Source organism: Eriocheir sinensis, unplaced genomic scaffold (assembly GCF_024679095.1).
Source record: "Eriocheir sinensis breed Jianghai 21 unplaced genomic scaffold, ASM2467909v1 Scaffold232, whole genome shotgun sequence".
Classification (NCBI taxonomy): domain Eukaryota; kingdom Metazoa; phylum Arthropoda; class Malacostraca; order Decapoda; family Varunidae; genus Eriocheir; species Eriocheir sinensis.
Window position 1 is genome coordinate 169,860 of NW_026111535.1, and position 144,179 is coordinate 314,038.

Here is a 144,179-nt window from a genome sequence, read left to right on the forward strand (position 1 = left end):
AATTATAGTAAAGGCAGTATATATAATCATGACCTCTATGAGTTCTCTGAGGAGGAAATACTTGGGATGTGCCCTAGTTCTGTTCATAAGGTGTCCAAGATGAAGGGTTCAGCTAACATGATACTTCTCACCTTTTTTGGTTCTACCCTCCCTGACCGTGTCAGTATTGGCCCTCTCCATCTTCGGGTAAAGCCTTTTGTTGACCGCCCTCTACAGTGTTTTTCATGTTACGGGTATGGTCATGGTAGGTAATACTGCACTGAGCCTTCTCGGTGTGGTAATTGTTCTTCATTAGGCTCACACTCCACGGCGGAATTTGAGTCAGCTGCTTATTGCTTCTATTGCCAGGATGCTCACCAGTTGCCTTCCAGACAGTGTCCACGATATCGCATGGAACAGGATATTTTGCAACTTGCAAATAGTCAGTTTATCAGCTTTGGTAGTGCGCGCCGTGAACTCCTCTACCGCCAGAAGGCCGGTACTGGAGCAAAGACGTACACCTCATCGCTAGGCACTCGCTCTTCTGCCCAGCCCGCTGCTCAGGTGTCCTCTACGGTTTCCTCCCGGCCCTTTGAAGCTACTGTTATTACGTCCCATAATAGATTTTCCCTTTTGTCCTGTGATTCTGTCGAGTCACCTCCAGGTTCTGATGGGGCTTCTCCGGCCTCGTCCCAGGTGATGCATGTTGATGTACATGCACCTCACATTGCTTCGCCGAAGTCCGCCAGAGGTATGAAGAAACGACATCGCGGTTTTACAAATTCAGTTGAATCTGTTCCGCCAACTAAGATTACTGTAGGTATACATGATTCTGGGGTCTCTCAGGATAGGCCTATGGAGGAAGATGCGGAGGCTCATATTGAGCCTGCTGAGACCCCCTCTGTTCCAGTTCCTGTTGCTTCTAGTGGTTTCCCTGATCGGGATATGTAAACTGAGGAATCCCTTGGATATAGTGTTGGGAATCCTCCCCGCGAGCATGTAGCTTCGGGGAGTGGTGTTCGGTCCGGCTCTAGTAGTGCAGCGTCCGGGGGGGCGCAGGTTCCTTTGTTGGGAGAAAGCTCGAGGTCCCTCGACCCGGCTTCTCTCGGGTCCCAGTCTCCTCTTCTCGTCGTATTACCGTACCGAATCAGGTGGGTAAAAGGCAGTCTCTTTCAGGGGCTCGCCTGGAGCGCACTCGAAAATAGACATCTTCCTACTCCTCCAGTGGAGTTGTACAGGCCTACGAGCCTCGTGGGAGGAGCTCCGAGCATTGATATCTCGGTTTTCTCCTGCTTGCCTTTGTTTACAGGAGACAATGCTCGGAGACTACACTCACTCTAGTCCTCCTGGGTATCGTGCCGTTTACAGTACCCCCAATCCTGGACAGGGCCACCATGGTGGCACCGCCATATTCGTTCGCTGTGATATCCCTTATGTCCCATTACAGCTTCACTCAACGTTGCAGTCTGTTGCTGTTAAGGTTTATTTGGGCAAATTGTATATATTATGTAGCCTTTATCTCCCTCCTGGTGTTCCCGTTGACAGACACGATCTTGACGACCTGGTGCAGGAACTTTCCTCGCCTTTCCTTTTATTAAGGGATTTTAACGGTCGCCATCCGTTGTAGGATGATGGTGCAACCAACCCACGCGGACTTTTAGTTGCTTCTTTTATTAAGGATCATGGATTATAAATTTTAAACTCTGGGGAGGTGACACATTTTCATAGCCAAACTGGTACTTTTGCCTCTATAGTTCTTTCACTTTGCACTTCTAATTCTCTTCCTGATTTTCGTTGGCGGGTCTTACCGGACTTGTATGGCAGTGACCACTTCCCAGTTTTATTGGAACGCATTGATTCTGTACCACAGTCACGCCTTTCTCGCTGGCGTCTTGATAAAGCAGATTGGCAGCGTTTTACGGAACTTAGCTCCTCTCTTCGTCAGTTGGCTGACTTTGGAGCTTTTGACGAGGCTGCATCCTATTTCACTGATGCCTTACATTCTGCAGCCCTTCAATCCGTCCCCGGGACGTCTGGCCAGTTCCCTAAACGTCCTGTTCCCTGGTGGAACGCTGCTTGCACTACTGCTGTGCAAGAGAAGCGTGCTGCATTCTCTCGACTTCGTCGTCACCGTGGGGACCCCCAGTGTTTGGGTGATTTTCGGCGAGCGCGTGCTCGAGCACGACGCACTTTCAAGGAGGCTCAACGAATTTCTTGGAAGGCTTATGTATCTTCCATCACTACCAGAACTACACTCACAGAAGTCTTTAACAGAGTTCGTAAGATCTCTGGGAAGTTTTCCCCCCCTCCCCCTCCAGTGTTATCGCATGCAAGGGAAACGGTGGCGGACCCTAAGACTGTTGCTGACCTATTCGCCAAGCACTTTGCCAGTGTCTCTAGGAAGGATCCTACTGCACCAGGGGCTCGTCATCGCCGGGATTTGGAATCACTCGCTGTTAACTTCGCTTCCACCGGAGGGAAATCTTATAATATCCCATTTTCTCTCTCCGAGTTGAAGACGGCTTTATCCCAGTGTCATGATTCCTCGCCAGGTCCAGACGACATCCCTTATGCTTTCTTACGCCACATGTCTGACTGTGGTTTTACATTTTTATTGGATCTTTACAATTTCATTTGGCGTACCGATGATTTTCCATCTCTGTGGAGTGTGGCTGTAATTCTCCCCATTCTGAAGCCTGGGAAAGATCATCTCCAAGCAACTAACTATCGTCCTATTTCTATCATCCTGCATTTGTAAAGTGATGGAGAAGATGGTGAATGTCAGGCTTATAGGTACTTGGAGAGCCGGAATTTATTGACCCCGGTGCAATATGATTTCCGAAAGATGAGCTCCATCTCGGATGCTCTTTTATCCTTGGAGTCCTCAGTTTGTGAGGCGTTTGCCAATAATCACCACCAGGTGACCGTGTTTTTTGATCTGGAGAAGGCCTATGACACCGCTTGGTGTCATGGAATTTTACTTAACCTGTTTGAGTTTGGTCTTCGTGGCTGTCTCCCTGTTTTTATTCAGGAGTTTTTATCTCATCGTCTTTTCCGGGTTAGAGTGGGGAGTACTCTTTCCGAGGTTTGTCCACTTGAGGATGGTGTACCACAGGGAAGTATTCTCAGTGTTACGCTATTTGTTGTGGCTATTAATGGAGTCGTTGGTGTCCTGCCTGATGGAGTTCATAGCTCCTTATATGTAGACGATTTATCCATTTCGTTTTCTGCGGCAAGGATGTCGTTGATTGAACGAAAACTGCAATTGACTATTAATAGACGACTGTCCTGTGTATAGACGACTCGTTACCTCGGTCTTTTATTTGATAGCCGCCTAACCTGGGTGCCTCATTTACGTTACGTTAAGGCGGCTTGTCAGAAAGCCCTGTCCCTCCTTCGTGTTTTAGCTCATACCTCTTGGGGTGCAGACAGGGACACGCTACTCCTCCTCCACAGAACACTCATCCTTTCCAAGTTGGAATATGGCTGCGAGGTTTACTCCTCCGCCAAGGAGGCTCACCTACGCGTGTTGGACTCAGTACATCACGCCGGGGTCCGTTTTGCTACTGGTGTATTCCGGTCTTCACCGATACCTAGCCTCCTCGTGGATGCTGGCGTGCTGCCTCTGGATTTGAGACGCCAGTCCTCTCTATTCCGTTGCTGGTTCCGCGTCCAACGCCTTCCAGAATCAGTTCCTTGTGTGTCAATTTTGCGGGATTCCCGTTCGCCTGCATATGATGAGCGACCTAGTCTCCCTAAACCTTTTGGGTTTCGGGTAGCGTCTGCCATGACACCGTTATCTTTCCTTCCCATTCCTATCTGCCCTTATCGAGTACCTAGGGTTGGATACTGGCAGTTGCCCGGTGTATTCGTGTGTTATCCTGCACTATTTGCTTCCTATTGCTAAGCCACGCCTTGACCCAGTTCAAAACTTTACCCTCTACATTCAGGCAGCGTTTCCTCCAGGGTTTCTGCAAACTCTGTTACGTTTGCGAAAGATAATGAATTAAGGGAATAAGTCACATAAGAGATGCTGGAGAAGTGAATGTTATCGAGAGACCGCAGAGGAAACACTCGATGGGAAATATTGGCCGTGAAAACCAGACGGATCCGGGACGGGTACGTTGTTATGTTAGTGGAGCGGATATAGCATGCTTCCGCTATGTTATAGTGACCAGTAACCCGTTGATAAGTGGTACCCTCCGGGCAGATGTCTGATACATAGAAGGACTGAGGAAAATATATATAATGTAGACCCTGAAAGTTCTTATGGAAAACAGGTGTAGGTGGTAGCTGTTTGTAAGGGCACAGGGAAAGAGCGTCAGACACGTTCACCCGGGTGAGGCCGTCACCTTGCAATATTGCAAGAGTGAGTAGCTACCCGTTGAATACACAGCGAAATCCTTCGCGATTAGAACAAGAGACGGGGTCGTGTCCAGGACTAACACCCTGTCCTTAGCGGAAAAGGGAAACGGGACAATTTCGTGTGCCGTCTGAAACGGAACATGAATGATTATGGCATCGGGGGTGAGGCTGGATTCAATCAAGGGGTAAAAATATTGACTCATGTCTGGGTTGAACAAAGGTTTGAGACTATAATTTTGATACCCGATATGGATAGTCGTTCTCAAATCGTGTAGAGAGAACAATGCAGGTGTGACTCTACCGTGCGCTGCATCAACCATGTTGCTAATAACCTGCTGATTTGCCGTTGCGACAGAGTTAATGACGTTTTCCAATACATGCAAGGCCTGATCTAGGAGGAGAAACTGATTCACCTGGTCGATCTGCTTGACAACTATGTTGGTAACTTCTACCATCTTATTTGTTTGCTCTAGCAGTTCCTCAATGTGAGTACGCAATCGCGTAAGTTTTCTACAATTGGCGTTGATCACCCTGCGATTTCGGGCAGCAAAGGAAAGTACATGAGCGTAGTGGTCCCGCAAATCGCGCACGTCCTCATCGGTTGCCGTACCGAAGAGGAACTTTGAGGGGGACCCAACGAAGTTGAGCAACCCCCTCTTTACCCGAGAGTGAACTGAGTGAAAACTATAATCCATGTCTACCTCATCAACTTTTCCCTGTAAGAACAGAGTCCTATCCTCCAGTAGTTGAAAAAGATTCAGAGAGTTGGTACTAGAAGGTGCCTTTGATTCCCTAGTCTTGGTAGCCCGTATGGCGTCTGCCATGCCGAGAGGTTTTTCTGAGACTATCCTGATTGCGTCTGTGGTGTTGGTCAAGGAAGTATATGGATATTTTACGAGGAGCACATCTTCTATGAGGAAGACCTCTCCTATGTGTGCCGTGAGGGGGCCAGGCTTCAGGTGGATGGGTATCGTTGCAAGGAGCCGAGGTACAACAAGATGATCAGAAAACGCAACATCATGATCTGAAAGTGGTGGGAATGAAGTATTTATACCCGTGGTCTTAAATTATAGCAATGGGTGGGGATATGATCTTGTTGAGCATTTGACTCTGAGGGGGAATGATCAATATCAAGGTCCAAAGGTGAGGGAATTACTTTCAGACGATCACTGTGAACTTCTAGACTGACTCCACTATTTGACTCTAGAACCTCGAACCGATTTCCCCTGACATTCCGAACAAATCGGTAAGGACCAACAAATTTAGCTCCCAGTTTCGAACTCCTATCCGCTTGGTTAATTATGACTGTGTTACCCTCTTTTAATTTCACCGGGACGGCTTGTTTGTGTTGTTTTGACATCATTTCAACCTTTGTAGCTTTTAACGTACTCCCAACCTCTGAGTGTATCTTGGAAAAACATATGCATCTGCTGTTGTGCGTACCTATCAATGTTGTAAAAAGGTTGTTGTGGTTTTGTTAGGAAGTCGTACGGAAGACGTTTCTCCACCCCATATAAGATGTAGTAGGGAGACTTCCCCGTAGAGTCGTTTACCGACGTATTTATGGAAGCGGCTATATGCGATAGCCAATCCTCCCAATTATCGTGGAGATCGTTCACGATAGGCCTGATGACCTGAAAGATTTTCGTATTAGCCCTCTCCGCCAACCCATTAGCAGCTGGGTGGTAAGTTGTGATGAAGGATTGCGTGATGTTAAACTGAGCGCATATTTCGCTCAATACCGTGTTCTTAAACTAGGTGCCATTGTCACTCAAAAGAATTCGAGGAGACGAATGTGGACACAACACGTGCGTCACGAGGGCATGGTCCACGCGTGTGGCTGTCTTGTCCTTGAGAGGCGCTAGAGCTAGAAACCTAGAGAACTGGTCGACGCACACCAATAAGTAGCGCGAACCATGTTGGCTCTGTGGGAGCTGTAATAAGTCTGTATTAACAACATCCCATGGCTCCTCTGGTACTGGGTATTGCAACATCGGTGCTGGCCCTTTTACGGACCCCTTGTGTTTAGCACAAACGACGCAATGTGCGACATGTTTTTCTACATCAACCCGTAATGTGGGCAAGTAGTATTTTCGTCTGGTGACAGATAGTGTCTTGTCCCTTCCTGGGTGACCCGCAATGGGTGTGTCATGGACCAGCTTAAGCGTCACGGGGACGTATTTGTCTGGGATGACCAGTTGTTCTATAGGTACTGGTTTGGTTGGCCATGACCTACAAAGGAGGTTGTCCTCTGAGAGGAAGAATTGTGAAAAGGGAACTGGCACTTCAGTAAGGTTTGTTTCGTCTCCCGACTCTAGGGCGTAAATTAACCTCTTCCACACCGGGTGGTCTCGCTGAGCAGTGTGTAGCTCAGGTGAAGTGAAGTTGTGGATGACCTCTGGGGTGGTAATCGCGCCTATCGGAATATTTCGAGATAAGGCATCTGCGACCACATTTGTTTTCCCGGTGATATATTTTATCTCAGGATTGTATGCTTGAGTCGTTAAGAACAATCTTGCCAGACGACCGTGTAGGTTTTCTCCCTTGAAAAGATCAGTGATGGCCGCGTGGTCCGTATACACCACAATTTTGTACCTCATCACTATGTCTCGAAAATGCTTCAGAGCCCACACAATGACAACCGCCTCTAGGTGGGTAACACGCTATCACATGCTCTTTGCCGGACTTATCTGTTTGCATAAGAGCGGCTCCTATTCCACTAGCCAAAGCGTCGGTACAAAGCTGAAAGGGGTCCTTGAAATCCGGAAAGACAAGGACCGGAGCCTGCGTAAGCGCTCTTTAAATCATCAAAGCTCGTTTGTTGAGCTGGGAGCCACTGAAATGGTACGTCTTCCTTTAATAGATGGGTTAGGGGACTCGCGCGTGCTGCGAAGTCCTTTATGAAAGTCCTGTAATAACCTGCGACTCCCAAGAAAGACCGTACCTTGTCTGTAGATGTTGGCTGAGGGAACGCGGCAATAGCTTTTATTTTGTCGTCCACTGTGTGGATGCCGAATTCGTCCACGACATGCCCCAAGAACTTGATCCGAGTCTAAGAATTCACATTTGGTGATTTTGAGCTTTAATCCGACCTCTTGAAGTCTGTGTAGGACTGCTTTTAGGGTTTCCATGTGTGCATGCACGTCTTTACTTGCTATGATGATGTCGTCTAAATACACATAGACAGAGTTGCCCAGCAAGTCACCAAAAATACTGTTCATTGTCCTTTGGAAGGTCAAGGGAGCTCCTTTGAGCCCGAATGGCATCCTCGTCCACTCATAGTGACCATGAGGTGTGCTAAAAGCCGTTATTTCACGGGACTCGGGGGCCATGGGCAGTTGCCAGTAGCCAATGACCAGATCTAGAGTCGTAAAGACTTTATTTCCTCTACTGAGACACATCAGAAGATCTCTAAGAACGGGAAGCGGAAAATGATCATCCACGGTCGCGTTGTTCACACGCCGGAAATCAATCACAGGGCGATAAGAACCGTCTTTCTTTGGAACCAGAAACAAGGGTGAATTCCACGGGGAGTTCGATTCTTTGATGACACCTTGTTCTAACATATCAGATATAAGTTGCTGCACAACTTCCCTCTGACTGTGGGGGAGCTTGTATGCATTGTTATATACAGGATTGGTATTGGGTTTTAGCTTAATGTGGTGTACAGCACACTGCGTAACTCCAAACGGCTCGCCTGGCAGAGCAAGCGCCCCCCTATATTGTTCCAGCAGCCGGACTATAAGGTAGGCCTAATTTCGGAATAGTGTGCAACTTTTAGGAATGCCTCTAAATTAGCTGTGTCTTGTTTATGAGAATCCTGACACACCGAGGTTATGCCTGAGACTTGGGCGGCTGAAGGGTATTCAGCTGGTTCCGGGGCTACGTTTTTCCCATACACTAGACCAGTGGTTCCCAACCTTTTCTAGTTTGCGGCACCCTTGGCAAGCCTTTCAAAACTTCCCGGCACCCTTATAAGGAAATACATATTTAAAATCTCCGTTGTTTTTTTATTATATATATTTTTTTCATTTCGACATTTTGCATCGATGTAACAACACCTTATACATAGATATGAAAATTTTCTTTACACTGATCCTGCTATTACAAAAAATGGTATTATAATACAAATATGTAATTGTGACAAGTTTTACAGTAGTTGCACAATGTATTCAAGTAGTTACAGTGTTACACTATGATACAAGACATACACACAAATAGACAAGAGTGAACCATGCATGTATACTTAGTGTGAAACTTGCGATTGATGCTTGGAACACAAACTCTTGATATCAGGTCTTATTGTTGATAATGCCACCCGCATATCATCCTCAAGTGAAAGAAGCCTATTTCTTTGTTTCGATTTTATTGTTGCCATGGCAGAAAATGCCTGCTCACACAGATACGATGTGGAGAAAGGCAAAAGTAGAGAAATAGCTTTCTTAGCCAAATTAGGATATTCCCCCGATGTTCCATGCCAAAAAGCTGCCAGTGTCACGTCACTCTTCTCAAATTTGACTTTCAGTGTTGAATCAGCAGACATATCAAGAAATTCGTCACGTTCTATTGCCGTGAAGTCCTGTTCTTCAGCCATGTCAGCCAGTTCGAAGGGTGATACAATCCAATCGAGCTTCTCTGTAGAAAGCGATGGAAAATACTTATCAACTGCTTCTCTTAGTTGTTCCAAGTGATTAAGAATCAGATTTTTTACAGTTCCCAGACCTTTATATCCTGGTTGTTGAAGAGAAGGGAAGTTTGACACATCGTCTTTCTGAACAGCCGACTTCCATGATTTTAACTTTCTCTGGAAACCTTTCATCTTGTTAACTGATGTTACAATTCCCTCAAGTCTCCCCTGCATTGAGAGATTTAGTTCATTCAGCTTCATGAAAATATCTGCCAAATATGACAGCTTCAAACACCAAGTAGAAATCATATAATTAGTATTGTTCTCCTGGATTGTAATTTTCCATAAGTACAAATTATTATACAAATTCAATGAAAAGTAGCTAAGTTGAAAATTCGATCGCTAAATTGTGCAGCAGCAGCAGAAGCAGAGAGAGTGAAGTTAATGCAATTTTTTCCCCTGAATTTTGGCGGCACCCTCAAAAGATCTCACGGCACCCCTTGGTGCCGCGGCACACCGGTTGGGAATCACTGCACTAGACACTGGCATAATCTAACACCGTGTTTTAAGGATACAGGGGATCCTGACGTGTTTATTACCAATGCCTCTGCGATACCTCCCTCCTTGACTGTCGCGAGAGTTACCTTCACCGTCACCCGGTGTATGTGTGGTGCTCCGGCGATACACATATCACTGCCCGTTGGAGGGGCGTTAGGTAACCGGATTTTAACAAGTTTTGCAGCACGATCCGGAACTATTTGCGAACCTTCTACTGCCGTTACTGTTCGCCAGAAGTCTGTAATGTTTTCGTGTGGTTTGACCGTAAGAGGTGACACTTGGGCGGTGGCAGACCCTGAGTCTGTGGTGGGTTGGTCAATTTCCCCCTCTGAGGGCGGGATGACAGGTGACATAGGCGATGGATTTACCATCCCCTGTATGCGTCGTCCTTGATACACGATCGCGTTGCTTTCAGGGGTTATGGTTATGTACAGGTCTTTCATAGCGTTTAATCCTAAGATCCCATCCACAGGTAAGGCAAACCTGCTAGATACATAAAAGAAATCTCGAAAGGGACATACCTTTTCATGTAAGCTGACTGTTAGTGGTACTCGCGCTAGGATTATCAAAGTGGTGCCTGTCACGCCTACCACATTCAGGTCGTTCTCTTGGAGCGGCCAAGTTTTCTCTCTCGCCTGTCGTGTCAGTGATCTGTAAGCGGAGTCTGAGATTACATTGACTGTCGCGCCTGTGTCTACCGCTAAGGTGAGTGAAATTTTGCCCACCTTGCAAGGGAGGGCAATTATGCTTGTCCGTCCCAAGGCGGCGATGACGGAGTCAAGTTGCTCCCAATTAGTATCGTCCTTATGGGATACTTGGATGTATGTCTTGGGGCTGTCACGAAGTCATGCCTTTTTATTCTGAGACGAGGAGGAGTGTGGTGTACTGTCCGCTGAGGACTTGTTCTTCTGTTCCTTCTTGTCCTTTTGTATTGCATAACAACTGTCTGAATCATGAAAACAATTCCCGTGGACATGGCAAAAGGCAATCTTCCGCTGATGGTTTGGCCTAGGGTTCCTGTGTGATGAATGATGCCCGCCCCTGTAACCTCCTGATCTCCTATCAGAGCCCTGTCTTGAGTGTGTTGATTCCCTACGTTTCGCGAAGCAAGAATGTTCAGAATGTCCTGATTGTTTGCAAAAACTACACGTGAGAGAAGCCTTACTTTGTGCCTGCAATGCTGCGGCTGTTGCGAGGGGTTGATGGTGAGTGTGTTCTTGAACCTTGACTTCTAACTCTGAGACGAAGTCAACCAACTTTCCGCCCGGTTTGAAGGTCAAGGGAAGGGCAGAACGGCGGTGCTTCTCTGAAATATGAAACAAGTGAAAAAGCAACTCCAGAACTGTCCTCACCTGTTGTTTTTGCATACTGCCGCCTGGGAGCCACTGGGCGTCTTCGAAATTTTTGACACAGTCAACCGCCAGCTGATTTGCCTGTCATGGCGTCCCAAATCGGCTTTATTGAGGATTTTTTTTGGAGGGACTCAACCGTGTGTGCGATCTGTCTAACGATGCTTGGTTTACTCCCGCCTCCGAAGATTTTTATGAAATTTCCTTTAAAAATTTCATAGTTTACTCCAATGTCCCCCGAAGCGAACGCTGAGGACTGCATCAAATTTAGTGCCCGAGAGCCTGGTAGTTACCAGGACCGAATGAATGCAATTTTATCATGATCTTCCGTAATGGAGGAATTGGCGATGGCAGACTCACAAAGATCGAGGAAGTCTCGCTGAATAATTTGTTTCGCTGCCAGAGAACTGCCGAATACTGGCGTGAGTTGGAATGACCCGAATCGGGGGAGGGGGGTAGTGGGCAGTGCCCTCGGCAGGAGGGGGGGGAGGAGGTGGATTAGTAGGCATTGTGATCGGCTGAGTGGGGGTTAAGTATTCAGACGCACCCGGGGATTGAGGAGTACTGTGTACCTGAACGTAAATTTACAACATGAAGGTCATTGATGCCTGATGCTTTCTCCCTCACCCGAAGGAAGAGACAACTGTTTAAAGGTGTCGCCGAGTTTAGCGAGAGTGTCCTTGTTCATACTATGGTTTAAATCAGTTACAATATATGAGCATATTTTGATAGCTGTAATTACTAACGTAACGTGTCTGAGTTAAAAGCTTGTGCAGTACCCCTAAAAACAAGAAAGGATGGCTAGCAAGGTGCCTGTTAGACGTAATAGAAGTTAAGGTTATAATGTTAGGTTATAAGGTAATTTTATAATGTTATAGGTTATATGAAATAATAACCAATAATAGCAGCGGGTTGTTGGGTAGGAGAAGTAAATGAGTATGCCCTTAAAAGTGCGGGTTCCCTCCCGAGCGGAGAAGAGAAAATGTAGCAAGGGCACACTGAGGAAGATTAAATTAGATAAGGGAATTCACAGTTTTACCGCTAGCAGACAACAAGAAGGCTCACTCTCGTAAGCGAATGATCGTTACTCTCACAATTATGACTGATTATCAGTGTTAGATACGCAGAAATAAAATATTCGTGCCTCTGATGTAAAGTTGCTGAGTTTGCATTTGGAAAAGTATTTGGAACAGGTACAATACCGATAAAATCAGTTGACGTAGAGTTGGGGACGAAAGGGTGTCGACGCCCTTGGGTACGTGCAGCCTGTGGAGTCGCGTTGGAAGACCATGGCCGCGGCAGGAAGGCGGTGAGAGTTGATTGAAGGGCGGACCTCGGGAGACTCGGAATGGCTGCTGGAAACTGCTCATTCAGCGATGTGACTGGCCGTGGCCTGTGGCAGGGCTAGGCGAGCGGCCGGAACACTGCGGCCAGACGTAGAACGGCTGCGGCGGTCTTGTTTTATTGAGAGATGGGGCAGCGGTTGTAGATATGGTGCCTTGGGTGTGTAACCTCTTGAGAAGACGCCTTGCAGGAACGGTAGTGGTAACTGCTTGCAGTCACCGGGAGATGTCCGCGGTTGCCCTGGTTGACTATTTGCCGGAAGAGGTTTGGGCCGATGCTCCCGGCAGCGGCGGTGTTGCCGTCCGCTGTGTTGCTAGGTGCTTGTGGGTTGTGTGGGCGCAGCTGCGAGTGCCTCCTTCTGCGCGACGCGGAGGGCTTGGAGTGCTTGTAGCAGTGCTGGCTTGTAGCGGGTGGGGCGGCTTGTAGATTGTGGCCCTCGCTTTCGGCTGCGCCGGCCTGTGGGTGGCCCGGCTCGTAGGTGGCCTGTGACTCCTTCCTCCCGTTTACGCCTGTCCCCGGAGTTGTTGGTGAGTTCTCGAGGCTTGGAGCTCGTGTAGGAGAACTAGGTAGCGATGGCTATGGCACGTTGGGACACCGGCTGCCGCCAATTATGTAACGGTATACCGGAGGGCGTTTAAAGGCGTTGGTTAAGAATTCAGCTTCCTTAAGGCGAATATATTCTTAGCCTATATGTACAGGAGCGTCGGAGCGAGAGCGACTGCCGTCGTGTGTCAGTCGGACTCTCGTGAAGGAGATATGAGTTACAGATTGGAAAATAACGAAGTTACAATTGGTCACGTATGTCAAGGTGACCTCCACGCTTGATGAAATGCTTTGTATACAAACTGAGACGGTAAACACTGACGGACGACATTCCTATAAGGTGGCGTGATCTATCTGTCATGTTTTTTTTCCACTGACAATTGTATGCCTAATTCGTGGTGATATTAAATAATAACAATAACAATAATACATTGATATCCCACTATAACACTCTTTCAAAAGGAGGGTATCAGGTTACCTCTCCTCCCGAAATTGACCTTTCTTTCGACCACCTCTTTTGATCCTTTTTTTGGGAGCAGCGAGAAGAGTTTTTTTTTTTTTTTTGTGTGTGTGTGTGCCCTTGAGCTGTTTCCTTTGTTGTAAAAAAATATATATATATATATATATATATATATATATATATATATATATATATATATATATATATATATATATATATATATATATATATATATATATATATATATATATATATATTAAAATATAAGGCTAATAATAACTTTTATAAGATGATGTGTGTAGCCTATCATCCCAAGGAGTTATCCCTACACTGAACGATAACGTTTCATAAATCTTCGTCCATTGTTCTTCCACACTCAAACAGTATAATTTTATCATACGAGTTAAAATCATGTTCAAGTATTAACGTTGATTATTGATTTTATGTTACAGTTTGATTAAAAGAGTTGGACATTATAGTAATATAAGTAGCGGAAAGATCAGCCATTGGTAGTTGCCAGAAAGCAAAGTCACATTAATGACATGATAATTGTTTTAGCATTAAATGGATATTTTCACCCCAACAAAGTAGTTACCTTCTTTTATTTATAAACAAGTGTTTTTATTAGGTATTTTACAAATTTATTGCTCGTGAATCAAATTAAATACGAAAATTCTTTAGTGTCTGTGAACGAAAGTTACTGAAATCTGTGTCTTCACTTCTGCCCGCGACTGTACCTTCCCCGGTGTCGGGGTGGAAATGGGCTTTTCTCTATCTCTGGTGCTGGGGGAGAAGGCATTTTCCCCGGGGCATGATGTATTTGGCTTCCTAAAGGAGGCTGGCGTCCTTAACCTCCTGTAGGTTTTATTGACTTTCTATCGTTGTTTTTATCTTTTATTTTATTTTCAGCTACTATGCATTTCAGACCCGATGTGACATCGTTTTTTCGGGAATATCTTGAAGGCTATTCGTCGGACAGCAATGACATTCTAACACAATGTTATCAACAGCCCGCCGTAATTTATGGTGTTATAGGAGAGAGTCAAATTTATATACTTTATGAGTTTACTCTTACGATTTTAAGCTGTAGTCAGTGAGGACACAAAATCCTGAGCAAAGGTTCGGATAAGTCGCCTTACCCCCCTCCCTCTCCTTCATCACTTCCCTCCTTCTCCCACTAACAAGCGTCCCCCCTCCCCCTCCCACACTCATCCTTCTATCACCCCTCCCAATCCCTCCCTCCTCTTTCCCCTCCGATGTCCCCCCGCCTCTCTCTCTCTCTCTCTCTCTCTCTCTCTCTCTCTCTCTCTCTCTCTCTCTCTCTCTCTCTCTCTCTCTCTCTCTCTCTCTCTCTCTCTCTCTCTCTCTCGAGGTTGATACATCTTGGTATGATAAAATGCTTCAAGTGTTTCAAATGTTTCAAATGTTTCAATTTCCCCCCCATATCTCTCTCTCTCTCTCTCTCTCTCTCTCTCTCTCTCTCTCTCTCTCTCTCTCTCTCTCCTGACTTCCCTAACACCGTGGTTTGTCGCTGTGTACTGAAGACGCTACAGTCTTGCTGGCCATGACGAGTATACTGAGATGCCCCAACAGGTGCAAAAAAGTGATTGCACTCAGGCTTTTTACTATGTTCGACCAAGAGAGGAAAGCCGGCACACTGAAAATAAGTCTTAACCGGTAATTATTACACATAACTTTATATGTGTAGTCTTATTATTGTTTTTTTTTTGGGATAGTTATATCATGACTGTCATAATACCCAGTTGAGTAATCGTAAGTAATCGGTCTTTTCCCGTACTTTATTTTACACTTCTGTCTTCCCCATAGGCCGTATGAGCGTGTGGCTAAAGTGCTGGGTGAGACCACACATGCAGTTCGAGTGATGGTGCAACGCTACAGGCACTCCACGCAACACTCACCACCTGAGACATCTGGCACTCATGCCATTCCACCATTGGACTCCACGACATCCTCCACTACACAACCTGTTTTTGACAGCTTCACGATTGGAGCTGTTCGGCGTTTTTTGCATGCAAAGTTTGCTGCAAAAGGAAACTTCACTATTGCCACCCTCACGGAAGAATTAAGGAAGGCTGATATTATACCCAGTGAGACCTCCGAGACGACGGTATGGCGTGTGTTGTACAGCATGGGGTTCAGGTATAGAGTATCACAGAGAAAAATGTATGTACGAAAAGAGTCCCTTGACATTGTATGCCGCCGCATTGAAGCTCTTCGGTCGCTGAAGCATTACCGACAGAAAGGAAGACAGGTGGTGTACGTGGATGAAACGTGGTTCACCACAAGGATGTCACACAACAGAGAGTGGGTGGACACAACACAACCTGTAACCAGTGCGACCTATAGTCGTCAGGTGCCACCTGGTGAAGGGGAGCGGTTTGTGGTGGTAGCAGGTGGCACTGGCAAAGGTTTTGTGGACGATTCTTTCCTATGTTTCCTGCAAAGACAAAAACTGGTGACTATCACGGGAAATGAATGGCAGCCATTTTATCAAGTGGCTCACATCTCATCTTTTACCAGTACTGGATGAGCCATCAGTTATAGTGTTAGACAATGCTCCCTATCACAGCCAGCTGACGGAGGAGTCTCGCTGCCCCACCACCGCCACCAACAAAGCTGGTCTTGTACAATGGTTGGAGGAAAGAAAAATTCCCTTCTCACCTCACGCTACTCGCCCCGAACTGCTGCGAATATGCCATGAAAACAGACCAAAGCCACAGTATTCAGTAGATAATCTCATCAGAGAATGGGGTCACGAAGTGGTCCGACTTCCACCAGCCCACCCTGAACTTAATGCTATTGAACAGGTGTGGGGGTGTATGAAGAAGTATGTCCGCTCGTCAATGCAACGCTTTACTCGTGCCAGCTTAAGGACCAAGATAGAAGAAGCAAGGCTGTGCGCGAACACGAAAATTTGGGAAGGTGCTGTTCGACGAGCCATGAGGTTTGAGGAGGATTATTGGTCCTCTGATAATATCCATGACTGTGTGGAACCCGTCATTGTTACTTTTGACGGTGATGATGAGGATGATATGCTCCTTGACACTGACACTGATGACGATTAAAATGACATCCATGTATTCCTGTGTGTATAATTACCCATTCATTTTATGACTGATATAAATTATTTTACAATTTTAGTGACACTTTCGTTGTACAATGATTTTGCTCATTGTCCATTCTATCTCATCACAGCATATGACCAATCGAATAACAGATGCAGGAAAACAACCAAACACATAGTAATGTGCAATGTATTTATATATTTTAATGTGTTGTGCAATTCAGAGAGAGAGAGAGAGAGAGAGAGAGAGGGAGAGGGAGAGGGAGGGAGAGGGAGAGGGAGGAGGGGGGACATCGGAGGGGAAAGAGGAGGGAGGGATTGGGAAGGGTGATAGAAGGATGAGTGTGGGAGGGGGAGGGGGGGATGCTTGTTAGGGAGAGGAGGAGGGTGATGAAGGAGAGGGAGGGGGGGGGGCGACTTATCCGAACCTTGCTCTTGATTTTGTGTGTCCCTCTTAAAATCAAGCAATAAATCGTAAAAGAGTACATAAATTTGACTCTCTCCTATAACACCAAATTACGATGAAATGCATAGTAGTTTCAATAGCTCTATTAGTGCATATTTTTTAAGTGGTTTTATATAGTTTTATTAGTGTTTTTTTTCGATTTTATTGTTTTAGAGTATAATAGATCTGTATTAAATTCGGCGCCATATGATCCAGCAGTTGTGGCGCCAAGATGAACGCTCCAGTAATCAATCAATTAATCCGCCCTCGTATGGAGTATGCATCTCACGTGTGGGGGGGTTTCACTCACACAGCTCTTCTGGACAGAGTGGAGTCTTATGCTCTTTGTCTCATCAGCTCCCCTCCTCATACTGATATCCTTCTACCTCTTAAATTCCGCAGCCATGTTGCCTCTCTTTCTATCTTCTATCGATATTTCCACGCTGACTGCTCTTCTGAACTTGCTAACTGCATGTATCACCCCCCCTCCCCCGGCCCCGCTCCACACGACTTTCTATTGATGCTCATCCATATACTGTCGACATCCCTTGCAAGAGTTAACCAGCATATCCACTCTTTCATCCCCTTCACTGGTAAACTCAGGAACAGTCTTGATTCGTCTGTATTTTCTCCTGCCTATGACTCGACCTCTTTCAAGAATAGTGTATCAAGACTCCTCTCCATCCGAAATTGACCTCTCTTTTGGCCACTTCTATTTATCGCTATAAGAGACTAACAGCTAGGGAACTTTCTTTTTTTGCATTCTATTTGTTGCCCTAGAGTGGTTATATGTGCTGTAGAAAGAAATGATAATAATTGGCTGTGCTAGGCTAAAATACTAATAATTAATGGTAAGAGACAGGACATTGAACATTAATAAGTTGCTTTTGCTAGGAATAAATACTGCTAATTGATGATAAACAACAAGACATTGAACATTAATAAGTTGGTTCTACTAGGCTTAAATACTACTAATTCATGAGAAAAGACAAGACATTAAATGTTAATAAGTTGGTTGTGCTAGGCCTTAATAATATTAATTGGTGATAAGAGACAGGACATTTAACATTAATAAGTCGGTCGTGCTAGGCTTATATACTACTAATTGGTGATAAAAGACAGGACATTGAAGATTAATTAATTGGTTGTGCTAGACCTAAATACAGCAACCTAATGAGAAAAGACAGGAGATTGAACATTAATAAGTCGGTTTTGCTACATCTAAAAACAACATATTGATAATTAAAGACAGGACATTGAACATTATTAATAAGTCGGTTGTGCTAGGCCTAAATACTTCTAATTAATGCTACAGACAGGATATTGAACATTATTAATAAGTTGGTTGTGCTGATCCTAAATACTTTGATTCACAATAAAATACAGGAACAGTGAACATTAATAAGTCGGTTATGCTAGGCCTAAGTACTACAAATGGATGATTAAAGACAGGACATTGAACATGAATGTTTGTTATGCTAGGCTACTAACTGCTGATAAAAGACTATGTCAACATTAATAAGTTAGTTGTGCTAGGCCTAAATACCATTGATTAATGATAAAAGACAGGACATTGACTATTAATAATTTCGTTGTGCTGGGCTACAAACTAACGATAATTCAGAGGACATTGAATATTAATAAGATGTTTGCGCTATGGCTAAATACTACTATTTGATGATAAGAGACAGGACATTCAACATTAATAACTTGGTTCTTCTAGGTCTAAATACTACTATTTGATGAAAAAAGACAGGATTTTGAACAATAATAAGTTGGTTGTGCTAGGCCAGATTACTACTAATTGACGACAAGAGACAGTACATTGAAAATTGATAAGTCGGTTGTGCTAGGCTACTAAATGATTATAGAATACTGGACATTGAACATTAATAAGTTGGTTGTGCTAGGCCTGTATACTAGTAATTGGTGATAAAAGACAGGACATTTAACATTAATAAGGTGGTTGTGCTAGGCCTAAATAATACTAATTTATGATAAAATAACGGACATTAAACATTACTAAGTTGCTTGTGCAAGGCTACTCATTGGTGATGGAATACAGGACACTGAACATTAGTAAATTGGTTGTGCTAGCCCTAAATATTACTAATTGATGATAAAAACAGAACAAAGAGCTTGTGCTAGGCTACTAACTGATGATAAAATACAGGACATTGCATAATAATAAGTTGTTTGTGCTAGGCTTAAATACTACTAATTGATTTATATAAAAAAAGGACATTGAATATTATCAAGTTGATTTTCCTATATTTAAATACTACCAATTAATGATAAAAGACAGGACATTGAACATTATCAAGTTCGTTGTGCTAGAACTAAATACTATTAATTGATGATAAAAGAGAGAACTTTGAACATTAATAAGTTGTTTGTGCTGTGCTATTAACTGATGATAAAAGATAGGGCATTGAACACTAATAAGTTGGTTGTGCTGGGCCTAAAATACTAATTGATAATAAAAGATAAGACATTGTACATTAATAAGTTCGATGTGCTGGGCTACTAAGTGGTGATAAAAGGCAGGACACTGAACGTTAAGCAGTTTTTTTTTTTTTTTTTTTTTTTTTTTTGCGGCCTATTGCGCCGGTAGGCTTCTTCCCAGTGGATCCTGATGGTCGGTCCAAGGCTTCTTTCCGGTGGGTCCTGATGGTCGGCCCGGCCCGTTCTGGCGCAGGCGAGTGTTTATAGTGGCGCCATCTTGCATTGGCTCATGCTGCCCTCCCAGAGCTCATCTTTGATCCTAGAATCTAGAGTCCGGGTAAGCCACTCGGCGGCGGCTGAAAAATCCCAGCTTGGTGGCACCGGTCGGGGATTGAACTCGCGTCCTTCTGAACACGGAGCCGTTACTCTGACGACTCAGCCACCGCCTTCACTGCGTGCTAATCCTAAATACTACTAATTGATAATAAAAGACAGGACACTGAACATTAATCAGTTGGTTTTGCTAAGCCTATATGTTACACATTGATGGTAAAAGATGGACATTGAACATTTATAATTTTGTTGTGTTAGGCCTGCATATTACTAATTGATGATAAAAGACCGGACATTGAATACTAATAAGTTGGTTGTGCTGGGCCTAAAATAATAATTGATGATGAAAGATAGGACGTTGTAGAGTCGCGCTACGAGGTGTTGAGACAGTGTGCAATGACTTAAGTTCAAATAATACATAATATTATTCGAAGGGAAGGGATGTTTAGGAGTGATTTTGTTAGATACACAAAATATGCTACTGAGAAAGGAAATAAATTCAATAGAGTGGAAGTTTTTACCTTAAAACGATATATTAAGCAGCTCTGCCGAAACATTTTGATACAGTTTTCGTTCAAGAAATTAAAATAGTCAAATGAGTTCCATGTTAAGACTAAGTATATATATATATATATATATATATATATATATATATATATATATATATATATATATATATATATATATATATATATATATATATATATATATATATATATATATATATATATATATATATATATATATATATATATATATATATATATATATATATATATATATATATATATATATATATATATATATATATATATATATATATATATATATATATATATATATATATATATATATATATATATATATATATATATATATATATATATATATATATATATATATATATATATATATATATATATATATATATATATATATATATATATATATATATATATATATATTGTTCTTTCAGTGTAGTGATAAACCCTATATTATAGAATAATAGGAAAAAATAATTAGCTGCACTTCATTTGATAAAATGCGAAATAAATACTACATAATAAACTAGCATTTGATGATGACCTCATCGGGAACGACATTCATGCATGACTTATCTTGTGTGTGTCAAATCAGCGAGATTCTGAAGAGATAAAAAATCAAGTGTAAATTTTTAATTAACGGTAAAATCCAAAGAGAATTATCGACAAGTGGCCAGACATATAATTAAAAGTTGCACGAAACCATCGAAACACACGACAGACGACGCGATAATAAAAATAATAGCCTATTGTATGGGTAGAGACGATGCCTGATCGGCGCTGCACTGCTAGCCTATCACTTTCTTCCATTCACCACTGTCGAGTCAATTATATATATCTGATCAAAATAATATTATTTATAACTTGTAGGTATAAATAGTGAAGTGACCTCTACTCCGCCCCGGCGATTCTGCAAATGAATGTGGCTACATAGACTATCATTCCAATACGTTTCTCTTCGCCACATACACATAGAGTACACTGTTAATTTTCATTGCATTTAATGGAATCACTGATATTTATTAGGTGTGTGCAAAACTAGACTTCAAATCAAGTAGTTTTATAAAAGTCGGTAGCGAATGTTTCACCGAGGGTAGTTGCCAGACGTCGCCAGCCGTGTCCAAAAGATTATGAAAATTGTGTCAACACTTCGTAGCGCGACTGTACATTAATAAGTTCGATGTGCTGGGCTACTTAGTGGTGATAAAAGGCAGGACACTGAACGTTAAGCAGTTGGGTGTGCTAATACCAAATACTACTAATTGATAATAAAAGACAGGACACTGAACATTAATCAGTTGGTTATGCTAGGCTTGGTTGTCTGCTGTCATTTCGGTGAAAAAAAATCGATTTCTTGAAAATTCGTGTTTAGTGAGATGAAGTATCACTACATCGCGGGCGACCCGCTGTCAGACCCACGACGCACTCCTTCTCAGGTTAATGGCGCTTTAAATGCCCAGGAATTTAAAGCCCCGCCGGCCTGCCACGCCTCTTTCTTTCTTATGATTTGTTTTCCTTGTATTTTTCGTTTTGTTTGCTGTGTTTTTACGATTTTTTGCTCTGATATTGTTGTACGATAGTTTAGGTGTCTTCACCGGCAGCACAGTGTGTGGTGTGGTGTGCGGGGCGGGGCCTGGCGGCGTCAGATGGATCGATATCAGCGTGGGGCCTGCATATGCGTCACTCATAACCACGTTTGACCTACCATGCTCATTTATTTTGATATATTTCACTACTCCGACTGAAACATGCCTCGTGTCAGCGCTAAAAGGAAGGCTACAAGTTCAACTAATCGTCAGAAAGCTCTGAAAAGGTGGAGAAAAGACAGTGAGAATGATGTATCTGCTCCTCCGCTGCTGCTGCTGCAGGTGTCGCGGCGGCGTCTGCCTCGACTTCGTTTGTTGAACCTCCCACCCAAAGTGCAGCAAGCTTTAGACACAGCTTGTTGCCACCTGAACATCGAAAGGTTGGAGAGGTGAATGAGCATTGTGGCATGTACAATATTTCTCATCAGAGATTGTCAGAACTGCTAAATTTGGTCAGTTGTGTTGACTGTGGCAACAAAAGTTCATGGAAAATTATCCCCTCATACTTTGATTGCACAGTCAATATCAGATGTGATAGCTGCCAAACTATTTTGCTCAATTCTGAACCTGAAAAGTGCAAGAATACTCAGTACAGTAAAGGCAATGTAATGCACGTGTGCCACCACAGCAAGTCCAAGTTTGCTGGCTTGAAAAGGATAAAGTTTGTAACACAGCTCACTATTGTAGACCACAATTTTGGCTTCGTTGAAAATAAGTTCATGCAACAACTAGATTTTGCTGAGTCACCTGAAAGCCTGCTAACTTAATGTCGTTGTGGGCGTAGCCTTCCCTGGCCAGTTCCTGCAGCGTGCGTGCGACTTGCAGCACGACGCTCAGCAGGTCTGGCAGCGAGGGGTCTGTTGCAAAATATCTCTCAACAGTCAGCCCGGCGTAGCGAGTTACTAGCCAACGCCTCCTGACGCAGGCGCCGACCAGTCGCTGTACCCCGGCCACCACCTGCAGCCTCTGCAGGATGGACGCCTCCTTCACGAGGTCCCCCACGCTGCCACTGTAGTAGGTCTTGATGACCAGTTCCTCACCGCTGTGAGGGTCCCACACCTTGCAGCTGGAGCCGAAGGCCCCGGCGCCCAGAGTCTCGTGCGCTTTGCTGCTCAGCAGGGCTTCCTGTCGCTCGTCGAGGAGAGGGACGCCTGCCTCCTGAAGGAGACTCACGGCGTGCCTCTCTTCAGCGGAGAACTGTTGCTGCTTTTCTCCAGCGGGCCTCCGCCTGTCAGGTAGCTTCCAGTAGTCTTTTAATTCTTCCTTTCCTTCGTTCCCTGAAGGCCCCTGCCGCTGTTTCTTAGCGGGCCACGACGAGCACTCGGCGTCTGGTGCCGGTCTCTTGGTGACTTCCCTTCTCTTGTCGTCCCCTTGCTGTCCGGGGACGCTCACTTGGTGCTCGGCGTCTGGTGCCGGTCTCTTGGTGACTTCCCTTGTCTTGTCGTCCCCTTGCTGTCCGGGGACGCTCACTTGGTGCTCGGCGTCTGGTGCCGGTCTCTTGGTGACTTCCCTTGTCTTGTCGTCCCCTTGCTGTCCGGGGACGCTCACTTGGTGCTCGGCGTCTGGTGCCGGTCTCTTGGTGACTTCCCTTGTCTTGTCGTCCCCTTGCTGTCCGGGGACGCTCACTTGGTGCTCGGCGTCTGGTGCCGGTCTCTTGGTGACTTCCCTTGTCTTGTCGTCCCCTTGCTGTCCGGGGACGCTCACTTGGTGCTCGGCGTCTGGTGCCGGTCTCTTGGTGACTTCCCTTCTCTTGTCGTCCCCTTGCTGTCCGGGGACGCTCACTTGGTGCTCGGCGTCTGGTGCCGGTCTCTTGGTGACTTCCCTTCTCTTGTCGTCCCCTTGCTGTCCGGGGACGCTCACCTGGTGCTCGGCGGCGCTGCGGCCAACGGAGCACAAGCTTTTCTTCACTACGTCAGGAGACTTTTTCTCCTCCTCCTCCAGCCAGAGGGACTTCCCCTTGGCAGGTTTGTTCTTCTCGGGGCCAGAGTAAGTGTGGGCAACGCAGCCGTCACTCACACACTTCCTTTTCTTCACTACGGCAGGAGACGTTGTCTCCTCCCCCAGGCAGAGGGACTTCCTCTTGGCGGGCTTGTTCTTCTCGGTACTTGAGGTGCTGCCGGAGGCCGAGGTGGGTGATAACTCTTCTTCACGGTCTGGTCGATCCATCACGTAAGCTGTGTACAGTAACAGGGGCTCTCACAGACCCTACACCTCGGTTTGGCGGAGATGTTTTGGGGAAATTTGTGGGAGATTGGAGTTGGCAGAGTTCGGAAAGTAGTCTAGAGCTAGTGGATCTCACACACCGCCTTCTCTCTTTATATCGCATCCAATAATGAACAGATAAATAAACGTGTTAACAATGTGCAAAAAAACTTTACACACACACACACACACACACACACACACACACACACACACACACATTTCATTAGGACTTATTGTTGTTGTTATTATGATTATTATTATGATTATTATTATTATGAATATTATTATGATTATGATTACTATTATTATTATCATTATTATTATCGTGATTATTATTATTATCTTTACTATGATTATTGCTATTATTGTTATTTCTATTTTCCTTTTTATTTTCAATCATACTACTTTGTTCATTTGTCTCATTCATTTCATTTCATCTTCCATTGATGTATATTTTCAGCTCAAGGGCTGCCGGGTACTTCATGAAATAAACCGTTTATTATTATTATTATTATTATTATTATTATTATTATTATTATTATTATTACACACACACACACACACACACACACACACACACACACACACACATACACACACGCAAACACTCATATTCTCCTTCTCCTCCTCTTCCTCCTCCTCTTCCTCCTCCTCCTCCTCCTCCTGCTTCCCCTCCTCTTCCTCTTCCTTCTCGTCGTACTCTGCCATTCCCTCCATTCCTTGCCACCAAACCCTCCCTCTACCCTCTCTCCCTGCCACCCAACCCTCTCTCCCCTCCCACCCTGCTAACTCCACTCCTCTCCTCTACAACCCCATATCCTTCCCTGCTGCACCTCCCCAGCCGCCCCTGCCACCCCCCTACCAAGCCGACCTTCCTTGCACCACACTTAAAAAGGTGATGAAGGACTCCCCGAGCTAGGCAGATAAGACCATATAGTTCCACCACCATTATCCTCCCTACACTTAACACCCTCCTCCCTGCCACCGCACCCAGTCTTCCTTACCCCCATCACCCTTTTCATCTACCCCTGCCTCCCTCCCATCCCATCTCCCCCTACAACCCCCCTCCCCCCTCCTCCCCCTCCCGCTTCTCACTTCGGGTCCACACTCCATTAGTTGTCCACTGGGAAATATGAATATAATAGGCGTGGCATTACGCCTAACTGTGCACGGAGGACGAGGCGACGTGTCCGGAATACGAAACAACGGCGCGGAAGAGGAGGCGCCTACACATAATGGAGAGAAGAGTAGTTGAGGAGTAGGAGCAGGGGAAGAATAACTAGGAGGAGGAGTACAAAGATGATAAAGATGAGGGAGGGATAAATCGGTGTAGGAGGAAGAGGAGTCTAAAGATGATAAAGATGAGGAGTGAGAGAATAGGAGCAGATGAGGAAAAGGACTTGAAGTGCTCACAGACGTTGTGAAGATTGGGAACCATATCCGAGGGAGCGCAACAACTTCAAGGATTTTTAAAGTGCTTTGTGAAAAAATGGGCTCTGTCTTCTTAATTCTCCTGTTTCACACGGAGGTACGTTGGCTCTCACGTGGCAAAGTTCTGAATCGCGTGCTGCAACTTCGAGAGGAAATAACGATGTTGCTGCAAGAAGGTCGAACCTCGAAAGAAAATCTTCTTCACGAAATGATGCAAGATGACTGTTTCGTAACAAAGGTTGCCTACTTGGCTGATTTCTTCTTTGAAGTGAATTCCCTGAATATTTCACTCCAAGGAAACCTTGCAGTGCTGGACACAGTTCGTGACAAAGTGGCAGTATTCAAGTGTAAGATTCAACTTTACGTGAAAAGAGTTCAGGACAGTGACACAACTTTCTTCCCTCAGATGACAACTATCCTAGATTCTATGGCAGAAGCTGAATGCAGTTTCCGTGAGGAGATCTCAGCTCATCTTCTGGCAGTGAATGACGCCATCGACAGTTACTTTCCAGGACTGGATGACCGCTGTACTGATGCGTGGATCTCCAGACCCTTCTCAGTGAAGGACAGTGCCATCTGTGATACTGATGTTGCTGCGAAGGTAGAATTTCTTCAAATTCGTGAGGATACTCAGCTGAGAGTCGATTTCCCTGAGCAAGAGCCTCCGACATTTTGGGCGACACTGAATGACGACTATCCTCTTCTTTCGGTGCGTGCACTGGCCATACTGGACCTCGACCTATCGCTGCGAGGCTGGATTCTCATCAATGATGGCACTGAAAACGAAGGCACGCAGTGACTTGTGACTGACGGCGACATGAGGTGTTGCCTGTTGAGCACTGCTCTTCGCTCTGATGTACTTGTGGCTACAAAACAATGACGTCAGTCCTCCCACTGACTGAATAAGTAGGTTTTATTTTATGTGCATTAGTTCCACGGATTTTGAAATAGCACTTGTAGGGGATCTGCTGCATTTTTCAAGGTCTTTTATTTGTAATATTTTCTATAAATCAGGATCGTCATATAGGTTTGTTTTACCTTACCTTTACACAAAGGTCACCATTACATAGTTTATTATAGGGGTCACGGCAATACCCTGGGGAGTCTCAGGGGGTCATGCGATGAAAAAGGTTAAGAACCACTGGTGTAAATCCTTTTCAGTATTGAGAGACAGACTGGTAAGGATCGTGACCCCCTAACTGAAATCCTGGCTACGCCCCTGTGTTGTTATGTTACGTGTTAACAGCAATATTTGTGTAATATTATTGAATTAGACGGCTGCACTTATGAAAAAAATCCGCCTAACCCTAAAAAAATTGCTACAAAAGTTTTTTTGGTGGCTTTCTGTAGTATCATATGTGTCTAATAACATACTAAAAGTCTACCACAGTCTGACCACCGGAAAGGGGCAAATTTCAAGATGGCGTCCAAGATGGCCGCCGAATCATTCAAATGCTCCTAACTCCCTTATTATTCATCCTAGACAAGTGATTTTGGTGTACAACCCCATGTTTTTGATGTCAGGGAATCTAAATAACTCGTTTAAATCGCAGAGAAACAATTACATAATCACAAAATCCAAGGTGGCAGACCAATATGGCCGTCAAATGATGAAAATTTCGCAAACTCCTTCATTCTTGACAGTTATGGTGCAATTGCGCAGTCATACGCGGACTTTACCACACGCCTCTACGGTAAAGCAACGGTAGTGTTTGATGGCTATAGTGAAGGTCCGTCCATCAAAGACAATACACATCAGAGACGTGGGCAAAACACGCATCCAGCTGTCAGCTTCAATGCAAATACCAAGTTCGTGGGAAAAAAGGATGATTTCCTGTCCAGACCTTGTAACAAACAAGGTCTTATCCACCTGATTACTGATGAACTACACAAGAAGGGTTGTACGGTTATTAATGCGCCTGGGGATGCAGATGTGGACATTGCCAAGGCTGCAATCGAGGCTTCACAACATCACTCCACGACCTTGATTGGTGAGGACACAGACTTACTGATTCTTCTTCTCTACTAAACCGAGACGAACAATAATAAGGGTCTCTTTTTCCGTTCAGACAAGTCCTCAGCTCCTAAAGTGTACGACATCTGTGAGATGAAACAAGTTCTGGGAAGTGACTTGTGCTCACATTTGTTGTTCGTTCATGCTTTCACAGGATGCGATACAACTTCACGCATTTTTAGCGTCAGCAAGAAGTCAGTATTCCAGAAACTTGTGAATGGCGAATCAACCATGAAGACATGTTCGGATGCGTTTCTGCTCCCAGATCAAACAAACAGTGTCATAGAGGACCTTGGGAGCAAGGCAATGGCAGTTATGTTTGGTGGCAAAAGTATTGACTCGCTAGCCTCCTTGCGCTACAACCTTTTCAGCAAGAAAATTGTTTCTGCCAAGTCTTTAGTAGCCCCAGAACGTCTTCCTCCTACCGAGTCCTCGACTAAATACCATTGCTTTAGAGTCTATTACCAGATCATGGTGTGGACTGGAAACGAGAGTGGCATGGATGCGGTGAATTGGGGATGGAAACTAGAGGACAATCAGTTCGTACCAGTCATGACCAACAAACCAGCTGCCCCAGAAACCCTCCTACGGATGGTCCACTGCAATTGCACAACTGCCTGTCGAACACCAAGGTGCAGTTGCAGGGGTTACGGACTACCATGCACGTCAGCTTGTGGATCATGTCAAGTTGACAATTGCGACAATCCACACAATCAGTCATTACCAGAGGAAGAGTTTGACAATGACAATTTGTAAAACTTGTACTACTAATAAGTGTTTTGATAATTTGACAGTTTTGAAAGTATAATGGATCTTACAAATATGGTTAACACTTCATTAGAATTTCGACCATCGGAATAGATTCATAGAACCACAAAAGATGTGGATACTTGGACACAAAAGTGAATAAATAACGAAGATGTTTGAGGCGTTTTCTTCCTTTGACGGCCACATTGGTCTGCCACCTTGGATTTTGTGATTATGTAATTATTTCTCTGCAGTTTAAACGAGCTATTTAGATTCCTTGACATCGAAAACATGGGGTTAGACACCCAAATCACTTGTCTAGGATGAATAATAAGGGAGTTAGGAGCATTTGAATGATTCGGCGGCCATCTTGGACGCCATCTTGAAATTTGCCCCTTTCCGGTGGTCAGATTTCGGTAGACTTTTAGTATGTTATTAGACACGTATGATACTAGAGAAAACCACCAAAAAACCTTTTGTAGCAATTTTTTTAGGGTGAAACCATATTTTCAGCCGTCTAAATATCTCTGAAGGATGTCGAGTATTTTGCTATTTTCGGATATGTAGCTTAAATATATTTTTTGTAGTTGTTTTTAAGTTGATTAACAGTATTCCAGATTTTTCTAGTATCATTGTTGAAATTTGTAAATATATTCATGTAATAAGACTTTTTTGAGTTACTAATAACCCTGTTTAACATATTGCGGTATACTTTATAATGATTTTCTGTGATAGCACCTACTTTATAATCCTTATATAGGTTGTTTTTAGTTTTAATGGACTTAATAACAGCTGTTGTTATCCAGGGGTTCTGCAGTCTCTTTTCAGAAATATATTTAGCTCTCAACGGGAAACAGTCATTGCATAATTCATTGATTTTGGTAAGAAATTTACTAAAACTGGTGTTAACATCTCACGAGGATAAGAGAGCATTCCAGACTATATTACTGAGTTTATGAGAGAAAAGGTGCTTAAACTCAGGAGTCACGTGTCTAAATGCAGTTTTGGTGGGATTTTTGCTTGGTATTGGAGTGGAAATATTCAAGAATATTGGTAAATGGTCAGAGATGGGGAAATGTATTATACCTGAGGTGTATTTTTTGAGAAATTAGTAAATATATGATCGAGGAGAGACAGTTCGGACAAAATTGAGCTATCTGGAAACCTAGTTGGCCTGGCAATGTGGGGAATGAAATTTAAAGCTTGGATGTTGACAAGAAAGTTGCCTGTTGGTGAATGTGTTGTGTGTTCTAATAGATTGATGTTGAAGTCTCTGATACACACACACACACACACACACACACACACACACACACACACACACACACACACACACACACACACACACACACACACACACACACACACACACACACATGACCGCTTTACACACACACACACACACACACACACACACACACACACACACACACACACACACACACACACACACACACACACACACACACACACACACACACACACACACACACACACACACACACACACACACACACACACACACACACACACACACACACACACATGACCGCACACACACACACACACACACACACACACACACACACACACACACACACACACACACACACACACACACACACACACACACACACACACACACACACACACACACACACACACACACACACACACACACACACACACACACACACACACACACACACATGACCACACACACACACACACACACACACACACACACACACACACACACACACACACACACACACACACACACACACACACACACACACACACACACACACACACACACACACACACACACACACACACACACATACACACATAATAATTATGACCGCTTTACACACAAAAAAAAATCACATAAGTTTTTTTGTGTGTGTGTTTGTTCGTGCGTGCGTTAATTACCTTTCTCCGTCCCTTTAAATGATGTAATATTCTCTCTCTCTCTCTCTCTCTCTCTCTCTCTCTCTCTCTCTCTCTCTCTCTCTCTCTCTCTCTCTCTCTCTCTCTCTCTCTCTCTCTCTCTCTCTCTCTCTCTCTCTCTCTCTCTCTCTCTCTCTCTCTCTCTCTCTCTCTCTCTCTCTCTCTCTCTCACAATACATATGTCTTATAGGGAGGGGACAGAAGAGTGAGGTTCGTCAATCATTCAATCTCTCTCTCTCTCTCTCTCTCTCTCTCTCTCTCTCTCTCTCTCTCTCTCTCTCTCTCTCTCTCTCTCTCTCTCTCTCTCTCTCTCTCTCTCTCTCACACAATAAACCATCAATCAATCAATCAATCTCTCTTCTCTGCTGAGAGAAGGTCGACCACCCGCTGCGCCCCACAACATCGCTTGCCCTGTGTTTTCGTCGTGCTCTTGGGCGTTTGTGTGTTCTCGCTTGTGGACCTTGTGTGTTGCCTGTGATTTCCCGACACGTGTTTGGTGTGTGTTCGCTTGTGGTTTATGCCTAGGGTTGCCTCTGTGATTTGTGTTTCCGGTGTTTTTGCGTGTGATCTGGCTGTCTCCGGGTGTTCTGCGTGGGTTTCAGAGTGATTCAAGTGTGTTGTGTTTCCGGTGTTTTTGCGTGTGATCTGGCTGTTTCGGGTGTTCTGTGGGTTTCAGAGTGATTCATGTGTTGTGTTTCCGGTGTTTTTTTTGGTGTGATCTGGCTGTTTCTGGGTGTTCTGTGGGTTTCAGAGTGATTCATGTGTTGTGTTTCCGGTGTTTTGCGTGTGATCTGGCTGTTTCCGTGTTCTGCGTGGTTTCAGAGTGATTCAAGTGTGTTGTGTTTGTGTTTTTGCGTGTGATCTGGCTGTTTCTGGGTGTTCTGCGTGGGTTTCAGAGTGATTCAAGTGTGTTGTGTTTGTGTTTGTGTGTGATTTTGCTGCTTCTTAGTGTTCTTCGTGGTTTTCAGATCGTTTTGAGTTTGCTGTTGTGTTTCCGGTGTTTCTGCGTGTGATTTGGCTGTTTTCGAGTGTTCTGCGTTTCGAGTGTGTTGTGTTTCCAGTGCTTTTACGTGTGATTTGATGTTTATAGTGCTCTGCGTGGGTTTCAGTGTTTTGAGTGTGCTGTTGTACTTCCGGTGTTTTTATGAGTAACTTGAGGGTGTTTAGTCGTGCTTGTGCTTGGGTTTCTGAGTGTTTCTGTGTCCTGAGTGTGACTTTGTGTTCCTGAGTGTCTCATTGCGTGATTTGGGTGTGTCGACAACCCACCTTTGAATTCCCTGAGGATTAAATCTGCTCCTCCTCAGTACACCCTCTTTAAATCCCCTAGAGGATTAACACTTCCTACACCCCTTTCCCTCCCCTCACCTAAGCCCCCCACCCTCGCTCACCTCACATCCCTTTGCTCCTCCTCATCCCCTAGAGGATTAGCCCTTCCTACTCCTCCCTCACCTCCACATATTTCTAAGCCCTCCCCCCCTCACTCACCTTACCTCACATCCTATTTACCCATCTCTTCACCCACCTTACCTCGCCTCTTTCTTAACCTTTCTTGTTCTCACACACCTCACTCACCTCACATCCCTTCCTACTCCTCCTCTCTCCCACTTACCTACTTTCCCAAACTCCCTCTCACTAATCGCACCGCTTTCAAAACCATCCTTGATCTCACACACCTCTCTTCCCCCTCTTTACTCACCTCACATCCCTTCCTACTCCTCTCTCCCACCTCACCTATTTCCTAACCCTCCTTGATCTCACACACCTCACTCACCGCCTGCTTTCCCTCTTACTCACCTCACATCTCTTCCTACTCCTCTCTCCCACCTCACCTATTTCCTAACCCTCCTTGATCTCACACACCTCACTCACCGCCTCCCTTTCCCCTTCTTTACTCACCTCACATCCCTTCCTACTCCTCCTCTCTCCCACCTCACCTATTTCCTAACCCTCCTTGATCTCACACACCTCTCTTTCCCCCTCTTTACTCACCTCACATCCCTTCCTACTCCTCCTCTCTCTCACTTTTCCTCCATTACTAAACTACCTCTCACACACCTCACCCCCTTTCCTAATCCCCTTCACTCTGTGTTTTTATCTCTTTCATTTCAGCTAAGATGGCGCCTAAGAAGTGCAGTACTTGTAACGGTAGCTTCTCAGCTCACTTTTTTACAGGGCGTTCTGCTATCTGTCGACTGTGTCTGTCCAGGCAGCATCTCGAGACAAGACTGCAGGAGCAGGAAGAGAAGATGGAAGAAGGCCAGAATAAAATAATAGAGCTTTCTCTCACCAGGCAGCATCTCGAGACAAGACTGCAGGAGCAGGAAGAGAAGATGGAAGAAGGCCAGAATAAAATAATAGAGCTTTCTCTCACCAGGCAGCATCTCGAGACCAGACTGCAGGAGCAAGAAGAGAAGATGGAAGCAGGTCAGAATAAAATAATAGAGCTTTCTCGCACTGTTGCCTCCTTGCAGGAATTCATCCAGGCTAACGTTGCTGTGGTGCCAAACCCTTCTCCAACCGCCCCCTTGCCCTCAGCGGTACCGTCGACACCAGCGGACAACACCACGCAACGGGAGGATGCTAGTGGCACCGACCATGATGGCTTCACCGTCGTGAATGGAGGAGCCAAACCAGCCAGACAAGCGATTTATCCTGTTCATTGCTTCAACTGGTTTGCCATTCTGGAGGAGGAGGACGAGCAGGAGAGCACCTTCCTGGTGGGTGACTCCATGATTCGCCAGCAGGTCGTTGAGTTCTGCGGCAGAGTTCCTCGTCGAAGACGGAACTATTGCTATCCTGGTGCTGGGATCGACGACATAACTGCTGCTCTTGAGGAGATCTCCCCCCAGGCTACTAATGATTCACTGTTTGTTATTCACACAGGTACGAACGACATCACCACGACCCGGTCTGAGGAACTCCTGGAGAAGTACCGTAGGCTCATCCAGCAGTATAAGACTAAATCCCCTAACATTTTGATTTCAGGAGTTCTACCACGGACTTGGGCGGAGAGCGACTTTTTCAGTAAGGCCTTCAGCCTAAACAACCGCTTACAGACTCTTTGCAGGGAGCTTGACGTGGAGTTCCTCAACACATGGGACAATTTCTATGGACAAAATGAGCTCTTTAACAGGGACGGATTGCACCTTTCTCCCATCGGGGCAGCCAGACTCGGAAGGCTCCTCAACGAAGCAGTGCGTGTCATCCGAACAAAAAACGAGTCACGGACACGTCCCTCCACCCCACCCGTGTAAATAGACGCCGTGCATCGCAACAAACACGTAACCGTGATCCCGCAAGTACCACCACCTCTATTACTAAGCCTCTAGATAACTTAAAAATCCTTAGTTTCAATGCGCGTAGCCTAAGAAACAAATTTGATGAACTGAGATGTCTTGCTTTAACAGAAAATTTTGACATAATTGCTATAACCGAAACATTTATCGACACCACAAATATTGATTTAAGTTCCGAATACAACATAGATGGCTACAGACTCTTCAACAAAGATCGTGTAAACCGTAGAGGCGGTGGCGTCGCCCTTTATGTCAAAAGCTATTTGCAACCCACTGACAAAACACTGGGAAACAGTAACGTTGAACATTTGTGTGCGAGTAAACATTGCAAAAGTCAACTTAAATATATCTGTCACCTACAGACCTCCTGGGCAATCACTGATGACGACCTTGAAATGTACAGCGTCTTAAGGCAGTCACTTAATAACAGCGACTCACTGATATTAGGAGACTTTAACCTCCCCATATCGACTGGACACTGTCAGGTACAGCAGGCGAGTCACATAGAATGATCGAATTTCTAGAAGAAAATTATCTAAGCCAAATGGTTTCTGAGCCAACTCGACAAAATAATATACTCGACCTTGTTATAACGACCCAAGATAACCTAATCAGTAGTGTCACGGTAGGAGAACACCTCGGTTCTTGCGATCATAAATTAGTGCGCGTCGACATTAAAGCTCAATCATCAGTGACTGAAAATAAAGTAAAGGTGCCCAATTTCAAAAGAGCTAACTTCGTAGAAATCCGACAAAAACTAACAGAAATACAACTATCAGATGACGGCAACGTAGAGGAAGCCTGGCTAAGCTTTAAAAATCACTTACTCACTCAGCAGAACACATTCGTCCCCTTCTGCGAGAAGCGAATTAACACTAATAAAAGCCCACCGTGGTTTAATAGCGAAATTAAACAATCAGTCAATGAGAGAAAATTGTTTTACAGGTTAAAGAAAGAACAAAGCACGCCCGAAAACATTAGACTTTATAATGATGCCAGGCGACGAGTAAAAAGACTAGTAGGTCAGGCAAAGCGTAGATACGAAGAAAATATTGCAGCCAACTGTAAAAATAATCCGAAATCTTTCTTCAGTTACATAAACAACAGAAAGGCGATCAAAAGTGGTATTGGACCTTTAACAAACAGCGACGTTGCACTAGTGACTGACAGCCAACACATTGCAAACCTCTTAAACAATTACTTTTCCTCGGTGTTTAATACTAACAGTCTTCCTCTCGCTACCACCAACACCAGTACTATTGTAAATCTCGAGCATGAATTGCCTAATTTTGAAATAACAACCGATGAAGTCCTTAAAGCTCTCCATTCACTTAAAACAAATAAAAGTCCTGGACCTGACAAAGTATATCCAACTCTGCTGAAAGAAACAAAGAGCGAAATACTCTCCTCACTCACAACCGTATTCAATATGTCCTTGCGACAAGGCATCGTCCCTTCAGATTGGAAAAGGCTAACGTGACACCGATTTTCAAGAAAGGAGACAAAAAAGTACCAGGTAATTACAGGCCCATTAGTCTAACTTCGGTTGTAGGTAAGCTACTTGAGGGCATAATTAGAGACAAAATTGTGAATTACCTTGAAAGCCACTCATTGATTGGGGACTCACAACCTGGCTTCCGAAACAAAAGATCCTGCCTATCAAACCTATTAACCTTTTATAACGACCTCTTCACTGTTTATGACGTAACCAAATCACTGGACGTAGTCTATCTTGATTTCCAGAAAGCGTTTGATAAAGTCCCGCATCATAAATTACTTTACAAATTAAAGCAAATAGGTATTGACGGTCAAGTAAACCAATGGATCGCGAATTGGTTGAGCAACAGACAACAAAGAGTAGTGATTGACGGATTTAACTCAGAGTGGGCGCCTGTCACTAGTGGCGTCCCTCAGGGCTCGGTCCTTGGCCCAGTGCTTTCATTATCTACATCCACGACGTGGATGTTGGACTCAATAACCGCATTAGTAAATTTGCAGACGACACAAAGATTGGCAACTCGGTTCTCACTGACGAAGACAGGCAAAGCCTCCAAGAGGATTTGCACAAAATTTCAGCTTGGTCGGATAGATGGAGATGCCCTTTAACGTAGACAAGTGCCAGGTCCTTCGTTGGAACGAGGAATAAGAAGTTCGAATACGAAATGCGCGGCGTTAAACTCAAAAGCGTTCAATGAGTCAAAGACTTGGGGTCAAAATCGCGTCAAACCTCAAATTCTCACATCAATGCATCGATGCAGCAAATAAAGCGAACAGAATGTTGGGCTTCATTAAAAGAAACTTTGTATTCAAGAATAAAGATGTAATACTCCTCTACAACAGTTTAGTCAGACCCCACTTGGAATATGCGGTACAGTTTTGGTCTCCCCACCATGCAAAGGATATTGCTAAATTAGAAGGTGTTCAGCGTCGGGCAACGAAAATTATCCCTTCCTTGCGCAACAAATCCTACGAAGAAAGGCTTTCTACCCTTCACATGTTCTCTTGAGAAACGTCGCCCAGGAAAACTGATCGAATGTTTTAAATACTTAATGGTTTCACGAATGTAGACAGATCAACATTGTTTATGATCGATGACACTTTGCGCACGAGGAACAATGGCGTAAAACCCAGATGTAGACAAGTAAATTCAGACTGCACCAAATTTTCTTCACCAACGTTGTAGTGAGAATGGAATAAGCTTCCACCGTCAGTGGTCCAGTGTAACACGATTGACTCCTTCAAAATAAGCTCGACCGTCACTTCCTTCAACTTAATATCAACTAGAGTAGAAATGCAACGTTTTGGAGTCTTCTGATTAATGTAAAATCACTTAGGTTTAAGGACAGACCACCAAGTCTGGACCATGGGGTCTGTGGTCTGATTTTCTGTAAATCTATGTCTCTCTCTCTCTGGTACTCTCTCTCTCTCTACACACACACAATAAACCAGAGAATCTCTCTCTCTCTCTCTCTCTCTCTCTCTCTCTCTCTCTCTCATGGTCTCTCATGGACACACACACAATAAATCATCAATCTCTCTCTCTCTCTCTCCTTGCCTTTCCAGTCAGCTTGCCTTGCCTCACCCCGAGAGGTCAAACCGAACGCGCTCCCACGTCCGTGACCTCTCTCGCTTGAGATTCCACCCTAGTGTGCTGTACTGAAAGGGACTGTAGATCTTGCTGTGCTAGTTGCCGAGTGCTATGTCGAGTCGTGATGCGTAGTGCTTATTGTCAACTGAGTTAGCTGCCCGCAGAGGTGTGCTGTTTGCTGTGCGACCACGTGCTTCGCCGGACAGGATTAAGTGTTGCCCTTATTTTTACTACCTCTCCGCCTGTATCTACCCTCTCGCAGTAGCGCCCTATAAAACATATATACACCTATACACAAAACACAGTGTTACACTCTTCCGCCACATTCTTTATATATTTCCAGATTCCACCTGACGCCACTTCCTACGCAGGTGTTCAGACCTACCTGACCTGACTTGACCAGATTATTCCCCAGAGACCAGTAATCCTCCCTCCTCCCTCTCGCGTTTCGCTCCTCCTCTTCTCTCGCCTCCCTCTCCATTGCCCCCCCTCTCTCTCTCTCTCATTACTACCCCCACTTGCCCCTCTCTCTGTCTCTCCTCCTTCCTCACTCCCTATCTCGTTCCCCTCTCTCTCTCCCCTTCCTTCGCCCTCTTCCTCCCTCCATCCCTATCTCCTCCTACGCCTTCCCATCTCTCTCTCTCTCACTTATTCTCGCTTATTCACGCACGCGTCCCTCTGCCCTACGAAAAGAAAAGCAAAGCAAATATATAGATACCTCCTCCTTACCAAGATGGCGCTAAAGAAATGTTCGACTTGCACAGGAAACTTCTCTGGTCATTTCTTCTCAGGACGATCGACTGTCTGCAAGATCTGCCTGTTGACTCAGCAGATGGAAACGAGACTCCTTCAACAGGACGAAAGGCTGACGGCTGGCGAGAAGAAGATCACCGAACTAACAAGTACTGTTGATACCTTGCAGGAGTTTATCCAGGCCAACATCGTCGCCCCTCCTGCAATTGACGCCTCATCACCCTCCTCACCTGCACTCGATGCCCAGCCACCTTCCGACGAAGGCACGTCACAGGGAACCGGTAGAGCTGACGTTGAATGCTTCACCCCGTGAGAGGAGGAGCCAGACCCGCCCCTAGAGCCATTTATCCTACTCATTGCTACAACAGATTTGCCATACTGGAGGAGGAGGACGAGGAACAGAGCACCTTCTTGGTCGGTGACTCTATGATTCGCCATCAGGTGGTTGAATTCTGTGGCAGAGTCCCCCGTCGTAGGCGTAACTACTGTTATCCTGGAGCTGGTGTTGACGACATCACAGCTGCCCTGGACGAGGTCTCCGCTGAGGCCTCTAATGACTCACTTTGTTCTCCACACAGGTACAAACGACGTCACCACGACCTGGTCTGAGGAACTGCTGGACAAGTACCGTAGGCTCATCCAGCAGTATAAGACTAAATCCCCTAATATTTTGATTTCAGGAATTCTACCACGGACATGGGATGAGGGCGACTTCTACAGTAAGGCCTTCAGCCTCAACAACCGCCTGCAGACTCTCTGCGGAGAGCTTGACGTCGAATTCTTTAACGCCTGGAACGATTTCTACGGCCAGAGTAGACTTTTCCAAAGGGACGGCATACACCTGTCCCCCATCGGGGCGGCTCCTCAACAACGCCGTACGTAACGCCCGAACAACAAAAAACGACTCTCAGCCACGTCCTTCCATCCCGCCCGTGTAAATAGACACCATACACCGCAACAGACTCGTAACATTGAACCCTCCAGTACCTCTATTACCAAGCTTCAAGATAACCTAAGAGTCCTTAGTTTCAATGCGCGTAGCCTAAGAAACAAATTTGATGAACTGCGATGTCTTGCTCTGACAGAAAACTTTGACGTAATTGCTATAACCGAAACATTTATCGACACCACTAATATTGATTTAAGTTCCGAATATAACATAGATGGCTACAGATTCTTCAACAATGATCGTGTAAACCGTAGAGGGGGTGGTGTCGCCCTTTTGTCAAAAAAGCTACTTGCAACCTACTGACAAAACACCAAGAAACAGTAACGTTGAACATTTGTGCAAAAGAGTAAACATTGCAAAAGTCAATTTAAATATATCTGTCACTTACAGGCCTCCGGGGCAATCACTTGATGGCGATCTTGAAATGTACAGCGTCTTAAGGCAGTCACTTAATAACAGCGACTCACTGATACTAGGAGACTTTAACCTCCCCATATCGATCAAGGACACTGTCGGGTACAGAAGGTGAGTCCCATAGAATGATCGAATTTCTAGAGGAAAATTATCTAAGCCAAATGGTTTCTGAACCAACTCGACAAAATAACATACTTGACCTTGTTATAGCGACCCAAGATAACCTAGTCAGTAATGTCACGGTAGGAGAACACCTCGGTTCCTGCGATCATAAACTAGTGCGCGTTGACATTAGAGCTCAAACATCGGTGACTGAAAATAAAGTTAAGGTGCCCAATTTCAAAAGAGCCAACTTCGTAGAAATCCGACGAAAACTAATAGATATGCAACTATCAGATGACGGCAATGCAGAGGACGCCTGGCTAAACTTTAAAATCACTTACTCACTCAGCAGGACACATTTGTCCCCTTGTGCGAGAAGCGAATTAACACTAATAAAGTCCACATTTGTTTAATAGCGAAATTAAACACTCAGTCACGGAGAGAAAATTGTCTTACAGGTTAAAGAAAGACCAAAGAACGCCAGAAAACATTAGACTTTACAATGATGCAAGGCGACGAGTAAAAAGATTAGTGCTTCATGCAAAGCGTAGATATGAAGAAAATTTTGCAGCCAACTGTAAAATAATCCGAAATCCTTCTTCAGTTACATAAACAACAGAAAGGCGATCAGAAGTGGAATTGGACCTTTAATAAACAGCGACGGTGCACTAGTGACTGACAGCCAACACGTTGCAAACCTATTAAATAATTACTTTTCCTCGGTGTTTAATAATAACAGTCCTCCCACCACCACCACCAACACCAGTACTAATGTAAATCCTGAGCATGCATTGTCTAACTTTGAAATAAAACCCGATGAAGTCCTTAAAGCCCTCAAATCACTTAAAACCAATAAAAGTCCTGGACCTGATAAAGTATATCAAACTCTGCTGAAAGAAACAAAGAGCGAAATACTCTCCTCACAACCGTATTCAATATGTCCTTGCGACAAGGCATTGTCCCTTCAGATTGGAAAAAGGCTAACGTGACACCGATTTTAAGAAAGGAGACAAAAAGTACCAGGTAATTACAGGCCCATTAGTCTAACTTCGGTTGTAGGTAAGCTACTTGAGGGCATAATTAGAGACAAAATTGTGAGTTACCTTGAAAGCCACTCATTAATTGGGGACTCACAACATGGCTTCCGAAACAAAAGATCCTGCCTATCAAATCTATTAACCTTTATAACGACCTCTTCACTGTTTATGACGTAACCAAATCACTGGACGTAGTCTATCTTGATTTCCAGAAAGCGTTTGATAAAGTCCCGCATCATAAATTACTTTACAAATTAAAACAAATAGGTATTGACGGTCAGGTAAACCAATGGATCGCGAATTGGTTGAGCAACAGACAACAAAGAGTAGTGATTGACGGATTTAACTCAGAGTGGGCGCCTGTCACTAGTGGCGTCCCTCAGGGCTCGGTTCTTGGCCCAGTGCTCTTCATTATTTACATCAACGACGTGGATGTTGGACTCAATAACCGCATTAGTAAATTTGCAGACGACACAAAGATTGGTAACTCGGTTCTCACTGACGAAGACAGGCAAAGCCTCCAAGAGGATTTGCACAAAATTTCAGCTTGGTCGGATAGATGGGAGATGCCCTTTAACGTAGACAAGTGCCAGGTCCTTCAAGTTGGACCGAGGACTAAAAAGTTTGATTACGAAATGCGCGGCGTTAAACTCAAAAGCGTTCAATGCGTCAAGGACTTGGGGGTCAACATCGCGTCAAACCTCAAATTCTCACAGCAATGCATCGATGCAGCAAATAAAGCGAACAGAATGTTGGGCTTCATTAAAAGAAACTTTTTATTTAAGAATAAAGATGTAATACTCCTGCTCTACAACAGTTTAGTCAGACCCCACTTGGAATATGCGGTACAGTTTTGGTCTCCCCACCATGCAAAGGATATTGCTAAATTAGAAGGTGTTCAGCGTCGGGCAACGAAAATTATCCCTTCCTTGCGCAACAAATCCTACGAAGAAAGGCTTTCTACCCTTAACATGTTCTCTCTTGAGAAACGTCGCCTCCGAGGAAAACTGATCGAATGTTTTAAAATACTTAATGGTTTCACGAATGTAGACAGATCAACATTGTTTATGATCGATGACACTTTGCGCACGAGGAACAATGGCGTAAAACTCAGATGTAGACAAGTAAATTCAGACTGCACCAAATTTTTCTTCACCAACGTTGTAGTGCGAGAATGGAATAAGCTCCCATCATCAGTGGTCCAGTGTAACACGATTGACTCCTTCAAAAATAAGCTCGACCGTCACTTCCTTCAACTTAATATCAACTAGAGTAGAAATGCAACGTTTTGGAGTCTTCTGATTAATGTAAAATCACTTAGGTTTAAGGACAGACCACCAAGTCTGGACCATGGGGTCTGTGTGGTCTGATTTTCTATGTAAATCTATGTAAATCTCTCTCTCTCTCTCTCTCTCTCTCTCTCTCTCTCTCTCTCTCTCTCTCTCTCTCTCTCTCTCTCTCTCTCTCTCTCTCTCTCTCTCAAAATAAGTTTGTAGTTGTATTAGTCAAGGTTAGACAAGGTCATATCAATTGGCTATAATAATATTGAAGACGACTCTTGTTTGTTTCGGGAAGGAGAGAGTATAGAGGACGCTGGGACAAAGTGTTTCCCTCAAGTTGATGTTTACAAGTTGATAAAAGTCAAGAGACGAGCAATACTTATCAAAATAAATAAAATGAAACACAAATTAGCCCCCAAAAAACACTAATGACGTTTTATTCATAATTTTGCGCCATTAGAGCGAATGCCGGGAAATCCAATATCCCCTTAAAACACATGAAAACACTTTTGTAAGACAATTCAAACCCGTAAAAACAGTAACCACATTTTCATCAAGTATTCTCCGCCATTAAAACACAATTAAAAAAATAAATAAGGAAATAACACTATGCAGGTCAAAGAAGAAGAAGAGGAAGACAAGATGGCCGCCGACCTCTGCCCCAGCCGAGCCAGTCCACACTTTTTTCGCCATTCCAAGCCTTGTGGAGGGTGTGAGGTCTGTTAGGAAGTGACAATCGTTCTCTCAGCCTTTCGACACCACAAGCAGCCGCCGGGAACCCTGCTGGACATACGGGGAAGGTGATCAAGGCTGTGTGTGTGTTGGCAAGTGTTATTATTGTGTGGGGTGGGTGAGGTGATGCGTCCCCTGATGTATGCCCCCACACACACGGGTAGTATTTTCACACAGTTGTAGTGACCGCTGCCACACTCTGCCGTTGGTATCTGTGAGGGCTGAAGGCTACCAGGACAAAATAAGATATCTTTCCTTTCCTTTGTGTTACTGTTTTCCTTTGTTTTGTCTTTCTTTCCTTAATATTTGTTTACTGTATTTCAGGTCCCTGCCTCCCTGATGCCTGGGGGCAGACTCCTGGCTGGTGGCTGTCCTCCTCACACCTCCTGCCTCCACATGTCTTCTCAAAGGTACTAATTCTTGGGATAATACTCACAAAGCGTAGCCTCCTGCCTGGCAGTCCAGCCGCTGCTGCAAGAAATACCTCCTTGCAGAAATGTCGCATATACTTTTGGGGGTCCAGGGGAAGCGCAGCCCACAGAGTTATATACATAGAGGGTTCCCAGAGCCTGGACTTTGAAGCAATTGGCGGCCATCTTAAGGTGACGGATGGCGAGACAGAAATCTAACATGACATAGTTATGTCTGCTATTATCAGGTTAGCAGCGCCTCGGCGATCCTCTGTCAGATAGACTTGTTATTTTCTTGTCCATTTTTTACCCCTGAGTATTGTTACATTGGTACATGTCATATACCATCTGAATCGAATAGATGTGCTGAATTTGAAACCGTAAATGAAACTCTAATGCAATAAAAAGTATAATGATGACAAGGAGTTGAAGCAAAAAAGGTGAACAAAAATGTTTATACACTATTTTTCTCATTATTTTATTGTGGGTGTTTACCTGAGTGCAATATATTTGTGACCATGATATGCAGCAATGTCTCATCAACACAATGATCGGCTCAGTTTTCCAAAATATCATAATGGTGGCTCGCTAATAGTGGTTAAGTGTGAACATGTGGAACCATGGAAAGGTCGCCAATCCGTCACAGTATGGCGGCCGACCACAGAGTAACAGGCAGGAACAGTGGCCTCACCTCTCACCGTGGCGAGAGAATGGAGTTGAACCCTCTAGTATATAACTCTGTGGCGCAGCCCCCTCTGGTTAGGAGGGGGGCAAAGGCCCCTGTTAGAGGTTAGGTTATGTAAAGTTGTGTTGTAATAGTTTAAATCTGCTCTCCCACCAAAACCCCTGATTTCCCACTCGTCCCCCAAGTTGAACCTCTCTGCAAACAAGTATGTGGCTGCGGCAGAAGGTGCACAAAAGGCATTGAAAAGTCAGTCATTTAGTCATTTCCAGAGAAAAATAGTCTCCATGATAAACAGCAGCATATTTTGTCCAGAAATAAGCAGTCAGCATCTCAAAACTAATAGATAGGCTTCCCTCTCGTGAATATTCCCCGGTATTTGTTCTGGCTTACCATTATTTTTAAGCAGTGTTAACCCAGCAGCTGTGGCGATCATGTTTCTCAAAGACCCCTCTCAGTGAATTAATGACAAAAAATCATCACGCACACAAACCATTATATTATATGTATCAATGCATTGGTGATCAAACGCATACGTATATATTATGGGGGTTTATGTCATGGGAAGAATTTTGCCCGTCGCTGGTACGCGGTAAAGCCACCTATTTGGCCCGTCGCTGCTACCAGGTTAATTGTAGGAGGAAACAGCTGTTGAAACCCTTGCTGTCATAATACACTAAATGCTTTCAACACATTTAGTCTTGATCAACACTGCCGTGGGTGATGTGTCTATTGTGGGCTGTTTTTTGAAGGTGCGTGACTTGGTTTTGTTGATCTTCTTAAATCATTTCTCATGACTGGGTTTTTGACATGTTGGCTGTGAGAATATGACACTTGTAACTAACTAATGCGGCCTCAGAGATGAAATTGTGGAGCCAAACTAGACACCTAACTTAGCCCTTATAAGTTTTCGTTTCTGTGCTCATTTGTAAAGTCGTGTCTCGCTGGCTTGAGTCAGATTTTTATCACGCCAAAATATTTTGTTTCTTAGGTATTTGCCTCCCTAAACCTTGCATTTATCATTATGCATAGTATAGCAATGACTTTGTTATTTGTTGTAGTTTTTATGAATCATTAAAAATAATATTAATGCCTCAGAGCATTTATGGACATGGAATAAAGTGTGCTTAAACAATTTTTTCCTTAGCTTATGTTCCTGCCTCCATAAATAAACATTTTGTAAGCCAACTTTTCAAGACAGTAGAAGCATTGATAACAGCAGAATCTCATCAGGATCCTTATGCTTCCTTCACATTTCCAGTACCACAATTAGCACCATGAATCATTTGTGGGAAATTGAAAGGCCTCCGTGCCATTATGTACTTAAAAAAATATATGATACTGACAGTAAAGAGAATAAAATAAGAATTACTCTCCATCCAATCAGGGTATTGCACTGTATAACACTGTTATCACTATTGTGTGGTCGGCCGTATGGCCGCGACCAGCACCACAATGGTTTACAGCCCACAGCAGCCAGACGCACCATCTGACTCATGAGTGAGGGAGACAAAAACTGCCTTTCTTTATGCCTCGCCGCGCTGGTGGAGAGGGCTGCTAATTATTTAATTTGGGAGAGTGAGGAAACTTACACTCAACCAAAAAATGATGCCATTGCACAGTGGGCCAGCATGTGGACAAAATTCTAATTTTGACTTTTCCCAATCACTCTAAAAGTCATAAAAATAAAAAATACACATGTCCGAGACAAAGGAATGCTATGTTACAGGTAGCATGCCATTCAACTCATATACAGGTTGAAACATGATCCAACGTGTGCTGTGGAAAGGGGACGGCTTTCGCCAGCAAAGACTAGTCATTGTTTCTTTAGCTACTGTTCGTGACAGGGTGTTGTTGGCATTATCCATTCTTTAACACTTCTTTTAGGTGCACATTTACATATGCTGAGGTGCTTGTTTAATATAAGTGGGTTCTATAAGTGGGTTATAAATATTCTGAGAAAAAAATATTGAGAAGTTAAAATATTGTCATGTATGTAAAGGTTCTTTAGAGGGGACAAAAAATTGCAAAGCTTTGCAAAGATTGTCACTGGTGTCAAATGTTAGGCAGTTCTGTCGTAAATAATATCACAAGATATTTTTTGCTACTGGCTGTGACTTTTACATAGTACATAGAGAACAGTTGGTGACGTCTGTGTTTCATGCCGTGCCACGCGGGCGCTGCGCCAAGTAAAAAAAAAAAAAAAAAAAAAAAGTCACCCTCTACCTTTATTTTTCTGTTACACGCTAAAAAAAAACTAAATGTTACGTTTAAAAACATTAATATGATATTTTCTTTTTCAGATATCCAATATTTTCTAGAACAGAAATGAGTATTGATAATGAATATCTATTTAATGAATAAATAAAGACTGGGTATGTACATAGTTTCATTGATGGAAAATTACATGGTTTCTTACCTGGAAAGATCAAAGACATTGTAAGTGATAACACTATAGCAGAAAATGTTGTGACTAACTTTCTTAAGGATTTGAAAATCAGGTGTAAACGAGCTAGCAGAAACCTAAATTATATGTTGAGTAGGAACAAAGACTGGCTGGCCACCAAAGTGTATCAAAGCACACCTGATGAAACACGTGCAAAATGCCGAGGAAGACCCAGGCCTGAAAGTTTTCAAGACTCGTCAGAAAAAAACAAAGAGAAGAAAAACTGAAGAGCTCACAAACACAACTCCCCAGAGGCTTGTATTTTCAACATCCAGAGTTCTCAGAATGCATGGACAGCCACAGTTGGCGAAGTCGTTAGCCCAAGTTAACTTTGAAAGCCCATCAACTTCATCATATAACACTGAATGGTCCTTTTCTCCAAGTGAAGCACTGTCATTGATCTTAGACCGTGGTCTTTCAAAGAGAAGCTACCAAAATCTGAGAAACAGTGCACTGGAAAAGAAATAAAAAATCTTTCCCTCCTACAACAATGTTCGATTGGCCAAAGAAGACTGCTTACCTTCTCCTCCCAAAGAATGGCTAGTTACTGACGGTTCTGCTGAAGTTACCTTGCAAGACCTTTTGGACCATACAACAAGGAGAATATTTGAGCGAGTTGGGGTCAATCACGAGGTTAATGAATATAGGTTAATTTGCAAGATGGGACTTGATGGCACAACTGGCCTGAGCATTTACAAGCAGATACGGAGTGATAACCAAGAACAAAATGTTGTGTCTGAATCCTGTTTCTTTGTCACTTGTTTGGTGCCTCTACAACTTAGTGGAGAAACAGAAGCTAATGAGAAAGTCCTTGTATGGAAGAATAATAAACCTTCATCACCATTTTATTGTAGACCTACACGATTCAAGTTTGTCAAGGAAACCTCAGAAGTTTTAGTTGAGGAAGATAAATACCTAAAAGAAGCAATATGTCAACTTAGACCAACACAAATAAATAATGGCGCAAGTGTCATTCATGAGGTGAACTTGACAATGATTGATGGAAAAGTGGCATCCTCTTTATCACTCGCCAACTCAGTGCAATGTTGTCCTCTGTGCGGGGCATCTCCAAAGCAAATGAATGACATAGAAAATGTCTCAGAGCGGTCTATGTCCAAGGATGGAATGACATGGATTATCAACTTTACATACCTGGATAAGAACTATGGAATGCTGCTTACATCTATCCTACAAGTTACCTGTAAAGAAATGGCAAGGAAGAACACAAGAAGAAAAGGAAGCAGTTCAAAAGCAGAAATCTAAAATACAGAAAGCCTTTCGTTGTCAAACAGGATTAGTTGTCGACATGCCAAAACAATCTGGCTCTGGTACATCAAATGATGGAAATACTGCAAGAAGATTTTTCCAACTTGTTGAAATATCAAGTGGAATCCTCGGACTCAAAGTCGAATTACTGAAGAACTTGCACATTATCTTGTGTACTCTATCATCTGGACTCGATATCAACATTCATTCATTCATTCATTTCATGGACGCCTGCTCCTAGGAGCTCCCACCAGGGGATGTACACGCCAGAAGAGCTTCCATCTTTCTCTATCCAGACACTCCCTCCTTGCCTGCTCAAAGTTTCTCAAAGATCTTTCCCCCCTCTCCCTAACGTACTCTTGCACCCTATCCCTCCATTTCACTGGAGGTCGTCCTCTAGCATTCCCTCCCTCTATCTCACTCACATACACCCTTCTGGTCATCTTACTCTCCTCCATTCGCTCCATGTGGCCAAACCACTTTAAAGTCTGTCGCTCACTTCTTCCACCACTCCACACTTCTTCCCTTCACCCCTGTGACACATTCCAAAATGTTCATACACACTTTCATTACTCATTCCATCCATTCTACTCACACCATATGCACTCCTCAAATAACTCATTTCCACTGCCTGCACTCTAGACCTCTGACTTTCATTCCAGGCCCACATTTCACTTGCATATGTGAGGGTTGGTACTATTATTGTATTTCTCAAATCCCTCTTTACCTCCATGCTCACACTTCTGCCATTCATGATTCGTCCCAAAGACCCTACCACCCTTCTTCCTTGCAATGCCCTTTCTCTTATCTCTCCCTCCATGCTTACACATAACTGATCCAAGGTACTTAAACTCATTGACCTCCTCCATTTCTTCACCATTCAAAATTATTTTGCATTCTTTTTCACATTCAATTCCCACTCTATATGGGCATACAAAATCTACAACCTCACTTCTACTTCGCTCACAAACCATCACTTTACTTTTGTTGACATTTACTTTCAGCTTTCTCCTGTTACAGACACTATCAAAAACACTGACCAAATTTTGTAGGTCACTTTCATTTTCTGCAATGAGCACCGTGTCATCAGCAAAGAGTATCGAATTCAGTACCCACTTCCTTCCCTCATCGAACAGTCTTACTCCAACTTCTCCGACTTTGGCCTTAATTCCTCTAATAACACCATCCATATAAATATTGAATAACCATGGTGACACCCTTGTCTTAGGCCCACTTTTATCTCAAAATGTTCACGTGTTTCTCCGGTAATTTTGACACATGCAGATGCATCCTCATAGAAAGACTTTGTTGCATTAAGCAGTTTTCCTCCCACACCATAAATCTTTAAAACATCCCACAATGCAATCCAATCGACTCTGTCATAAGCTTTTTCCAAATCCATGAAGGCAGCGTATAATTTCTTTCCTTTTGCTATTATTTTTTCTACTACCATCCTAAAGGCAAATATCTGATCCACACATCCCCTTCCCTTCCTGAAGCCTCCTTTTTCTTCACTGATTTTCTCTTCTGTAAGTCTTTGCACCATATCCATCACACACTCATCACCCACTTTAGCATTCATATCTCCCATCATAATAAGTTTCCTTTCTTTCTCAAAACTCTTCAAACATGCATTCACCTTCTCCCAAAAAGCTTCCCTTTCTCTCAGTCCTTTTTTACTTTTCACATTTACTGGTGCATAAATACACACCCATGCATACTTTTCTAAACCTACTTTTCCTTTCATCCACACAACTCCTGATCCCTTCCAACCATAATCAGTCACACCATTCTACACTCTTTCAGACATCACAATAGCACATCCTTCCTTACGCCTGCCTCTATACTTCTCATCTATCCCCGTCCATACAACCCCCCCAGGCACACCCTCCCACGTACCCTCTCTACCGTCACTCACACCAGTTCCTCGAATATGTGTTTCACTCACTCCCAACACATCCACTCTACCATTTACAAAATTTTCAATCATCACCCTCCTCTTTTCCTCACCACCTAAACCATTCACATTTATAGACACCAGTCTCATACATTCCTTTCTCTTCTGCCGCCCTCTAGCCATCGCTCCTGCCTCTAAAAACTCGATAAAAGTATTAGAGGCCACCAATCAGTCAACATTGCAGCATTCAAGTCCTTCTGCATCAATACTGCTGAAATATATGTGGAAGAGTACAACTGGTATTACATGCCCCAAAGCTTGCATAGGATCCTTATTCATGGAGCTTCAGTAATAGAACAGTTTAACCTACCAATTGGACTTTATTCCGAAGAAGCACAAGAAGCAAAGAATAAAGACTTCAAAAAGTTCAGAGAGTCATTTTGCCGTAAGGTATCTCGTAAAAAAACAAATGAGGACTTAATGCGAAGGCTATTTTGCTCATCAGATCCCCTAATAACCTCAATGAGAAATAAAATGTGGAGCGTACACAAGAAAGGTCTACCAGCTGAAACACCAAATCAAGCTCCTTGTTACAGATCCTGAGACATCATCTGGAGAGCATAAACCATAATTCTAGACATGCAATATGACTGATTAGCAGCCTTCCTGTATTTAATATACCCGTAGTTAATTTTATCTACAGCTACATGAAAAGTTACTTTATTTGATTTAGAAACCTATTTAGAGGAAGTATTTATATTATAAATCTTACATCTCTTATTGTATAATATGCAAAATGTGGTGAAACGATTATATACCTTGAGTTCCCATTAATTCACGTTAATTACGTTTAATGGATTGAAAAGCTTACTAGATTTATATGTTCGGAATCAATTACTGATACTTACTTTGAGATAATTTTTTCATTTATTATCAGTGAAAAAGCATATTTGGACAAAATAAACATTTTCTGCAGTGGAAATATTTTTGTCCCTTAATCACCCATTCTGGCCCACTGCATTGGCATGAAGATATCAACCAATCACCAATCAGTGGGGCCTTACGCTAGGGGGGGCAAGGCTCATTAGTTGATCTCTCAGGTATTTCTTACCTCTTTTTTTTACTGTCTTTTCCTTTGTTTGTGTTTTCTCTCCTTGATTGCTTTCCTTTCATTTCAGGTCTTTTTGGTGGTCGGGCTGTGAGTCTCCCAGCCTTGCCGATGGAAGACTCTCCTCCCTGGCCTTCCTCCTCCTTCAGGTCTTCCAGCTGGTCTCCTCCCGTGTACCTCCACAACTCCTCTGGAAGGTATGTGTGTTCTGGTCTATCATCATCACAGGGGCTTCGTGGTGCAGTGGTTAGCACACTCGGCTCACAACCGGGTTCGATTCCTGGGCGGAGCGGAAAAATTTGGGCGCCTTTTCTGATACCCTACGTCCCTGTCAACCCAACAGTGAATGGTTACCAGGTATTAATCGTGGGTTGTGTCCCGTCTCCTGGGGTCTGTTCCCTTCTATAATTCCTTCCCCTCCTGTCTCTCCGGCATATGACCACAGATGTTGCGCCCACTAAACCAAACTTTCCAACTTTCCATTATCATCATTGTTAAGCATTGGGAATTCTTGGAAGTAGCTGTTCAAACCTCTAGGATATTTAGTTTTTCCACCTTTTTTTATAATTGTAGTTGTGTTAGTTTCCAAGTTTTTACAGCATCAAGGCCAACTCCTTCCTCACCACATACTCTTAGCCTTCCCTATAACCTTTACCCTTAGGTAGTCACTTTAGATCCAGGTTATTTTTTTCATCCGTTACTTCTCACTCAACAGGTGGAGAGGGAGGAGTGCGGACAATAACGCTGCCTGCTCAGTGTGGGCCCCAAACACCTAAATGCCAAGGAAGAGAACATGAAGGTGACGGCAATGAGAGAGGAGGAGGCAGAGGACGAGGGAATGATTTAAATGCTGCGGAAGAGAGCTGTCTGGGAACTGGCTTGAAGAGGTTGTCCTCCCTCACCTCCAGTCCTTCTATCCTTCATGTATTATAAAGAGCAGAGCAATTCTTGTCTAAACCCTGTGATAGAATAAATCTTTGAAGGTTAGGACAGACAAGGGAGGTTATGTTCTCAGCTAATATTTCCTTTGTCCTGTTTCCCTGTTAGTTTTAAGGGTCAGGGTGGCTGGGTGGAGCACTGGCCTCCCCCTCCTCCTCCTTGCCCTCATGCTAAACCTTTACACACACACACACACACACACTCACACACACACACACACACACACACACACACACACACACACACACACACACACACACACACACACACACACACACACACACACACACACACACACACACACACACACACCCACACACACACACACACACACACACACACACACACACACACACACACACACACACACACACACACACACACACACACACACACACACACACACACACACACACACACACACACACACACACACACACACACACACACACACACACACACACACACACACACACACACACACACACACACACACACACACACACACACACACACACACACACACACACACACACACACACACACACACACACACACACACACACACACACACACACACACACACACACACACACACACACACACACACACACACACACACACACACACACACACACACACACACACACACACACACACACACACACACACACACACACACACACACACACACACACACACACACACACACACACACACACACACACACACACACACACACACACACACACACACACACACACACACACACACACACACACACACACACACACACACACACACACACACACACACACACACACACACACACACACACACACACACACACACACACACACACACACACACACACACACACACACACACACACACACACACACACACACACACACAGAACATTAAAATTCTTGCAGGAATTTATTATTCTCCAAAAGAATCCATGTTTATACAGTTCTAATTCCTAAATGAATTTGCAGAGATAAGAAGAAGAAGAGGAAGAGGAGGAAGAAGAAGAACAAGAGGAGGAGGAGGATGAAGGGGGAACACAGGAAACAATTGGTGAGTGTTGTTAACTTCATCAGTAATTCCTTGTTCATCTTCCTCTGGCAGTAATTTTCATCCTAGAGTTGTTTCTTTTGTGTTAAATTCTTGGTCTTCTTTTTTTCCATTCCCAGCTGAGTCTCCTTGATGTTAGTTCCCAGCACACACCTCGTAGCAGTTTGGTGGTTTGTACAATTCCTAAAAATATTTTCACAACAGATATCAACAGTTTCATTGAGAGGAATATTTGTAAATAGGGATTTTACATCAAATGATGCCATGATACAATTTTGTAAGTAGACTTGCAGGTTTTTTGCGTGAATGAAAGTGTCTTTACAGCTTGCACGCACAGATGACTTGACTTTTGGACCAGAGTCCATGCTCAGAGATATGCCGCGCACCATGCCATCATTAGGATGCAAGAGGCATTAACTTAGAGGCAGTGACTTGCTACATCTTTTTCTCCACTCACTGGTGTGAGGGAAGGAGGGTCTCCCTCCCTCCAGGGGCTTGAGTTTGCATGGTCTTGAACAACTCAGCCTGAACTTTAGCCACATCCTGGTGTTTTCGCCCATTTTTTCTGGATTACGTAACAGCTGGAAGACATCCAGGAGGCAGCAGTCTCTGATCTTTACATTGCTGGACACAAAAATAAGGAAACTTTCAAGCTAAAAGGACTGAACAGTGAGAAACTTGACCCACTGATTTAAGGCCGGCTGAAAGTGGACACTCAACAACCAGGGAAAAAAAAACTACAGAAGCAGGAACGTGTTAGGACGATAGATGGCTTGATGTCACTCCTCACCTTAGAACCAGGAAACTGAGAGAAAAAACCCACACTCTCCCTGGTGATGTGTCGCTCCGTACAGGGCAAGAAACTGCAACGTGACCTTGGCTGCAGGTGTTATGGCGCGCAGAAGAAGCCACTGATAAGTGACCTCCAAAGGAAGAGGAGGCTTCATTATGCCCAGCTATGTAAAGATCAGATTGTTTTGCCTCCTTAATGTTTTCCATCCCTTATGTAATCCAGCAACAGTGGAGGGAAACACAAGGAGGATATGGGGGAAATTTCAGAATGAACTGTTCAAGGCAATACACACTGTCAACCCCCACAGGAGGGAGGGAGGGAGAACTTCTTTCCCTCACACCAGTGCAGATGTAAGTCACTGCCAGACACACACTCCTGCCTTGTAATGATGGTATGGGAGTTAGATATAAAGTTGCACGGCATATCTCCATGTGCGGGCTCTGGCGCAGAAGTCATCCGTGCAAGCTGTACAGGAATAGACATGAATATAGGAGTGTAAGTAGATAAGTATCTGTGGGTGAATGTACAACAGCCATGTGCACTACGCGTCCTCACACTAGGGGCTGTATTAATGATAATAATAAGTTGTGGGGATGTTGTCTGTCCTTGGTATGGTACACACAAAACTGTTCATAACTCTTGTCTAAGCACCAACAGGGGCTCTCCAAACATTGCAACAATACAGCTGGAGAATCCTTCATCCAGAATTCAGAAATCCAAAAGTTTTTTGAATGCTGATATGATGCGTTATTTTTTATTTATTTATTTTTTATTTTCTCTATATACATATTTTTTTAGCCACCTCACAGTGGGGACACAGACTATATGGAGGCCGTCAAGCGTGTACTTCCCTCCAAGAAGGGACCACAGACCCTTGCCGGGTGATGGCTCATGGAGGGGAGGGATGGATGCCGATAGACTACTCTGTCCCCTGACGTCAGCCTAGCCGACCAAGTTAGTCTCGACGAGGACTGGCGAATCTCTTTGTACAGGTCAAAGACGTGAGCGTGGGTTCCCTTTGTTCGCTGCAAGACAAGAGTGCTCAAAGTGGAAAACAATGGGAATAGAGTCTCAGTTATGGCTGCCACCTTGAGCTTAAAAATATAAGGAATGCAACATCCCATTCTCCAATACAGAATGAATCCATGTTTTAAGGAACAGGTGGCAACCCTAAAATTTCTCTGGCCTGCCATGACTGACAGATGCTGGTGAAGGCAGGAGGAAGGGGGAGGGACGTTATGACGCGTATTTTACACATATTTCAGGGCAACCCTTGACAAACATAATTTTATGTACTGGTTTTGTGGTTTGCTGAAAAAATGCACTCACTACAGTTTTAAAATACTGAACTTTATCTGCTTGACCATACAGATAGACAAATACATAACAAATGGCATACCTAGAGTTAGGTTTAGTTAGTTTGAATTTATTGGGCACGCAGTGTGGGCACCGGAAATACTTAACGCAGGACGGGACGTGGCAGTGGCAGTCCACTATGCGTGTTTCAGTGCTGAGAGAAATACCTCCTGGCAGAAATAAGTTGCTCTGACGTTCAATAATCATGCATACTGGGGAATACACAGCAGGGAAAACATTCATTTGCCTGTTTTTGTTGTAGTTTGTCCTCTTGTGATGTTGGTGACCACTGAGTGAAATGTAGAAACAGTAAGCAAGTTGAGCCTCTGCACGATATTTTGCGGCGGCGGCGGCGGCAGGTGCACAACGGGCATTGAAATGTCAACCATTTAGTGATGGCTGGCTGCGGGTGACCCAGGATTTTTTAGGGGGTGGTGCGTGTGTATTAGGAATGTTTGTTTGTTTGTTTGTGGTGAGTGGTGGTTGAGATGGAGGTGGTGGTGGTGGTGACGTCATTTAGTTCTGGTGCGCCATCTCTTCTATGGAGGCTTTGGTGTAATGGCGCGGGTACTTCCCTCATGAACACTGGTGCCACGCCTCCCAGGCCATGGCCTGTTAAGCATTACAAGGAACAGTACTTCCCTCATGAACACTGGTGCCACGCCTCCCAGGCCATGGCCCGTTAAGCATTACAAAGAACAGTACTTCCCTCATGAACACTGGTGCCACGCCTCCCAGGCCATGGCCTGTTAAGCATTACAAAGAACAGTACTTCCCTCATGAACACTGGTGCCACGCCTCCCAGGCCATGGCCCGTTAAGCATTACAAAGAACAGTACTTCCCTCATGAACACTGGTGCCACGCCTCCCAGGCCATGGCCCGTTAAGCATTACAAAGAACAGTACTTCCCTCATGAACACTGGTGCCACGCCTCCCAGGCCATGGCCTCTTAAGCATTACAAAGAACAGTACTTCCCTCATGAACACTGGTGCCACGCCTCCCAGGCCATGGCCTGTTAAGCATTACAAAGAACAGTACTTCCCTCATGAACACTGGTGCCACGCCTCCCAGGCCATGGCCTCTTAAGCATTACAAAGAACAGTAAACTTGTTATGCATAAGATATTTATGCACCAATAAGGAAAACATGGCACACATAATTTACAGTGTTCCTAAAAAGATGTTGCCACGTGTTATTGGCTTTCACTTTAGTTCTTGGGTGGAAGGTATTTTCACATTTATTTTTTTAGAATGTTCTGAGAAGGAATACAAGTAAAAATAAACAAATTTCTTAAAAAGAATAAAAACTAAGCCAGTGGTGAGCGGCAGCACTTGACAGTGACCCAGCCTGACCCGGCAGAGCTTCGGATGCCAGTTCTCAAAAAAGCTGCCACATACTTTTGACATTTACTTTAGTTTTGAGGGGGACAAGTACTTTCACAACTATAAATATAATATAATGTGAAGGAATAACAGTAAAAATAAGCCAGTTTTTAATAAGAAAATATAATACATTAAATCACTTGATCGTGAGTGTCTACCCGGCCTGAACCCGTCACATGTGCAGCGTGCCACTTTGCATCCCTGGCCCAGACACCACGGCAGCTCAGCCTCTGTATTATAGTAGGATACATCCAGTGAAGCAAAGCAATACACACACACACACACACACACACACACACACACACACACACACACACACAGAGGCAGTATTGCAGGCTTAGGAAACGTGGCAGCAGTGTTCACTCCACCAAAGCCGCCAGATAAAAGATGTCACCATAATACCTATTCTACCGACACAATAAATTCAGAACTAGTAGTGGGGGAAAAGTTGCTGCTAAATGAGTCTTTTTAATGGGGAGGAACTAATTACAAGCTTTTGGTTATTACTGCAACTTGTTTCCAGTGTCTAATTAAACATTAAATCAGTAATATAAATGTCTGGATATTGCCCTGAGTCTCAACAACTTGTTTGGGATAAAGGCTCGTAGTATAAGACATTTCCCCGCCCAAGAACACATACTTGACAAGGCTTTCCTAGGAGTTGTGGGCATTTCCAGGGGTAGTTTTGTGACCCTGGTGGGAGTGTGACCCTTCTTCTGTACCATGAACCTGAAGAAACACAGATTTGAAAAGGCTTTCCTAGGAGTTGTGGTCATTTCCAGGGGTAGTTTTATGACCCTGGTGGTAGTTTGACCCTTCTTTTGTACCATGAATCTAAAGAAACACAGATTTGAAAAGGCTTTCCTAGGAGTTGTGGGCATTTCCAGGGGTAGTTTTATAACCCTGGTGGTAGTTTGACCCTTCCATGAATCTAAAGAAACACTCATTGGAGCCTGACTGACCCACTCTTTGACCTTTAGAAATAGCTGATGTGATTAGCCGAAGTGTCTTATAATGCCAACCAGTTTCCTTCCTTTCTCTTTTTCTGCTGTCCTTTCCTTTGGTTTTCTTTCTTTCCCTAATATTTTTTTTATTTTTCAGGTCCCTGCTTTCCCCTGACGGTGGTGGTCTCCTTGCTCCCGGGTGGTTGTCTTCACATTTTTCTGCCTCCGCCTCCACAGGGCTTCCCAAGGGTATTTGTTCTGGCTTATCATTATTCCTAAGGGTCTTAGTTGTAGGAGGAAATATCTATTGAAACCACTGCTCTTGTCATACACTTGATGTTTTAACCCCTCCACTGCGATTGTCAGGGATTTTGCCTTCACTGATAGCCTGATAACCTATACTCCCACGTTTTTCTCTGGCTCTGTGGTGGATAGTGGAGTGTTTCCCATGTGGTATTGGTGTGCTGGACATCCACTCCCAAGGTGCAGAACTCTACATTTTTCTTCATTGAATTGTAGCAGACACTTTTTGCTCCAATCCTGTAGCTTGGTGAGGTCTTCTTGGAGGAAATCCACAGTCAAAGGGTTAATGGGCTCTTGCAAAACTAATGTGACCATGGAGACCATCATAGTTTATTTATCTCCACAGGTTCCCCAAACACCACGACAGGCCAGCTGAGAAACAGAGCCTGGAGACACCCTCTTCCTCGGGGACCTTTCCTCATGGCACCCTAACCTCCCTCCAAGAGACTCCCTCCCCACCCAACAACCCATCCCTCCCTCCTCCCCTCAGTGCCAGGCACATTCTCCCCTCCCAAAGTCTCCCGTCCCATCCCAACAACCCATCCATATTCTTCACTTGGTGGGCAATGCTTGGCTGCTTGCCTTCTGAGACCTTCCTCATGTACTTGGCAATATAGCCGTAGTGTTAAGGGAGAAAATTTTGATTAAACAGTGTGTGAGCTCAAAAGGTGAAACTAGCCAGCAAGGGATGATCCCTGTGGTGCGTCAAGAGACACGAAGAGGTGTACTACTGGCAAAAGTGTAGTAAGCACGTTTACAAAGGGAAAGAAAAACTAACTCTAGGAGTTATATACAGGCCACCCAACCTTAACAGGCAGGACACGAGTATATTACTACAGGAGATTGGCAGGGCGAGTATGAGTAGAAATGTCTGCGTAATGGGGGACTTTAATTATAGGAATATAGACTGGGAAGATCTAGTGGGTGACCTGGAAGCCGAGGACTTTCTTGAAGTTATACAAGATAATTTCCTTAAGCAGGTAGTTACTGAGCCTACCAGAGGAGATAACATATTAGACTTAGTCCTAACCAATAATGGGAACTTGCTACATGTGAGTTGGAGGTGGGGAGAGTTAGAAATAGTGATCACAGAACGGTTCGTTTTAGGTTAGACTGTGCGTTAACCCGTGATCCAAACCCTGTGTTAGTGACAGATTTTAGAAGAGCATACTACGAGGTTCTTCGAAGACATCTTGAAGGGGTTAACTTGGATAATTTAGGGATTCATGAGGGCCAGAACTGCGGATTGAGAGCCAGGAGAACCAGGTAGAAATGTCTTACAATAATTTAGTTAGAGTAATAGTAGAGGGGCAAGAACAGCATATACCACAGCGAACACTTAGAAAAGAAAACAATGATCCTAAGTGGATGACTCGTGGACTAAATCACGAGATTGGGTTAAAGAAGAGAGTTTATCAGAAAATAAAGAATGGGGAAACACATCTCAGGGGCCGGTACGTCGAACTATCTAGATTAGTTAAGAAAACACCAGGATAGCACAAAAGAACTATGAGATCAAAGTAGCAAATGAGGAGAAAAGTAATCCTAAGGGCTTCTTTCAGATGTATAGAACAAAACACGGGAGAAAATTGGACCGCTGAAAACAAACACAGGGAGCTAGTAGAAAATTACGAAAATATGAGCACATTGTTGAACGACTACTTCCTTTCAGTATTCACACAGGAGGATCGAACGACTATACCGGAAAGAGTTCAGGTGTACGAGGGCGGGGATGGCGATAAATTGAGGGATATAATCATTACCAGGCAAGTAGTTCAGGATGAGATAGATAAGCTTAAGAAGAACAAGTCGCCAGGTCCTGACGGGATATTTCCGAGGGTATTAAAGGAGCTAGGTGATATAATCAGTGACCCACTAACCGACATCTTTAAGATGTCGGTAAATACTAGCTATGTGCCGAGCCTATGGAAAGTAGCTAATGTGACGCCGATTTTCAAAAGGGGGACAGGTCAGTTGCTTCAAACTATCGCCCAATTAGCTTAACATCGGTTATAGGGAAGATGCTGGAGTCCATAATAGCCAGGAACATTCGGGAGCATTTAGAGAAACATAGCTTAATTCACGACTCGCAGCATGGGTTCACAAAAGGTAGGTCATGCCTCACCAATCTCTTGTCCTTCTACAATAAAGTATTTGAGGCGGTTGACAGAGATGAAAATTATGATGTAATCTATCTTGATTTTAGTAAAGCGTTTGACAAAGTTCCTCACCAACGACTGTTGCTTAAATTACAGGCTCACGGAGTAGAGGGTAAAGTTTTGAACTGGGTCAAGGCGTGGCTTAGCAATAGGAAGCAAAGAGTGCAAATCAATGGTAAAATATCTGACTGGGGATGTGTTACGAGTGGGGTCCCACAAGGTTCGGTATTAGGTCCACTTTTGTTTATTATTTATATCAATGACTTAGACACAGGAATTAGTAGTGATGTTAGTAAATTTGCAGATGATACGAAGATCGGTAGAGTAATTGAGTCGGATCAGGACGCTAGTATTCTCCAAGGTGAACTCAACAGATTATATGATCGGATAAATGGCAGATGGAGTTCAATGTAGGGAAGTGCAGTATTCTGAGTGTAGGTAGGAACAACCCTCACATAACTATTGCTTAAATGACACTCTCATAAGTAGGTCTAAAAGCGAGAGGGATTTAGGGTCTTAGTGAGCTCTGATCTCCGTCCAAGGGCACAATGCATTCAAGCTAGAAATCGAGCTAATAGGGTACTGGGATTTATTTCAAGGAGCGTAAGCAACAGAAGCCCAGTCTTCCTCAAACTATATTTAGCATTAGTTAGACCTCATCTTGACTATGCGGTTCAGTTCTGGTCACCCTACTATAGAATGGATATCAAAATGTTAGAATCGGTGCAGAGGAGGATGACTAAGATGATTCAGGGGTTGAGAAACTTGCCATACGAGGAAAGACTCAAACAGTTAAACTTGCATTCTCTAGAAAGGCGAAGGGTGCGTGGAGACATGATCGAGGTTTATAAATGGATGAAGGGCTTTAATAAGGGAGACATTCATAAGGTTTTGTTGGTAAGAGAACCGGGTAGGACACGAAGTAACGGGTTTAAACTGGATAAATTCAGATTCAACAGGGACATAGGCAAAAATTGGTTTACTAACAGGGTGGTGGATGAGTGGAATAGGCTTAGCAGTCATGTGGTGAGTGCCAATACAATTGTCACATTCAAAAATAGACTAGATAAATTCATGGACAGCGATAATAGGTGGGGTTAGATACACGGGAGCTTAGGGTCAAAGGAGCTGCCTCGTACAGGCCTACCGGCCTCTTGCAGACTCCTGCGTTCTTATGTTCTTATGTTCTTATGTTCTCTGTGTTCGTACAGGCCTCCCAACACGGAGCTTGATCTCTGTAGGAAGCCTCGTGGTGACCACGACACACACAAAGGACCTCAAATCATCTGTATTGTTCTTAATTATATCTCCTTATGGGTCTGGCAAGGACCCTCAGTGTACACAAAGGTTAACTGATAAGGTGTGTACAACTATGCACAACTTTATTACAACAAAAGAACAGAAAACTCCACCACACACACGCAAACTGACCTAGCGCGTCTCCGTGCACCTACAGAACCTAATCTGACCTGGCTACACTAACGATACACGGTACACTTAGCTTGGTGCGGAGGAAGGATGAGATGACGTGCAGCTGGCCCTCCTGCTGAGGCTCTTCAAATCCATACATTATTATATAATATATATATATATATATATATATATAGATATATATATATATATATATATATATATATATATATATATATATATATATATATATATATATATATATATGCATGTTTATCAATTACCTTGAATCTCTTCCAAGTGGCTGGGTCCATTTGTTTCCCCTCATGAAACACGAGTTCAGAGTCACTCTTGATGGCTGCTGTTTCATGATCCATCCCTTCAGCAGCCATATTCTTCACTTGGTGGGCAGTGCTTGGCCACTTGCCTTCTGTGACCTTCCTCATGTACGTACTTGGCAATGAAGCCATAGTTCTTCATGATACACATTTCCCTGTGTGTGAGACCACCAGAGGGCTTGTTTTTTTTCCTCCCGACTCTATCTCTCAGAGTTGATCTTGGTTTGCAGATGCACAGCTGTTCAGCCTTTACTTGAAAGGCTCTTGCTTTTTATTTTGGTTTTTGAAGTCAGCCTTCTCACTGTTGTATAAGAATTCATTCTCCTTATACCAATCCACAAGATCTTTCTCTTCTTCAGCTCCAAGTGTGAGAGCTGCGGCTGAACTTCTTTGTTTCCTGTGAACCTGCTCCTTGTGTCTTGTTGCTGTATGTTCTCCTCCCTTCAAATGAGTCCTGAAGGGGAAGAAATCCATATTGGGATTTTTTTTCTACAGCAAAGGAAACGGCTCAAGGGCAAAAAAAGGAGATAGTAATGAAAGAAAGTCCACAACTCACTGCCCCAATAGAAAAGCGTTCAGAGGGGTGGCCAAAAGAGAGGTCAATTTCGGGAGGAGAGGTCCTGATAACCTCCTCTTGAAAGAGTTCAAGTCATAGGCAGGAGGAAATACAGATTAAGGAAGATTGTTCAATGGATTACCAGTGTGAGGGATGAAAGAGTGACGATGCTGGTTAACTCGTGCGTAAGGGGTTTGGACAGTAAAGGGATGAGCTTGAGTAGAAAGTCGAGTGTGGTGAGGGCGTGGGAGGGGGAGGCATGCAGTTAGCAAGTTCAGAAGAGCGGTCAGCCACATATTCCCCTCCCAGAGTCTCCCGTCCCATCCCAACAACCCATCCCTCCCTCCTCCCCTCAGTGCCACCCACAATCTCCCCTCCCAGAGTCTCCCGTCCCATCCCAACAACCCATCCCTCCCTCCTCCTCAGTGCCAGCCACATATCCCCCTCCCAGAGTCTCCCGTCCCATCCCAACAACCCATCCCTCCCTCCTCCACTCAGTGCCAGCCACATTCTCCCCTCCCAGAGTCTCCCGTCCCATCCCAACAACCCATCCCTCCCTCCTCCCCTCAGTGCCAGCCACATTCTCCCCTCCCAGAGTTTCCCGTCCCATCCCAACAACCCATCCCTCCCTCCTCTCCTCTGCAGTCCACCTCCAGTCAGCCTGATCATCCCTGGGGAGCCTGACTGCTCCATCATCTTCAGTCACCCAGGATGTGAAGAACAAACTACAGGTGAGACCAAAAGTTGAGCCTCGGCTAAAATTATCCTGAAATGACATCCCCTAATCTTTGACAACACTCAGCTGTCACCTTCTTCAGCACTAAACATCCTTAACTGGAAACTTCACATCTCTCACTAAATCAGCTTCCTTGAGGTTGGGCGTTCTGTATCGTCTCCGCCAGTTCCACTCCCTTACACAGTTGCTATCCATATACAGGGGCCTTGTCTGCCCTCATATGGAGTATGGATCTCATGTGTGGGGAGGCTCCACTCACACAGCTCTCTTGGACAGAGTGGAGTCTAAGGCTCTTCGTCTCATCTACTCCCCTCTCACTGATAGTCTTCTACCTCTTAAATTCTGCCGTCATGTTGCTTTTCTATCTTCTATCAATATTTTCATGCTGACTGCTCTTCTGAACTTGCTAACTGCATGCCTCCCCCCATCCTATGGCCCCACTCCACTCGACTTTCTACTCTAGCTCATCCGTTTACTGTCCAAACCAGCATCTTCATTCTTTCATCCCTCACGCTGGTAAACTCTGGAACAATCTTCCTTCATCTGTATTTCCTCCTGCCTATGACTTGAACTCTTTCAAGAGGAGGGTATCAGGACACCTCTTCTCTCGAAATTGACCTCTCTTGGCCACTTCTCTGAATGCTTTTCTATAGGAGCAGTGAGTTGCAGGCTTTCTTTCACTATTGTTTCCTTTTTTTTTGCCCTTGAGCTCACACACACACACACACACACACACACACACACACACACACACACACACACACACACACACACACACACACACACACACACACACACACACACACACACACACACACACACACACACACACACACACACACACACACACACACACACACACACACACACACACACACTGTTCATTACTTTTACTGTCTTCTGCTTTCCGTACACACCATTTCCCATGTTAAAATATTTTAAAGAGAAAAAGATATGTAAGTGTTGTTGGGTGATCAAAAATATGGAAAGCTTGTGCCCTAGAGCAGGGGTCGGCAACCTCCAACCCACGGGCCAGAGACGGAACTCATGGTCCGTCACCCTGCTTGATATGTGTATAACAATCTGGCCCGCAACTTTGTGTAATGAGGAGCAGAAGGCAAGGTACCGCACCTCTTCTTCCGTGAACTTGAACTCCCTTCTCTCAAATACATTAAGCATGTAAAACGCATCGTTGCCATGTTTGGTAATGTTGTGAACAACTCTTTTCAAAAATGAAATATACAAAGTCTCACATACACTCCCAGCTGAGTGACCACCTCATCAGTCAATCCAGACATTGAGTCACTTCTCCGTGGCACCAACCATCCCACTAATATGATAAAACTGTTGTCTGCACTCTGATGTGCATGGTTTTTAATAAATTTCTTGTAATCTAGCCACTGTGTGCCTGATAATTATCTATAAAGTTTTTGTACAGTCACTTTTGGGTTCTCCTTGGCACTCCAGTGCACCTAGAAGCTGTCTCTGGCCCTGCCTGGCACTGTGAAGCTTGCCAACCCCTGCCCTAGAGGATTGTGTGTGTGTGTGTGTGTGTGTGTGTGTGTGTGTGTGTGTGTGTGTGTGAGAGAGAGAAGGTTTTCAGGAGTAGACTAACCATAGTTTTTGTATATAGTGAGATAATCTACTCAACCAAGATGGTTCATAATGGAAGACTAATGCAATAGAGTGTCACTGACTGCTATATGTAAGTGCCAAGTGATATAGGGTATTAATATAGCTGTGACGTTTAGTGTAACATGGTGTGAAGGGTGTGGCCGGATGGTATGTGGGCTCTGGTGTGGCTGGGTGCGCTATGTGGTTTGATGTTCTTGGCTGTGATGGGGGATGTGGTGTGATGTGTGGTGTGCTAGGATCTATTATGAGGTGTGGTGTGATGTTGCTGGTGTGGTGTGGCTCATCATGATCTGATATGGGGTGTGGTGTGGCTTGACTGGGTGGTGTAGATATGGGGTGTGGTGTGGCTGGGTGTGATGCAGTGTGGTGTGGTTTATCACGGTCTGATATGGGGTGTGGTGTGGCCTGACTGGGTGGTGTAGATATGGGGTGTGGTGTGGCTGGGTGTGATTTATCATGGTCTGATATGGGGTGTGGTGTGGCTTGACTGGGTGGTGTAGATATGGGGTGTGGTGTGGCTGGGTGTGATTTATCATGGTCTGATATGGGGTGTGGTGTGGCTGGGTGTGATTTATCATGGTCTGATATGGGGTGTGGTGTGGCTTGACTGGGTGGTGTAGATATGGGGTGTGGTGTGGCTGGGTGTGGTTTATCATGGTCTGATATGGGGTGTGGTGTTATCATGGTGTAGATTTGGGGTGTGGTGTGGCTGGGTGTGATTTATCATGGTCTGATATGGGGTGTGGTGTGGCTTGACTGGGTGGTGTAGATATGGGGTGTGGTGTGGCTGGGTGTGATATGCAGTGTGGTGTGGCTTGGCGGGGTGGTGTAGATATGGGGTGTGGTGTGGCTGGGTGTGATGCAGTGTGGTGTGGTTTATCACGGTCTGATATGGGGTGTGGTGTGGCCTGACTGGGTGGTGTAGATATGGGGTGTGGTGTGGCTGGGTGTGATGCAGTGTGGTGTGGTTTATCACGGTCTGATATGGGGTGTGGTGTGGCTGGGTGTGATATGCAGTGTGGTGTGGTTTATCACGGTCTGATATGGGGTGTGGTGTGGCTTGACTGGGTGGTGTAGATATGGGGTGTGGTGTGGCTGGGTGTGATATGCAGTGTGGTGTGGTTTATCACGGTCTGATATGGGGTGTGGTGTGGCTTGGCTGGGTGGTGTAGATATGGGGTGTGGTGTGGCTGGGTGTGGCAGGTCTGATGTGGGGTGTGGTGTTTAGCATGGCTGGATCTGATGGGTGGTGTGGTGTGGCTAGGGCATTAACCCGGTGGTAGCTGCGGGGATCATGGTTCCTAAAGGCCGCTCCCTCTAAGCGAGAATAATGAGAAAAAATCATCACTCACACAAACCATTTCATAATATGTGTCAATGCATTTGTGATCAGTTTACGCATCATCTATTTAGGGGGATTTATATCATGGCAAAAATTTGGCCCATCGCTGGTACGTGGTAAAGCCACAAATTTGTCCCGTTGCTGCTACCGGGTTAATAGATAGCAAAGGCACAGCTGCTGGCCATGTAGCTGTGCCCTGGTATGGCGTTAAGCCTCATCCACCTGATTTGGTTTGTCCGGGCTTTGTTTACAATGTTATTTATATTTTTATCAAAGTAAGTGATGACGTATGTATGTATGTATGTATATAACTAGAATGTCAACAATCCCTCCGCTTATTCTTTTGATTTGTTCCACTTTGCATCGCTTTTTAGGTCCTCCTTGATACTTCTTCACACTTAGTTACTCAGTCATAGTTAAAATTTGGCTTCTGCCATGTGCAGATCAGGATGGGACAAACCAAATCAGGGGAGAGACTCAGCACCACACTGGGACCACCAGGTAGACATGGCCACCTCAAACAGGCAGGCAGGGTGAAGCTCCCTTAGATACACTCACCAAAAACTTCTCCAACACTGTAAGCATCCCAGCCATTCTGAGATACACAGACCAACAATTGTGAGACACTTCTCCCTGTGTAGAACGTGTTAGCCCTGTGTACTCATACTCAATGAAGGAGTGAGGTGCCAGTGACTCAGGATCACATGTGCACTGATGAGCCTTGACGCTTGATCTAGATAATGCATTGCTCATATTCTGTGCTGGAAATATATCGTTGACGTAAGCGTACTATAATAATTGGTTGGGGTGATAATTCTTCACCACAAGGGTGGTTGTTCATATGCAAGATGCCATTCTGGTGCTAACTAACTCAGTTCTGAGTCACTGACAATAGGTCATCAATGCATTACATAAATTATTGACAATCATTATGAGACTGTGGTGTGGATACAATTATTATGTAAGCCACTCCACTCAGGACATTGATCGCTATTCTTGGACTCTTCCGACTCTCACATCAGTTATTCTTAAATGCCAAAAAAAGGCAAAATGTGTTCTCAGGAGCAATTCTTGAGTTAATGGTACAGAGTCTTGTCAGACTCCCACCAGGGTCAAGATACCACCCATGGAAAAGCCCACAACTCCTACTAAAGCCATGATGAATGTGTGTGTGCTTGGGGACCATTGTCAGGCAGTTTAAATGCTGTGGCTGACCTCATTCTTATTCAGTTGAGGGAATGATAGTGCCAGGTGGTAGTTTAGAAGCATAATTGCCAGTAAAAGTATACAGAATTATATGCCAGAATTAATACGTAAACCACATACTGCATCATTATGGTTACATATATACAATATATGAGGATGGGAAGTATTTATTTGGTAATGAGTGCATGCACCCCTATGGTAATTACACTGTTAAGTCTGCTTTGAGGCCTGTCACTAGTGGAGCCTGTGGCCACATATCTGCAGACCCATTCATCGTGCTATGTTAGAGATGGACACACCAATTGGCTGTGCTATTTGGCGATAACTGAGGCCTTCACCATTAAAGATAATGATGACTTTGCGCCAGTCTTGTGGGGTTTGCATTGACACTAATTTCATCATGAATTAGGCTGGTATACTCTTTCGCTTCTCACATCAGCTATTTCTAAAGGTCAAAGAGGGAATCAGTCAGGTTCCAGTGAGTGTTCTTTAGGTTCATGCTACTGAAGAAGGGTCAAACTAGCACCAGGGTCACAAAACTACCCCTGGAAATGTTCAAAACTCCCACGAAAGCCTTACCAAATCTGTGTTTTCAGGTTCATGATACAGAGGAAGGATCAGACTACCACCAGGGTCACACAACTACCCCTGGAAATAAACAAAACCCCCATGAAAGCCTTGCCAAATGTGTGTTTTTAGTTCATGGTAGAGAATAAGGATGAAACAACTATAGTATAACCATTTCAAATAGTCCTTTTGGGCGTTTGATTCAGATTCCCTTCCTCTCCTATGTTATCTATAGGTAACATATGAGAGGGAAAAATAGGTGTTGGGACTGTGTGGCAGAGCAGAGGGAGGAAAGGACCCAAGGAAGTCAATGCCCAAATGAACTATTTGAAATGGTTTGACTGTAGGCCCTTCCAGGCAGACGTCGCAACCCACGGTGGCATTAGGGACTGATATGTATGGGCATAGCTGGGCACGATAACATAAAACCTTATTCCCGATAACCGATAACTGATAATGAAAAACCTTATCGGTGATAATCGATATTCGTTAACTGGAGACACAAATATAGGCGATAACCGATAACTGATACCCGATATAAATCCACAATTCCGATACTAGCTAGCGATAAGTCCGATAGGTGAAAATGATACTATATTGGTATTTCAGATAGAAAAACATAGATGAATTCAAAATTTCATTATCTGTATTTTTGAAAACTGACAAAACCTGAAAACCACACGTTGACACGGACGGTAATACTAGAAACGCCTGAACCGGTGTTGTTATTTGGCGTCCCCACCGTCAAAAGCTGGCGCTTTTGTTTACAAACACTGGTCTCTCGTGAACTGCGCATGCTCAGACCAGCAAGCCTGTACAGTCTCACAAAGCTTTTTAACCGTAATTAAAAGTTGCTGGAAGGCTGAATTGGACATACAGAACCACTACCACCATCCTCGCTGTTTCTAGAACGACACTCTGTACAAGTTGTATTTAGATGTACAGAGTGTCGTTTTAGAAACAGCGAGGATGGTGGTACTGTATGTCTGATTCAGCTTTCCAGCAACTCTTAATGAGTTAAAAAGCTTTGTGAGACTGTACAGTTCTACGCTTACTGGTCAGAGCATGTGCGGTTCATGAGAGACCAGTGTTTGTAAACAAAAGCGCCAGCTTTTGACGATGGGACACCAAATAACACAACACAAGGTGCCTTCAATACCATGGCATGCTCACAAACGAATATGGAATATCAAATTTGAGGCAGTGAATAATCATTATTTGGGCAAAGCTAAATTATTTTTGTCTTTGATATATTGATTTTTGAGTAACAAAAAAATAACCGAGTATTTTAATGTTGATGATCTAAGTATGAAATATCTTCACCGAAGATATTTCATACCCCGAAGATTTTTCATACAACACCGGGTCACGCATGCGCAGTAGGAAGACATGATTTTTTTTCTGAGAGGCGGAAAAAGTAGCGATTATCGCTAGTTTGGTTACAAAAGTAACGAAGATACCGATATATATTTAAATAAGTAGCGGAAGGTCGATAACCCGATTTTGTTATCAGCGATAAAGTATCGCGATAACTCATCTTGATAACGCCCAGCTATGTGTATGGGACTGTGCATTGTGGTTCACTGAGGGTTTTCGTGACTCCCTACTATCACACCGACACTTTTCCCTCCCCTGTAAACCTGAATTTGCTTCATTGTGTTATCTTGGAATGGTGTGGTGTCGCTGGCAGACACAGATACCATGGAAAGAGCTTTTGCCCAGGGGAGAATCAAGGCGCACAGGTTTATCCATGGCCTTAAAAGATCTCCCTTGTAACCACCTTATTGTATGGCAGGTTGGACCAATCCTAAAGGACTCAGACGGCAGTGAACACATAAAACTCCAAACGTGTGATGTAAGTGTTTTGCCTAAACGAACAACACCGAGGATACTGAGACTATCGCTGGTCACACCAAAAAGGTTTAGGCCAAAGGCTCGGAGGCTCCACGTTCATTTCAGTCTGGGGATAAGTGGAAATTTTTTGGCCAGGGCAGTTTACTCAAAAAACAAGCATTTGACACGGCTTTCATAAGATTTCTGGTTACTTTCAGTGGTAGTTTTATGACCCTGGTGGTAGTTTGACCCTTCTTCTGTACCATGAACCTAAGTAACAAACATTTGACATGGTTTTCGTAGGAGTTTAGGGCATTTCCAGGGCTAATTTAATGACCCTGGTGATAGTGTGACCATTCTTCTGAACCGTGAACCTCAGAAACACACATTTGACATGGTTTTCGTAGGAGTTTAGGGCATTTCCAGGGCTAACTTAATGACCCTGGTGGTAGTGTGACCGTTTTTCTCTACCATGAACTTACAATAACACTCAGTAGAACTTCACTCATCTTCTCGGCCTTTGGAAACAGTTGATGAGAGGAGCGGAAACATCTGTGAATACTAACCTAAGCTTGTATTGAGTTACGGTAGCCTCCTGTTAGTCAGTTAGCTAGTTAGTTAGTTCATCCATTGGTTAATTAGTTTATTGAGTTATTAGTTATTAAGCAGTCATAGCACGTAGTTAATCAATAAGTTCATTTATTAGTTAGTTTAGTAGTTCATTCATTAGTTAATTAGTTTATTGAGTCATTAGTTAGTAAGCAGTCATCACACGTAGTTAATCAATTAGTTCATTCATTAGTTAGTTATATGTAGGTCCGAGTGTGTGTGAAGGCAGTGGTGTGATTATTAAATTATATAGGCCTGCACGTCCCAGCAGAGGTCATAATAATCCACATAACAATAATCTTTCTGTATTATGTTCTCATCACTAATTTCCTTGTAATTTCATTGATTTTTTTCCTCTCGTTAACAAGGGTCTTTATACTGTACCTTATGGGGTCGGCTGGGCTGTGGTGACTCTTCCATCCTGCTGTTCATCCTTCCTCCCTTCTACTGCCATTTCTGCCCCTTCCTCTCCCTCATCTTATTTTTTCCTTCTCCCTGATAGATATTCCTTCTCTCGTATTCCTCTATATCTTTGTCTCTTCCCTTTTACTTCTCTTCATTTCATATTCTCCTCCTCCTCCTCACTTTCTCTCCTCTCTATACATATAATCGTTCCATGTCATAACCATCAATCCATTCCTCCTCAGTGTGTCCTGCTAAGAGGGATCAAATGACCAGTTATTCAGTAAACTAGGGGTTAAGTTTCCCTCCCAGAACACATTTCAAGACTTCCGAACCTTGCTTATAATATATACAAGGTCCCTTATGCTCCTCTCGGCTGGACGCTGGGTAGTTTTGTAATATTGGCTTTGCTCTCAGATTTTGACGTCTTTTGTTAGATTTCTCCTTCGTTTTTGTGTACATGGATGTTTTCAATTCAGTTTCATTTATTATTCTGTCCTCATTATTTCTACTTTTAGCCTCGGTTTGACTTCTGTTCCTCTCGGCTTTTGTGCTCACTTAGACCATCCCTTCATCATGGCTTTTGAATTCTCTGCTAATGTTGCCCTGTCTTTATTTTGTTATATTAATTGTTTTATATGCTTAATATATTTTCTGTTACATAGCTTGAATATTCCAGAAATTCATCTGAAATATGCCTCTTTTGGCCAGAAATAAGCAAAAAATTGGAAATTTTAACCTTAGATTTGTCCCTAAGTCAATTATAATTCAAAGCCTCTCCGGAGAAAGACTGCAAACTGTTCAGGTGTTTTATAATTAAAAAAATCTTAGGGTCTATGTTTATTGAGAGCAAAATCAAAACAGAGTACATTTCCTCCAAGACAAGGCCAATTCATCTTGACTTTCTCTCCCCCTCCAGAGCATGTGGTGTGTGCTGGGATGCCTTGCAGGAGATCACGCTGGGATACGAAGCCGCCCCTCAAGAGATGGAGTCCACTCAACCGCTCGATTCTGCCGAGAGAAAAGAATCGTTCAACTCTGAAGATTGCCACGGATTCTTATGTATTAGCTAGCGAGATGTGAACTTTCTATCTCGTGAAAATAAAGATCAGGGACGTATCTTGTGTTTTACTTTACAAATAACCATTGTGCTAAATCTCCGGACGCCCGAAGAAGTATAATGGACTTAGTACAGATTTTCAAGCTATTTTTACTGCTAGTTATGGCAAATTCTGTTCATTTTAAAGCCATTTTTCATATATTTTTTGGCTATAAACTGATTTCTTTGATCATTTTAAAATTTAAGCAAGGAGAAACTAGTTTAAACCACAAAAAAAATCATATTATAAGTATAACAAGGAAAGAAACATTAGAAATATAAGCTTATGAGAGAGGAAGATGAAGAACTTATTAAGAGGAGAGAATGACGAGAGATTGCATACATAGGTCAAAATAGTTAAGCAACGGAAATGAAGGGAACACAAGAACATTAAACAAGACCTAAATCAGACGTCTATAAAAATAAGAGAACTCGAAAGATTGCATATACGTAATGAGGTCAAAAAAGTTCAAGAAAAAGCCGTATAAATGAAGGGAAATCATTACCTTACAAGACAAAGTCATAACACAACAGACAGACATCTAGAAAAAGACAATTCAGAATCAGAGAAAATCACAGAAACGAGAAGAAAGGTTACGAGAGAGAGAGGAGGAACAACAGACCCCTACAAATGTGTCGCTCCCTGCTCATGTGAGACAAGCCATATGCACAAGAAACTGATTCCCCTGTTTCTGCGCTTTTCCCAGGCATTAGAATGAACTTAAATCCACCATAACGACTCAACATCTTTGAATTTTAGTCTGATGAGGCCTGAATAGTTGGTCTATGCCAGGCAAGTGATACCTCAAGATGAACCCTCATGGCGCTTACCTCACTTCAGCAGGGAGGGAGCGACACAATGATAGCAACAAGGGAGTCATAAAGGAACATGGTACAGAGATGAATATATGAGAGATTACTATGAGATATATATATATATATATATATATATATATATATATATATATATATATATATATATATATATATATATATATATATATATATACACCTTAGACAAGAGAGAGAAATATGGTCAACACGAGAGGGTGGAAAGACGAGAGCTTGCAGGCATATGAAAAATAAAAGAACAATTATATTGAAGAATATTTAAGATTACTATGAGATATATACACCTTAGACAGTAAGATGAACAGACAACATTACAAGCAGGAAAAACGAGAGCGCTTGCAGACATAATAGGAAGATAAAATAAAAGAATATGTATACAGAGATTAATATTTGAGGCATCCAGCAGAGAAGTGTCGTAAGAAACATAGACCCTTGTGTATAGTGTACGGAGTCACTTTTCCCTTGCACTTTACATCTTAACAGAGCTATTATGTTCTAGTTTGCATTGGGAAAGGCAGACAAAACCTCCCACAAAAAGAACAAGGAATGAATGCAAGGGAAAAGCACCCTTATATGGGGTGTACGGAGGGCTGGAAGTCCCGTAAACTGTCCTGGGAATGTTAACAAACTAATTTACGTAACAATAGGTCACTGTGCCTTACAGTTTCTCTTCCGGAAGCCTCGTATATATATATTAAAAGCTGTGGAGAAATGAAATCAGAGAAATAACTGGGATAATATAAATACAGAGAAAAAGGATTTACACGAGAGGGATTTACGTACGAGAGGAAGAAAGACAGGTAGAGGGAGGTAAAATGGAGGAGACGAGAGGTGGAGAGAGAATGTGTGGAGGGAGGAAGGCTATGAGAGAAGGAAAAATTAAAGATTTACATACAAAAGGAACAAAGGTAGGTAGAGAGAGGTAATATGGAGGAGACGATGAGGTGGAGAGATGGACATCTGGGAGGAGGAAAAATTAAAATGAGAGATAAATGCAGACACTGAGATAGAAGAGAAAGACGAGGAGGAGGAGGAGGAAGGAGAAGAATCTACAATCATCAAGAGAGGAGAGACCTGGAGGAAGATGAGAGGAGGAGGAAAAAGGAACGTCATAGAGGAGTCTACCAGTGTCAAGTGCTGGTTCATGGTACGTATTTGAGCTTTCCTTCCTAAGAGAGAAGACTTAAATGAATGGATAAGAACAGATAGAAAGGCACGGTACAACTGATATTTGGTCAGTGTTCTCGGACGGTTCCGCCTCACGTTAACTACTTTCAAAGGCCGTAAAGGAGATTAATCTATTCTAATGAGCGTTTTCCTAGGGTTTGTGGTACATTAGAAGGGTCACACTACCACCAGTCATAAAACTACCCCTGGAATGCCCACAACTAAGAAAGCCTTGCTAAATATGTGTGCTTTGGCGACAAAATGTTTAAAAATATGGCCCTCGGACACTTTGGTCCCTCACGTCAACTACTTGCAAAGGCCGAAACGAAGATCAGTCAGGTTCTAATGAGTGTTTTTTCGGTTCATGGTACAGTGCAAGGGTTAAACTACCACCAGGGCCCTGTTAAATTAATGTCTTTGGGACGGCTTTTTAAAGATTTTCTTTCTTTCTTTTTTTTTTTTTTTGACATCTCAGCCTATAGCGCCAGTAGGCTTTCTTCAGGGTAGGCGCCTAGCTGGTGGTTGGCCCAAGCCTGTCATGGCGCAGGCAACTTTTTTTTTACAGTGCCGGCAGTTATGCTTGGCTCATGCTGCCCCCCGGAACTCATTCTTGATTCACTTGGACGGTTTCTTCTAGAGTCAGGGTTGATGGGTTGTCTTCAGGACAGCACGTGGGTAGTCTTAGGCCACTCAGCGGTGACTGAAAAATCCCAGGTAGTAGCGTGGGGATTCAAATCAACGTTGTCCATGGAGTGGTGAATGCTGGCCCAGCACACTAATCACTCAGCCACCGCCTACCCTATGGCCCTCAAACAGTTCGGCCTCTCATTACAACTACTTTCAAAGACCAAAAAGAAGTTTAATCAGGTTCTAATGACTGTTTCTTTTAGATTCAGGATACATGGGAAGGGTTAAACTACCACCAGTCATTAAACTACCCCTGGAAATGTCCAAAAACTCCTACGAAAGCCCTGTTAAAGGTGTGTGCCAGGGGACTTCCTAAAGGGTGGATGAATGGTATTTTCTGGCTGCCAGGTGAAGGGCGAGTGATGTGTTGTTGCAGTCTGCCTAATCCTACGTAATTCTGCAGTCTGCGTGGGAATTTAAGGGTCAGCGTGACTCCCGGGCTGCCACACAACTCCTTCGTGACTCTCAGTGATGCTGTGACTGTAACAATGGCAGGAGGAGAGGTTTTTGTACCTTCCTCATCTGATTCTGCACCCGAGTGTCCACGGCCAGTGACCTCGACTCCTCATAAGCCTCATCCTCCTCCCAAAACAGCTTTCAGTGTGGGCACAATTGAGAGAGGGCTGAAAGTGATTTTTTTAAGCCTTGAAAGTGGTGATTTCATGGTACATCCCCACCCTTTAGGGGTTAGGCCAGTATTTTTAAACAAATTAGAACCAAAGTACACCTATTTAAAAAGCCTCTTGTAGTAGGAGTTGCCTGGGAATTGAGCCCGGGCTCTCTTGGTTGTGAGCCGAGTGTGCTAACCACTGCACCACGAAGCCCCCGACGGTATTGTAACCCTGGTGATTGAGCTGGAAAACCACCCACGGGAACCCAGCTAACCTTCTCTGTGGCCTTGGGAAATGGTCGTAATGGGAGCCTGATACATAAAAATCTGGACCTTGATCCAAAAATAAATACGCACGCAGCAGTTTTTTTTTTTTTTTATAGCAGTAATGCTAAAGTCTTAACATCAGTTTTAGCAAGGCAAGTTCATGTAAGGAGACTACATCCAGAGGTAAAAAAGGCCTTGAAAAATAGTTGTAATGGGAGCCAGACATGTATAAGAATATAGACCTTAACCAGAAAATCAAGCCAGGCAGTTGTTTTATCATAGAGCAGCAACGTGTTGACAGCAGTGTTAGGAAGGCAGGGCTATGTAAGGAGACTAGATTTAGAGGGAACAAAGGCACATGTAACCAAAGTATGCTCAGAAAGGCGCCAAGGAGCAAGGAGGCACCACTGGGAAGGTGAACTGAGACTATGCTATACATCTATACAACTGCCCTGACTGGTTCAGGCTGCATTGAGATTGACATGACAGTTGGTACGGAATGGATGACATTTAATTAGTATGTACGGTAGAGGCCAATATTATTAAATGTATCGGGTTTTCAAGGATGGTTCTCCAGTTCTCCAGAGATAGTACTTCCTTCAGTCACGTGAGGTGAGTACAAGTGTCTGCCCCCCGCGTGCCTTTCCTTAAAGCTGTGGAAGGAATCAGGAAATATATAATTCAAAGAAAAATGAATCAGGCTTACCTTCTCCAATGAGGTACAGCGGGGACACAGAATTTCTTACTTGTGAGCAGAGTCTTCTTCTTCTTCTTCTTCTTCCTCTTCTTTTTCTTCTTCACACATCCTGCAAGTCAGAGGAAGTTAGTAGTGGTAGTGGTATCAGAGCAATACTGGAATACTCTGGTGGTTCATTGAGATGTTGTTGAGGTTATACTGGGGTGTATTTGGGTAATATTGGGATAAATTTGGGAATAAGAGGTAATATTGGGGCACACTTGGGTAATATCAGAGTAATACTGGAATACTCTGGTGTTATGCTGGGTTCATTGAGATATTGTTGAGGTAATACTGAAGTGTATTTGGGTAATATTGGGATAAATTTGGAAATAAGAGGTAATATTGGGGCACACTAGGGTAATATCAGAGCAATAATGGAATACTCTGGTGTAATACTTGCTCCACTAGGATATTGGTGAGGTAATATTGCAGTATTTCAGGGTAATTTTGGAGCAATATTGAAGTAATATTTGGTCACCTTGGGGGTACTACTGAGCTACACTGCTGTAATATTGCATTCACTAGAGCATCACTGAGGTAATACTGGGACACCTTGAGGTAATTTTGAGGGTAATACTGGGTGCACTTTGGTATCAGAGGTAATATTGGGATGAAAATGGGGTAACAGGCATCCTAGAGGTAGTATTGTGGTATTACTGGGGCACACTGGGGTAATATTTGGGTCCACTGAGGCATCATCCTTCAGGTAATATTGGGGTATTACTGGGGCACACTGGGGTAATATTTGGGTCCACTGAGGCATCATCCTTCAGGTAATATTGGGGTATTACTGGGGCACACTGGGGTAATATTTGGGTCCACTGAGGCATCATCCTTCAGGTAATATTGGGGTATTACTGGGGCACACTGGGGTAATATTTGGGTCCACTGAGGCATCATCCTTCAGGTAATATTGGGGTATTACTGGGGCACACTGGGGTAATATTTGGGTCCTCTGAGGCATCATCCTTCAGGTAATATTGGGGTATTACTGGGGCACACTGGGGTAATATTTGAGTGGTGTATTCCAGCAAGACACTCCACATATATTCATGACATTTTATTCATATTTCATCTCAATCTTTTTTTTTCTTTACATTTATTTTTCCTTCCCAGTTCTTCGGCCTCTCTCTCTCTCTCTCTCTCTCTCTCTCTCTCTCTCTCTCTCCAGTTTCCTTTCCAGTTGTTCTATCTCCGCTGTGGAAGACGGTCACTGCTCTGCCCCTAAACCTGTCCACAGTGGTGTCCCTCTGTTCTATCCCCCACTCTCTCTGTTGTTCGTTAATGATCTTTCTTCCCAAAAAAACTGTCCTAACCACCCCTCTGCTAATGCCTCCACTGTGCATTACTCAGCATGTTTTAGCAGACCCCAGACCCTCCCTATAGGCACTACAAGACCCTGGACTGAAGGCTGTGGAATGGTTAACCTCAGAACTTGCTCATCCATCTATGCTATCAAAGGGCAGGGAAGAGAGACAGCCCCCCTCCTCTTCCTCTCTTTAATTACACCCAGATTTATCCTTATTAACCCCCAGGCCCCTCTCACCCATACCTGTATGCATCTACCCATCCATACAAGAGCCAGGAAGGAAGGAAGGAAGGAAGGAAAGAAGGAAGGAAGGAAGGAAGGAGGGAAGGAAGGAAGGAAGGAGGGAAGAAAAGACAAAATATTTAACACTCACCATTGGTTTGATGTCTGCCATATTACAAGTCCTTCCTCTTCTTCTTCCTCCTCTTCTCTCTCTGTGTGTTTTCTTCTTCTTCTTCTTCTTCTTCTGCCTGTGTAAACAATTGAGATAGTAATAAATTCATGAAAAGAAAAAAAAAAGCAAATAAAAAAGGAGAAAAAATTATATTGAAAGAAGAAAAATCAGATGAACACCTTTATGGATTTATTTTTATTTATTTTATTTATGTATTTTTTGTTTGTTTGTTTGTTTGTTGGGAAGCACAAGCGACACAAGAGGGATTTTTTTTTATTTAATTCAATTTGTTTACTTTTTTTCTTATTCAGAGTCAAGCTTGAGAGAGAGAGAGAGAGAGAGAGAGAGAGAGAGAGAGAGAGAGAGAGAGAGAGAGAGAGAGAGAGAGAGAGAGAGAGAGAGAGAGAGAGAGAGAGAGAGAGAGAGAGAGAGAGAGCAAACTTAAGCGTAAACAAATTGATTCATTGAAGACACATTCCCAGCGCTGAACAAGCTTCCCCTTCCGTGGTCCAGTGCTGCAGCAAACAATACATTTCAAAACAAGCTTCCCCTTCCGTGGTCCAGTGCTGCAGCAAACAATACATTTCAAAACAAGCTTCCCCTTCCGTGGTCCAGTGCTGCAGCAAACAATACATTTCAAAACAAGCTTCCCTTCCGTGGTCCAGTGCTGCAGCAAACAATACATTTCAAAACAACCTTCCCTTCCGTGGTCCAGTGCTGCAGCAAACAATACATTTCAAAACAAGCTTCCCTTCCGTGGTCCAGTGCTGCAGCAAACAATACATTTCAAAACAAGCTTCCCTTCCGTGGTCCAGTGCTGCAGCAAACAATACATTTCAAAACAAGCTTCCCTTCCGTGGTCCAGTGCTGCAGCAAACAATACATTTCAAAACAAGCTTCCCTTCCGTGGTCCAGTGCTGCAGCAAACAATACATTTCAAAACAAGCTTCCCTTCCGTGGTCCAGTGCTGCAGCAAACAATACATTTCAAAACAAGCTTCCCTTCCGTGGTCCAGTGCTGCAGCAAACAATACATTTCAAAACAAGCTTCCCTTCCGTGGTCCAGTGCTGCAGCAAACAATACATTTCAAAACAAGCTTCCCCTTCCGTGGTCCAGTGCTGCAGCAAACAATACATTTCAAAACAAGCTTCCCCTTCCGTGGTCCAGTGCTGCAGCAAACAATACATTTCAAAACAACCTTCCCTTCCGTGGTCCAGTGCTGCAGCAAACAATACATTTCAAAACAAGCTTCCCTTCCGTGGTCCAGTGCTGCAGCAAACAATACATTTCAAAACAAGCTTCCCTTCCGTGGTCCAGTGCTGCAGCAAACAATACATTTCAAAACAAGCTTCCTTCCGTGGTCCAGTGCTGCAGCAAACAATACATTTCAAAACAAGCTTCCTTCCGTGGACCAGTGCTGCAGCAAACAATACATTACAAAACAAGCTTCCCTTCCGTGGTCCAGTGCTGCAGCAAACAATACATTTCAAAACAAGCTTCCCTTCCGTGGTCCAGTGCTGCAGCAAACAATACATTTCAAAACAAGCTTCCCTTCCGTGGTCCAGTGCTGCAGCAAACAATACATTTCAAAACAAGCTTCCCTTGCGAGGTCCAGTGCTGCAGCAAACAATACATTTCAAAACAACCTTCCCTTCCGTGGTCCAGTGCTGCAGCAAACAATACATTTCAAAACAAGCTTCCCTTCCGTGGTCCAGTGCTGCAGCAAACAATACATTTCAAAACAAGCTTCCCCTTCCGTGGTCCAGTGCTGCAGCAAACAATACATTTCAAAACAAGCTTCCCCTTCCGTGGTCCAGTGCTGCAGCAAACAATACATTTCAAAACAAGCTTCCCCTTCCGTGGTCCAGTGCTGCAGCAGCAAACAATACATTTCAAAACAAGCTTCCCCTTCCGTGGTCCAGTGCTGCAGCAGCAAACAATACATTTCAAAACAAGCTTCCCCTTCCGTGGTCCAGTGCTGCAGCAAACAATACATTTCAAAACAAGCTTCCCTTCCGTGGTCCAGTGCTGCAGCAAACAATACATTTCAAAACAAGCTTCCCTTCCGTGGTCCAGTGCTGCAGCAAACAATACATTTCAAAACAAGCTTCCCTTCCGTGGTCCAGTGCTGCAGCAAACAATACATTTCAAAACAACCTTCCCTTCCGTGGTCCAGTGCTGCAACAAACAATACATTTCAAAACAACCTTCCCTTCCGTGGTCCAGTGCTGCAGCAGCAAACAATACATTTCAAAACAACCTTCCCTTCCGTGGTCCAGTGCTGCAGCAAACAATACATTTCAAAACAACCTTCCCTTCCGTGGTCCAGTGCTGATGCAGCAAACAATACATTTCAAAACAAGCTTCCCCTTCCGTGGTCCAGTGCTGCAGCAAACAATACATTTCAAAACAACCTTCCCTTCCGTGGTCCAGTGCTGCAGCAAACAATACATTTCAAAACAACCTTCCCTTCCGTGGTCCAGTGCTGCAGCAAACAATACATTTCAAAACAACCTTCCCTTCCGTGGTCCAGTGCTGATGCAGCAAACAATACATTTCAAAACAACCTTCCCTTCCGTGGTCCAGTGCTGCAGCAAACAATACATTTCAAAACAAGCTTCCCCTTCCGTGGTCCAGTGCTGCAGCAAACAATACATTTCAAAACAAGCTTCCCCTTCCGTGGTCCAGTGCTGATGCAGCAAACAATACATTTCAAAACAACCTCCACCGTCACTTCCCTCCCTCAACTTAACCGTCCCGGCCGGTAGGGCCCATATGGGACTGCGTCACCGCAGGCCGATAGATCCCTTATGGGACAGCTACTTTACGCGCGTATCATAACTGCGCTAACATTAGTAGCGCTGCTAATTTGGCTTGAGGAGTAGGCTTATGTCTACACTGTCGCCCCGGACCATCACCACCTCCCCCACGCACCCTACCTCTGTCCCATAGACCGACCCCAGTAAAGTGACCACCACCTCTGCCACGCCAACGAGTGCTGCGGCAGCTGTAGCAACGGCTGCTGCTTCTGCACGTGGTGCCCCTAAACGTCCAAGGGGACCAAAAAGGCTGCAATGATGTCGGGAGATGATGCATGCGGGTCAGTTATGCGGGGGTCCAATGCAGGCGGCCAGTCCTCCTGCGCCTGAAAAATATCACACTGTGACTGCCCCACTGTCACAGAGGGTCCAAAACAAACAAACAGGCCAATAATAGACCGGGAAAAGGCCTTGGGCGCACAACGGACCGAGTCTGACACCTCAGCAGTCTAGCCCAGCTCGGAGGGTTGCACGCCACCACAATCTCCAACTACCAGCGATTATTCTGAAGCAACCAGGGTGAGCTAAGCAAAAATATTTCACATGCTGATGTATTTAAATGAATACTACAGCTAAAATTGCTTCCAGGTCATTCTGCAGGAGTTGATTTTAAGACGATTGCTGCGGCTTTGGGGGGTAGACGCGGGAGGTATCGTCGGCCTTTATGGGTTAATATTCAATAATGATGTTGAAATGCAAAGTCCTGCTGACATTGAGTTTAACCCTAACAGCGCGGGTGTGGACAACAGTGGGTCACAGCTGGTGCCTGGGCTCAAGGCGCGGTGTGGACAACATTCAACAAGCATTTTTTGACTTGGTGCGCCGTCAGATTTCCTTTGTTTGTGGTGAAGTAAGCATGTGTTTTCTTTCCAACACTACCCAGCCATGCTGCCTTGACTTGTGTGCTGCCTTGTGTTAGCTTTGACAAGATGTACACCCACCTCTTCTCACCTTACAGGGAATTTCATCCACAAGATGGGGGCCACAGCACCCACCAAGGGAAGGCCTGGAAGTTAAGCTTGTTTGGGTGTGTTTCACATAAACTGTAGAAAAGTTATGCTCTTTATTACTAAATCATAGAAGGGAAGTCCACTAGGGATGGAAAACTGTCTATAATACGTAACGTTCTTTCAGTGATCCTACTTCAATATTCCGTACTCGCTCCAGCAATGGTTATATAGTCTTCAACTTAACGTCGAAGGACAGTTAAGGGTAAGTACTTTACAATGATACTTCATTCAGTCACGTGAGGTAAGTAGAAGTGAAGATATGAAAGGTTGAAGAGAGGCATGTTTTTGCCGAATATGCCCGCGTGGGAGGACAGCCTGCAGGGCAAAACAAGCCACCGCTTTAAGGGTTAACCAGGCACACAGTTATCCACCAGCCCCAAAGGGAAGATGAACACCTGGGTGACATTCACGCTGACTGCCCGGGCCGGGATTCAAATCTGAGCGCAAGGAGTAAAAGCCAGGCCCGCTGACCACAGGAGCATGGAGGCATGGTCACAGGCCTGCTAATGTTTATAGCTGTGGATTGGCATATTGGTGCATTTCCCCAAAGATGCACAAAGGCTGACCCTGAGAATTTTTTCATCACCTCCAAAGCTTCATGGGGACAGTTTGGCCATTTCCAAGGAAAGGATGATGTGTGTGCATGCAAGAAATGCCAGGAAAAATGATGGGCAGCATGACTCACTGGCCACACATACTGTACTGTAAGTTACAAAAATTCCTTACAAACAGCTCGTCCCTGAAACAGTCCTCACCATGAAGCCTCAGACATTTCCTTCATCTTCAAGTTCAGGTCCTTAAGTTTCCCTTCCATGGGCATCATTTACTAGTGAATGCTTCTTTCTATATAGATGAGGAGATAAAACTGTGGAGAGTGTACAAAGCAGTGACCTGTTGGTGTCTTTCTCTGTAGTGGGCCGGGCAGGAGTCCTGAAGGCCGGGGCCTCAGCTGTTGAGGGAAACATTCACGACTCATCACTGGCCGAGTGTGTCGGTGCTAACACACTCCATTACAAGTGTACTGAGTGCCCTAACTAATGGTTTGTTATCCCATTAAGTAAAAGTAAACACTATCTGTTTCCATACTTGGCACAAAACAATAATTCCTTGGCATAGTATCATGCTGTACACACTGGCATGTGTTAAGTATTACTGGGCTGACTTGAGGAAGAACAAATGTTACAGTTTACAAGTCACCAGGTGTGACAGTTTTCTTTGGTCACCATCCAATAGAGCAATTGTTTTGCTTCTAAACTTGCAAGACAACAATGCTATGTCTGATTTTGTTGTGTCAGCCATTAAATAAATGTTGCAGACATCTTTATTACTGTGGTTTGCAGCATTTCCAACACAATCAAGTAACACTTTCAAAATATCACAGCCATCAGTACTTAGAGCATGTTACAGGCAGGTGCTGACATTTCCTTTGTTTTGGGCAGGCAAAACAGGCAGCCAGTGTTGTTTTGGCATAAACACATGGTAGTGAGGGCATTAAAATATTCAATAAATTTGTAAGGCAGCAGTTTCATCACTGCCTGCCACTCACTGATGTCCCAAACCTTACATGGGCCCAGGGAACCAAAGCTGGCTTTGCACAGACTTAACCAATCCTTAGATTCAGAGATCAGTGTTCTGAACACTGAATCACACCTGCCAGCAGCTGTTAACCCTTTCATTGCTAATCCCTCGCAGCGAGACTATCCCCCAGGCGCACTCGGGCAGCCCAACTGAGGGAGGGGGGTCTCTTTTGACCTCAGCATCTCAAAAACTATTCATCACAGCTAAAAAACAAAAAAAAAACATTGGAAAGAGGAGGCCAAGATCTATAAGATTCAGTTATGTAAGCCTCTCCTGCAAATGTACAGGCACGTTCAGCAAGTGACGCTAGTGCTCGCTCTTTCAACCGCTGTATCTCAAAAACAATTCACCACAGCCAAAAAACAAAAACACCTTTGGAAAGAAGAGGCCAAGATCTATAACATTCGGTTATGTAAGCCTCTCCTGTGAACGTACAGGCACGCTCAGGGGGTGTTGCCTGTGAAGACGTACATTTATGCGTGCGTGTCGGTCAACCATAAGGCAATTACTGAGTAGCTCTCTTGATGGGGTGCTGGCAGGGCAGTACTGCCAAATGCAAAATTTACAACTATATGGTCAAAAAATCAGTGAGGTGAAGCTATGCAAAAATGCTGCAATATTGGACAACAACATCCACCAGTTACTCGTCCGTAGATTTTCTGCGCTTTTCCGCTCTAGGCTGATATGATTTTCCACCAAATTTAGTGGAAAACCCACTCAATTGGCAGTGCTGTGGGGTGAGAAATAGTGTTGGAACACTCTCATATCCTTGAAATTTGAGTGCGACTGGTGATCACAGCGAGGGTTTAGCACCACCGGCAAGTTACGCTGGTCCTCGCTGCAAGGATTTAGCATCAAAAGGGTTGAACACACAGGTCCAGCTGGGGGTGGGGCTGGGCTGGGCGGGTACCAGTACAGGACAGGTCCTAAAAGTACCGACTCTACAACACTGTGGCAGCACCAGACTGATGAGCAGACTGGTGCCCTGATGGTGTCACACAGTACTGCCAATACCAGTACTGGTGCCTGCCCTTACTGCCAACAGGACCTGTTGGTTGGGCTTTAACAGCCCAACAATAATAATAATATAATAATAATAATAATAATAATAATAATAATAATAATAATAATAATAATAATAATACGTACCTGCTTCCCTCCTTCTTGTGGCAGTGAGTGGCTCCCCTGGTGGTGGTGGAGGTGGTGGTGGTGGTACAGCATGCTCCACATCGCTGATCCTGCAAATAATGGTTCAGAAATATACAGTTGGAGACAGGGTGGAAAAAAAACACGGTAAAAAATAAATAAAATAAAAAAATTAAAAAAGCATGTTCTTTTTTTGTTTTAATGTTTTTTGGTTTTAATATATATATATATATATATATATATATATATATATATATATATATATATATATATATATATATATATATATATATATATATATATATATATATATATATATATATATATATATATATATATTCTACATGTGGCCTATTGCGCCGGTAGGATAATTCCTATGGGTCTGATGGTTGGCCCGAGCCCATCATGGCGCAGGTAATTGTTTATAATGGCGCCATTATTACTGGCTCATGCTGCCCCCCGGAGACCATTCATGATTTCACTTGCGCTGTACAGGCTTTTCTAGAGCCTGGGTTGATGGGTGGTCTTCAGGACAGCATGTGGGTAGTCTTTGGCCTATGTGTTAACTGCATTAATTGTGTTTGTAAAGCATATATATATATATATATATATATATATATATATATATATAAATATATATATATATATATATATATATATATATATATATATATATATATATATATATATATATATACACACACACACACACACAAGATTGGAAGAGAGCAAACACAGTACCAATTTATAAAGGATGAAAGAGAGAGGACCCATTAAGTTACAGAGCGGTATCACTCACTAGTGTGGTTGCGAAGATATGTGAGAGGCTGGTTAAAAACAGGTGGTTGGATTTTTTAGAAAGGGAGATAATTATCTCGGATTGCCAGTTTGGATTCAGGAGAGGGAGATCTTGTGTCACCAACTCGTTATGTTATTACTCAAGGGTGACAGATTTAATACAGGAGAGAGAAGGCTGGGGGGATGGAGTGTACCTGAATTTGAAAAAGGCATTCGACAAAGTACTGCACAGAAGATTAATTTGGAAAATTAAAAATAGGGGTGGAGTGGGTGATGGACTGGCTGGAGGACTTCCTAACTAACAGGGAAATGAGGACAATAATCAGGGACAAGGCTTCCAACTGGTGCCCAGTGAGGAGTGGGGTCCCACAAGGTTCGGCGCTGGCATCGATAATGTTTGCTGTTTATATAAATGATATGGTGGAGGGAGTGACCAGCTATGTGAGTTTGTTTGCAGATGATGCAAAGCTATTGAGACGAGTGAATGATGTGAAGGACTGTGAGGCATTGCAGAGGGACCTGGACAAAATATGGGAGTGGAGTGGTACATGGCAGATGGAGTTCAACCTTGGGAAATGTAAAAAAAATAGTTTGGGAGGAGCAGTAGATGTGAATATGATTATAAGACGGGAAGTGAGATAATATGCAGAGGAGTGGAAGAAAAAGATTTGGGAGTGACTGTCTCAGAGAACATGTCACCGGACAAACAGATCAACAGGATAACGGGACAAACTATGAGTTTGCTGAGGAACATAAGGACGGCATTTGTGTATTTGGATGAGGAGATGATGAAGAAATTAATAGTTACAATGATAAGGCCAAGGTTGGAGTATGCAGCAGTGGTCTGGTCTCCTCACGAAAAGAAGAATATAAAAAAGCTGGAAAGAGTACAGAGAATGGCAACTAAGATGGTACCGGAACTTAGGGATCGGACTTACGAGGAGAGACTCAAAAGCATGGGGCTCACAACCCTGGAGAGAAGAAGAGAAAGAGGAGACCTGATAGCGGTGTACAGGGTGGCGAGCAGGGTGGAGAATCTGGAGTGTGTGTGGAGCGAGAGGGAAATGAGAGGACATGGAAAGAAGTTGAGGGCAACCATGTGTAGGCAAGATGTCAAAAAGTTTAGCTTCCCAAACAGAAGCATTGAGTTGTGGAATGGACTGGAGGAGGAGGTGGTTTGTGCAAGAAACATTCATGATTTTAAGAAAAAGTTGGATAAGAGAGGATATGGAGACGGGACAGCGCGAGCGTAACTCTTTTCCCGTATGTCACAACTAGGTGAATACACACACACACACACACACACACGCACACACTGCATGAGGCAGTGGGACAAGCCATACAGTCAGCGACAATTAGAGGAGTTCTGTCCCCCCAAAATTGTCAGTGATCGCTAGCTACTTTAACTAAAACAGAGTCAAGGCCTGTTGATGCTATGAAGACTCGCACACTTTAAAATCTCTCACGTGATAAGTCGTGATGCACTGTGCCTATAGTCTACAAGACATTGATCCCAAGTGTTTATGCTAACATTTTTCAGGTTAAGTGGTGAGAAACACTCTACCATTCAGTTATTACAAGCTAAATACTCGCACCCAAGCTTACACCATTCTCCTGCCACATGTATAGCTTGAAACATTTTTCCAATAGATTCCACGAAGACTTACTTATGTTCAATCTGGAAAGTACCGAACAGAATCTAGTCAGTAGAACTCGTGGTAATGAGATATTCAAAAGGCTGAAACCCGCACAGTACCGAAAGGAGCCGCTGAGGGGCCGAACTCACTCTCACCAAGACTTCATACCTGTCAAGTCTTACGTTTTTTGCATAAGTCTTACGTAATTTCGGTGATTTTCAAGTCTTACAATGTAAGTTGAAAATCTTAAGTTTTTTCTCCGCTGGCGATGTTTTTTTAACATGTTTGTTTTAAACAATTTGAAATATATCGTACGTGCCATATTTAAATTCATGCGAGTGTGCTGAGTAACGGCTACTGTTACGGTTAGTGTGTGTGTGTGTGTGTGTGTGTGCGTGTGTGTGTGGGTGTGTGGGGGGGAGGTACCTCGTGCACCCTGCTTGAGTCCGTCGGAAGTTCCATACCTGTCAAGTCTTATGTTTTTTCAACACCACCACACCACACACCACAGTAGCTTGACAGGTATGAGACTTAGCAACACAAAGGGCTGTAGCTGTCTAGGACACTGGGGAGAAAGAAACAGTGGAACACCTAATTGTAGAATGTAGCAACTACGAGAGGCAGAGAGGAGAGTTAGTACCAGAAGAAGTGATGGCCGTGACAAGCCGATGAAAAGCGATACAGGTCAAAAGATGAAGAAGGTTTGTTTTGGTTTGGAATGCCAAGTGGTATAAATCTTCCTCCAAGGTATAAATACATAATGAACAAGTAAAGTCTGTGTTCGTGATTTATTAATTGCTTTAGTGTATCAAGTGCCTAAAATTGAGAGTAAAGAAGTTTTTGTAGACCTCAAAACAACGAACAACAGGTCGTAGATTCAGGCTGCTTTGCAACCTAAGTTTCATAATTTCATTTATCATAACACTGCAACTCTGTCAAAGATTACTGAAGAAAATGTTCTTAATATTCATAACAATCTCACTCACCCTCTGGTTTATAGCCTTTGACTCTTTCCAGCAGGGCCTGTTTCTTGGCTTAATAATAATAATAATAATAATAATAATAATAATAATAATAATAATGATAATAATAACAGTAATAATAATCAAGCAGTCCTACCTTAAGATGAAGCAGCTGTTGGGTGTGAGTGGCAAAGTCTGGGCAGGAGTGAAGCAGATGGTGTCTGGCTCCTGAGGTACAGCTGTGAGTGGCTGGAGCAGTGAGTGTGGCAGCCACCCTCCACAGCCTGGGTCACCACACACCTGCAGGCCATGACAGGGGTTACCAGGAGGCATATTCCCCAAGTCTGTACTCTTGAGCAGGGCAGGATAGGTGAGGTTAGGTTTGGGAAAGTTAGGCAAGGTTTGGTTGGAGTTACTTAAGGTAATTTTGGGAGGGGGGAATCACAATGAGAGTATTTTCCAGAACAGCCCGTGGTTAGCTGCCAAGTTACAGCCGAGCGTCTTCACTCAGGGACCACACACCCGCAGAGACTTCAGGAACATGCGACCAGGAGTGCTCAACTAGCAGGGGGCAAAACAGATGACCATTCTCTTCCTCTCAATCTTTATTTGAATATTCTCCTTCCTTCCTTTCTCTCTCTCTGTCTCCATCTTTATTTGTATTTTCTACCTCCTCCTCCTCCTCATCCTTTATTTATTTTCCTCTTGTTCCTAATCTTTTCTTTATATATATCTCTTTCCTTCCTTCTTTCCTTTCTCTCTCTGTCTCCATCTTGGTATTTGCACATTCTCCTTCCTCTATTTTCCTTTCATTTCCAGTTTTTTCTTTATACTTCTTTCCTTCCCTTCTCTTCCTTTCTCTCTCACCCCATCCTTATCCATATTCTCCTTCCCTCCCTTCTCTAACTGACATTCCTTTTCCTTCTCTTCCTCTAAGTCCTGTCACTCTACACTTTCCCTGCTCTTAACATTGGCTGAAAAAAAGAAAGTTAACCCTTCCCTAAACTGCACCAGACACCTTAAGTTGACAGACATTCCAAACTGCATATCAAAAGTTCACTCGTTGGCAGCAGGGTAAAATAAACTGATGTAGCCTTACCTTGCTACATCATCATCCTTCTCTCTCAGCCCATCATACCCTACCATGAGATCCATCCATCAGGCTGAAGCAGTCATGGAGGGCATTACTTTGTCACCACCAACTTGTGGCACTGGCCAGCCAGCCAGCCAGCCAAGCAGTTCTGTGCAAGGCTGGACCCCATCTTGACCAGGCAGTCTTGCAGGGCGGACTACTGGCTTGACGGGTCCTGTGGAAGGGAGGGTTTGGGGGTCACTCTTGCCTTGGAAAAATAAAGAATTAAATGTTCTTAGGTCAATATTGTTATACATAATGATATCCCATTACAACTGTTTCCCAAGGCCACATAAAAGATTATCCAGGATTTCATAGGTGATTTTCCCTTTCAAGATGCAGAAGCCATGTCAAACTATAACCAGCATCACAAAACAGTCCGTGGAAAGCCAGCAACTTATACGAGAGAGTTTCAGCTTCTATTATGACTGTTTCCCAAGGCCACAGTGAAGATTAACAGGGCTTTCATGGGTGATTTTCCCGTTCAAGGTGCAGAGGGCATGTTAAAACTATTACCAGCATCCCAAAACACCCCATGGACACCCCAACAAGTACTATGAGAGGCTTTTCAAACAGGTGAACTGAGGTGCCCAGACATTTAGTACAGACCTTTGTCCCTGTGATAAAATAATTTGTTGGGAGTAAAATTTAACGTAAAAATTCAAAACCCTTGCAAATTAATAAATGAGTATATCAAATGTAGGGATATATATATATATATATATATATATATATATATATATATATATATATATATATATATATATATATATATATATATATATACACCTTTATGCCTTGTGTGAGGGGCAGTACACAAACACACACACACACACACACACTTAGGAACTTATGTAAGCCCTGTTTCACTCAACCTCAGACACCCCCAAGCCTAGATATATCTTCCCCAAGCCCTGTTTCACTCCCCCAGCTCCTCTCTAAGCCCTGTTTCACTGTACCTCAGATACCTCAAGCCCTGTTTAACTCCCCCAGCTCCTCTCTAAGCCCTATTTCACTGTACCTCAGATACCCCAAGCCCTGATTCACTCCCCAAAGCCCTCCCTGTTTCAGTCACTCTGGGTAGCGTCATCTACTCACTTGGTGCCTCCGAGCAGGTGTTCATGGAGACGACAGCAGCACTCACACACTCAATGAAGAACACCTGTGAGTTCTGGTCCCCTGTTTCTGCTTGTCCATCTCCTGAGAGCCCTGCACCATCCTGGAAGGGGTAAAGGGGGTGGTAACTGACTGATAGTGAGAATTATTAGGGTATAAGTAATGGTGAAGGAGGACCAGATTCTTAAACATTTTGACGCACACACACACACACACACACACACACACACACACACACACACACACACACACACACACACAATGACAAGGCTTTCATAGGAGTTGTGATTATTTCCAAGGGTAGTTTCTTAGCCCGGTAGCAGCGACGGGCCAAATGTGTGGCTTTACCGTGTGTAGCAGCGATGGGCCAAATTTTTGCCATAATATAAACCCCCAAACTTAGATGATGCATAAACTGATCACAAATGCGTTGATATATATTATGAAATGGTTTGTGTGAGTGATGATTTTTTTCTCATTTTTCTCGCTTAGAGTGGCATTTAAGATCCACACAGCAGAGCTTTTTCCACTGGGCTATCAGAATGGTGAGTCTGCATGTGTGTGTGTATTTACCTAGTTGTAATTTTACAGGCCTGGGCTTACGCTGGTGTGGTCCCGTCTCCGTACCTATAATTATCCAACTTTTCCTTGAAGCTCTGCACACTATTTTTTCACTTAGTCTGTTCCAAACCTCTATATTTCTTTGTGTGTGTGTGTGTGTGTGTGTTTCTATGCTAATTCATGTTCATCAGTAAGAGCATGGCACTTCAGCAATTATATATTTTTTTAGGACAAATTTTGACTAATATTATCCTTTTTGGTAGTCTGAACTTTTGGCCTAAGGAAAAGAAAATAGCTGAACAGAGAATTGAAGTGAGCACTCCACCCCTTACCATGGTCCCCCTCATCCAGTGTGCTGTACTCCTCGCCCTCGGCCTTGCCCAGCGCCCATGGACACCTCCTCATGGCCGCCAGGGTCCACAAAGTCCAGCATCTGTGTGGCAAAGTCCAATTAGTATATCTGTGGGAGATTTAGCATCAGAGAGTAAATCACCTTACCCTAGTGTTGGGTTTGCTAAGTATTATAAGGATTCTTAACTAACTCCAGCCATATATTTAAACTAACACAGCCATATATTTAAACTAACACAGCCATATATTTAAACTAACACAGCCATATATTTAAACTAACACAGCCATATATTTAAACTAACCCAGCCATATATTTACAACCCTAGTCATATATGTATATTTTATCTAACCCAGCCATATATTCTTTTAAGCCTAGCCATATATATTTTAACTAACTCCTGACCAGCGACTCCCCAGGTTCCCACACACACATTTGTGGCTATTTTTTCAGTTGTTTGGATCAGTCCACTCTTTGCTATTAGTTTCCTGGAGCTTTGAAGGAGTCCTGGCCGTGTCAGCCGTGAGCCATTGAGGCCGTGACATCCAAACCAGTAACCGGACACACTGTTGGCGCCCCAAAGAACACGCCTTACTATATGCTACCATCTCGACACACCATTAAGCTAGTTGTCACACACAGCCTAAGTGTCTTGTGGCAGTAATGTTAGGTAAGGTTACTGTAGTGTGCGTTAGGTTACATTAAGTTGAGTTAATATTGTTCCTTCAGCCTAAGTGTCTTGTGGCAGTAATGTTAGGTAAGGTTACTGTAGTGTGCATTAGGTTACATTAAGTTGAGTTAATATTGTTCCTTCAGCCTCAGTGTCTTGTGGCAGTAATGTTAGGTAAGGTTACTGTAGTGTGCGTTAGGTTACATTAAGTTGAGTTAATATTGTTCCTTCAGCCTAAGTGTCTTGTGGCAGTAATGTTAGGTAAGGTTACTGTAGTGTGCATTAGGTTACATTGAGTTAATATTGTTCCTTCAGCCTCAGTGTCTTGTGGCAGTAATGTTAGGTAAGGTTACTGTAGTGTGCATTAGGTTACATTAAGTTGAGTTAATATTGTTCCTTCAGCCTCAGTGTCTTGTGGCAGTAATGTTAGGTAAGGTTACTGTAGTGTGCATTAGGTTACATTAAGTTGAGTTAATATTGTTCCTTCAGCCTCAGTGTCTTGTGGCAGTAATGTTAGGTAAGGTTACTGTGGTGTGCGTTAGGTTACATTAAGTTGAGTTAATATTGTTCCTTCAGCCTCAGTGTCTTGTGGCAGTAATGTTAGGTAAGGTTACTGTAGTGTGCATTAGGTTACATTGTTGAGTTAATATTGTTCCTTCAGCCTCAGTGTCTTGTGGCAGTAATGTTAGGTAAGGTTACTGTAGTGTGCGTTAGGTTAGTTGAGTTAATATTGTTCCTTCAGCCTAAGTGTCTTGTGGCAGTAATGTTAGGTAAGGTTACTGTAGTGTGCGTTAGGTTAGTTGAGTTAATATTGTTCCTTCAGCCTAAGTGTCTTGTGGCAGTAATGTTAGGTAAGGTTACTGTAGTGTGCGTTAGGTTAGTTGAGTTAATATTGTTCCTTCAGCCTAAGTGTCTTGTGGCAGTAATGTTAGGTAAGGTTACTGTAGTGTGCGTTAGGTTAGTTGAGTTAATATTGTTCCTTCAGCCTCAGTGTCTTGTGGCAGTAATGTTAGGTAAGGTTACTGTAGTGTGCATTAGGTTACATTAAGTTGAGTTAATACTGTTCCTTCAGCCTAAGTGTCTTGTGGCAGTAATGTTAGGTAAGGTTACTGTAGTGTGCGTTAGGTTAGTTGAGTTAATATTGTTCCTTCAGCCTCAGTGTCTTGTGGCAGTAATGTTAGGTAAGGTTACTGTAGTGTGCGTTAGGTTACATTAAGTTGAGTTAATACTGTTCCTTCAGCCTCAGTGTCTTGTGGCAGTAATGTTAGGTAAGGTTACTGTAGTGTGCATTAGGTTAGTTGAGTTAATATTGTTCCTTCAGCCTAAGTGTCTTGTGGCAGTAATGTTAGGTAAGGTTACTGTAGTGTGCATTAGGTTAGTTGAGTTAATATTGTTCCTTCAGCCTACTAAGTGTCTTGTGGCAGTAATGTTAGGTAAGGTTACTGTAGTGTGCGTTAGGTTAGTTGAGTTAATATTGTTCCTTCAGCCTAAGTGTCTTGTGGCAGTAATGTTAGGTAAGGTTACTGTAGTGTGCGTTAGGTTAGTTGAGTTAATATTGTTCCTTCAGCCTAAGTGTCTTGTGGCAGTAATGTTAGGTAAGGTTACTGTAGTGTGCGTTAGGTTAGTTGAGTTAATATTGTTCCTTCAGCCTAAGTGTCTTGTGGCAGTAATGTTAGGTAAGGTTACTGTAGTGTGCATTAGGTTAGTTGAGTTAATATTGTTCCTTCAGCCTAAGTGTCTTGTGGCAGTAATGTTAGGTAAGGTTACTGTAGTGTGCATTAGGTTAGTTGAGTTAATATTGTTCCTTCAGCCTAAGTGTCTTGTGGCAGTAATGTTAGGTAAGGTTACTGTAGTGTGCGTTAGGTTACATTAAGTTGAGTTAATATTGTTCCTTCAGCCTAAGTGTCTTGTGGCAGTAATGTTAGGTAAGGTTACTGTAGTGTGCGTTAGGTTAGTTGAGTTAATATTGTTCCTTCAGCCTAAGTGTCTTGTGGCAGTAATGTTAGGTAAGGTTACTGTAGTGTGCATTAGGTTAGTTGAGTTAATACTGTTCCTTCAGCCTAAGTGTCTTGTGGCAGTAATGTTAGGTAAGGTTACTGTAGTGTGCGTTAGGTTAGTTGAGTTAATATTGTTCCTTCAGCCTAAGTGTCTTGTGGCAGTAATGTTAGGTAAGGTTACTGTAGTGTGCGTTAGGTTAGTTGAGTTAATACTGTTCCTTCAGCCTAAGTGTCTTGTGGCAGTAATGTTAGGTAAGGTTACTGTAGTGTGCGTTAGGTTAGTTGAGTTAATATTGTTCCTTCAGCCTAAGTGTCTTGTGGCAGTAATGTTAGGTAAGGTTACTGTAGTGTGCATTAGGTTAGTTGAGTTAATACTGTTATACTGTTCCTTCAGCCTAAGTGTCTTGTGGCAGTAATGTTAGGTAAGGTTACTGTAGTGTGCATTAGGTTAGTTGAGTTAATATTGTTCCTTCAGCCTCAGTGTCTTGTGGCAGTAATGCTAGGTAAGGTTACTGTAGTGTGCGTTAGATTAGTTGAGTTAATATTGTTCCTTCAGCCTCAGTGTCTTGTGGCAGTAATGTTAGGTAAGGTTACTGTAGTGTGCATTAGGTTACATTAAGTTGAGTTAATATTGTTCCTTCAGCCTCAGTGTCTTGTGGCAGTAATGTTAGGTAAGGTTACTGTAGTGTGCGTTAGGTTACATTAAGTTGAGTTAATATTGTTCCTTCAGCCTAAGTGTCTTGTGGCAGTAATGTTAGGTAAGGTTACCGTGGTGTGCATTAGGTTAGTTGAGTTAGTATTGTTCCTTCAGCCTAAGTGTCTTGTGGCAGTAATGTTAGGTAAGGTTACTGTAGTGTGCGTTAGGTTAGTTGAGTTAATATTGTTCCTTCAGCCTCAGTGTCTTGTGGCAGTAATGCTAGGTAAGGTTACTGTAGTGTGCGTTAGATTAGTTGAGTTAATATTGTTCCTTCAGCCTCAGTGTCTTGTGGCAGTGATGTTAGGTAAGGTTACTGTAGTGTGCGTTAGGTTACATTAAGTTGAGTTAATACTGTTCCTTCAGCCTAAGTGTGTTGTGGCAGTAATGTTAGGTAAGGTTACTGTGGTGTGCATTAGGTTACATTAAGTTGAGTTAATACTGTTCCTTCAGCCTCAGTGTCTTGTGGCAGTAATGTTAGATAAGGTTACTGTAGTGTGCGTTAGGTTACATTAAGTTGAGTTAATACTGTTCCTTCAGCCTCAGTGTCCTGTGGCAGTAATGTTAGGTAAGGTTACTGTAGTGTGCGTTAGGTTACATTAAGTTGAGTTAATATTGTTCCTTCAGCCTCAGTGTCTTGTGGCAGTAATGTTAGGTAAGGTTACTGTAGTGTGCGTTAGGTTACATTAAGTTGAGTTAATACTGTTCCTTCAGCCTAAGTGTCTTGTGGCAGTAATGTTAGGTAAGGTTACTGTAGTGTGCGTTAGGTTACATTAAGTTGAGTTAATACTGTTCCTTCAGCCTAAGTGTCTTGTGGCAGTAATGTTAGGTAAGGTTACTGTAGTGTGCGTTAGGTTAGTTGAGTTAATACTGTTCCTTCAGACTAAGTGTCTTGTGGCAGTAATGTTAGGTAAGGTTACTGTAGTGTGCATTAGGTTAGTTGAGTTAATGTTGTTCCTTCAGCCTAAGTGTCATGTGGCAGTAATGTTAGGTAAGGTTACTGTAGTGTGCGTTAGGTTAGTTGAGTTAATACTGTTCCTTCAGCCTCAGTGTCTTGTGGCAGTAATGTTAGGTAAGGTTACTGTAGTGTGCATGAGGTTACATTAAGTTGAGTTAATATTGTTCCTTCAGCCTAAGTGTCTTGTGGCAGTAATGTTAGGTAAGGTTACTGTAGTGTGCATTAGGTTAGTTGAGTTAATATTGTTCCTTCAGCCTCAGTGTCTTGTGGCAGTAATGTTAGGTAAGGTTACTATAGTGTGCGTTAGGTTAGCTGAGTTAATATTGTTCCTTCTGCCTCAGTGTCTTGTGGCAGTAATGTTAGGTAAGGTTACTATAGTGTGCGTTAGGTTAGCTGAGTTAATATTGTTCCTTCAGCCTCAGTGTCTTGTGGCAGTAATGTTAGGTAAGGTTATTATAGTGTGCGTTAGGTTAGCTGAGTTAATATTGTTCCTTCAGCCTCAGTGTCTTGTGGCAGTAATGTTAGGTAAGGTTATTATAGTGTGCGTTAGGTTAGCTGAGTTAATACTGTGTCATGCCCCGGGAGTTTATTTTATCCTTTGTCTAGTTTCCTACACGTCCTCTGCATGTATCGAAACACACACCCGGTCTGGATATTCTCTGCCCCACACGCTCACATATCTGACCTGCTTTAGACTGAACACACACGTCCACGGTTCACATGATCCATCAACTTATGGGACGCCGTCACACCAGCTTTTTGGCTCAGATAACTTTTTGGGTAATATTCACGAAAGTGTAGCCTCCTCTGATGGCGGCGGTCCAGCCGGTGCTGCGAGAAATACCTCCTCGCAGAAATAAGTCACATATACATGGGGGGGTCCAGGTTAGGAGGTTATGTAACGTTCGGTTGGAGTATGTAGTTTAAATACGCTCCCCCACCCAAAACGCTCGATTGCATGGCCGTCTCATCGACCTATGGGACAGATACGAGGATGGCGACCTGTGCACTGAAGCATTTCTAAGAGCTTGAGCAACAATAGTTGGGCTTGGACCTAACCCAACGTCCGCGGCAATGAATGATTCGTAACCAAGACTAGAAGAGGCGGCATGCAGGAGCGGCATGTTTTTTAACACTTTCAGATTTTTTACCTGTGCACTGTTTATTATTACCAATATAGTATACATACCTCTTATGGAAGCTTTTAGTACGTATATATTCAATTCCCTTTTTTAGCCATTATATGGCCTTTAATTTTGTTTGTATTGATAATATTTGTCACTCAACATACGTATAATATCAAAGCAATAAAATGAAATAAATCTTTTCTCATTTTATGGGCAAATAAAAAATATACGAAAAAAATGCAACCTACCATGACCCCTTTCTCTAACAAAGGACATCACTGTATACGGGTTAAAGGATGCAGGAGATGTTTTTTGTTAACATTTTTAGAATGTTTAATAGGTTTTCTTGGTGAGTAGCAGAACCTCTCCTTTCAAGTGGCGAAACAACTAGCACGCGAAATCACGGAGGTGCGAACACCCACAGGTGGCGAACCGGAGAGTGGCAAAACCTCTGCAACCTGAGTGTCCCTATCTTTTCTAACATACCCTTGTTGGGTGCAGTAAACCACGGGAGTTAACACAGGTTCACCTTGCTGCTGAACCAGACCATTTTTTTCTGAGGGTTTGGTGTGTCTTGGAACGGCCACAGTCACCCCTAACACTTGCCTGCTGCATCTTGACAGGCTTGGGATGACCACCATGCAGGCACCCCCAAGAAAGCCTACCACCGCTAGAGACCACAACATAAAAATTAAATAAATAAATAAATGAATCTAATGGGGCCTCACCTACAGGGAGGTTTACACCCTTGCCTCTCCTTAGGGTCAATATAATACAGGGGAATACACACAAAACTCCTCCCTGGCATGGGGCACACCAGGGAGGAAAAGTATAGAATAACACCCAGAGAGCCAACACCCCAGTATGTGTCCCGCTCTCCACACACACACCCCTGTCCCTGCTCCTGCCCCTGCATGCTTGGCTCAACACACACACACACACACACACACACACACGTCACCGCTGCCATCCCTCTGCCCACAGACCCTATTTTTCCAAGTTTAACGCCTTATTTCACCGTCCAGACGATTCCTAAACCTTGAACAAGACGTCACCTCCTTTGCTTCCCTCCCTGGCACTGTAGATTAGGAAATAATAATAATGATAAAATAACTATTCTTAGCACCGTCACGCGCCCTGCCCGCCGCCACCCTGTCCATGTTTTCTGCTATTTATCACTTGTCTCGCCTTGATTAACTCTCCTCGCCCGGCCTAATGCCTGATAACACGACTACCTACCTTGCTTCCATCCATGGCCGTCTGTGTCATCCTGGATTACAAGGAAATTGGCCGACACGCGGAACGCCGTCCACCTCGGATCAGCTGACCGGGAGGAAGGAGGAGGAGGAGGAGGCGATGCAAGGCGGCCACATTTTCACCGTCATATGCCAAGTGTACACCTAAAAACTACCCCCTCAACCCCATTTATAAAATTTACTTGTTTTTCTCGTTATATTTGTTAATTGTTGATGGTTCGTTGTAATAGTTATGGCCCAGAAAATGGAAGATAAATGGTGGTGAGGATGAAGACTTGGCACCTCTGCAAGGGAGCATGTGTATAATTGTTTTTTTCCTGGCATATCTGTTTGGCGTGTTTTCTTGTGTTTCAGGCTGTGGCTAACTCTACCAAAGTCAGGAGGAAAGAAAATCAGGGAAAAGAACAGAAAAATACGACGAAGAGAAGAAAAGATGAAAAAACATGAAAGAATCTTGCTTTCCAGCTTTCCCTCCCTCCCCAACTTTCCCTCCCTCCTCCCCTTTCTTTTCCTCCCAATCCCTCCTCGTTCTTGCCCCACGATGAAGAGGAGGAAGGTTAATTTCCCCGTACGTAGCTTATATCCTGAAATTAAATCAAATGCAGCTCTGTTCATAACAAGTTGTAGTTTCTTCAGCAGATATTTAGGAAGCCCATAATAAAGTGAGTTACTGTTACAATAATCCAGCTTACTAGTTACATGATTATATATAAGCATCTTCATGGTCTTATCATCCAGGTATTTCTTGACAAATGCAATATTTCTGAGATGGTAGCCTGCCGTTCTCACCACCTGACTGATCTGTTCTTTGAATGATAGAGTGCAGTCAAGTATCACACCTAAATCTTTGACTGACTTTTTTACAGTCCTAGTGTCATCTTTTATCCGAAGAGTGGAAACATCTAGCCTCCTGACATCCTTGTTCTTCCCCACAATCAAGCATTCAGTTTTATCCTCATTCAGCTTCAGTTGCTTAGAATTCATCCATTTCCCGACATCATCCATAATTCTGCTCAGCTTATCTGCAGTGTTTTCCACATCACTCAGCGACAAATAGAACTGTGTATCATCAGCATACAGTTTAAAGTCAACTTCATGCCTTCTTAGCAAATGTGAAAGACCGATAGTATAAACACAAAATGAAATTGGACCCAGTACACTTCCCTGGGGGACTCCTCTTTGCAAAAGTTTATGAGTGGAGAACGATTTATCTATTTGCACACAGTAAGTTCTGTTCTCAAGGTAACTCCTCAGATAATCCAGCGCGCCACCCTCAATTCCAATATTCTTGCAATCCTGAAGCAATAGACTGTGCTCCACCGTGTCAAACGCAGCACTCAAGTCTAACGAAATCAGAACACCACACTTCCCTTCATCCATAAGCACAAGCAAGTTGTTTACCACCAAAATGAGAGTAGTTTCAGTTGAGTAAAGCCTCTTGTAGGCAGATTCATTATCCGGTAAAGCCTGCACCACTAGCAAATGCTCCATTAGCTAATTTAAGATCACATTTTCAAGTATCTTAGATAGAAACGTCAAGTTGGATACTGGTCTAAAGGAACTAAACACTGTGGGTCCAGTCTACCTTTAACGATAGGTTTCACGATCGCCGCTTTCTCACTCTCAGGGAAAGTCTTGCTTTCGATACTAGTGTTAACCATCACAGTCATAATATTTAAGAAATCACTAAAGTTCTCATTCTTAATGATGTCACTTATCGGCAAGGGATCGTCATCACAGTACGTCAGGTTCACCTGTGTATGATAGTTTTCACCACAGCCACATCCACTTGTTGAAAACTCGTTAACTTTATTTCAGGGACTGGAGTTTCCACAGCGGATCCATGGTAACCGCGGTCGCCTCTAAAGTTCATGATAACTCTCTCAATTTTCTGGTCAAAAAAGACTAAAAAACTTATTTGACAGCACTTCATCCGAGAAACCATCCGGAAGCTTGTTAACCTTTCTGTTTCCAGTCAAACTGTAAAGCACCTTACATAAGTTATTGATGTCAGGCCCTGCCTCCACAACCTTATTCCGATAGTATTCTCTTTTCCGTTTTATCACAAGCCGATTTTCTTTGTTTCTTGCCTCCTGGTATGCTCTTCTTGCCTCATCAGTTTTTTGCATAAACCACAGTCTTTCTTTTTTCTTCTTCTCTCTTTTTGCCCACAGTATTTCCGCATTAAACCAAGGTGCATGATCTCTCAACACTATCTCCTTTTCAATCAGAGGACAGAGGCTGGTATACTCATCTTTAGCTAAACCATCCCAGCAAACAATGACCGGCGGCCCGCCGTCGGCTTAAGAGAGGCCGGGGGTGGCTGAATGCGGGCAGCCATGCCCCCGTTGCGCCTGCGATTACCCGCTCTGCTGGACTTTAACTTTCAGCAAGGTGAAACGGCGATCGAATTTTCGATTTGACGTATTTCAACTTACACGAATTACGATAGTCACTGCCTTAAATGAATTACGTTGAACAAACATTTTAAACAAACTGAATTTCATCAGCATGGAAGAATAATATAAAATAAAATATATTTAAATGATATTTTCTAACAAAGGTATTATGTAATTCTATTTGTAAATGATATCAAGTTTTCCTAAGATATATGTATTCATGTGGAATGCAAAGATATTATAAATATACCAGTTAGAAAATCGAACATCAAATTTGCAATGTCAGATATCCAAGGAGGGCGCCGTCCACTGATGCCGCTTCAGCTTTTTTCCACGGGCCAATACTGAAATTATTCCTTGTTTGTAACGGCTATCAAGGATTGATTGATTGATAGTTTATTTGTAATGCCCCGACGAGCTTCTTTTCTAAATCCTTCCTATTTCTCAACACGTCCTCTGCGTGTATCGAAATAACACGAGAAATTAATCAAGAGTGAGGGTATTCCCCGGCTGCCTGGGATTGAACCCGCGACCAGCGTGACGGGAGAGCCACTCCTTACCGAGTCGGCCAAAGAGGTACCCCACTGGCTAAGTGGGTTATGGGAGGCTCCTTCATCAGGCCGTCGCCGCACTACATATTGTTGCAGGTAAACAACAAGGGAGAAGGGAGGAACATGCCATCCCAACCCCCAGGCAGGACAGAGTGTGATTATACAACTATTAATACATGTGTATATATATATATATATATATATATATATATATATATATATATATATATATATATATATATATATATATATATATATATATATATATATATATATATATATATATATATATATATATATATATATATATATATATATATATATATATATATATATATATATATATATATATATATATATATATATATATATATATATATATATATATATATATATATATATATATATATATATATATATATATATATATATATATATATATATATATATATATATATATATATATATATATATATATATATATATATATATATATATATATATATATTTCAATGTTCCCTACATCTTGACCCTATTTGAAAAGTGGAGCACACACATCTTGACCTTACTTTCTGCTGGAAATCTCCATCCTAGGAGATTTCAATGTTCAGCTTTGGCTTTCATCCTCTTTCACTGACCATCCTGGTGAACAAGCCTACAACTTTACTATCCTCAACGACCTAGAGCAGTTGGTCCAGCACCCTACACGTATTCCTGACCGTCTTGGAGATCGGCCCAACATTCTAGACCTCTTCCTTACCTCAAACCCTTCTGCTTATTCTGTCAAACTGTTCTCTCCGTTGGGCTCCTCCGATCACAATCTTATTTCTGCATCCTGTCCTATCGCTCCTGTACACCCTCTGGACCCACCGAAGAGGCGATGCTTCTGGCATTTTGCTTCGGCTCGGTGGGACGACCTGAGGATGTACTTTTCCGATTTCCGGTGGAATGATTATTGCTTCCAGGATAGAGACCCCTCTGTGTGTGCTCAGCGCATCACAGAGGTGATTGTCTCTGGAATGGAGGCATACATTCCTCGTTCTTTCTCTACTCCTAACGCTAAAAAGCCTTGGTTTAATCACGCTTGTTCTCGTGCTGTCAATGATAGAGAGGTAGCTCACAAAAGATACCAGAGCCTTCAAACTAATGCTAATTATGAACTTTACATTTCTGCCCGAAATCGTGCCAAATCTATTCTCCGACTAACCAAAAATTCTTTCATTAATAGAAAATGTCAAAACCTTTCTTTCTCTAACTCTTCCCGTGACTTCTGGCATCTAGCCAAAAACATCTCCTCCAACTTCACTTCTTCATCTTTCCCTCCACTCCTCAGTCCTGACGGCAACACTGCCGTCTCATCTATCTCTAAGGCTGAACTCTTCTCTCAAACTTTTTCTAAAAACTCCATATACAGGGGCCTTGTCCGCCCTCGTATGGAGTATGCATCTCACGCGTGGGTGGGCTCCACTCACACAGCTCTTCTGGACAGAGTGGAGTCTAAGGCTCTTCGTCTCATCAGCTCTCCTCCTCATACTGATAGTCTTCTACCTCTTAAATTCCGTCGCGATGTTGCCTCTCTTTTTATCTTCTATCAATATTTCCACGCTGACTGCTCTTCTGAACTTGCTAACTGCATGCCTCCCCTCCTCCCGCGGCCCCGCTGCACACGACTTTCTACTCATGCTCATCCCTATACTGTCCAAACCCCTTATGCAAGAGTTAACCAGCATCTTCACTCTTTCATCCTTTACGCTGGTAAACTCTGGAACAGTCTTCCTTCATCTGTATTTCCTCCTGCCTCCGACTTGAACTCTTTCAAGAGAAGGGTATCAGGACACCTCTCCTGAAATTGACCTCTCTTTCGGCCACCTCTTTTGATTATTTTTATAGGAGCAGCAAGTAGCGGGCTTTTTTAATTATTGTTTCCTTTTTTTGTGCCCTTGAGCTGTCTCCTTTGTTGTTAAAAAAAAAAAAGATTAATGAAGTGATGAGAATTTGGCAATGTTGACTAGAAAATAGGTGAATATGAATAAAAGAAAATGAATGTGATGAGTTAATGGAATACAACAGGCGTGAAATAAATTTGAATAGAAATAACATAAAATTAAAGTACTTCATGATAAAAACTTAAAAAGTCAGGTTATTATCCTTGCTAGTTATTTAAAAAGCTAACTACTGTCGGTATGGTGCTGTTCTTGTACCGGTCAGCTCAGGTTCTGATGGGGACCAGCTTCTTGGGGCGGCTTACTGCTCGACGGGGCCTCGGGGCTTCGGGAGGGAGCAGGTGTCTGTGGCGTGGGTTGTGAAGTAGCTTGGTGCCGAACCTCTGAAGCTGAAGCGTCAGGAGGTTTGGAATGGAGAGAGGGTTCAGTTGGGTGATGGCTTCATTGTAAATTGTGTAGTTCGACCCCATGATGCTTACAATTGCCCTCTTCTGTACTTTTTCCCGTTTCTTTGTTTGTGTGTTGTTGAGGGATGACGACCAGAGTGGAAAGGCGTAGCACAGCTTTAGCAGGATGAATGTGGTGTACACATGTGTCAGGTCGGAGGTAGTGACGCCAAATTTCTTGAGAGTGCGGAGCATGTGCAGTCTGTATGAGGTGACTGAGATCGTAGTGTTGGTGTGAGGGTCCCAGCTGAGCTTGTCGTCGAGGAGGATGCCAGGTAGTTTAGTGGTGTGCACAGTTTCCAGGATGTGATCACCGAGCTTGAGTGTTGGGGGTGGAGTAGGTGTAATGGCCAGGTCGAATTGCATGTCTATTGTTTTAATCCTGTTAATGGTGACGGAATAGTCTTGGGCCCAGGCCAGCAGGGTGTTGAGATTATTTTGAAGGGAGGTGTGGTATGATGAAATGTTAATGGCTGCAGCTATTGTGGAATCGTGTGTGTGTGTGTGTGTGTGTGTGTGTGTGTGTGTGTGTGAGCAGAGACGTTCCTAGAGTATTTGGTACCCGGGGTGGAGAATAATTTTGCACTCCCTTCCCATTTTTTGTCAGTACAGAGACATCACCTCCCTGTACGTAATGCAGCCGGCAGTGAAGAGGTTAAAATAGCATATAAAGGGTTGCTGAAAAACGACTCCTGCCTTACAGCAGCAGGCGTTCACGATTACAGCCTCCAGTCACCAGTGTGCACGGTGCACCACTCAGGCCTCTATGGCATGCAGCAACATATATATATATATATATATATATATATATATATATATATATATATATATATATATATATATATATATATATATATATATATATATATATATATATATATATATATATATATATATATATATATATATATATATATATATATATATATATATATATATATATATATATATATATATATATATATATATATATATATATATATATATAGTAGGTAGGAAGACACCTACCGAACAGGCGGAAGCCACTCCCAGTGAGGTATATATGGAGGTGAGAAGGGAGCTGAAGCCTCAAAGACCCTTCCCATGTCCTCACTAACCGTTTCCTATTGTCTCACCAACACCGGAGTAGTTCAGCATGCTCTCTAAAGACAGATCCTCTCTTTATCCACACCACTACATTCTCACAACATATACACCTTTTCCCAAAATTAAAATTTCAAAATTGCGCACATACACCAAGCCTCAGGTCCCCGCCTGGGGGGACCACAAATTCCCCAGGAGGACTCCCTTCTGGCTGCCGGCCCGAGAGGTGTCTTGATAACTCCTCGAACCTCTTTCTTCTCAATTTCTGCAACATTCGCGGTCTTCGCTCTAATTTTCATTCTGTGGAACATCATCTATCCTCCTCTAAACCTCACCTTCTCTTCCTTACCGAAACACAGGTTTCTGAGGCTACTGACAGCAATCTCTACTCTGTTACCTCCTACTATCTCTATCCTAAATTTCAATCCAAAGCTGGATGTTGCGCCTACGTGCGCAACGACATCACTTGCTCTCGTGCCCACGACCTTGACTCTTCTGAATTTTCCACCATCTGGTTAAGACTTCACTGTCATTCTATTACTAAATACATCTGTGCTGTTTATCTCTCACCTAACTCTACCAACTATGTAAAATTCTTTGACTATTTGAATTCTAAAGTGGAGCACATCTTGACCCACTCTCCCTTCGCTGAAATCTCCATCCTAGGAGATTTCAATGTTCACCACCAGCTTTGGCTTTCATCCTCTTTCACTGACCATCCTGGTGAACAAGCCTACAACTTTGCTATCCTCAACGACCTAGAGCAGTTGGTCCAGCACCCTACACGTATTCCTGACCGTCTTGGAGATCGGCCCAACATTCTAGACCTCTTCCTTACCTCAAACCCTTCTGCTTATTCTGTCAAACTGTTCTCTCCGTTGGGCTCCTCCGATCACAATCTTATTTCTGCATCCTGTCCTATCGCTCCTGTACATCCTCTGGACCCACCGAAGAGGCGATGCTTCTGGCATTTGCTTCAGCTCGGTGGGACGACCTGAGGATGTACTTTTCCATTCCCGTGGAATGATTATTGCTTCCAGGATAGAGACCCTCTGTGTGTGCTCAGCGCATCACAGAGGTGATTGTCTCTGGAATGGGCATACAGTCCTCGTTCTGTCTCTACTCCTCACGCTAAAAAGCCTTGGTTTAATCACGCTTGTTCTCGTGCTGTCAATGATAGAGGTAGCTCACAAAAGATACCAGAGCCTTCAAACTAATGCTAATTATGAACTTTACATTTCTGCCCGAAATCGTGCCAAATCTATTCTCCGACTAACCAAAATTCTTTCATTAATAGAAAATGTCAAAACCTTGCTTTCTCTAACTCTTCCCGTGACTTCTGGCATCTAGCCAAAAACATCTCCTCCAACTTCACTTCTTCATCTTTCCTCCACTCCTCAGTCCTGACGGCAACACTGCCGTCTCATCTATCTCTAAGGCTGAACTCTTCTCTCAAACTTTTCTAAAAACTCCACTCTGGACGATTCTGGGCATATTCCTCCTACTCATCCCCTCTGACTCCTTTATGCCTGTTATAAAGATTCTTCAAAATGATGTTATCTATGACCTCTCTGGCCTCAATCCTAAGAAGGCTTATTTACCTGATGGAGTGAATCCTATTGTCATAAAAAAATGTTACTCCTTGCTGTCACCCTGCCTGGTCAAACTCTTTCTCCTCTGCATGTCAACAACTACCTTTCCTTATTGCAGGAAGTATGCCTTCACACAGCCTGTACCTAAGAAGGGTGACCGCCCAATCCTCAAACTACCGTCCTATTGCTTTACTTTCTTGTCTATCTAAAGCTTTTGAATCAATCCTTAACCGTAAGATTCAAAAGCACCTTTCCACTTCTGACCTTCTATCTGATCGCCAGTATGGGTTCCGCAAGGGGCGTTCTACTGGTGATCTCCTAGCCTTCTTAACTGACTCTTGGTCATCCTCTCTTAGCCGTTTCGGTGAAACTTTTGCTATTGCGCTGGACATGTCAAAAGCTTTTGATAGGGTCTGGCACAAATCTTTGCTTTCTAAACTCACCTCCTACGGTTTCTATCCTTCTCTCTGTACCTTTATCTCCAGTTTCCTTTCTGACCGTTCTATTTCTGCCGTGGTAGACGGTCACTGTTCTTCCCTTAAATCTATTAACAGTGGTGTCCCACAGGGTACTGTCCTATCTCCCACTCTCTATCTGTTGTTCATTGATGATCTTCTTTCCAAAACGAACTGTCCTATCCATTCCTACGCCGATGATTCCACTCTGCATTATTCAACTTCTTTTAATAGAAGACCCACCCTTCAGGAACTTAACGACTCAAGGCTGGAGGCTGCAGAACTATTAGCCTCCGACCTTAATATTATTTCAGATTGGGCCAAGAAGAACCTGGTGTTCAACGCCTCAAAACACAGTTTCTCCACCTATCCACTCGACACAATCTTCCAAACAACTATCCCCTATTCTTTGACAACACCCAGCTATCACCTTCCTCAACACTAAACATCCTCGGTCTATCCTTAACTCAAAATCTCAACTGGAAACTTCATATCTCATCTCTTACTAAATCAGCTTCCTCGAGGCTGGGCGTTCTGTACCGTCTCCGCCAGTTCTTCTCCCCTGCACAGTTGCTGTCCATATACAGGGGCCTTGTCCGCCCTCGTATGGAGTATGCATCTCATGTGTGGTGGGGCTCCACTCACACAGCTCTTCTGGACAGAGTGGAGGCAAAGGCTCTTCGTCTCATCAGCTCTCCTCCTCATACTGATAGTCTTCTACCTCTTAAATTCCGCCGCAATGTTGCCTCTCTTTCTATCTTCTATCGATATTTCCACGCTGACTGCTCTTCTGAACTTTCTAACTGCATGCCTCCCCCTCCCGGCCCCTGCTGCACTCGACTTTCTACTCATGCTCATCCCTATACTGTCCAAACCCCTTATGCAAGAGTTAACCAGCATCTTCACTCTTTCATCCCTCACGCTGGTAAACTCTGGAACAATCTTCCTTCATCTGTATTTCCTCCTGCCTACGACTTGAACTCTTTCAAGAGGAGGGTATCAGGACACCTCTTCTCCCGAAACTGACTTATCTTTCGGCCACCTCTTTGGATTCTTTTTAGGAGCAGCGAGTAGCGGGCTTTTTTATTTTTATTAATGTTTACTTTTTTGTGCCCTTGAGCTGTCTCCTTTGCTGTAAAAAAAAAAAAAATAAATAAAGACAGCAATACCTTCCTTCCTCTTTAGGCGTCCTTCCACTCTTTCCTCCCTTTCTCTTCCCTCTTTCCTCTCTTTCCCTCTTTCCTCCCCCATCCCCTTCCCCTCTCCCCTCTTTCCTTCCTCTCCTATTCCCTCCCTTCCCCTTTCAATCCCTTCCCCTGTCTCTCTCTTCCCCTTTCCCTCTCTTCCCCTTCCCTTCTTGTGTTCAGCCTGAAATTGGTCACGTAATTCGCTGTGGAAGGGGCTAGGGAAGAGGAGGAGGGGAGGAAGGAGGAAGAGAAGATGCGAACAAATGTGTGAGGGAAAAGAGAAGATGAATAGTGTGTCACGGACAGGGTGGGAAGAGAAGGCTGGGGGAAATGAAGGATAAAATAGAAGAAATTCGACGAGATTTGAGGAAAAGGCAAACAATGAGACAAAGCTTAAGGAATAAGGAAAAATTCATCATAAAAACAAAATCTGTTAGCTGATGGAATGAGATGGAGAGAGGGGACGGTGGGAAGAGGCGAGGAAGAGGAGGAGGAGGAGGAGGAGGAGGAGAGGAGAGGAAGCAATTGAGTAAAACAGAGAAACAAAGAAAGTAAATGATAATATGTGTGTTGTGTGAGAGAAAAAAGAGAAGTCCAGGAGGAGGAGTAAGAAGAGGAAGAGGAAGGAGGAGGAGGAGGAGGGGGGAGGAAGACACAGGAAGAAGGAAAAACGGATAAAGAGCAGCACGTGTGAGGGCACAATAAGAAACACATAGAGGAGGGGAAGAAGGGAGGAGGAAGGGAAGGCGAAAGAGGGAGAGAGAAAAGAGGAAAAACTTAAGAGGGAATGAAGGTCACAGAGGAGCCGAGTCGGGTCTTCTGGGATGTTATTTACGTTGATGGTGCAGAAGCCTTGCCAAACTATCACTAGGCTCATAAAACAACCCATGGAAAGTCTAACACAACCTCTAAGAAAGTCTTACCTGGTGTGGGTGTGTGCAAGCCTTGCCAAACTATCACTAGGCTCATAAAACAACCCATGGAAAGTCTAACACAACCTCTAAGAAAGTCTTACCTGGTGTGGGTGTGTGCAAGCCTTGCCAAACTATCACCAGGCTCATAAAACAACCCATGGAAAGTCTAACACAACCTCTAAGAAAGTCTTACCTGGTGTGGGTGTGTGCAAGCCTTGCCAAACTATCACCAGGCTCATAAAACAACCCATGGAAAGTCTAACACAACCTCTAAGAAAGTCTTACCTGGTGTGGGTGTGTGCAAGCCTTGCCAAACTATCACCAGGCTCATAAAACAACCCATGGAAAGTCTAACACAACCTCTAAGAAAGTCTTACCTGGTGTGGGTATGTGTAAGCTTTGCCAAACTATCACCAGGCTCATCAGACTACCCATGGAAAGTCTAATACAACCTCTAAGAAAGTCTTACCTGGTGTGGGTGTGTGCAAGCCTTGCCAAACTATCACTAGGCTCATCAGACTACCCATGGAAAGTCTAACACAACCTCTAAGAAAGTCTTATCTGGTGTGGGTGTGTGCAAGCCTCGTCAAACTATCACTAGGCTCATAAAACTAACCATGGAAAGTCTAACACACCCTCTACGGAAGTCTTACCTGATGTGGGTGTGTGCAAGCCTTGCCAAACTATCACTAGGCTCATAAAACTAACCATGGAAAGTCTAACACACCCTCTACGGAAGTCTTACCTGATGTGGGTGTGTGCAAGCCTTGCCAAACTATCACTAGGCTCATAAAACTGCCCGTGGAAAGTCTAATACAACCTCTAAGGAAATCTTACCTGGTGTGGGTGTGTGCAAGCCTCGTCAAACTATCACTAGGCTCATAAAACTACACATGGAAAGTCTAACACAACCTCTACGGAAGTTTTATCTGATGTGGGTGTGTGCTAGCATTGCCAGACTATCACCAGGCTCATAAAACTACCCCTGGATATACTAACACAACCTGTACCAAAGCCTCATCAAATGAGTGCGTGTAAGATCCGTATCAGACGCTTTCGACTCGCACAACAGTTATTTCCCAAAGCCACAAAGGAGATTAGTCGGGTCTTTGGGGATTGTTTCTTACGTTCATGGTGCAGAAGACTTGTCAAACTATCCCCAGGCTCATAAGACTACCCGTGGAAATACTAACACGACCTCTACGAAAGCCTTGTCAACAGGGCCGGATTTACATGTTGCGGGGCCCCGGGCCCTGAAAGTATGCGGGGCCTTGTCAGGCTCACTCCCCACGAGCATTTAGTAAATTTGTCATATAATAAATCATCATGTTTATACAAACTCACCAACTACTCATTAGATGTAACGTAGGAAAATCAGGAAACCAAGTTTTATAATGCATGTAATAATACAGTCCTTATTAAAGATAAGGATAAGGATAGACCGAGGATGTTTAGTGTTGAAGAAGGTGATAGCTGAGTGTTGTCAAAGAACAGGGGATAGTTTGGAAGATTGCGTCGGGTGGATAGGTGGAGAAACTGTGTTTTTGAGGCGTTGAAGGACACCAAGTCCTTCTTGCCCCAATCGAAAATAATAGTAAGGTCTGAGGCTAAGCTTTCTAGTTCCTGTTGGGTGGGTCTTCTATTAAAAGAAGTTGAGTAATGCAGAGTAGAGTCATCGGCGTAAGAATGGATAGGACAGTTCGTTTTGGAAAGATCATTATTGAACAACAGAAAGAGTGGGAGATAGGACTCAACCCTGCGGAACACCACTATGAATAGGTTTAGGGGAAAAACAGTGACCGTCTACCACAGCAGAAATAGAACGGTCAGAGAGGAAACTGGAGATAAAGGTACAGAGAGAAGGATAGAAACCGCAGGAGGGTAGTTTGGAAAGCAAAGATTTGTGCCAGACCCTATCAAAGGCTTCTGATATGTCCAGCGCAATAGCAAAGGTTTCACCGAAACGGCTAGAGAGGATGACCAAGAGTCAGTTAGGAAGGCAAGGAGATCACCAGTAGAACGCCCCTTGCGGAACCCATACTGGCGATGAGATAGAAGGTCAGAAGTGGAAAGGTGCTTTTGAATCTTCCAGTTAAGGATTGATTCAAAAGCTTTAGATAGACAAGAAAGTAAAGCTATAGGACGGTAGTTTGAGGGATTGGAACGGTTAACCTTCTTAGGTTAACTCTAAACTCCTCTAAACTTCACCTTCTCTTCCTTACCGAAACACAGGTTTCTGAGGCTACTGACGGCAATCTTTGCTCCCTCCTACTATCTCTATCCTAAATTTCAATCCAAAGCTGGATGTTGCGCCTACGTGCGCAACGACATCACTTGCTCTCGTGCCAACAACCTTGACTCTTCTGAATTTTCTACCATCTGGCTAAGACTTCATTGTCATTCTATTACTAAATACATATGTGCTGTTTATCTCTCACCTAACTCTACCAACTATGTAAAATTCTTTGACTATTTGAATTCTAAAGTGGAGCACATCTTGGCCCACTCTCCCTTCGCTGAGATCTCCATCCTAGGAGATTTCAATGTTCACCACCAGCTTTGGCTTTCATCCTCTTTCACTGACCATCCTGGTGAACAAGCCTACAACTTTGCTATCCTCAACGACCTAGAGCAGTTGGTCCAGCACCCTACACGTATTCCCGACCGTCTTGGAGACCGGCCCAACATTCTAGACCTCTTCCTTACCTCAAACCCTTCTGCTTATTCTGTCAAACTGTTCTCTACGTTGGGCTCCTCCGATCACAATCTTATTTCTGCATCCTGTCCTATCGCTCCTGTACACCCTCTGGACCCACCGAAGAGGCGATGCTTTTGGCATTTTGCTTCAGCTCAGTGGGACGACCTGAGGATGTACTTTTTCGATTTCCCGTGGAATGATTATTGCTTCCAGGATAGAGACCCGTCTGTGTGTGCTCAGCGCATCACAGAGGTGATTGTCTCTGGAATGGAGGCATACATTCCTCGTTCTTTCTCTACTCCTCACGCTAAAAAGCCTTGGTTTAATCACGCTTGTTCTCGTGCTGTCAATGATAGAGAGGCAGCTCACAAAAGGTACCAGAGCCTTCAAACTAATGCTAATTATGAACTTTACATTTCTGCCCGAAATCGTGCCAAATCTATTCTCCGACTAACCAAAAATTCTTTCATTAATAGAAAATGTCAAAACCTTGCTTTCTCTAACTCTTCCCGTGACTTCTGGCATCTAGCCAAAAACATCTCCTCCAACTTCACTTCTTCATCTTTCCCTCCACTCCTCAGTACTGACGGCAACACTGCCGTCTCATCTATCTCTAAGGCTGAACTCTTCTCTCAAACTTTTTCTAAAAACTCCACTCTGGACGATTCTGGGCATATTCCTCCTACTCATCCCCCCTCTGACTCCTTTATGCCTGTTATAAAGATTCTTCAAAATGATGTTTTCTATGCCCTCTCTGGCCTCAATCCTCAGAAGGCTTATGGACCTGATGGAGTGCCTCCTATTGTCCTTAAAAACCGTGCCTCCGTGCTCTCACCCTGCCTGGTCAAACTCTTTCGCCTCTGCCTGTCAACATCTACCTTTCCTTCTTGCTGGAAGTATGCCTTCATACAGCCTGTGCCTAAGAAGGGTGACCCTCAAACTACCGTCCTATAGCTTTACTTTCTTGTCTATCTAAAGCTTTTGAATCAATCCTTAACCGGAAGATTTAAAAGCACCTTTCCACTTCTGACCTTCTATCTGATCGCCAGTATGGGTTCCGCAAGGGGGGTTCTACTGGTGATCTCCTAGCCTTCTTAACTGACTCTTGGTCATCCTCTCTTAGCCGTTTCGGTGAAACCTTTGCTATTGCGCTGGACATATCAAAAGCTTTTGATAGGGTCTGGCACAAATCTTTGCTTTCCAAACTACCCTCCTACGGTGTCTATCCTTCTCTCTGTACCTTTATCTCCAGTTTCCTTTCTGACCGTTCTATTTCTGCCGTGGCAGACGGTCACTGTTCTTCCCCTAAGTCTATTAACAGTGGTGTCCCACAGGGTTCTGTCCTATCTCCCACTCTTTTTCTGTTGTTCATTGATGATCTTCTTTCCAAAACGAACTGTCCTATCCATTCCTACGCCGATGATTCCACTCTGCATTACTCAACTTCTTTTAATAGAAGACCCACCCTTCAGGAACTTTACGACTCAAGGCTGGAGGCTGCAGAACGCTTAGCCTCAGACCTTACTATTATTTCCGATTGGGGCAAGAAGAACCTGGTGTCCTTCAACGCCTCAAAAACACAGTTTCTCCACCTATCCACTCGACGCAATCTTCCAAACAACTATCCCCTATTCTTTGACAACACCCAGCTATCACCTTCCTCAACACCAAACATCCTCGGTCTATCCTTAACTCAAAATCTCAACTGGAAACTTCATATCTCATCTCTTACTAAATCAGCTTCCTCGAGGCTGGGCGTTCTGTACCGTCTCCGCCAGTTCTTCTCCCTTGCACAGTTGCTGTCCATATACAGGGGCCTTGTCCGCCCTCGTATGGAGTATGCATCTCATGTGTGGGGGGGCTCCACTCACACAGCTCTTTTGGACAGAGTGGAGGCTAAGGCTCTTCGTCTCATCAGCTCTCCTCCTCATACTGAGAGTCTTCTACCTCTTAAATTCCGCCGCAATGTTGCCTCTCTTTCTATCTTCTATCGATATTTCCACGCTGACTGCTCTTCTGAACTTGCTAACTGCATGCCTCCCCCCCTCCCGCGGCCCCGCTGCACTCGACTTTCTACTCATGCTCATTCCTATAGTGTCCAAACCCCTTATGCAAGAGTTAACCAGCATCTTCACTCTTTCATCCCTCACGCTGGTAAACTCTGGAACAATCTTCCTTCAGCTGTATTTCCTCCTGCCTACGACTTGAACTCTTTCAAGAGGAGGGTATCAGGACATCTCTCCTTCCGTATCTGATCTTGCTTTCGGCCACCTCTTTTTTTTTTTATTAGGAGCAGCGAGTAGCGGGCTTTTTTTATTATTGTTTTCTTTTTTTGTGTGCCCTTGAGCTGCCTCCTTTGTTGTAAAAAAAAAAAAAAAAAAAAAAAAGCACAGGCTGTACAAAGGCATACCTCCAGCAGGAAGGAAAGGTAGATGTTGACAGGCAGAGGCGAAAGAGTTTGACCAGGCAGGGTGTCAGGCACTGTCAGCACGGAAGCACAGTTTTTAAGGACAATAGGACAATAGGAAATAGTTTGTGTTCAGCACTCAAAAGGGCCAGACACCAAACGACTTTCTCCCATGGTACTGCGCAGTGTCCTTGATTCTTTTTAGCTTACAAAACGATCTCTTTCCAGTGCAGCTCGTCACGAACATTGACAAATAGATACATAGAGCCATCTCCACGTTAGCGGACGCTGCAATCACATCACAGTTGTGTATGGTTGACTATAGTGTGACTGAGTCGATTTTTCCTGGCTTCCTTCTTCCAGAGCTGTCTTGAGGAATGTCTGGAAATGCTCAATTTCTGAAAGCAGACAAGGTTCCAGCAGGTCGTTTGGATAGATCCTGACCAGATTGGCTGCAGAGTCCCTGAACTTGTCTGTCTGCATAGTCATGATGTTAGACAGGAATGCTGAAGTGTTTCATAGGATTGTAAGCGATCTCTGAGTGACAGTATTAGCTGATCAAGGATGGGTATGTAAGATATGGTCCTGAATCTCACCCTGGGTGACAGCTTGGTGTCCTCTGCGCTATCTGCTTCATCGTGATGTCGCTTCTGCCTTCGCACACGTCCTCGGTCGTCCTTGTATTCATTATGGCCACAGTTTTGGACGGCAATCTGTTCGTATCATCGAGCCGGTCCCGTTGATCTTGAAGACACTCAATCAGTGATTTGAGTAGATTTACTGCCGTGTTCTAATCAAGGCCTGGCTTCTGCAAATGCTGACTTGTTGCATTGTTAAGGATGTTCTGCCATGTTGCTAAGATAATAACTGTCCCAAGTTTCTGCATTTCCTGCAAAAGACCAGATGCCTCATATCTACCATCTGCATTTAGATGTTCGTCCATTGCTAGATTTTCTAGTAGCACTATGTTATGCTCGTAGCCATTGGCTTCTACAACATCTGCACGGGCCGACCATCCTGTGTCTGGCAAGCACTTGATAACTGGTGAGCCTTGCAGCGCATCTCCATGTTTGCGCCAACGATGTGTTGACTTGACCAGACAAACATGCAGACGTTGAATCCTAGCAACAAACATAGTCACTGCAACATTCAGCAGCACACATCGCAACATGCTTCAGTGAATGAGCCAGCCAAGGAACAAACTCTGAAAATCCACAATGACGTTTTATGTGCGCCTGGGTGCCATTGTATTTTGCAGACATGTTGCTCGCGTTATCATGCCGCGACACTCACAGATGGGAATATTGGGTTTATGCAAAAAATTCACTACTACTTCTGCAATTTCCTTTCTTGTATAATTCAGTAAGGGTACAAACGCAAAAAAGCGCTCTACTGGCCCCTCTGGCAACATGTACCGAATGGTTAGGCGTTGCTGGTCCATGTGAGACACGTCTGGAGGGGAAGACACAGATATGGAGCAATATTTGGCATTTTTTAACTTCTGCTGCTATGGTAGACACAACATTTTCCCCCAACACATCGATCAGCTCGTTACATAGTGTTGAGGAGAGGTAGTTTACATTACCACTTCCCAGGTTGGCATGTTCCTGTAAATGTGCCGAGAGAAAAAGAGTCGTACTTGCTAATAAGCTCAAATGTTTTACGTGACTCAAGTCAGGGATTATATTGATATGACACGAAAGGATGGCAGTGGTATCCTTGAATTAAACAGAAAAGTGCTTATATTAATGTACTGGAGCTGGCGCGGGGCCCCTAAATGCGCGGGGCCCTAGCTGGGCCGCGGCCCTATGGGCCCTGCCCTAAATCCGGCCCTGCTTGTCAAGTGTGGGTGTAGGTGTGATGGGTGTAAGGCGCGTGTTCTTAGACGCTTTCGGCTCACAACTATTTCCGAAGGCCACGAGAGAGTCGGGTTCTTTTCCTCTTCATCATTGCAATTAATCTTAGCCTAAACAAACTCCAAAGACTGGGGAAACAAATGACGGGGGACACATATTATTCCCTTTCCTTCCCTTCCCTTCCCTTCCACTTTCTTTCTCGTCCTTTCCCTTTCCCTTTCCTTTCCATTCCTTCCCTTCCCTTCCCTTCCCTTCCACTTTCTTTCTCGTCCTTTCCCTTTCCCTTTCCTTTCCTTCCCTTCCCTTCCCTTCCCTTCCCTTCCGTTCCAATTTTTTTTATCGTCCTTTCCCTTCTCTCTCTTCCCTTCCCTTCCCTTCCCTTCCCTTCCCTGCTTACAAATTATTAAATTCATTTCTGCTTATTATAAAACCATTTTTTGTAAGCATAATAGTGTTTAAAGTGTTTCCACTTTTTTCTCTTTTCTTTCCTTTCCTTCCCTTTCTCTTCCACTTTTTTCCCACCCTTTCCCTCTCTCTTCTCTTCAATTATCTTCCCTTCCCTTCCCTTCCCTTCCTTCCTTCCTTTCTTTTCCCTTCTTTTACTTATAATTTCTTTTCCTTTTCTTCCCTTCCCTTCCTTCTCTTCCTTCCTTCCTTTCTTTTCCCTTCTTTTACTTATAATTTATCTTCCTTTTCTTCCCTTCCCTTCCGTTCCTTTCCCTTCCACTTTTTCCTTCTTCCCTTCCTTCCTCTCTTTCTTTCTTCCCTTCCCTCGCCTGAACCCGCCTCCATCCTTACTAATCATTCCGCCCCATCCACCTCCCTTGCTACCTCATCCACTCCCACTCCCTCTTCTCCCTCCAACACCCTTAACTCCTCCCCTATCCTCATCACCACTCCATCTTCCCCTTCCACCTCCAACACGATCTCCTCTGCCACGCCTGAACCCGCCGCCACCCTTGCCATTCCTTCTACCCCATCCACCTCCCTTCCTACCTCATCCACCTCCATCCACAATACCACTCCCCTTTCTCCCGCTCTCCCTTCCTCTCCCTCCAACACCCTTGACTCCTCCCCTATCCTCATCACCACTCCATCCTCCACTTCCACCTCCAACACGAAATCAACCTCCTCCTCCTCCTCCACTTCTGATACCACATCTCCCTCCATCCACACCTCACCCTCCACCCTTCCCCAACCACCCACTACTGTCACCACCACCACTTCCAAACCCACCTTCGCCCGCGCTCCCTTTTGTACCTCGCGCCCTGCCAAAAGAAACCACAAGACCATTCTCCCAGCTGTCACTTGTACGAACCAGACGCTATTTCCTGGCATGGGCAAACTGACCACTAGAGTCAACTTAGTTGGCGACAGTGTGGTGAGAGGCCAACTTACGGAGTTTTGCGGTCGGAATACGTTGACACGGCAGCGTTTCTGTATCCCCGGAGCCAAACTGGACACATACACACCCGCTCCTCCTCCCCTTACCTTCGCGATCTCTGGCTTCTGGGCGAAAGCGAAAGCGAAAGCGAAAGCCACGTCCACTTCGGCTCAACCATCTCCGTTGAGCCCCGCTACGGAGGATCAACTTGGGGTCCTGTTGGGGAGGCGGAGAGGGAGGGGGAGGATTAGCGAGTGAGGGGGGAGGGAAGGAGAGGGAGAGGAAAGGAAGGCGATGTGATTTACATAGATTTACATAGAAAATCAGACCACACAGACCCCATGGTCCAGACTTGGTGGTCTGTCCTTAAACCTAAGTGATTTTACATTAATCAGAAGACTCCAAAACGTTGCATTTCTACTCTAGTTGATATTAAGTTGAAGGAAGTGACGGTCGAGCTTATTTTTGAAGGAGTCAATCGTGTTACACTGGACCACTGATGATGGGAGCTTATTCCATTCTCGCACTACAACGTTGGTGAAGAAAAATTTGGTGCAGTCTGAATTTACTTGTCTACATCTGAGTTTTACGCCATTGTTCCTCGTGCGCAAAGTGTCATCGATCATAAACAATGTTGATCTGTCTACATTCGTGAAACCATTAAGTATTTTAAAACATTCGATCAGTTTTCCTCGGAGGCGACGTTTCTCAAGAGAGAACATGTTAAGGATAGAAAGCCTTTCTTCGTAGGATTTGTTGCGCAAGGAAGGGATCATTTTCGTTGCCCGACGCTGAACACCTTCTAATTTAGCAATATCCTTTGCATGGTGGGGAGACCAAAACTGTACCGCATATTCCAAGTGGGGTCTGACTAAACTGTTGTAGAGCGGGAGTATTACATCTTTATTCTTAAATAAAAAGTTTCTTTTAATGAAGCCCAACATTCTGTTCGCTTTATTTGCTGCATCGATGCATTGCTGTGAGAATTTGAGGTTTGGCGCGATTTTGACCCCCAAGTCCTTGACGCATTGAACGCTTTTGAGTTTAACGCCGCGCATTTCGTAATCAAACTTTTTATTCCTCGTTCCAACTTGAAGGACCTGGCACTTGTCTACGTTAAAGGGCATCTCCCATCTATCCGACCAAGCTGAAATTTTGTGCAAATCAACTTGGAGGCTTTGCCTGTCTTCGTCAGTGAGAACCGAGTTACCAATCTTTGTGTCGTCTGCAAATTTACTAATGCGGTTATTGAGTCCAACATCCACGTCGTTGATGTAAATAATGAAGAGCACTGGGCCAAGAACCGAGCCCTGAAGGACGCCACTAGTGACAGGCGCCCACTCTGAGTTAAATCCGTCAATCACTACTCTTTGTTGTCTGTTGCTCAACCAATTCGCGATCCATTGGTTTACCTGACCGTCAATACCTATTTGCTTTAATTTGTAAAGTAATTTATGATGCGGGACTTTATCAAACGCTTTCTGGAAATCAAGATAGACTACGTCCAGTGATTTGGTTACGTCATAAACAGTGAAGAGGTCGTTATAAAAGGTTAATAGATTTGATAGGCAGGATCTTTTGTTTCGGAAGCCATGTTGTGAGTCCCCAATTAATGAGTGGCTTTAAAGGTAACTCACAATTTTGTCTCTAATTATGCACTCAAGTAGCTTACCTACAACCGAAGTTAGACTAATGGGCCTGTAATTACCTGGTAATTTTTTATCTCCTTTATTGAAAATCGGTGTCACGTTAGCCTTTTTCCATTCTGAAGGGACAATGCCTTGTAGCAAGGACATATTGAATACGGTTGTGAGGGAGAGTATTTCGCTCTTTGTTTCTTTCAGCAGAGTTGGATATACTTTATCAGGTCCAGGACTTTTATTTGTTTAAGTGATTTGAGGGCTTTAAGGACTTCATCGGGTTTTATTTCAAAGTTAGACAATGCATGCTCGGGATTTACATTAGTACTGGTGTTGGTGGTGATGGTGGGAGGACTGTTATTATTAAACACCGAGGAAAAGTAATTATTTAATAGGTTTGCAACGTGTTGGCTGTCAGTCACTAGTGCACCGTCGCTGTTTGTTAAAGGTCCAATTCCACTTCTGATCGCCTTTCTGTTGTTTATGTAACTGAAGAAGGATTTCGGATAATTTTACAGTAGGCTGCAATATTTTCTTCATATCTACGCTTTGCCTGATGCACTGATCTTTTTACTCGTCGCCTTGCATCATTGTAAAGTCTAATGTTTTCGGGCGTGCTTTGGTCTTTCTTTAACCTGTAAGACAATTTCTCTCCTTGACTGAGTGTTTAATTTCGCTATTAAACCAAGGTGGACTTTATTAGTGTTAATTCGCTTCTCGCACAAGGGGACAAATGTGTCCTGCTGAGTGAGTAAGTGATTTTAAAGTTTAGCCAGGCGTCCTCTGCATTGCCGTCATCTTATAGTTGCATTTCTATTAGTTTTCGTCGGATTTCTACGAAGTTGGCTCTTTGGAAATTGGGCACCTTAACGTTCTTTGCAGTCACCGATGTGTGAGCTCTAATGTCAACGCACTAGTTTATGATCGCAGGAACCGAGGTGTTCTCCTACCGTGACATTACTGACTAGGTTATCTTGGGTCGCTATAACAAGGTCAAGTATGTTATTTTGTCGAGTTGGGTCAGAAACCATTTGGCTTAGATAATTTTCCTCTAGAAATTCGATCATTCTATGGGACTCACCTTCTGTACCCGACAGTGTCGCCCAGTCGATATGGGGGAGGTTAAAGTCTCCTAGTATCAGTAAGTCGCTGTTATTAAGTGACTGCCTTAAGACGCTGTACATTTCAAGATCGCCATCAAGTGATTGCCCCGGAGGCCTGTAAGTGACAGATATATTTAAATTGACTTTTGCAATGTTTACTCGCACGCACAAATGTTCAACGTTACTGTTTCTTGGTGTTTTGTCAGTAGGTTGCAAGTAGCTTTTGACAAAAAGGGCGACACCACCCCCTCTACGGTTTACACGATCATTGTTGAAGAATCTGTAGCCATCTATGTTGTATTCGGAACTTAAATCAATATTAGTGGTGTCGATAAATGTTTCGGTTATAGCAATTACGTCAAAGTTTTCTGTCAGAGCAAGACATCGCAGTTCATCAAATTTGTTTCTTAGGCTACGCGCATTGAAACTAAGGACTCTTAGGTTATCTTGAAGCTTGGTAATAGAGGAAGGGAAAAAAAAGGAAAGGAAGGGAATAATGAAACAAAACGAGTAATGTGAAATAGAGAGAGAGAGAGGGAAAGACAGGAGGGAGGGAGAGGAAGGGAAAATAGAAAGGAATAACAAAAGGGAAGAATGGATGGAGAGAGGAGGGAAGGGAAGAAAGAAGAATGAAAGGAAGAAAGGGGGAAAACGGAAGGAAGGAAGGAAGGAAGGAAGGAAGGAAGGAAAGAGAGAAGTATGAAGAAAAACCGAAGGGGAGGGAAGGAAAAGAAAATATAAATATGAAGGAATAATGGGAAAAAAAGAGAAGAGTGAGGATTAGAGAGGAAAAGGAGAAAGGGAGGAAAGGAGGAAGGTAGAGAAAAATAAAAGGAACGTTGGGGGGCGAGAGGTTCTGTAGTTCATGTCACGTGATCATTTTTGTTTTTGATCATTTTCATTTTTTTTTTCATAATCATCTTTTACTTTTTCTTTCTTATTCTTCATCTTTTCCTCCTCCTCCTCCTCCTCCTCCTCCTTCTTTTTCTTCTTCTTTTTCTCTTTCTTCTTGCTCTCTTTCATCAACATCATCTTTTTCTTCTACTTATCCTCTCTTCTTCATCGTTTCCTCCTCCTCCTCCTTCTCCTTCTCTTTCCTCCTGTTCTTCTTCATCAACATCATCTTTTTCTTTTTACATATTCACTCTTCTTCACAACACACTGAAATGGCTCCCCCGCCAGTGCATCGGGTTTCGAACAAGCGGCCGCGCAGCCCCGGCAAGGGCGAGGCGGTGGGGCTGGTGCTGGAGCCGCCGTCGGTTCCCGCCAGGAAGAGGCGGCGGCTCGGCAGCCACCCGTGTCTTCACGTGGATGACCACAACCGTGTGCTGGGCTCGGTGAACGGCAACGCGTGCCTCGTCCAGCTGGACTCCGGGGCCCAGATCACCTTCCTCTTCCACACCATGGCCAAGAGGCTGGGGCTGATCACCGGCACGGAGCGCACCGCCAAGCAGGAGATCCTTCTCTGGATCGGCTCGCGGGTGCTGGACGTCGTAGAGCTGAAGGCCGTCCCCATCAGTCTGGGGGGCGGCGTGGAGATGGTCGTCCCCGCCACTGTGTTCCCGGCGTGGCTGGAGGACATGTACGACGCAGACGAGGTCGTGCTGGACGCCCACCACCTGCGGCGCGGCCGCATGGTGCAGGTGTTTCGGCCTGACGGCAGCGACCTCTTCGTCTGCCGCCCGCAGCAGCTGCGGCGGAGGCCGAGGAAAACGGAGCGCTCCGTGGAGCCTGACGTCCTCTGGGTGCGGCGGGAGGGCGGCGCGGCGTGGGCTAGGCCCATGACGGTGCTGCTGGACACCGGCGCCCAAGGCTTCCACGTGTCAGAAAGGCGCCGCAAGCTGCTCCTCGCCAGCAGGAAAAGCCGCAGGCTGCCCAAGCGCGTCGTGCTGGACTTGGGCGACGGCTGCCGCGTGAACGCCGCGCCGCTGGAGGAGGTGGCCTGCAACGACTATGACTTCGTCATGGGCGTCTCCCTCCTGTGCAAGTACGGCGCCGTGCTGGACCACGCCCGCCACACGCTCGCCTTCAAGACCGGCTCCCAGTGGCGGGAGGTCAGCACGCAAGGCCCCCAGCAGGCGGTGGTCAGCACACAAAGGTTCCACTAAGCGGCTCGTCGGGAACACGGTGGTGGAGGCGAGAAAAGCGTGTGAGGATAACAGTTACATGGCACATTAAACACCAAGGGTTCACAGGGAAGGGTGTGGGCAGCATACCTGCAAGCAAAGGCCAGATAATTATGTTCATGGATGGTGAGGTTGTGTGTGGTTAGGTTAACAGGAGCTGCCTTGAATAAGGCCATCGGCCTTACAGACTCCTTATGTTCTTATGTTCTCATTTTCGCTATCTCTTTGTCTCTATCCATCTACCTCTATTACGTTTCAGGTGTACATTAGGAGAGTTTTCGAAGACAAGGAGGCTGTGTCTGAGGAAACACTAATGTCTTTGGGGGTGGACGCAATAAGTCTATATTTCTCTGAACGTGTCGTCTGGCTATACTAAACGCACAGCGGACTAGACTCTCCTTGGCAAGGTCCTCTTGCTCTTTACCAACTCTGCGTGAATTAGCCACAAAAAGGTTCCTCGTGCGTGAAGCCACGGCACCCAAGCTGTTTTTGCAATGTTTTCCTCCTAATTTCCTAGATGATGCAACATTGCCGCGAAAGTTAAGAGGCAAAAGACTGCTCGCAAGAGGAATGGGATTTGATGAGATAAACAGCCTTAGACTTGACTCTGTCAAATAGAGATGTATGTGTCGGGCCCCTAACATATGAAATGCATACTACATGCGAGGGCGGACAAGACCCCTGTATATTGACAACATTTGTGAGGGGGAAAAAATCTGGCGGAGACGGTGCAGGGACCTGACCTCGAGGAAGCTGATTTAGCAAGAGATGAGATAATATTATGAAGTTTCCAATTAAGATTTTGAGTTAAGGACAGACCGAAGATGTTAAGTGTAGAAGTTGGTGGCAGCTGAGTGTTGTCAAAAAATAGGGGATAGGTGTTTGGAAGCTTGTATCGAGTTGATAGGTGAAGAAACTGAGTTTTGAGGCATTGAAGGACACAAGGTTCGTCCTTCCCCATTCAGAAAGGATAGCAAGGTCTGAGATTAAACGTTCTGCAGCCTCCAGCCGAGACTCCCGTACTTCCCGTTGGGAGGGTCTTTTGTCAAAAGGTGTTGAGTAGTGCAGAGTGGGCTCATTGGCGTACGAATGAATAGGACAGTTTGTGTTGAAAAGAGGATCGTTAATGAGCAACAGAAAGAGGGAGGGAGACAGGACAGAGCCCTGCGTGACACAGCTGTTGATAGGTTTACGGAAAGAACAGTGACCGTCTGCCACAGCAGCGATACATCGGCTGAAGAGGAATCCGTAGGAGGGTAGTTTAGAAAACAAAGATTTGTGCCATACTCTGTCAAAAACTTTCGATATGTCTAAGACAACAGCAAAAGTTTCACCGAAACGGCTTAGTAAGAATGACCAAGCGTCAGTCAGCAAGGCCCTTGCGGGACCCATACTGGCGATCAGGGAGAAGGTCAGAATTGGATAGATATCTAAGAGATGTCTAAGGCAACAGCAAAAGTTTCACCGAAACGGCTTAGTGAGAATGACCAAGAGTCAGTCAGACAGCCCCTTGCGGAACCCATACTGGCGATCAGGGAGAAGGTCAGAATTGGATAGATACTGTGCTGCCGTGCTGACACCCTGCCTGGTCAAACTCTTTCGCTTCAGCCGGTCAATATCTACCTTTTCTTCCTGCTGGGAGAATGCCTTGGTACAGCCTGTGCCTAAGAAGGGTGACCGTTCCAATCCCTCAAACTACCGTCCTATAGCTTTACTTTCTTGTCTATCTAAAGCTTTTGAGTCAATCCTTAACCGGAAGATTCAAAAGCACCTTTCAACTTCTGACCTTCTGTCTGATCGCCAGTATGGGTTCCGCAAGGGGCGTTCTACTGGTGATCTCCTTGCCTTCCTAACTGACTCTTGGTCATCCTATCTTAGCCGTTTCGGTGAAACCTTTGCTATTGCGCTGGACATATCAAAAGCTTTTGATAGGGTCTGGCACAAATCTTTGCTTTCCAAACTACCCTCCTACGGTTTCTATCCTTCTCTCTGTACCTTTATCTCCAGTTTCCTTTCTGACCGTTCTATTTCTGCTGTGGTAGACGGTCACTGTTCTTCCCCTAAACCTATTAACAGTGGTGTCCCCAGAGGCGTTCCTAGAGTATTTGGTACCCGGGGCGGAATATAATTTTGAACCCCCCTACCCAGGTATATTTATATATACAGTAAAACCTCGGAATACGAGTTACTTAGTGTATGAGTAAATTAGAATACGAGCATTTCAACTCGTAAAAAATCGATTTAGAGTACGAGCGATAAATTAGAATACGAGCAAATGTGAGGAAATGGAAAGCATCCGCCTGTGACTATTTTGAAAATCCCGCGCGGCGACTGCAATCTCGTGGCAGCCGCCCAAGTTATTGGTCGGCCGAGCACATGTACACAGTCAGTGTTTGTCTGAGGTTGGGCGGGTGAACTGACGTGCTTTCTGATCACTTCTTTGAGTATTTTCACCCACATAACACACAATGGCGCCCAAGAACTAATTTGCAAGATGGCGCCACTATAAACACTCGCCTGCGCCAGAACGGGCTGGGCCGACCATCAGGCCCCACCTGGAAGACGCCTTGGGCCGACCATCAGGCCCCACCAGGAAGATGCCTACCGGCGCAATAGGCAACAACGTAAAAAAAAATAAAAAAATAAAAAATAAAAAAAAAATAAAAAAAAGGAAGACAGGTGCCACTGAAGGCAGTGAGAGAAGGAAAAAAGGATCAATAACAATAGAAGATAAGAAAGAGATCATTGAAAAGTCTGAAAGGGGTGTTCGTGTGTCTCAGCTTGCTATGCAGTACGGTCGTTCTACATCCACAATTTGCACCATTTTGAAGAAAAGGGAAGAAATTAAGAAGCTTGATGTTGCGAAAGGAGTGAAAACTATGCATTCTACCAAACAAAGGCCCAAGCTATTGGAAGATGTTGAGAAACTGATGTTGCTGTGGATTAATGACAAGCAGTTAGCAGGTGACTCCATATCAGAAACTATTATATGTGCTAAGGCAATTTATCAACATAGAGGTAAGTTAATGTATACGAAGTTGTATTGTTTGTGTAATTCTAAAAAAATATACCTATATATTTAATTTTTTTCAAAATTTTTTGGGCTTGGAACGAATTAAGTGGAGCTCCATTAATTTCAATAGGAAAAGTCGTTTTAGAATACGAGTAAATTGGTTTACGAGCTCGGTCTTGGAACGAATTAAACTCGTATTCCAAGGTATATATATATATATATATATATATATATATATATATATATATATATATATATATATATATATATATATATATATATATATATATATATATATATTACGTATATATATATATATATATATATATATATATATATATATAGTAGTAATACAAATGTACGGAAGTGGGGTTGCCTCAGCAGGGGGACTGGAAGTGGGGTTGGGGGGTGAGCAGGGGGTTACAGGAGTGGGGTAATTTGCAGGTTACGGAAGAGGGGTATCTAGACCCCTAACCCCTCCCACCCATCTCTTTGCCTTTTCACCCCTCACCCCCCTCACCCCTCTCGGACTAGCGTACGGAAGCGAGAAGGTGACAGGAGTAGGGGTGCCAGCAGGAGGAGGGGGGTGACGGGAGAAGGGATACTTGAAGGGTTAAGATAAGATCTTTCTTTGACCCTCGAATGACCACCAGATTATAATCACGGAAAAGGTTAAGGACATTAGGTTAATGACCAGGCTGAAATATGAATTTACTCTCTAATGCAAGTCCGAAAATAAAATAAAAAATCGCCATTGAACGTAAGACTCGATAAATTATTTAAGTTTTTGCTGGATGTATTGTATCATTATCTTCTTATTTCTCATTTCTCAACTTGTTTCTTCTTATTTCTTTCCTCAACTTATATATATTTTTTTTTACTCCGGTTATTTGGTGCCATCTAACCCTAAACACTGCAGCACCAAGTCTTTTTTTTTTTCTGATATAATTTACCTTTTTGAGTGAAAAAGGGATCATGTGTGTGTGTGTGTGTGTGTGTGTGTGTGTGTGTGTGTGTGTGTGTGTGTGTGTGTGTGTGTGTGTGTGTGTGTTTCATTCCCCTCCGATTCTTGAGAAATCTGCGGCTAGCTCGAAATTTTGTGGGCCATCTTTTTTAGCCGATTATATGCTCCGAAGCGGAATTTAGTGAGGATTCTTATGGTATCTTCAAATTCCTCATACGTCTATTAGTTCCCGAGTTACACCGAGAAAACTGAATTTTTTTCTCTCGTCAGAGTAGCATAACAAATAAAAAACACTCATTAATTAATGTCTTATATCTCATTTCTTAACTTATTTCTTCTTATTTCTTTTCTCAACTTGCATTTCTTTATATTTTCTGCCTGCTCTTCGGTGTCATATGACCTTAGACGTTGCGGCATCGAGTTTACCTTTTTCCGTGAAAAAGGGATCATGTGTGTGTGTGTGTGTGTGTGTGTGTGTGTGTGTGTGTGTTCCATTCCCCTCCGATTCTTGAGAAATCTGCGGCTAGCTCGAAATTTTGTGGGCCATCTTTTTTAGCCGATTATATGCTCCGAAGCGGAATTGAGTGAGGATTCTTATGGTATCTTCAAATTCCTCATACGTCTATTAGTTCCCGAGTTACACCGAGAAAACTGAATTTTTTTCTCTCGTCAGAGTAGCATAACAAATAAAAAACACTCATTAATTAATGTCTTATATCTCATTTCTTAACTTATTTCTTCTTATTTCTTTTCTCAACTTGCATTTCTTTATATTTTCTGCCTGCTCTTCGGTGTCATATGTCCTTAGACGTTGCCGCATCGAGTTTACCTTTTTCCGTGAAAAAGGGATCATGTGTGTGTGTGTGTGTGCGTGTGTGTGTTCCATTCCCCTCCGATTCTTGAGAAATCTGCGGCTAGCTCGAAATTTTGTGGGCCATCTTTTTTAGCCGATTATATGCTCCGAAGCGGAATTTAGTGAGGATTCTTATGGTATCTTCAAATTCCTCATACGTCTATTAGTTCCCGAGTTACACCGAGAAAACTGAATTTTTTTTTCTCTCGTCAGAGTAGCATAACAAATAAAAATCACTCATTAATTAATGTCTTATATTTCATTTCTTAACTTATTTCTTCTTATTTCTTTTCTCAACTTGCATTTCTTTATATTTTCTGCCTGCTCTTCGGTGTCATATGACCTTAGACGTTGCCGCATCGAGTTTACCTTTTTCCGTGAGAAAGGGATCATGTGTGTGTGTGTGTGTGTGTGTGTGTGTGTGTGTTCCATTCCCCTCCGATTCTTGAGAAATCTGCGGCTAGCTCGAAATTTTGTGGGCCATCTTTTTTAGCCGATTATATGCTCCGAAGCGGAATTTAGTGAGGATTCTTATGGTATCTTCAAATTCCTCATACGTCTATTAGTTCCCGAGTTACACCGAGAAAACTGAATTTTTTTCTCTCTCGTCAGAGTAGCATAACAAATAAAAATCACTCATTAATTAATGTCTTATATTTCATTTCTTAACTTATTTCTTCTTATTTCTTTTCTCAACTTGCATTTCTTTATATTTTCTGCCTGCTCTTCGGTGTCATATGACCTTAGACGTTGCCGCATCGAGTTTACTTTTTTCCGTGAAAAAGGGATCGTGTGTGTGTGTGTGTGTGTGTGTGTGTGTGTGTGTGTGTGTTCCATTCCCCTCTGATTCTTGAGAAATCTGCTGCTTGCTCAAAATTTTGTGGGCCAACTTTTTTAGCCGAATATATGTTCCGAAGCGGAATTTAGTGAGGATTCTTATGGTATCTTCAAATTCCTCATACGTCTATTAGTTCCCGAATTACACCGAGAAAACTGAATGTTATTCTCTCGTCAGAGTATCCTAACAAATAAAATCACTCAGAGCCCTCATCTACGTTCCTTAGAAAGATTGCCATATGTTACTATTAAGAAACTTATCCCAACAACTGCAAATTTGACGCACTTTCATCGAAAACTTAATTTTAATAATTTTTATTTACTTTTATGGCGCGTTTCGCGTCATCGTCCGCCAGAACCTTTTACCCTTGATGACATGAAATGCGTCATCGTGCGCGAGAGGTTAAATAAGTCAGATTTATCTCAAATTCACTGTCTGGGCAGACAAATATTCGGAAAGAAGGCAAACCAGTTTGTAGATATATATAAATATGCCGTATCATAGACTTCACAACTAGTTGACGGAAATCTCTTCAGTCTTGGCGCGCTGGCTTCGCGTAAGGGGCCGATTGTTATGGCGACTTTCACTGCGACAACTCAAACACACTCTGCGTTCTTACTCCGAATTTAAGTGGAAACAGGACGAAATCTTCAAGTTTTAGTGCATACAAGCAGGCAGGAGTGTCTCTAGAGTGATTTGGTCGAGGATTCAAGGTAACTTATATAAAATAGCACCATGCGTGCACTTTGAAAACGTTGTGTAAAAAATGGCAAATTTGCGTAACTTTAGGTTGAAATCTTTACGTAAAATGAATGATAACTGTAGGATAGTGAAGTCCACAGTTTTACGTATTAGGAAACAAGAAATGTACGTTTAGTTAGTGCCTACATGGCAACTCAGCTCAGTTCCCGCGTCGCCTAACTCGCCTTAGGCACGCAGTCAGCTGGGCACTTCCCCTCTGTAAAGGATTATCGCTGTCCTGCCTCTGTGTACTCTCCAAGTAAAGGACCTACAGTTATTCATCGTCTCTGTACCCTTCCCCACAACTGCAAGGATCCTGAGGACGATACAAGAAGACACAGCGTGCAGAACTTCATGGTGAGCAACAGGTTGGCCCAGCGCCTGCATTTGCTGAAGCTCGTCGGGTTCTTCCCCGGGGACGTGCAGGCCGACCTGGACCGGGCCAAGGCAGAGGAGAAGGAGGACGACGAGGTGATCTTGGCCCAGCTTGCCAGGGAGCTGGCCGACGACCAGCCGGACCCGCCGGCGGACGAGTTGCTCCTCGCCGCGGTCGGCAACTACGCCGGCTACCTGGCCAGAAAGGTCCAGGCCAACTCCTCTGTGGCCGAGTGCTGCAAGCAGGAGCTTGCCCAGCAGGAGGAGATGAAGATTACCGTGGAGCTCGAGAGGGCGACCCGCCCTCTGTGATGTTCGACGCCCTGGTCGAGCTGGTCGACAGGGAGAGCTGGAGACTGGCCGGGCGGTCCTGAAGCGGCCATCTCTCCCAATGGCCCACATGGCGTCCTTCGGGATGTCGCTGTGGGACTCCCTGATGTGCAGGGAGGACAAGAAGGAGTGCAGGTTGAGGTTCCTCTCCCTTGCCATGCGCCACAGGGACGGATTCAGGCACCTCCTGGAGTTCCTGGCGGCCTCAGACCCGACCTTGCAGGGGTACAGGTGCCAGGAGGGGCACAACCTGGCCAACACCATCTTGCCGGGTCCCTCTTCAACTGTTTCGGTGCTAATTTCTCCAAGGACGTGACCTCAGAAGCGAGGAAGAACAAGGCCTTGAAGCAGCCGACCGGCAGGAAGAGGAGCAGTATCGAGGAGGGCAGGAAGGAGACGGCGAGGAACAGGGACGTGTACAAGTCCAGGAAACTGACCAGGGCCCTAAGTCATAGGCCAAAAGGCTAAAGTGATTGTTCAGGGACGAGTGCCAGCTAGCCGGCAAGACGTGCTGCGGCAATAGTGCCATCGGAATTCAACCAAAATAAGTTGTGATTGTATATAGAAAAATGAATATTTTGCTTTTGTTGAGTAAAATTAAGATGTTTCTGCATGCTTTCCTCAAGTATTAAGTTTCTAATGTGAAAATTAAGTGATTTATTAGATGTTAAAAACTTACGTAAAAATTGCACTAAATAAAATAAAATAAGTAGCTATTTCAGGCAAAAACTTATAAGATATGCTAAATATTGCTATTGATTCTGAAAATATAAGTGATTATCTCTGCATTTGGTGATGTTTGTGCATCTAGCGTAAAATCTGAGGATTTATAGCCTTTTAAGTTTTGTTATACTTATATAAAAACAATTAATCGGGATTTTATTAGGAACGACTTTGAATTTTTTGATACCGCTGCTCATGGAGACTCATATATGCCTAAGGGAGGTGCCTGTTTTAGTTTCAGGTCGCTAGCTGCTTTGGTTTTGAAAATATTTAAATTTTAAATGTTTGAAAATCGGCCCCCTGCGAATCGGCCCCGCGCCCCGTTTCCCGTCAAGAGATTGTGAAGTCTATGGTATATTCACGTCCTTATGGATATCTTCTTGTTGATTAGGGTATAAATACTCCTGAATCCCTACAGTTTCGCTCAAACATTGTTGGAGAGCCTCCCAGATGAACGCGTATTCCAATGGTGAACTCCAGGAAAAAGGAACTCTTACACGTTCTATACTCCCAACATAACGAACCCTATGGTTTAAGCTCTCAGCTACTTCTGATCTTACTCTCTTAAGCCTTTGCAGTTACTTTCTTAAACCATCGAAGCCCGCCTTCCTGAAGTCAGGTATTAAGTGTTGTTTCTGCTGACTCTATCCTCCCATTTAATATTAAATTTAATTTCCTTATGATCACTGTTACCTAATGAACCCCCAACCTCAATGTTGCTTATTATGTCCTCTTTATTAGTTAACAACAAATCCAAAATATTTTCTTCCTCGTTCGCACTGTTTTGTATATAGAACGAACTTACATTAGCTGAACTCACACTGTTTTGATTATAGAACGAACTTACATTAGCTGAACTCACACTGTTTTGAATATAGAACGAACTTATATTAGCTGATCTCACACTGTTTTGAATATAGAACGAACTTACATTAGCTGAACCCACACTCCTGGAAGAAGCTAAAATTTTCTAAAGGCTACAATAAAATCAATATGACCGATGAAGATGCGGCACGTCACAATGAACAAACTCACTGTCTTCTCTGTAAATACGGGTTTTAAAAGGTAAAGGAGTAAAACATCATGACCATGAAAAATCAGGAAACAATTACATTGAAGCTTATTGTAATAGATGCAACCTTCAAATGAAAAATCACAAATTGCAGCGCACTCTCATTGCACATTATGCGGATTACGACATGACGTTAATCCCGCGTGAATTAACGCTACCTGGCTTTGAAAATCAAACTAAGACCAAAACATTCAGTTCAGAAATACCATGAAGTCATCATAAATGACTTGAGATTTATTGACACGTATGTCTTTATGTCTGGTTCACTCGCGGCTTTAGCGAACCAATTCATCAGCTCTGGTACAGTGCCCTTGTTCTCACTACAGATGTTGAAAGATGTGCCAGCACCTGCGTTACCATTATTGATCAAGGGAAAGCAGGTTTTTTGTTATGACTATATGGACTCGATGGAACGACTTTCTGAGACACGTCTTCCATCCCGCGAAGATTTTTTTCAATTCGCTTCAAGAAGCAGAACTTTCCGAAAGTGATTATAAACATGCTCAGAATGTTTGGAAAGTAGCTGGATGTCAGAGCCTGATGGACTATTTGTTGCTTTATGTAAAAGTGGATGTTGGCCTTCTATGTGATGTCTTCCTAGAGAGGTATTTTGAAAACCCAGTGGAGTTGGATACTGTAAATTATGTTAGCCTGCAGGATTTGCCTATGACTCTTTTTGTTAAAAACACAGCAGGAATTAGAGATGTAGTAGCCCACACATATATCATTGCATTCAAACAAATGTGCGTGGGGGCTACACAAGTGTTGTGCGTCGTTTTGTACGCACCAATAACATCTACACGAACCCTCATTTAATCCAAAACATGATAGAAACACTTTCCTTTCATATCTTGACTTCAACAGTCTTTATCCCACTGTAATGCAAGAAGTTACCATGTGGAATATAGAGAAAACTAGATGATAAATAAATGAACTGGTTTTTGAGCGGTAGGTTGGCTATGTAAATAAAGCAAACGATGGCGATTTTGTATACCTAATTCTGTGCAATACTGAGGCTGTCTCACGTGAAGTCATTGAGAAAACGGATGACCTCCACTGACCATCAGAAGACACAATATCATCAATAGAGATATATCGTCAGCCGCACACGAATGGTATGAAGAAAACCGTCCAGTACCGTGTAAGAACATAAAACAGATTGGAACACATGTTGCTCAGGAGAAAATACTGTTTGCTCTGTCCCTCCTTAAACTGCTATTCAACTAGGCCGGGTTGTTAAAAAGTGCATGCTATTTATATGTTTAAAAAGCACTTTCTTGCGGACTTCATTCAGGATAACATAGAAGCCCGCAAAAGTGCTACTTGCCTATCAAGAAAACTGCAATCAAGTGTATTTCAAACAGCATTTTGGTCGATACCTGATGAACGCGGCCAAATATAGTGAAGACATAGATATTGTCACCAACCGCGAAAAGTGTTTGAAGCTGGCCCGAAGTCCTTACTTTAAACGCGTTGTACCCCTCAATGATGGTCATGTAGTTGTAGTTCGCCATAAGAAATATTCACAGGCGAATCATTCAAACTACATTGGCTACTACGTCCTAGAGCTGTCCAAGCTGCGACTATATGATTTCTTTACAGTATCATGAAGGCTCATTACGGGGATCAGGAAACTAGTGTATTGTGACACTGATTCCTTAATAACAGAAACTGAAACTCCTGATCTATTAACAGAGTACTCGCAGGAACCCTTTAAAAGCTATATAGACACAAGTAACTTTAGCTCCTCACATTCCTTGTACAACACAGACAACAAAGGCAAGCTCAGTTTCTCAAGTCTGAAGTGAGGGAAAGAACCATCTCAGAATTTGTAGGTGTAAGAACAAAGTGCTACTCCATCCCCATGGCAGACAGTGACCAGTTGAGTTCAGCTAAGAGCGTTCCAAAGCTCATAATAAAAAAATTGCTCATCAGCGATACAAAGACGTCCTATTCCAGAAGCAAACATTTACCTTTGGCTATCAGGGATTCACAGTGCGTAATGGACGAATGAGTACAGTAAAATATCCCAAGAGAGGGATATCTGTAGTTCAGGACAAAAGACACTGCTTTAGCACCTTGGAGTTACGACCTTACGGTCATCCCGATAATTCTACAGGGGTAGAGGAGGAGGAGGAAGAAGGCTGTAATCATAATTTGACCAAATTCCAATAAACATTGAGTTTGTTTGACTTGTTTATATGTCCTTTATCAAAAAATGAATGAAAAAAACAATAATTGTCTTAAAATTTATTCGATTTGTGGAAACATGTAGACAAAACGCGTCTATGTTTCGATCTGGCTCATATAAAAAAATAAAAAAAAGACTCATGAAATGTGCGCGGCGGCAGCCGCGGGTCCGGCGGCGACACCAGGCGCCGACTGGCGGCGACTGGATTGGGTGGGCGGGGGCGGGGGCGGGGCGGGGCGGCAGCACTGGGGCTAGTGGTGGTGACGAGTGAGGTCCTGTATGGAGCCAGACCACTGATTTAAGCGTGTTATACAAACCACGATAAAGGAACTAGAAAATTATTTATGCTGAGAATAGCTTCATGGAATGTAATACACTTCAATATGAAAATCAATAAAGTCAATACTTACTTTTTATGAACACGTGTTAAATGTTTGATGTCATACGGGCATTATAAACTTGCTGTAAGCGAATCTCATCACGTGTTCATCATTCCTCGAATATTCGGTCTTGGAAAACTCCATACAAATTTTTCAAGAGTTTCTCTTACACCCAAGTGTGAAACATTGTAGGCAAAGTACGACATAAGCCCCGCACACATCGCTTCGCGTGCTTTGAAGTCGAAATGCATTTTTATATATCCTGAGCCCAGGGTAAGCAATATATTTAAAATAATCAGAGTATAATTTGAGGTCGAGAGCATAACTATCTAAGAACACTATCATGTCCGGTTCATAGTAGAGACAAATCCAGTGTCTCATTTCTCTTTTAGAATAACTTGGTAGCGTGCTGCCGCCCCGCCCCGCCCCCTGAGCCCACCCAATCCTGTCGCATCCTGTCGTCGCATGATGTCGCCGCAGGGCCGCTGCTGCCGCCGCCGCACATTTCATGAGTCTTTTTTATTTTATTATATGAGCCAGATCGAAACATAGACGCGTTTTGTCTACATGTTTCCACAAATCGAATAAATTTTAAGACAATTATTGTTTTTTTCATTCATTTTTTGATAAAGGACATATAAACAAGTCAAACAAACTCAATGTTTATTGGAATTTGGTCAAATTATGATTACAGCTGCCGTCTCTTCCTCCTCCTCCTCTACCCCTGTAGAATTATCAGGATGACCGTAAGGTCGTAACTCCAGGTGCTAAAGCAGTGTCTTTTGTCCTGAACTACAGATATCCCTCTCTTGGGATATTTTACTGTACTCATTCGTCCATTACGCACTGTGAATCCCTGATAGCCAAAGGTAAATGTTTGCTTCTGGAATAGGACGTCTTTGTATCGCTGATGAGCAATTTTTTTCTTTATGAGCTTTGGAACGCTCTTAGCTGAACTCAACCGGTCACTGTCTGCCATGGGGATGGAGTAGCACTTTGTTCTTACACCTACAAATTCTGAGATGGTTCTTTCCCTCACTTCAGACTTGAGAAATCCGAGCTTGCCTTTGTTGTCTGTGTTGTACAAGGAATGTGAGGAGCTAAAGTTACTTGTGTCTATATAGCTTTTAAAGGGTTCCTGCGAGTACTCTGTTAATAGATCAGGAGTTTCAGTTTCTGTTATTAAGGAATCAGTGTCACAATACACTAGTTTCGCCCGATCCCCGTAATGAGCCTTCATGATACTGTAAAAGAAATCATATAGTCGCAGCTTGGACAGCTCTAGGACGTAGTAGCCAATGTAGTTTGGATGATTCGCCTGTGAATATTTCTTATGGCGAACTACTACATGACCATCATTGAGGGTACAACGCGTTTAAAGTAAGGACTTCGGGCCAGCTTCAAAAACTTTTCGCGGTTGGTGACAATATCTATGTCTTCACTATATTTGGCCGCGTTCATCAGGTATCGACCAAAATGCTGTTTGAAATACACTTGATTGCAGTTTTCTTGATAGGGCAAGTAGCACTTTTGCGGGCTTCTATGTTATCCTGAATGAAGTCCGCAAGAAAGTGCTTTTGCTTAAACATATAAATAGCATGCACTTTTTAACAACCCGGCCTAGTTGAATAGCAGTTTAAGGAGGACAGAGCAAACAGTATTTTCTCCTGAGCAACATGTGTTCCAATCTGTTTTATGTTCTTACACGGTACTGGACGGTTTTCTTCATACCATTCGTGTGCGGCTGACGATATATCTCTATTGATGATATTGTGTCTTCTGATGGTCAGTGGAGGTCATCCGTTTTCTCAATGACTTAACTTTAGACATCCTCAGTATTTCACAGAATTAGTTATCCAAAATCGCCATCGGTTGCTTGATTGACCTAGCTCCCCTCCCGCTCAAAAACCAGTGCATTTCTGTCTCATCTAGTTTTCTCATATCTCCACATGGTAACTTCTCTTGCATTACAGTGGGATAAAGACTGTTGAAGTCAAGATATGAAAGGAAAGTGTTTCTATCATGTTTTGGATTAAATGAGGGTTCGTGTAGATGTTATTGGTGCGTACAAAACGACGCACAACACTTGTGTAGCCCCACGCACATTTGTTTGAATGCAATGATATGTGTTTGGGCTACTAAGCATCTCTAATTCCTGCTGTGTTTTTAACAAAAAGAGTCATAGGCAAATCCTGGCAGGCTAACATAATTTACAGTATCCAACCTCCACTGGGTTTTCAAAATACCTCTCCACTCTAGGAAGACATCACATAGAAGGCCAACATCCACTTTTACATAAAGCAACAAATAGTCCATCAGGCTCTGACATCCAGCTACTTTCCAAACATTCTGAGCATGTTTATAATCACTTTCGGAAAGTTCTGCTTCTTGAAGCGAATTGAAAAATCTTCGCGGGATGGAAGACGTGTCTCAGAAAGTCGTTCCATCGAGTCCATATAGTCATAACAAAAAACCTGCTTTCCCTTGATCAATAATGGTAACGCAGGTGCTGGCACATCTTTCAACATCTGTTGTGTGCACATGGGCTCGTTCCCAGTGCTGATGAATTGGTTCGCTAAAGCCGCGAGTGAACCAGACATAAAGACATACGTGTCAATAAATCTCATGTCATTTATGATGACTTCATGGTATTTCTGAACTGAATGTTTTGGTCTTAGTTTGATTTTCAAAGCCAGGTAGCGTTAATTCACGCGGGATTAACGTCATGTCGTAATCCGCATAATGTGCAATGAGAGTGCGCTGCAATTTGTGATTTTTTTCATTTGAAGGTTGCATCTATTACAATAAGCTTCAATGTAATTGTTTCCTGATTTTTCATGGTCATGATGTTTTACTCCTTTACCTTTTAAAACCCGTATTTACAGAGAAGACAGTGAGTTTGTTCATTGTGACGTGCCGTATCTTCATCGGTCATATTGATTTTATTGTAGCCTTTAGAAAATTTTAGCTTCTTCCAGGAGTGTGGGTTCAGCTAATGTAAGTTCGTTCTATATTCAAAACAGTGTGAGATCAGCTAATGTAAGTTCGTTCTATATTCAAAACAGTGTGAGTTCAGCTAATGTAAGTTCGTTCTATAATCAAAACAGTGTGAGGTCAGCTAATGTAAGTTCGTTCTATATACAAAACAGTGCGAACGAGGGAAGAAAATATTTTGGATTTGTTGTTAACTAATAAAGAGGACATAATAAGCAACATTGAGGTTGGGGGTTCATTAGGTAACAGTGATCATAAGGAAATTAAATTTAATATTAAATGGGAGGATAGAGTCAGCAGAAACAACACTTAATACCTGACTTCAGGAAGGCGGACTTCGATGGTTTAAGAAAGTAACTGCAAAGGCTTAAGAGAGTAAGATCAGAAGTAGCTGAGAGCTTAAACCATAGGGTTCGTTATGTTGGGAGTATAGAACGTGTAAGAGTTCCTTTTTCCTGGAGTTCACCATTGGAATACGCGTTCATCTGGGAGGCTCTCCAACAATGTTTGAGCAAAACTGTAGGGATTCAGGAGTATTTATACCCTAATCAACAAGAAGATATCCATAAGGACGTGAATATACGGCATATTTATATATATCTACAAACTGGTTTGCCTTCTCTTTTCCGAATATTTGTCTGCCCAGACAGTGAATTTGAGATAAATCTGACTTATTTAACCCTCTCGCGCACGATGACGCATTTCATGTCATCAAGGGTAAAAGGTTCTGGCGGACGATGACGCGAAACGCGTCATAAAAGTAAATAAAAAATTATTAAAAATTAAGTTTTCGATGAAAGTGCGTCAAATTTGCAGTTGTTGGGATAAGTTTCTTAATAGTAACATATGGCAATCTTTCTAAGGAACGTAGATGAGGAGCTTTGAGTAATTTTTATTTGTTAGGATACTCTGACGAGAGAATAACATTCAGTTTTCTCGGTGTAACTCGGGAACTAATAGACGTATGAGGAATTTGAAGATACCATAAGAATCCTCACTAAATTCCGCTTTGGAACATATATTCGGCTAAAAAAGTTGGCCCACAAAATTTCGAGCTAGCCGCAAATTTCTCAAGAATCAGAGGGGAATGGAACACACACACACACACACACACACACACACACACACACACACACACACACACACATACATGATCCCTTTTTCACGGAAAAAGGTAAACTCGATGCGGCAACGTCTAAGGTCATATGACACCGAAGAGCAGGCAGAAAATATAAAGAAATGCAAGTTGAGAAAAGAAATAAGAAGAAATAAGTTAAGAAATGAGATATAAGACATTAATTAATGAGTGTTTTTTATTTGTTAGGCTACTCTGACGAGAGAAAAAAAAATCAGTTTTCTCGGTGTAACTCGGGAACTAATAGACGTATGAGGAATTTGAAGATACCATAAGAATCCTCACTAAATTCCGCTTCGGAACATATATTCGGCTAAAAAAGTTGGCCCACAAAATTTTGAGCAAGCAGCAGATTTCTCAAGAATCAGAGGGGAATGGAACACACACACACACACACACACACACACACACACACACACACACACACACATGATCCCTTTTTCACGGAAAAAAAGTAAACTCGATGCGGCAACGTCTAAGGTCATATGACACCGAAGAGCAGGCAGAAAATATAAAGAAATGCAAGTTGAGAAAAGAAATAAGAAGAAATAAGTTAAGAAATGAAATATAAGACATTAATTAATGAGTGATTTTTATTTGTTATGCTACTCTGACGAGAGAAAAAAATTCAGTTTTCTCGGTGTAACTCGGGAACTAATAGACGTATGAGGAATTTGAAGATACCATAAGAATCCTCACTAAATTCCGCTTCGGAGCATATAATCAGCTAAAAAAGATGGCCCACAAAATTTCGAGCTAGCCGCAGATTTCTCAAGAATCGGAGGGGAATGGAACACACACACACACACACACACACACACACACACACACACATGATCCCTTTTTCACGGAAAAAGGTAAACTCGATGCGGCAACGTCTAAGGTCATATGACACCTAAGAGCAGGCAGAAAATATAAAGAAATGCAAGTTGAGAAAAGAAATAAGAAGAAATAAGTTAAGAAATGAGATATAAGACATTAATTAATGAGTGTTTTTTATTTGTTAGGCTACTCTGACGAGAGAAAAAAAATTCAGTTTTCTCGGTGTAACTCGGGAACTAATAGACGTATGAGGAATTTGAAGATACCATAAGAATCCTCACTAAATTCCGATTCCGAGCATATAATCAGCTAAAAAAGATGGCCCACAAAATTTCGAGCTAGCCGCAGATTTCTCAAGAATCGGAGGGGAATGGAACACACACACACACACACACACACACACACACACACACACACACACACACACACATGATCCCTTTTTCACGGAAAAAGGTAAACTCGATGCGGCAACGTCTAAGGTCATATGACACCGAAGAGCAGGCAGAAAATATAAAGAAATGCAAGTTGAGAAAAGAAATAAGAAGAAATAAGTTAAGAAATGAGATATAAGACATTAATTAATGAGTGTTTTTTATTTGTTAGGCTACTCTGACGAGAGAAAAAAAATCAGTTTTCTCGGTGTAACTCGGGAACTAATAGACGTATGAGGAATTTGAAGATACCATAAGAATCCTCACTAAATTCCGCTTCGGAGCATATAATCGGCTAAAAAAGATGGCCCACAAAATTTCGAGCTAGCCGCAGATTTCTCAAGAATCGGAGGGGAATGGAACACACACACACACACACACACACACACACACATGATCCCTTTTTCACGGAAAAAGGTAAATTCGATGCGGCAACGCCTAAGGTCATATGACATCGAAGAGCATGCAGAAAATATAAAGAAATGCAAGTTGAGAAAAGAAATAAGAAAGAAGTTAAGAAATGAGATATAAGACATTAATTAATGCAAAATCAGAAAAAAAAAAGACTTGGTGCTGCAGTGTTTAGGGTTAGATGGCACCAAATAACCGGAGTAAAAAAAATATATATAAGTTGAGGAAAGAAATAAGAAGAAACAAGTTGAGAAATGAGAAATAAGAAGATAATGATACAATACATCCAGCAAAAACTTAAATAATTTATCGAGTCTTACGTTCAATGGCGATTTTTTATTTTATTTTCGGACTTGCATTAGAGAGTAAATTCATATTTCAGCCTGGTCATTAACCTAATGTCCTTAACCTTTTCCGTGATTATAATCTCGTGGTCATTCGAGGGTCAAAGAAAGATCTTATCTTAACCCTTCAAGTATCCCTTCTCCCGTCACCCTCCCTCCCTGCTGGGCACCCCTACACCCGTCACCTTCACGCTTCCGTACGCTAGTACGAGAGGGGGGGGGTTAGGAGGGGGGGGGTGAAAAGGTAAAAGAGATGGGTGGGGGGGTGGGGGAGGGGTCCAGATACCCCTCTTCCGTAACCCCCCCGCTGACCCCCCCAACCCCCACTTCCAGTCCCCCCCGATGAGGCAACCCCCACTTCCGTACATTTGTTACTACTATCGTAAAATGACAATAACTCCATTAGCGCTCATCGTAAAGCAATTCTGAAAGTACCATTTTAATCGGCGGACGTTTCTGCATGGGGTAGGTGCTCATTTCAAAGTTCATACTAAAAACTAAGCGATAAAATTCATCTTTTCTTGTTTTTCGCAAAGGGGACCATACCCCCAAACACCATTAATTTTGCCTGGGGCGTAGATTTCAGGCCATGAACGGCTTCCTCATCCTTTTCTACATAAGATGAAATGCCTCTGGGAAATAGAATAAGGAATAAAAGCAGCTTTTTTCTGTAAAACAAAAAAATCCCCGAACATTCCTGATAGTTATATGCAAATATATCCGTTAGTGTACCATTCGATTCGTCGGAGTTTTCTGCATCAATTAGGTACCCTTTGCAAAGTTCAGAGTAAAAAATAACCGAGAAATATCACATTTTCCATACACGTCGACACAACACCCAAACTTATGGATCGCTGTTCCATTAGCCTAACCTAACTCGATTTCACGAGTTACGTTAGAGTAAGAAAACAGCAATTCATAAGATTGGGTGTTGTGTGATGTGTCAAAAGAAGAAGAGGAAGAAGACCTTGCTCCGCGATGCAGTGGTTACCGTGCAAAGTTCCGTTATAAGGCCTCAAGAAGAGAATGAAGATCTAGATGCTAGAATTCGGAAATAGGTCATATGGGGTTTCGAGTAGGGGGTTAATGGGGTCAGTAAATTGTTTGGTGATAATTAGATAGGGCAGGGGCTCATGATAATGTTGGGGGGAGCTAATGGGAGTAATTGAAATTCGTAATTAGGTCATGTTCGGTATCGAATAAGGGGTAAATGGGGTCAGTAAATTGCGTGGTGATAATTAAAAGGGGCGGGGTTGAACGGTAATTGGGGGGGCTAATGGGAGTAGGTGAAACATGAAAATAGGTCATGTGAGGTGTCGAATACTGGTTAAATGGGGTCAGCAAATTGCGTGGTGATAATCAGAGGGGGCGGGGGGTTAGGGTAAAGGGGGGGGGCTATTGGGAGTAGGTGGAACTCGTAATTAGGTCATGTTCGGTGTCGAATAGGGAGTAAATGGGGTAAGTAAATTGCGTGGTGATAATTAAAGGGGGTGGTGGTGAAAAGTAATGGGGGGGGATAATGGGAATAGGTGGAATTCGAAAATAGGTCATGTCAGGTGTCGAATAGGGAATAAATCGGGTCAGTAGTTTACGTGGTGATAATTAAAGGGGGATGAGGTTGATGGTAATAAGGGGGGGACTAATGGGAGTAGGTGGAATACGGAAATGACTTCGTTTTAATTTTTAATGTAAAAATAGCCTAATAAAATTCATCGTAAAATGACAATAACTCCATTAGTGTTCATCGTAAGGCAATTCTGAAAGTACCGTTCGATTCGGCTGAGGTTTCTTAATGGGGTAGGTGCCCATTTCAAAGTTCATACTAAAAACTAAGCGATAAAATTAATCTTTTCTTGTTTTTCGCAAAGGGGACCATACCCCCAAACACCGTTAATTTTGCCTGGGGCGTTGATTTCAGGCCATGAACGGCTTCCTCATCCTTTTCTACATAAGATGAAATGCCTCTGGGAAATAGAAAAAGGAATAAAAGCGGTTTTTTTCTGTAAATCAAAAAAATCCCCGAACAATCCTGATAGTTATATGCAAATATATCCGTTAGTTTTTATCTATAAGCAATTCTAAGTGTACCATTCGATTTGTCGGAGTTTTCTGCATCGATTAGGTACCCTTGGCAAAGTTGAGAGTAAAAACTAAGCGAGAAATATCACTTTTTCCATACATGTCGACACAACATCCAAACTTATGAATTGCTGTTCCCTTACCTTAACCTAACTCGATTTCACAAGTTAGGTTAGAGTAAGAAAACAGCAATTCATAAGATTGGGTGTTGAGGGAAGGGTCAAAAGAAGAAGAGGAAGAAGACCTTGCTCCGCGAAGCAGTGGTTTCTGCGCACAGCACCGTTATAAGGCCTCAAGAAGAGGAAAAAGATCTACATACTAGAATTCGGAAATAGGTCATATTACGCGACGAGTAGGGGATTAATGGGGTCAGTAAAATGCGTGGTGATAAATAGAGGGGGCGGGGGTTAATAATAAAGGGGGGAGGGTTAATGGGAGAAGGTGGAATTCGTAATAAGGTCATATTCTGTTGCGAATAAGGGGTAAATGGGGTCAGTAAATTCCGTGCTGATAATTAAAAGGGGCGGGGGTTAACGGTAATGGGGGGGGGCTAATGGGAGTAGGTGAAACTCGAAAATAGGTCATGTGAGGTGTCGAATACTGGGTAAATGGGGTCAGTAAATTGCGTGGTGATAACCAGAGGGGGCGGGGGGTTAGGGTAAAGGGGGGGGGCTATTGGGAGTATGTGGAATTCGTAATTAGGTCATGTTCGGTATCGAATAAGGGGTAAATGGGGTCAGTAAATTGCGTGGTGATAATTAAAAGGGGCTGGGGTTAACGGTAATTGGGGGGGCTAGTGGGAGCAGGTGTAATTCGTAGTTACCAAGGCCTGATCATGTGCTAGACTCATGATATGTGTTCACCACGGCCTGATCATGTGCTAGATTCGTGATATGTAATCACCACGGCCTGATCATGTGCTAGACTCGTGGTATGAGTTAACCACGACCTGATCATGTGCTGGACTCGTGATATGTGTTCACCACTGCCCGATCATATGCTAGACTCGTGGTAAAAGTTCACCACGGCCAGATCATGTGCTAGACTCATGTAAGAAGTTCACCATGGCCTGATCATGTGCTGGACTCGTTATATGTTTACACCACCGCCTGATCATGTGCTTGACTCGTGATATGGATTCAACATGGCCCGATCATGTGCTAGACTCGGTATGTGTATGAGTTGTGTTGCAATTCATTGCATTGTGTTGGATTTCATTGTTTTATGTTCCATATGATTATAATGACTTCCTTTTCATTGTTATCTGTTCCATTTTATTGTTTTGTGTTGAATTTCATCGAGCTCTATTCCACTTCATGGTATGGTGTTGCATTCCATTGTTCAAATTGTCCGGAGCGTTGATTTGAGGCTTCCTCATCATTTTCGACATAAGATGAAGTGCCTCTTCGAATCAAAATACTTAAATGTAAAGAAATGGCATCATTTTATTATTTAATATAAAAATAGCCTAATAAAATCCATGGTAAAATAACAATAACTCAATTTGCGTTCGTCGTAAAGCAATTCTGAGGGTACCATTCGATTTCGGGGACGTTTCTGCATGGCGTAGGTGCTCTTTTAAAAGTTCAGACCAAATACTTAGAGAGAAAATTCAACTTTTCTTGTTTCTCGCAGAGTGGATCATATCCCTAACACCGTTAATTTTGCCCGAAGCGTTGATTTAAGGCTATGAATGGCTTCCTTATACTTTTCTACATAAGACGAAATGCCTCTGGGAAATAGAAAAAGGAATAAAAGCGCTTTTTTTCTGTAAATCAAAAAAATCCCCGAACATTCATAATAGTTATATGCAAATATATCCGTTAGTTTTTATCTTAGAGCAGTTCTGAGTGTACCCTTCGATTCGTCGGAGTTTTCTGCATCGATTAGGTACCCTTTGCAAAGTTCAGAGTAAAAACTAAGCGAGAAATATCACATTTTCCATACATGTCGACACAACACCCATACTTATGAATTGCTGTTCCCTTAGCCTAATCTAACTCGATTTCACGAGTTAGGTTAGAGTAAAAAAACAGCAATTCATAAGATTGGGTGTTGTTTGATGGGGCAAAAGAAGAAGAGAAGGACTCAAGAGGAGGAAGAAGATCTAGATGCTAGAATTCGGAAATAGGCCATATGGGGTGTCGAGTAGGGGGTTAATGGGGTCAGTAGACTGCGTGGTGATATTTAGAGGGGATGGGAGTTCATGATAATGTGGGGGGGCCTAATGGGAGTAGGTGGAGTTCGTAGTTAGGTCATGTTCGGTATCGAATAAGGGGTAAATGGGGTCAGTAAATTGCGTGGTGATAATTAAAGGGGGCGGGGGTAAATGGTAATTGGGGGGGCCAATGAGAGTAGGTGAAGCTCGAAAATAGGTCATGTGAGGTTTCGAATACTGGGTAAATGGGGTCAGTGAATTGCGTGGTGATAATCAGAGGGGGCGGGGGGTTAGGATAAGGAGGGGGCTATTGGGAGTAGGTGGAATTCGTAATTAGGTCATGTTCGGTGTCGAATAGGGAGTAAATGGGGTTAGTAAATTGCGAGGTGATAATTAAAGGGGGCAGTGGTGAAAAGTAGTGGTGGGGGCTAATGGGAATAGGTGGAATTCGAAAATAGGTCATGTCAGATGTCGAATAGGGAATAATTCTGGTCAGTAATTTGCGTGGTGATAATTAAAGGGGGATGAGGTTGATGATAATGGGAGGGGGGGGCTAATGGGAGTAGGTGGAATACGGAAATGTCTTCATTTCATTTTATTTTTATAAAAATAGCCTCATGATATACATCGTAAAATGACATTAACTCCATTACCGTTCTTCTTAAAGCAATTCTGAAAGTACCATTTTAATCGGCGGACGTTTCTGCATGGGATAGGTGCTCATTTCAAAGTTCATACTTAAAACTAAGCGATAAAATTCATCTTTTCTTGTTTTTCGCAGAGAGGATCATACCCCCAGACACCGTTAATTTTGCCCGGAGCGTTGATTTCAGGCCATGAACGGCTTCCTCATCCTTTTCTACATAAGATGAAATGCCTCTGGGAAATAGAAAAAGGAATAAAAGCGCTTTTTTTCTGTAAATAAAAAAAAAATCCCCGAACATTCCTGACACTTATATGCAAATATACCCGTTAGTTTTTATCTTAGAGCAATTCTGAGTGTACCATTCGATTCGTCGGAGTTTTCTGCATCGATTACGTACGCTTTGCTAAGTTCAGAGTAAAAACTAAGCGAGAAATATCACATTTTCCGTACATGTCGACACAGCACCCAAGCTTATGAAATGCTGTTCCCTTACTTTAACGTAACTCGATTTCACGAGTTAGGTTTAGAGTGAGAAAACAGCAATTCATAAGATTGGGTGTTGTGTGATGGGTCAAAAGAAGAAGAGGAAAAAGACCTTGCTCCGCGATACAGTAGTTACCGTGCATAACTCCGTTACAAGGCCTCAAAAAGAGAAAAAAGATCTAGATGCTAGAATTCGGAAATAGGTCATATGGGCTGTCGAGGAGGTGATTAAAGGGGTCAGTAAATTGCGTGGCGATAAATATAGGGGGCGGGAGTTCATGATAATAGGGGGGGGGGGCTAATGGTAGTAGGTTGAATTCGTAATTAGGTCATGTTCGGTATCGAATAATTAGTGAATGGGGTCAGTAAATTGCGTGGTAATAATTAAAGAGGGCGGGGTTTAACGGAAATTTGGGGGGCTAATGGGAGTACGTGAAACTCGAAAAAAGGTCATGTGAGGTGTCGAATACTGGGTAGATGGGGTCAGTAAACTGCGTGATGATAATCAGAGGGGGCGGGGGCTAGAGTAATGGGGGGGGGCTATTGGGATTAAGTGGAAATCGTAATTAGGTCATGTTCGGTGTCGAATAGGGAGTAAATGGGGTCAGTAAATTGCGTGGTGATAATTAAAGGGGGCGGGGGTGAAAAGTAATGGGGGGGGGTGGCTAATGGGAGTAGGTGCAATTCGGAAATAGGTCATCTGAGGTGTCGAATAGGGTATAAATCGGGTCTGTAATTTGCGTGGTGATAATTAAAGGAGGATGAGGTTGATGGTAACGGGGTGGGTAATGGGATTCGGTGGAATACGGAAATGGCTACAATTTTTTTTTTTTTTTTTTTTATATATAAAAATAGCCTAATAAAATACATCGTAAAATGACAATAACTCCATTACCGTTCTTCGTAAAGCAATTCTGAAAGTACCATTTGAATCGGCGGACGTTTATGCATGGGGTAGGTGCCCATTTCAAGGTTCAGACTAAAAACTAAGCAATAAAATTCATCTTTTCTTGTTTTTCGCAAGGGTGACCATAACCCCATACACCGTTAATTTTGCTTGGGGCGTTGATCTCGGTCAGTAAATTGCGTGGTAATAATTAAAGAGGGCGGGGGTTAACGGTAATGGAGGGGGGCTAATGGGAGTACATGAAACTCGAAAAAAGGTCATGTGAGGTCTCGAATACTGGGTAGATGGGGTCAGTCAAATGCGTTGTGATAATCAGAGGGGGTGGAGGGTTAGGTTAAGTGGGGGGGGCTATTGATAGGAAGACTTTGCTGCGCGATGCAGTGGTTATCGTGCATAGCTCCGATATAAGGCCTCAAGAAGAGAAAGAAGATCTAGATGCTAGAATTCGGAAATAGGTAATATGGGGTGTCGAGTAGGGGGTAAATAGGGTCAGTAAATTGCGTGGTGATAA

The 144,179-nt window shown here is 43.5% G+C and overlaps 1 protein-coding gene and 1 long non-coding RNA gene across 52 annotated transcripts; one reads left to right on the forward strand and one right to left on the reverse strand.

Moving 5' to 3' along the window:
* Positions 1 to 41,472: 41,472 nt before the first annotated feature.
* LOC126991046 (uncharacterized) lies at positions 41,473 to 70,179 on the forward strand. Of its 2 annotated transcripts, XR_007745066.1 has the most exons (7): positions 41,473 to 41,730; positions 41,987 to 42,072; positions 49,542 to 49,668; positions 50,187 to 50,358; positions 51,409 to 51,490; positions 56,122 to 56,213; positions 56,614 to 57,012. It is a non-coding gene; the product is annotated as an uncharacterized LOC126991046 (long non-coding RNA). The 2 variants fall into 2 exon arrangements; XR_007745067.1 differs by lacking the exons at positions 56,122 to 56,213; positions 56,614 to 57,012 and adding an exon at positions 69,980 to 70,179 and having other exon boundaries at positions 41,478 to 41,730.
* LOC126991044 (uncharacterized) lies at positions 69,888 to 96,066 on the reverse strand. 50 transcript variants are annotated; one of them, XR_007745045.1, is made up of 13 exons: positions 95,978 to 96,066; positions 89,276 to 89,376; positions 88,365 to 88,485; positions 87,234 to 87,441; positions 86,292 to 86,434; positions 82,741 to 82,829; positions 78,752 to 79,329; positions 78,599 to 78,648; positions 78,445 to 78,494; positions 77,831 to 78,032; positions 76,164 to 76,980; positions 74,449 to 74,548; positions 69,888 to 70,071 (listed from the first exon to the last, which is right to left on the reverse strand). XR_007745045.1 is itself a non-coding variant. In XM_050849733.1 (3 exons), exons 1-3 carry the CDS (start codon positions 86,465 to 86,467, stop codon positions 80,811 to 80,813), a joined length of 417 nt encoding a protein of 138 aa, XP_050705690.1. In that variant the 5' UTR covers positions 86,468 to 86,901; the 3' UTR covers positions 80,692 to 80,810. The 50 variants fall into 50 exon arrangements, 1 of the variants encoding a protein (XP_050705690.1); XR_007745042.1 differs by lacking the exon at positions 78,445 to 78,494 and having other exon boundaries at positions 76,164 to 76,728; positions 76,881 to 76,930; positions 77,831 to 78,191; positions 78,599 to 78,698; XR_007745035.1 differs by lacking the exon at positions 78,445 to 78,494 and having other exon boundaries at positions 76,164 to 76,779; positions 76,881 to 76,930; positions 77,831 to 78,191; positions 78,599 to 78,698.
* Positions 96,067 to 144,179: the final 48,113 nt, after the last annotated feature.

What these genes read in the sequence shown, in the direction of transcription:
- LOC126991044 (XM_050849733.1), bottom strand. Translation starts at nt 86,467, where the DNA reads ATGCCTCCTGGTAACCCCTGTCATGGCCTGCAGGTGTGTGGTGACCCA. An exon ending in AACAGCTGCTTCATCTTAAG is followed by an intron (nt 82,830 to 86,291) that starts GTAGGACTGCTT and finishes CATTATTTGCAG; the next exon opens with GATCAGCGATGTGGAGCATG. An exon ending in CACAAGAAGGAGGGAAGCAG is followed by an intron (nt 80,963 to 82,740) that starts GTACGTATTATT and finishes TTCCCTCAACAG; the next exon opens with CTGAGGCCCCGGCCTTCAGG.